The following is a 134,664-nucleotide window of genomic DNA, read 5'->3' as shown; positions in this document are numbered from 1 at the left end:
TAGATCAGGAGGATGTGAGGACGGTGACAGGGAGAGGGGTGGAATGTTATTCCCCTCTCGGGGAGTTCGGGGAAAGAGAAGGAATACAGTAGACTTAGCTCTGCACAGGGAGGAGATTGCCCCATAGTCTTCATGTCAGTACGCCCACTAATTCAGCTGTGACCCACATGCACATCCTTTCCCCTTCCAATCTATTAAACCGGCCTTCTCAGGAGTCACTGTGGCAGGCAGGCGGCTCTCTGGTGGGCTCCTGCCTGCCTCAGCATGGACCCTCCTCAACAGCGCTGTCAAAGCCTGCATACATGCCTTCCACTTCACGGGAAATTCTGAAAGGTGATTTTGTTACATTTCAGCCCACACAGTGGGTTGCCCCAGAGCCGCAAGCCCTCAAAGCCCATCTAAGGATGTCCTGGTTCTGTGGCAACAAGCCTGGCAGCTCCAGGAGGCCCAACTCAAGCTTGGGTTCTCGGGGTTTTCGTCTCCCTCCTGAGACTCTAGGACAGGGGTCGGCAACCTGCAGCCCCAGAGCCACATGAGGCTCTTTAAGGAGTCAATTGAAGCTCCAAGCACTGATGCCGCTGAAATAGTGAAACTAAATTTAATTGGTTTAACAGCCATCAGGGCAATGGGGGCAGGATCTGGCTGTTAAACCAATTAAATTTAGTTCCATTACTTCAGTGCACCAGGGTTTAAGCATTGGCCTGCTACGCCCATGGTTGTGAGTTCAGCCCTTGAGGGGCCATTTAGAGATCTGGGGCACATAGATCAAAAAAAATCTGTCGGGGTGGTGGTGGGTCCTGCTGGGAGGGCAGGGGACTGGACTCGGTGACCTCTGAAGGTCCCTTCCAGTTCTATGAGACAGGTGGGGGGAATACATTTGAGGGCTGAGGCTGGTAAAGCCTGGAGATGGGGTTAACTAAACTTTTTTTAATTGTGATAAATCATTGTGTGTGCGGTGTTCTTAAAACAGGGGTGACAAAAAGATGTTATTTATTAAGGACCATCTCTATTCACGTGCATTGCGGCTCTTGAAGTATTGATTTTGTAACTGAATTTGAAAAAATGGCTCTTCTTGCTATTTCGGTTGTAGACCCATCCTCTAGGAGCAGACCCCTGGTTGAGCTGGGGATTTCAGGCTCCTAGCTCCATGGCAGGAATCTCAGAAGCCCTGGAAGCCTGGGCATGGGGATTCTGGAGCTGCAGCCCCTGGAAGCAACAGTTTCCCTGTTCCTGTAACAGTCTGCATGGCCAGGCTGTTTCAGAGCCACTGACCCTGTAAGTTTGGATTGCCCAAGGGTCAGGCCGGTGAGGTGGCAGAGAACTAGGGATATGTCTACCGAACCCTCAGCACTGAGCCACCCAGGCAAGGTCAACAAACTTGAGCGCATCAGGTGCACTCTCACACTCTAAATATCGCTGCAGAGCCCGTCCAGTGAAGTCATGGTTCAGACTCTGAGGAAGGGGGGGTGGGTGAAAATTCAGGGAACCCAAGAACTCAGAATTGGTTTGCTAGATTTCCAACCAGCTGTCCTGCTGATTTTTGAATAACTTGCAAGTTGCAGGCAAAGATAGGAATAGGACCAAAGGCAGTTTATGAAATTCATAAGCCCCGTGGATGTTAGGAATGTACACTATGCAGGGATATACCTCTTTGAGCTACCGCAAGAGTTGTACATTTTTAGACCCCCATCAATATTGCCAGAAATGACACAGCTGCACAGAATGCCACTAATTGGAAATATATCCTATGTACAAAGCAGCTATTTCCCTGTGTGCCGTGTTTACGAAACAGTGGAATGCTGGAATGAACTATTTCCAGTAAAAAACAAGCAGTCCTGCAGCAACTTACAGATTAACAAATTTGTTTATTAGGTAATGGGCTTTTGTGGGTAAGACCCTCTTTTTCAGATTTGAGTAGAAAATAAGAATGTCAGTCTTCATATAACACTGCACCCTTTTCTCCAGAAAGCTAAAACAGTTTTGTCATTCTTGAATAGTACGGAAAAAAACCCTGTGTCATCGGCACACAAACCTATTCATTAACAGCCCCTGCATATTATCTGCCTTATAGCCGCAGGTATCCATATTCAAGGATGTAGATATACACGGCTCATTTTTGCGGCTATGGATGCAAATACGGATACAAATTTGGTATCTGTGCAGCGCTCTATTAATTAAGACTCCATCATGCTTCCTGGGTGCGTAGAGGCAGGTCTCTCACTGTGGATCCATGGGAGGCCAGCCTGCCTCACCACATCTCAGGACATCGTTTGTCATGGGGAATTAGCGGCACCTGTAAATGTCTGTGAGTTGGGCCTATCTGTAGAGGCCAAGCAAACAACACAGTGCAGGGCCCAGGCCCTGAGTTAGGATGGGGCAGTACGAAATCTCAGCGCTCAGGCCTGTATGGGCCTCCTTGCTGTGGCAGAGGGTGACAAACGTGGGCTTCTTGCCTAAGAAAGTGGGAAGACCACTCCCTTGGATTGGGGTGGCAGGACGGACGCAGGCTCACCCACTCCATTGTGTCCCAGCTCAGGGACCAAACAGACAGAGCAATCTGCCTCTCAGTCAGTGGGGATCCTGCCTGCAACACACTGATTCACTCAACAGCACCACTGCAACCAGACAGGGTGGTTACCCCAGGCCACTTCCTCCGCACAGGAACGCCAGGGTGGTCAGGGCAGATGTCCTCAGTCAGGGCTCCCAGCTCCTCAGTGTTCCCATCTGTACGTGGCCCCAGAGAGTTCTCAGCTTCCTTGGCATCTGTCGCAGCTTCCCAACTCAGGAGCTGGCAGGAGGCATCTGGCTGCTCCAGCAGCAAGAGCCAAACTGAGGCGCCAGACTTGCCTTTTATACTTCGTGTGCCACCCATCAACTTCCAGGAGGAGGGGAGAGCAGGACGTGGCTCCACCCACCACAGCTCAGTGAGGGGGTCTTCCCACTCCAAGATTGTGGGAGGCCAGCCTGCCTCACCACATAGCCATTGAAGTCAAGGAGAGCCGGACTGGGCTGTTGGACTTCTACCAATACTTGGCTTTATTTCTTCATCCACACAAAACAACGCTTTCAAACTCCAGATAGTCCCGGATCAGAAAAGGGGGAAATTTAAAAAACCACCCCCAATGCATGCAGATTTTTTTTAAAGAGAGCGCAGTGGGGAACAGCTGTGCACTGTTTGCCGTACCATTCGGTTATTCCCTCCCCTAGGGATAAAGCATCTCTTCCCTTTCAGGCCAGTGGGACTGGTTACAGTTTAGGGTTGGCAGAGGAGCACCCTGGGGTAACTTGCTGCAGCACCACTTCCTTTTCTGTGCTTTTGCTACATTTATAATCCAGGGCTCCGTGGGCTGTGCAGTGCTTCTTCACCAGCTGGTAGAGAATGGCCACCAGGGCCAAAATCCTGGCCAGGACGCCAATGCTGATTCCAATCAGCGCTCCAGGGTGGAGTCTGTCTGCTTTTGGTGGGACGTGGGTGGGAGCTGCTGTTTCAGGGTTCTGTCTCACCTGCAGCCCGATCCACAGGCTGGCAGCGCCCTGGTGCTGCACCCGCAGGGAGATGGCGTCCGCTGCCACCGTAGAGCGCACGGTCATGAGGTGCCCCCCCCCGTGCCCGTGGCAGAGCTGGATGGCCTCGGAGAACCACCGGCGGCCCCAGAACACGCCGAAGCAGTCATGCTCGACGCACTGCACCCCCGGGGGCGGCGGCGTGGTGGGGGCCGAATGCCCCAGCTGGGTCATGGCCACCAGCACCAGGCAGAGCCGCAGCATGGTGCGGGGTGGCATCACAGAAACGGAACTAGCGAGGGCTAATGGTCCCAGATTCCAAGACCAGCTCAGGCAGTCGGCTGCTTGTGGCTGTTCTGTGCCCGAGCCTGGCAGAGACATGCCTGAAAATTTGTGCATGTGTTTTTATCGGCGTCCCAGCCGCTGCTCCAGCTCCGGAAGGAGGGGTTTGCCAGAGAGTTATCAGAGTGCCCAGGAGCGCTGTGCATCTTGTTGACTTCTGTTCAGCTCTTGATGTCCCGGCACCAGCGTGCCCACTCACATGTGACCTCAGACTAGTCAGCATGTTTCACAGGCTTTCCGCTCACACGCCTGGCCAGGTGCACGTACAAAGTGTGAGAAACCCAATTTGTCATTCAGATATTTTTCAACACTGTATGGAAGCTTCACCCCTCTACCCCCCAACCCAGGTACCATCCAGTTATGGGAATGGGGAGTGTGATGGGGTTCAGGGGTCCCCATGTACTGCACCCCGTCCACTGGCAGGAGTGACTCTCACTCAGCAGGTACAACAGATGCCCAGTTTCTCACAGAAGCGTCAGTACAGCAGTCAGAGACAGTCATTCCAACCCATCCTGGGGAGAGCAGCCTGAGGGGTGCCCCTCTGGGGTGTAGCTTTCCCCCTCCTCAGGCTGACTGCCTTCCAGCTTCCTCTCCCCCCAGCCTCAACTGCCACCTCCAATTCAAAAACCGCTCAGCTCCACCCTCCTCTTTGTTCAGGGCTGAGGTGTTACTTGCCAGCCTAGTTTATAGCCTCAGGGTCATCCTTACCCGCTGGGAGCTGCTCTGCTTGTCTCACACATGCACTCCCCCCACTCCATCACAGGGAGCAAATCCCCAGCAGTTCCTCTGCTGTATAAAGTGCCAGCTCAGGAGTCGGGCAATGCCCTGGAGGAAGCAGCTAGAGTGAAAACACAAAAAGAAGTTCTGGCTTTCCAATCAGGCCTGTCAGCGGAGCCCTTGCCCCAGCAGTATGGGGCTAAAAGTGTTTCAGCTGCCACCGGACAGAGGCAGGTGCGCTATGAATTCTGCATGCAGTAAACCCTGGGATAAAGATTAATTGGCCGTTGTATCCCCCAGGCACAGCAGTGTTTCAAGGGCCCAAAGGCAGTCGAGCACCAGGGCAGGGACGAGGGTTTTACCTCTAAGGTTCCAGGTCAGGGCCTGCTCAATTGCTTTGTATGATCTGAAAGGATCAGATTCTCCTGAGCTCCTGGGACTCAGAGAGAAAGATGATCTAGTGCAGTGTTTCCCAAGCTCATTTGGCCAAGGAGCGCTTTTGAGCTTGGACTGTATTGACAGAACACGTACATGCTGGTCGGGGTGGGTGCAGGCAGCTGGAGGGCTTCAGACCAAAAAATTGCTGCAGGCAATGCTCAATGCTCACAAGAGTTAGGTTTTAGAAGTCTTTTATTTTACAAAGAACAAAAAATAACAAGAGAAAATCATCTGAATGAACAGCTAATGTCCTTCTGATAGGAGGATGGTCAGCAACCCTACAATTAATGACAAAAATTAAAAATTAAGTACAAACCCAAGATGCAACATCAATATAACAATCAAAAGAAGGATGGTTAGTGTTGTTCTTTTTGTACAAAAACAGAAATGACAATATTGTTCAAAAAAGGACTGTCCTTTCTTAAAGCTAAAGAAACAATTTTATGAAAAAGAAATGCAATACAAATTAGGCATGGAAATATTTTTAAATTTTGTGTTTTTATAAATTTGTTATTTTTACAGAAAACTACTGGAAAATAAAAATAAATAACATTTTACAGTTTTTTAATGGGAATAGGGGTTTTGCATCTTTTGTCCCCAAATCTGCTTAATACGAGGAACAATAGTGTTGAGTTAGATCCTCATATCAGGTGCAGCGTCACATGATTTCTCTGAACCCGACTTGTGCCAAAACAATCTGAATCGACCAACTATTGATTTGGCACGAGTTGCACAATAACAGCGATGCTATTGTGAATAGCCGCGTCTACACGTGCAGGCTAGTTCGAAGTAGCCGCGCCAACTTCGAAATAGCGCCCGCCACATCTACACGTGGCGAGCGCTATTTCAAAGTTGAAATCGACATAAGGCGGCGAGACGTCGAAGTCGCTATCCCCAACAGGAGATGGGAATAGTGCCCTACTTTGACGTTAAACGTCAAAGTAGGGCACGTGTAGACGATCCGTGTCCCGCAACATCGAAATAGCGGGGTCCGCCTTGGCTGCCATCAGCTGAGGGGTTGAGAGACACTCTCTCTCCAGCCCCTGCGGGGCTCTATGGTCACCATGTGCAGCAGCCCTTAGCCCAGGGCTTCTGGCTGCTGCTGCTGCAGCTGGGGATCCATGCTGCATGCACAGGGTCTGCAACCAGTTGTCGGCTCTGTGGATCTTGTGCTGTTTAGTGCAAGTGTGTCTGGGAGGGGCCCTTTAAGGGAGCGGCTAGCTGTTGCCCGGGAAGGCTAGTCCGCCCTGTGACCCTGTCTGCAGCTGTTCCTGGCACCCTTATTTCGATGTGGGCCGCTTTGGCGTGTAGACACTCCCCTGCAGCGCCTACTTCGATGTGGTGCTGCCCAACGTCGACGTTGAATGTCGATGGCACCAGCCCTGGAGGACATGTAGAAGCTATTCATCGAAATAGCTTATTTCGATTTCGCTACATCGAAATAAGCTATTTCGATGTAGCATACACGTGTAGACGTAGCTAATGTGTTATAAACATTAATATTCTTACAATCTAAATGCTATTCAAATACCTTAGTATTTAGTATTTTAGAAGGAAAATATCATTAGCATTGAAAGTTTTTCCTATTCACATCACACACAACACCACCAGTAGAAACAAACACCCAGCTGTGAGCGCTCTGCTAATCAGCTGGGCAACATTTGAATCTCTCCTGAGCAGCCACACAAGCACACAGCTTACAGAGCTCCTGGGTGCATAGCATATTTGATATGTTAGAGCTTAATTCCATTCATTCTTTCAGTAAATGTATCCTAAAATAGTTCTTTGAGCTGACAGCTGTAACGTGCTTGGGCAGAGAATGTAGCGTGTTTAGGATTGGGAAATTAGTAGATGTGAATTAGAATTTAAGACAGTGGTTCCCAACCTTTCCAGTAATACAGCACACTTCAATGACACAAGCAATTCCACAGCATACCCACTTCTTCCAGCTTTGCAGAGCCGTGGGGTGTGAGCGGGAAGGTGGGAACTGATGACCCCTAGCCAGCTGTGGGCTCAAGCAGCAAGGCTGCCTAATTCCCAGCTGATGTGGGGATGGTCAACTTCCGCTGGCAGAGGCTTTGCAAAGCAGCTGCAGGAGGGATATTGACAACTACACACTAGCTGGGACTCAGGCAGCCTTGCTTCTTGAGCCTCCAGCTGGCTAGGGGTCATCTAAGTGTGCCGTGAAATTTATTCAGTTTACACCCCCCGGGCTCTTCAAAGAGCTGGGAAATTGATGGACTTTCCACGGCACACTTAGACAGTTCTAGCAGCACACCAGTGTGGTGTGGCACACTGGCTGAAAACCACTGATTTAGGAGTAAAATGAGCATCTCTGTCTCTTTGGAACAGGAACTCTCACTTTCTCTGTTTGTAAGGCCCATGCTAAAATATATAGTATAGACCTGGCTGATCTCTTTGTGCCATCACAATGTAAAAGTTATATTACATGTTATATTACCCCATGCTAAAAACATACTAAGGGTATAAGTCAAGCACTCTACAGTTAAGAAATGCCTGAATTAAGCTGGCCTGTGCAACCTCAACCGGTTGATTCCATAGTGGTTACAGATCCTTTTACCCGCATCCTCTGCAAGCCTGACTCCATCTGTCCCAGCTCCTGTGCATGAGCCCCATCTGTCTCTCCCTAACCCTCATCTCCTTGTTCCAGTTCCTAACCCTCCATCCCCTTGTCCCTGGTCCCAGTGTGCTCCCTTGCTGCCCTGCCAGTCTTGGCTCATCCCTGCTCTACATTCCAGCCAGGCTGCCACTGGCACCAGCATCAGATACAATCAGCCTGAGAGCCCAGGAGGGACAGTTTCCCATCTCCCAGTTTCTTTACGTAGCTGGGGGGAGAAGCGAGGCCTGGGAAAGGCTGATGCAGCCCCTGCAGAGCTTGGCCAGAGCATGTTCTGTGCAGATGGACTTGTCAGGGATTGGCAGCTAAACTTGCTGACAGGCCTTTAAGGAGCACGGGTGAGCTGAAAACAGCAGAGCACTTGAAAGAGGGGAAAGTGATCAAGAGTAGTCAACATGGGTTTACCCAGGGGAAGTTGTGCCTGACCAATGTGATTAGCTTCTGTGATGAGGTAACTGGCTCTGTGGACATGGGGAAATAAATGGTTGTGATACACCTTGATATTAGCAAAGTTTTTGATACAGTCTCCCACAACATTCTTGTCCATAAGTTAAGGAAGTATGGATTGGATGCATGGATTGCAAGATGGAGAGAAAGCTGGCTTGATGGACAGGCCCAACGGGTAGTGATCAATGGCTCAGTGTCTAGTTGGTGGTCAGTTTCAAGTGAAGCTCCCCAAGGATCAGTTCTAGGGCCAGTACTGTTTATTTATTAATGACCTGAATGAACATATGGATTGTACTCTCAGTAAATCTGCAGATGACACTAAGCGAGGGGGTCAGGTAGATACACTGGAGGGTAGGGATAGGGTCCAGAGTGACCTAGACAAATTGGAGGACTGGGCCAAAAGAAATTTGATGAGGCTCAACAAGGAGAAGTGCAGAGTCCTGCACTTGGGATGAAAGAATCCCAAGCACTGTTACAGACTGGGGACTGACTGGCTAAGTAGCCGTGCAGCAGAAAAGGCCATGGGGACTATAGTGGATATGAGTCAACAGTGTGCCCTGTAGACAAAAAGGCTAATGGCATATTGGGGTGCATTAGGAGAAGCATTTCTAGCAGATCTAGAGAAGTTATTATTCCCCTCTACTCGGCCCTGGCGAGGCCACATCTGGAGCATTGCATCCAGTTCTTGGCCCTCCAGTATAGAAAGGACGTGGACACATTGGAGTAGATTCAGCGGAGGGCAACAAAAATGTGTAAACTGCTGGAGCATGTGACCTATGAGGAGATGCTGAGAGATTTGGGCTGATTTAGTTTGCAGGAGAGAAGACTGAGGGGCGATTTGATAGCAGCCTTCAGCTTCCTGAAAGGGGGCTCTAAAGAGGATGGAGAGAGACTGTTCTCAGTGGTGACAGATGGCAGAACAAGGAGCAATGGTCTGCAGTTACACAGGCAGAGGTGTAGGTTGGATGTTAGGACAAACTATTTCACCAGGAAGGTGGTGAAACACTGGAATGTGTCACCGAGAGAGGTGGTGGAAACTCCATCCCTAGAAGTTTTAAAGTCCCAGCTTGACATAGTCCTGGCTGGGATGATTTAGTTGGGGTCGATCCTGTTTTGGGCAGAGGGCTGGACTAGTTGACCTCCTGAGGTTCCTTCAAGCCCTAGAATTCTGTGATTCTATGAAAAGACTCTTTGAGGCTTACTCTGCCAAGTGGAAGAGATTCTTCATCTGGGCCCAACAGCATCAGTTTTCTTCATCTCAGACTCAGATGCCTGGTACGCTGGAATATCCTTTATTCTTCACAGTGAGCTCCTTAAAGGCCCACCTACCACTATTCCAGCCTTCCTCCCTCCTGCTGAGGGTCACTCATCATTCTGACCCCTCACCCCGGAGATAAGAGCCTCGGAAAACAATCAGCAATATCCCCCAGTCGGGGAGGCTCACCCTCCCTGGGATCTCAACCCACTGCCCACAGCTATATGCTCCCTTTGCCACCTATCCACTTGAAGAACCTTTCTGATAGCAGTAACACCTGCTGGAAGGGTGGGAGAGAGACGCTTCCTTAGGGAAGGAGCTCTGTGTTACACAAGGACAGGGTGACCTTTGAAACTCCACTGTGACTGGGCCACCTGCCCTGCGCCTCTTCCTGGGATGCACCCCATAGCTGTCCTCCCCTGCTGGTGGTCCTACACAGCCTATGCCACCATCAAGCCACTGGTCTCTGACCTGTTTGCCCCTGAGGCCCAGGTAATAACAGCTGCATCCCGGGTAGCTGGGGCCCACGGCCCAATCACTCCCTCTGTCTGGCCCAGCAGACTAGTCCTTTAGCGGTTCGTGCTCCCCCTTTTTGGGGTGATGGGGTGGAGCTGGGCCCTGTTGGTGGTGGCAGTGCCCCAACCACCCCCTTAATGTGGAATCCCTCGGAAACATGCCAAGCTCACTGGGTTGCCTTCTGGCTCCCTGCCCTGGGATACTTCCTACACCTCTCCGGCTGCACAAGGCACTGCTTGGGCTCCAGCTACTGCTCCTGAGACTTGGCCCTGCTCCTCAGGCATCTGCTCCTCAAACTGTGGCTCCTGAGTGAGGGCAGGAGCTGCTACCCCCTTGGTGGCTAACTCCAACTGACTCACTTCTCTGGCCTTTATAGTAGGGCTGCAGCTGGATCATGCCCAGCAGGGCCTTCTCCACCCAGTGAGCCTGGCCCCTACTCCCCAGTCGTTATCTAGATTGGTGTTTCTCAACTGATCCACAGACCAGTGCCGCTCCCTGAGATCTTCCTGGCACAGGTGAGGAATGCAGCCAGCCAGTCCCTGGTATTTAAAAGGTTGAGAAATGCTGACCTGTGGTGGATTCTCCATCCCTTGAGATTTTTAAGTCCCGGCTGGACAAGGTCCTGGCTGGGATGACTTAGTAGGGGTTGATCCTGCTTGAAGCAGGGGGCTGGACTAGATGACCTCCTGAGGTCCCTTCCAGCCCTATGATTCTGTGATTTGTAGATTATGCCGAACGGTCAGATTGTATCAAGGCAAAGACTATCTAACTGAATGTCTACCGGAATTACATCATGTTATTATAGAATCATACAATCCTAGGGAGGGAAAGGACCTCAGGAGGCCGAGTCCAGCCCCTGCCCAAAGCAGGATCAACCCTAACTAAATCATCCCAGCCAGGAGTTTGTGAAGCTGGGACTTAAAAAGCTCTAGGGATGGAGCTTCCACCATCTCCCAAGGCAACATGAACATTTTGTTGCAGAATCTTTCTTTTTATGTGTATATCCAGCAACTACCACCCTGGAGCACTAGGGGTCTCCAGGCACTAAACAACCATTGTTATAATGAATAAAGTGGAAATATATGTGCTAGTGCATGTTAGATGTATGCACATGAATATGCATGTGTATGTTCATGTGGGTGGGAATCACTTCCTATAGACTTAATTGTGTAGGTATCGGGACAGGTGCACTTCTGGGGTTGTGCTCTGATGACTTGTATTTGGGCTTCAGGAGTGCATCTTTAGTGGACTCATTGCAGCTGTGAAAATATGTGGCCTTAATTCCACACATAAAACTACAGTAACTCTAGTGTAGAAAAAGCATCGAGCTGCTCTTGAAAGAGAGGAAAGAAAGAATCAAGAAAAACTTTGTGAAATTTCAGTTTTTAAAGATAACGCTTTTTGAGTATTTTGACGCCAGCTCCAGTGTCCAACTCCGGTAACAAATACAACCTGAACTTAGCATAATAAATGTGTCCCAACAATAAATTTGTCTGGTTGAGCCTTGCACTGAAAATAAACATGAGAGCAAAGGTAGGGGAGAGCAAGCTTCGGAGGGAGGGGGGAAGGGAGTGTTAGGGCAGGGGCCTTGGGAGGGGCAGTGTCTCAGGGAAGAGGCAGGACGGTGGGTGCGTCAAGGGTGTTTGGTTTTCGGGACTTGGAAAGTTGGCAACAGGATGATAGGGCACAGAAATACTGCGCAAGGGGCTATTCTCATAGTATGTCCTGCTAGGCAATAAAGAGGACATACTGAAAACCTCACACGTAGGATCTTCTCACAGAAAGCCTTCCAGCCCAGTGAAGCCAGGGTAAGTTCTGGACAAACACACTGTTTCTAAATCTTTGCAAACCTTGCACTAATAATTACACTATGTATTGGAGCTGCTCTTCTCTTTAATTGATAATCACATCCCAGATCTCCCACAAGGGGGAGCTGTTGACTTTGGAAACAGATAATGATCATGCCTTCTAGCAGAGCAGCTCCATATAGCCCTGCTGTCCTATCTATAATCCTAACAGGGAGGTAGCCGTGTTAGTCTGTATTCTAACAGTCATGCAGCACTTTAAAGACTAACAAAATAATTTATTAGGGGATGAGCTTTCATGGGACAGACCCACTTCTTCAGATCTATAGCCATACCAGAGCAGAGTCTGTTCTGGTAAGGCTATAGATCTGAAGAAGTGGGTCTGTCCCATGAAAGCTCATTCCCCAATAAATTATTTTGTTAGCCTTTAAAGTGCTACATGACTGCTTATCTATAATCAGGCTGGGCTTATAAACAGGTTTTTCAACACTGCATTACAATCCTGGGCTCCTCATGCATGAAACTAAAATATATGAGCACACAGGATATTTGCTCTAGACTGTACTATATGACGGGATTTCTCTTTGGTTTCACAGAGAATGCTCGAACATCATACATTTCCCACTAAATTGTGAGTTTGATCTTCATAGGCAGCTCACTGACACACATGCACTCTCATAGCTTGCTAGGCCCCCAGGCAGGCGAGTAAAGAAAGACTACCAAATTCTTCAGGTAGAGGAGAATGGAGGGGATCCCCAAGAATGTACTCTCCCCTGACCAGTTCTCAGGAGGAGTGTTATGTGTGTGACTACACAAACAGGGAAGGCTGGCTAAGGAAGAGGATGAAACAAACTGTTGTGGAGCCATGGCTGAAAATATCCCAGAAAGGAAATAGAGTCAGTTGTAACAGTTCCCTTTCAGACCCGATTTCTCCCAGGTATAACTCCATGAAATCACTGCCATTGCACACAGGAGGAAAGTGACTTTATGTATTTGTAGTGTCTTTGAGCAGTACAGGGCTTTAAAACACAGTTTTTGAAGAATTGGAGCTGATGGGACTTGAGCACATGCCAAAATTTCTGCACATGTTTAAATGCTCTTCAGAACAGGGCCGCTTTCCAGAACCAGGGCCAGAATGACAACCTCGCCACCTTAACTCTGACCAGTGTTCCCTGTAAGCTGAACACTTGTGCAGCCATTCAGGACAGAGTCCAATGCTGCTTAGCTAATTAACAGGGCACCCACAGCCAGGTTTTGTGTTTTTAATGGTGGTGCACATTTGCATATGCCACAGTGCACATAAAATTATTCCACACGTAGATGGAAAAATCCACCCATGGATGAAAAATATTAGAGGGAACACTGACTCTGACACCAACATTAATACCATTTTTTTCAGCAGCAGGCTTAACATATGCATTCAACATAAAACCTCAATGAAATATACCCTATAAAATTACTAACTACATATTGATCTGCCTCAAACAAAAGTGGAGGGTGGGCCCCCTTGGGAGGGTGAAATTTCATAAGTGGGGAGGGTCACAGCATGACCAGCTGTTGGGTCTCAGGCTCATCTATCTCATTAAAATGTTAAATTTGTTAGAGTTTTTATGCCTGTGTATTCACTTTGATATACCGATTAATGAAGTTTTTACATTCAGTGGACTTATTTTCTTACACATGCTGAGAGAAGTTTCTTTTCATATGAACATAACCAAAATTTCCATCAGTTTGGATTACATTAGAAAAGTTGGGGGGCCCTGCTAATTACAGGGATGAAAAGTGGGGCCCAATGTAAAATTTTGCTCACCCTAGGCTACATGATACAAACAAGTGTGCATAATTTTCCCATACATCAACAATACTTTACCCTTTTCCTGTTATACAGATTATTACTCTCAGCAAACAGCAGTTAAAACCAAGTAAAACAAGCCAGCTGTCCTTCCATAAATATAGTAACTGATAAAAAAGATACATTAACAGTCTTCCTTAGAAGACACTACGATACCAACAACAGCACAACAAAAATACATGAACAGACTTCCTCCATCTAAGGGTCAATGTTAGGGCTATGGTATTATGTTGGGATGAAACATTTATTCCTTTATATTTGATAGTAGGCTACATTGTCGGCCAGTGTAATTTAACCTTGCTTCTTGATTTCATTGGAACTATGCTGACTACTCTGGTTGGCACAATCTCTTACTGTTTTTAAAAGGGGTACACGTACTTTCAGAAGGAGGAAACACTGCATTTTCCAGGGCTCTTTAATCTTGCACAGGAAGACCAATGAATCACTAAGGGCTGGAAGTGAAAGACAGGGGAATTCAAATAAGAAATAAGGCACAGTTTTGTTTTGTTCTATTTTTAACAATACAGGTGATTACCCATTGAGCAAACTACCAAGGGTGGTGGTGGGTTCTCTTTCTTCTGGATCTTTCCTATCAAGGCCGGAGGCCTTTCTGGAAGATATATTTTAGCCACACAAAAGTGCCTAAACTCAACACAAGACTAACTATTTGGCCTATTATACAGGCGGTCAATTCCAGTCCCCAAATATATATTTTACGTGGGCCATGTAAGATGTGTAATACCCTTAGCTCTTCATTTCTTGTTTCGGTGGTCTTGGGGTTTGTACATGATGCAATGTTGTCATTTAGTAAACTCAGCTGTGTTTGGAACAAAGCTTTTTGGAGCAGAGAATAGGTTGTTCTGCCAACCAGGGCCACCGTGGGTATTGCACGGAGGAAGATTTAGATGCAGTTGCAAAAAAAGAGCCAACAGGAGAACTTGTTATTATATTATTTTTCATTCAGCCACACATCTCTGACAGGGATCCTGCAAAGGAAAGAGATGGCTGTGCAGAAGTGGTGGGGAAAGGTCAGTACTTGCCCTTGGCTCTATTGAAAAACTAATTTTGATACTGATATGTGGATAGTGTATAGTTAGGATCTGATCAAAGCCCACTGAGGTCAAAGGAAAGGCTCCCACTGACTTCCAGGGGCTTTGGCTCAGGCTCTTGTAGAATGGATTCTGATCAGTTACAGACATTACCTGACAGGCTTGGAGGGCTGAGAGCATGGAGCATTGGCTCTCACATGTGTGAATTACTGGCACAGCTCAGCATTTTCTCAGTCCATTCCCCTTTGTGACACTAAATATCCCCCGAAGCTGCAAAGAGGACTGCTCTTGATTTAATTCACTGCAATCTTGACACCAGTTTGATAAGTGTAGATGGTAGGCAGATGGAAAATTAAATGGAACAAATGCATCGGAGATTACTTCCTTTTGTTACCAAATAAATCCATGTGCCCCCAGGCCTTATTTATTGTACCTATTAAACTGTTGTCGACTTGTGGACTTCTGTTTTACCCTGCATTTTAGAGAAGCAAGATCTTTTAATCCTTACATTGCCATGCCTGAAAATCATTAGTCAGCTTTTAAAATGGACGCCTAAAGCTTAAATGCAAAGGCATAGCTGTGTTAGTCTGTGGGTGTGTCAACACAGCAAAGTTATTTTGGATAATTGGCAGCTATTTCAAAGTAACTTTGCAAGCATCTACAGCAAAACCGCTACTTTGAAATAAGTTCACAATAGCAGTTGGCTTATTTCGAATTCTACAAAGAATGGTACCTATTCCCAAATAGATATTTCAGTGCAAGGGCTGTATAGACAGGGAATATGGGTATTTTGAAATAAACTATAGTGCTTCCAGGGGCTCTAATCTAGAATGTGCTCTACTGTCTGTGGATGCTGTATTTTGAGATAGCTGAGTGCTATTTTGATATGCATTTTTTGCGTAGATGTGCTATTTTGAAATAAGCTATTCTGAAAAATCTCTTCTGGAATAGCTTATTCCAAAATAACACTGCTGTTGTGGACATAGCCTGTGACATCACAAATAATAAGCAGTCCTGGAGCACGTTAGAGACTAATAAGAATATTAAGTCATGAGCTTTTGTGAATAAAATCCACTTTGTCAGATGGGCTTGAGGAGGTTTTGCCCACAAAAGCTCCTGACCTAATAAGCTTGTTAGGCTCTGATGAGCCACAGGACTGATTGTTATTTGTAAAGTTTAAACTGTTGCACTCAAATGCTGCATTTCATGGCTATGGCTATACTAGAAGCATCTGTCCACTGACGTTTCAGTCAGAAGAAACTTTCTGACAAATCGTCTGTCAGCAGAGTGTGGCCATACACTAAAGTGGATCAAAAGAGTGATCTGATCTGTCTACAGAGCCACTGGCCTCCTGGCCACTCTCTCGACAAAACAGCCAACCAGAAGCACAGCGGACAGGGCTGCCTGGTGTCCTGGAAGCCCTGTCTGTCAACAGAAGGCCCCCAAAGTACTCACGCAGGTTTTTTGTCAACAGCATCTGTCAGCACAGGCTCCCTTGCTCATCTGGGAGAGGCAGAAAGTTGTCTGTGGAAGCACCAAGCTTTGTCGACAGACTGTTGACAAAACACATTTTGTTTTGTTGAGAAAACTTCTAGTGTAGCAGTACCTCATGTGGTAATGTTACTTCAGAGCAGTAAAGAACATTTTCCCTTTCTGTGCATGTCCCTTTTCCAGCAGGGCAAAGAACAGGGTAATGAAGAGATCTGAAAATATTAACATATAAACCCTAAACAATTTTAGATATGCCATGAAACACCTGGGTCTTAAAACAGCCCCCTGGCAGTGCTTGGATATATTTGAACAGGCATTGTGTTCTGACTGATTGCCAAAAAGACAGCAAAGTATTTTTTTTTTTTCAGATACCTTCCCTCCCTGCACTGATAAATGACATCTCAGGAGGCAGGCTGGATTGTTCATTTTGGACATTGCTTTGGTTTACATTGAGTGGTGCCCTGGGGGGAAAAGGTCAGGCGGATTCAGATCACAACCAGCAGTATCTTTGAACAATTACTTCTGCTTTATATTTTAATGGATTATTAGGAAGTCATGAATTCTGCTGATTTCAAAACTTCCAGAGCTCCGTGAGCAGCTGGGTGTATTAACACCTAAATCAGGGCTCAGTAACCTTTCCGAGGAGGATGGATGAAATTTGACCTTTTGACGTCTGTGCACGGTCCGATTGCCAGTGATACTTTTAAAAGTCACGAATAGTCCTACTTACAGCAGCTTCATTAATAAATAAATGAAGATGCAGAGCTTCACCGGTTAGGTGGTGGTTAGTAGCAGGAGCTGGTGTTTTGTCAGTCCACAGACAACCTGGCTTTCAGCAAGCTCCGGGCTTCATGAAGGAGGTGGGGTGAAGCTAAGCTCCCGCCTCTCGTGCTGATGAAAATTGGCCTGCGTGCCACTCTTGGCACCTGCGCCAGGGGTTCATGATGCCTGCACTAGATCGTACAAAGGAGACCTCACAGGCACGCCTGCAGATGGCGGGGAGGGGAAGGAAGCAGGTAATTACTGTGGGGCCTGGTGATTTAAAGGGGTTTGGGGTTCCGTCTGCTGCTATAGCAGCAGCAGTGCCTGGAGCGTGGAGGCCTTTAAATCACTGCCAGAGCCCTGCCACAGCACTCCACAGCCCAGAAGGCACCCACGTTGTCTGTCCTTGGCCCCACCCCTTCTGGGTGTGTGGAGTCAGCCCACCTCCCTCAGCCCCCAGACCTTGCCCAGCGGCCAGCTGTGTCCAACATCCCCCCTGCTCACAGCACTTTATAAAGGTACCATTAGCCTCATTTTACAGAAGGGTAAACAGGCACAGAGGAGGGACGGGACTTGCCAAAGGGCACTGGCAGAGGAAGGAACAGAAGCTGAGTGTCCTGATGCCCAGTCCAGTGCTCTGTCCACTTGAAAACCCTGCCACTGATACCAGAAAGCACCCACTGTATGCTGTCATTCAGGAAAAATGACCAGCAAGGGTCATTATTGACAATTAAGTCCTGGGGTACCTGGGCACATAGTGATACCCACTGGGAATGCATGTTAGACGGACACAAATGGAAGTTCTGCATATACAGCAATACATTGCATGCATGAAACAAGCAGTCCTGTAGCACCTTAAAGACTAACAAATTTGTTCGGTAGCTGCTCCAATCTGAAGAAGTGGGTTTTACCCATGAAAGCTCATTACCTAATAAACAAATGGGTTTGTCTTTAAGGTGCTACAGGACTGCTTGTGTTTTGTGAAGCTATAGACTAACATGGCCACCTACTGAGACTATTGCACACATAGCAATTACAGAACTCGTTCCTTACGAATGGTAAGGATAATCCATTCCAAGTCTGATTTCCCCCATCCAGGCCCTAGTCTGACTGGGACACGTAGGACCTAATTAAAGAAGGGGGACAGGGTGGTGAATTTGGCAGAGCTTTTGAAAACCCAGTCACTGATTCAGAGATCAAAGTAAGATTCTAGCAGGCAAACTTTTGGCTGCCGTTTATGAAAGCCTGGCCTGGAATGTTCAAAGGAACCCAAGACCATTGGGTTCCAAAATCCCACTGAGTGCCTAACTCTCCTGGGTTCCTTCAAAAATCGCAGTGCTGGCTTTAAACTTGACATTCCCTCCAGACGTGGTCCCTCCGGGGGGCACATTTTATAGTCGAACAGGGCAGGCTATCTGCCATTTATATTGTCAGTTAGGCCTTGACCCAGCAAAACACTTGCATGTGTTCTTCACTTTAACCATGTGGAAAAGGCTTTGGTGGCTCAGGGCATTGACAAGGGAGTACGAGGTCTCTGTTTCTATATTATAGGAGAAGGGAGAGGGGTTTTTAGTGTTTGACAGCCAGGCAGCTGGCAAACCAAAGGTCTCCATTTAGCATCATGGCTGGCACGAGTTCCTTGTAGGAAATGGTGCTTTTCCTGCTCGTTTACACTTGCTGAAGTAAAGGTAATGAATTGGGAGTCAAAAAAAAGATCAGTTTTTTTCCTTTCTTGTGTATATAAAGCCAAATCTGCTGAAAAGAGCAAATTACTATTATCACTTCCCCGTCCCCACAAAAAGACAAAAATTATAGCTATTCTTAATGAGAGTGGAAATCTAATTGCCTGCCAATTATCCAGCTCTGGCCTATATTACTAGGAAGAATCACAGCCACATAAGCCAACAAAGGAGTTTGAGAGGTCGTTTAATCCATCTCCTCATGCTGAGGCAAGACCAAAGCTATCAGTCCATCCCTGACTATAGTGGTCCAACCTGTTCTTAAACGTCAGTGATGGGGATTCTTCAGCTCTGGGTCTGAGATTTGTTAAAAGAACCGCTCATTGGGGGATGGGGTGCCAGGCCTGCCCTGGCCAACTGCTGACTAATAGGATGGATTTGAAGGGACAAGCTAAATCATTTGGGCATTTTGTGAGCTAAGTCCAGAGCCTGGAAAACATGACCCACCTGAGTACCCCTTAAGTGATGAGTCCCATTGGCTTCGCTGGGACTGCCCGCACCAGGGAGGGTTGCTTGCACAAGTTGCTGAGGATGTCTGCACTGAGTTGAGCTTGCAGGAATCAAGATAAAGGGCTGTTTAACTGCAGTGTAGATGTGAGGGCTGTAGGTCACTGCAAGCTGGGAGGATACCAGAGCCAGGGCTGCAGCCCAAGCCAGAACATCTTCATGGCACTTCAACTGCCCCCTTAGCCCGAGCCCTGTAAGCCTGAGTCAGCTGACACGGCCCAACTGTGGGCTTCCCACTGCAGTGTAGACAACCTTCCTGGCTCTGCATGCATTGGAGTGGAGCATGTGCTTCAGGGGACAACTGAGCTTCTGTGGCTTCAGTAACACAATCCAAAGGCCACTGAAACTAAAGGAATGTCTCCCATGGTGTTCAGCAGGGTTTTGGGTGGCTCCCTGGAAGAGAAGTCAGAACATACAGTGGGCCTGTATCATCCCCGCAGGGAGATCCCTGTGCCACGGTCCCAGTGCTGGCAGGTTGGGCTGGTTCGCCTGCGGAGACTGGAGCATATCTCCAGGGATCTGTGTGGATCTTGGGAGAGTGGTATTGCTAGTGGAGCCCTTGTGCCTCCACCCTGGGCTGCAGCGGTGTGGTTTCACAGGACCCCTGCTACCAGTGGCTTTCCCTGGTTGCAGCTGTTCCTGGCACCTCCAGTGGGAGGTGCTGTGGAAAAGAAAATCTAGTCTGGGGCTATACAATCCACTCTGGGGAATCTTTACAGGGTCAGATATGTGGGGACAGTGTGCTTTCTCCAGGCCCTCCTGAGCCTTCACCAGTCTTTCCAGGCTTGGACCCTGGGTCCCAGAACCCCTTTCTCACACAAAGACCGGCATAAACATATGTAGGAGCCTCTCCACACCTAGATCTAAGAGCCACGATTCAGGCTAAGGTTTGACTTTACAGCTGATCCAAATTGTATCGGTTCCCAGTCTCTTGGCAAAAGTGAGTAGCTTCTCTCTAGGGCACAAGGAGGATGTGTATTTCCATCCTGAGTTGATACTGCTGCTCTCTTGACTGTTCTGGCAGCAAATGATAATATATACAGGACAGCTGCATTTCAAGCTATCCGTCCAACACACTGAAAGTGCCCAGGTTAAGCAGCACAGTGTGAAATATAGGCTTTAAATAAGATTTGAATTAACGTTGGTGCTTCTGCTCCTCCTATGGGGGAGCAAGACAACACTGGACCTGAACTCTTTAGCTGGAAACTGCAAGTTCTGGCTAGTCCCCCAGTTGATTAAACTTAATTCCAGCTACAGACACCACTTCCTTAATAATGATCTGTACTGAAGTTGATTCAAACTCTGTGTCTTAGGCTCATCTTTAATTCCATCTGCATTCCAAAAGATTTAATGTATTACGAGAAGAAGCCCTCACATCACCAAAAGTCTTGTATGAGATGTGAATAAATATACAAAAACAGCTGTCTTAGATGCAAGCACCTGGCCAAATATTTTTGAAACATGGTCATTAATCAACGTCTGTGTGCTTTGTGAAGGTCAGATCCCAGCTGCTATGTTATTATTATGGAGAATATTCCTGGAGTGACATCTTTATTCAATAATTCTTATGCGCCTTTATTTTTCCCATATATGGAGTTTGGCCAAAGCCTTGGAGGACAATGCAGGGTAGGCTGCACCATGGTTAGATCTGACAGAATTACTACATCATTTTGAACACATATGTATGAAGATGTTTTCTAGGGTCAGTTACATATTTTGTCTGCAGTATATCCAGCTGCTGAAAGCTTTAGGGCCCAATCTTGTAAGGTTCTCAGCAGCCTGGCTTGATCCAGCAAAGCACCCAAGCACATGCTAAATATTAAATAGGTAAGTAGTTGTTTACTCATGTGGGTACTCATCTGCTTAAAGTTAAGCATGTGCTTAAACACTCTACTGAATCAGGCCAGGGTGTCCAGCATCTGGCAGGACTGAGACCTACAGGCTGACAAATACAGGTTGAACCTCTCTCATCTGGCACCATCAGGACCTGACTGGTGCCGGAAGAGAGAATTTGCCAGAACATGGGAGGTCAATATTGTCTAGCAAATTACCAGCACTTTCACTGCTTACTAGGCTCTTAGAAGACGTTTGGGGGTAAAATACAGCTAAATAACAGCACAGAACACTGAGAGCCAGGACTAGGGGCTGTAAACAAACTTTATGGGCCCACGGGAAACTTGGCCACACCCACGATAAATGTTCGTCTGGCTAACTAAAATCATACCAGATTACAGATGTTGCTTCATGAGAGAGTGCCGGACTAGAGAGGTTCAACCTGCCCTTCAATCATTGTGTTCTGATAACACCTGGAATACACGCTGCTTTGTGGGACATTATCTCGCAGTGACCGAACAGAAAAGCAGGAGTAGCTGAATTGAAACTCATGTAGGCTACTTACACACGATGACCTCATGACTGAGCAAAACAGCAGTCATGTAGCACTTTAAAGACTAACAAAATAATGTATTAGGTGACAAGCTTTCGCAGGGCAGACCCACTTCTTCAGATCTGGAGATAGTGCTGTACTGGAAATGTGACACTGTGACTGAAGTAGGGTTATCAGCGGAGAGCAAGAGGCAGAGTGGAAGCATGGGGAATATTTGGTATGGCTCCAGTGCCTCACTGAAATGAGAATCTACTTCAGAAGATTTACTACACACAGAAACTTCCTCAGGGCAAGTGCATGTTTCTCCCCCTGCAGCTTCTGGATTCTCTGTAAAGCTGAGACATCCAAGCTGGCTTTCCACCAGAAATGCTGTCGTCTCTGTACTAAGGCAGATCTGAGTAACGAATTCAGTCAGAACATGTCAGGACACATTATCTGGAGCTTAGAGAGGCAGCTGAAGCCTCTGCTAGGTTACGAGATGTGTTCATAGCCATGGCTCTGTGTGTCTCCAGTAACGCCTCAGTTACGTTTAATTGCTGTTGGCCGAGGTTCAGAGTTCTGAGTCTGATCACACACAGATACACGAGCCCTGTTTCACAATGTCTGTTAAAGGCAGGGAGGGCGTTGGCAATTCTCTGAAGAGATTTACAGGAAAATGTTGAGTTGTCTGATACCTGCTCCAGCATTGTCAGGTTTTCATACACTCAGACAGAGACTGACCCTTTCTGAGGTGACAGAAAAGGAACCGTCAGGAAAACCCGAATCTAGCAGCCTTACGCTAGGCCATCAGCCCCCTTCAGAGACTTACCTGTCTCTGCCTCTTTAAATCCAGGTGTTCATACTTTGTCTCCTGCTGGAGAAGAGAAGTGGAACCCAGCTCTGCCCATTCCAGCCCAGGGACCCTGTGTTAGGCAGCTCAGACCCTCTCCTCCCTCACCGCTTCCCTGGGGGCTTCTACCTTTTCCTGCTCCTCAGTGTCCTTCACAGAGCAGCAGACTGCTATGCCCACCCTGGACTTCCGTCTCCTCATGAAGCCTTCCTCCCATCCAGCCACTGAGGAGCTTCCTCAAGGCCCTCCCAGCACCTTTGATAGTGGTTGGGTCCTGCTACAGACAGACAGGCAGACAGAGACTGAACACTCCCTGTCCCTAAGACAGAAGCCCCCCCCCCAAGCCCTCCTCCTGGAGCTGGGGTTGTACTTTAGTCAGCTTCTCCTTCAGTTTGGCCCTCTGCCCCAGTTGAGCCTCCAGCCTAGAGGTTTCAGCAGGCAGACCTTCTTCTAATGGTGTCTCCCTGATAAGATGGAGGAGGCAACATGTAAACCAGTCCCCTGCCTTGAGCTCATCCTAGTTAGGTGGGAGAGAAGTCAGACTTATCCCACGCTCTTTCCAAGGTTCGTGGACCATGACACTTTGGGTGCATCTACACTAGCTGGCTACTTCGAAGTAGCCGGCACAATGTCGAAATAGCACGTGTCGCATCTACACGTGCCGTGTGCTAGTTCAACGTTGAAATCGACATTAGGTGGCGAGATGTCAAAATCACTATTCCCATCCGAAGATGGGAACAGCGCCCTACTTCAACATTCAACATCGAAGTAGGTCGTATGTAGACGATCCGCGTCCTGCTACTTCAAAATAGCGGGGTCCTCCATGGTGGCCATCAGCTGAGGGGTTGTGAGATGCTCTCTCCAGCCCCTGTGGGGGCTCTGTGGTTGCCGCATGCACAGGGCTTCTGGCTGCTGCTGCTGCTGCTGCTGCAGCTGGGGGTCCATGCTGTGTGCACAGGGTCTGCAACCGGTTGTCGGCTCTGTGGATCTTGCGCTGTGCAGGCTGTGTGTGTCTGGGAGGGGCCCTTTAAGGGAGCAGCTTGAGGCTTTGCTGGCCCCTTATTTCCATGGGCAGCACTTGTGTGTGTGGACGCTCTGCATTTCCTTCCAGGGCAGCTGTTTTCAATGTTCTCCGTCGCTACTTTGATGTTGAACATTGATGGCACCATCCCTGGAGGATGTGTAGACAATACACGTCGAAGTAGCCTATTTCGATGTTCTTATGTCGAAATAGGCTACTTCGATGTAGTGTGCTAGTGTAGACGTAGCCTTCAAGAGACTATAATGGGTTTATGACAGACCTCCCCATGCTTATGAAAAATGGGTTATGAATATAAATATGCATATCGCAGAGATGCTTTGGAGAAAATGCCTCTTGTAACCTATTGTTTTCAATAGTATACTCTGATGGATCCGTATATCGTATTTTCTTCTTGTCTCATTCTTGTATGTGAAGCTAGAAATATGAAGTGTATGTCTGTTTATAGTTTTAAATGTGCTAAGGAGGGCCATCACAGCTGCCCCCCAACCCTAAGCACTGGGCAATCAGCCCGATGGCTTGTCAACAGCTCTATTTGTCACATAGGTCTGGGAGGTGATTGGTCTAAAAAGACATGTGATCATACCACCCAATACAAGCCTCCATTTTGGAATTCAGATTTTTTTTCATGGTGTGTGTGTGTGTGTGTGTGTGTGTGTGTAAATGTTAAAAAAAAAGGTTCCCACCCAGGAGAAAAGGCATTTTAAGTAATGGGACTCTTTCACCTTCCTCGTCTTCAGCCTGTCTTGGAAATTGCCTGAAGAAACAGAAGAGCTTTGTAGTTTTACTGAAGACCCAGGCCAGGATAGGCTCTTTTCTGACTTGCAGCTTTCACCTGACATAAAAGCAGCTGTTTAGGGTAAGAACTCACCTGTAACTAGATTCTTAGTGGAATAGAACTAGTTATGCATTTTCTTTTATTTTAATTGTCTAACTCACTTTGATCTGCCCGTTTTCTTATAATCAATTAAATCCTACTGTTTTGCTTAATAAAAACTCTTCCGCATAAAAGAAAGCCCTGGGGAAGGCTACTTCTGTGCGTATCTCCCTTTCTTTGATAAAGGGGCCTTACCTAATGAGCCCTCCCTCTCTTTTGCACACAGATGGATGAATTTATTTCAAGTTTTGATTCCTTCTGGGGGTGGATTTCCTGGGTGCTGTGCCCTAGAACTGCACCTTCCCAGAGCTGAGGTTAATCAGTGTCTTCATTGCTTTGCAGTGGAGTGGTAACCCCAACTCTGTGCCTTGATTAGGAGAAACTAGAGGAGCTGGCTCAGCAGGTCAGGGTGGTGGGGAGCTCCAGAGAACAAGGAGGTGGGTGTCAGTGGACTGATCAGCACACTGCTTATTCCCAGGATTTCTTCTTCTTTTCTGATATTGCCTGGAAATACATTTTCCTGTGTCTCAGACCCACAAGGAGACATAGGTGTTGCCGTGCCCAGCATTGCAATGCTTAACCTTTAGGCACCAAGGAAATCACTGGAGGAAGAAAGGGATCCATAAAGATGGGCAGCCAGAGAGCACAGGTGGTTTTGAGAGGGCATTGCCTTCCCTTGCCTATATCCATTGGACGGCCCTCCCTCATTCAGATCTTTCCTTTGCCTGATGAGATGGGATCTGAATGGGAATCCCCTACCTTTTAGGTGACTGCCCTTGCCTCTGACCTATGGAGTAATGAACTTCTGCCCCACATCAGGATATCCCATTGCCCAGTAGCTAGGGGACTCACCTGAGGGGAAGGGAACCCGCCTTCTACTTGTCAGAGGGACCAGGGAATTGAAGCATCTCTCTCACAGCCTGTATAGGTGTACCCTAACCATTTGGCTGAGGTCTACAGGGCAGGTTGCTATTTCGACACATCCATCCTAAGTGGCTGCCATTTTGCGGTGAGTTAGTCTTGCTCAAAGTGTGCCTACCAGATAGGACCCCTCGGGCCAAATTGGTGGAGGAGCATCTGTGTTCCCTCAGTTTGTGGAAAGTGCTGGGCCTTAGGTGTGAGGTAAGCATGTGGGGACCTGCCTGAGGCAGCAGTGCAGATGTCTAGAGGCAAGAACATAGGCACCAAGTGGGTTGAAGTGGCCGCTGGGTTAGGTGGAACACAAGCAGGGATTTTGTGGATTGCGGTGGGAACTAAAGCTTGGGTTTTGGCACCTAAATAAGAGGTTTAGGCACCAGAATCTCTTTGCAGATCTGGCCCTAGGTCACTAGAAGCCATGCCAGATGAGAGGGGTAGGCTGACACCTGTCCATACCACCCTTAGGGGACAGACCACTCTGGCCCAGTGGGGCTTCTGAAAGTGCTTAATATTGTCTTAACTCTGGTCCCCCTGAAGTCAGTGGTGCAACAACTAAGTTTGACACATTTAACCTGGGGCTTAACAGAGCTCTCAATTATCTTACACGTTACAAGAGCAATTTCTCCCCTTTGATACTCGCAAGAGTGTCACACATCCCGCTTAACTTAATTTACTTCATCCACTGGTCTTATTAGTGACAGGTGAGGCCCCCTGCCCTTTTCCGCTTCTCCCTTCCCCTACCCCCAGCTATATAAACCCTGGATTCTAATTGTCTACTCAGATCTGAAAATCTGAAGAAGTGGGTCTTATCCATGAAAGCTCTTTACCTAATAAATAAATATGTTAGTCTATGAAGTGCTACAGGACTGCTTGTTTTTTGTGAAGCTACAGGCTAACACGGCCACCCCCCGAGACTTGTGAGGGATGTTACCCCAAGTATTACACATCTGGAGTAGTGCATTCAGTTCTGGGCCCCCCAGTACAGAAAGGATGTGGATACATTGGAGAAGGTCCAGTGGATGGCAACCAAAATGATTAGAGGGCTGGACCACATCACCCAAGAGGAGAGGCTGAGGGAGTTGGGCTTATTTAGTTTGCAGAAGAGAAGAGTGAGGGGTAATCTGATAGCAGCCTTCAGCTTCCTGATGGGGGTTTCTAAAGAGGATGGAGAAAGGCTGTTCTCATTAGTGGCAGATTGCAGAACAAGGAGCAACAGTGTGAAGTTAAAGTACGGGACGTCTAGATTGACTATTAGGAAAATCTGTTTCACTAGGAGGGTGGTGAAGCACTGGAATGTTACCTGGAGAGGTGGTTGTATCTTCATCCCTAGAGATTTTAAAGTCTCTGCTTGACAAAGTCCTCGTTGGGATGATTTAGTTGGGGTTGATCCTACTTCGGGCAGGGGGCTGAACTTCATGACCTCCTTAGGTCCCTTCCAGCCCTAGCATTCTATGATTCTAAGTCAAACAGGGAGTCCATACGAAAGACAAAAAATGAACTGAGGTCTCCTGAGGCCACTCCAGTACCTTAACAACAAGGCAATTCTTCGTCTCTGTGGCTATTTTCTACAGCAGTTTTTAAAAATGGCTCTTTACTTTATTTGTTTTTCCCATTTCACGCTAATTTTTCCTTCCATCACGATGAACACAGCAATAGTAGCTTCTACTCTGTGAATTTCACCAAGCTTTGCTAACTTTCCTCAGGAGTGAGCGGAGGTTGAATTGCTCTTGGCAATCACCCCAGTCCAGCTGTGCTGGTCCCAATCACAAAAGACTAGAGGGGAATATATATTTGTAATAGCTAATGCGAAATGGGCAAGATAATTTTCATCTCTGTCCAGTCCAAAGCGCACAATTGATCTTGTTTCCCTGGAATGTGCAAGCTCATTAAAGCCACGATTAATCCTTTTTTAATCATCAAGATTTGTTTATAGCGTTGCCATTCACTGAATCCAGAAAATTAAGTTAATGAGTTTTCTACAACACATCAGCAAATGGGATATTCTTGGCATGATATTTCTGTTGTTCTTGTTTAAAAAAACATTTTCTCAAGACTGTCAATGAACTTGCTTATAAAGTCAAAGAGAAATAAAGAAAATAAGCAAGAACATTAGAGTAGTCAAGCAAGGGATGAGGCCACTCTAGCTATTCTGTGTGAGTATAAATGTTCAGCTTAGATGTTTGGACCAGAAATGGTGTAACTTTCAAGTTGGTCAAATCCTGCCTTCCTGTGGGAGCCAGAAATGACAATGCGACCATTTACAGATGTGGCTAAATATCAGGTATGATTGAAAATTGGAATTTTCTTCCTACGGGAAATTCCAACGGTTTGAATTTTGAATTTTTTAGGAATCAGAACAAAAAGTCAAAATAACAAATTCTTTCACTGAATGGAAAGTTTTTAAAAATGTTGAAGGGTAGATAGGAAAAAAGAGATTTCTGCATTGCCTATGAAGAACAATGCGGCCTCTTAACAATATTGGGTAGTTGGAGAGTAAGGTAGTCTCTGATTAATAGCTGATTAGTGAATGATCTGCAGATGAGTCTTCAGGACAAATACGGTATATAGGGGTTTCACTTGGAGCCTGAAGAGTGTATTTTCCTTGAACCTATAATTATCGAACTACATCTCATTGGTCGTGTCTACACTAGCCCCAAACTTCAAAATGGCCATTCAAATGGCCATTTCGAAGTTTACTAATGAAGCGCTGAAATGCATATTCAGCACTTCATTAGCATGCGGGCAGCTGCGGCAGTTCGAAATTGACGCGGCTCGCCGCCCCGTGGCTCGTCCCGACGGGGCTCCTTTTCGAAAGGACCCCGCCTACTTCGAAGTCCCCTTATTCCCATCTGCTCATGGGAATAAGGGGACTTCGAAGTAGGCGGGGTCCTTTCGAAAAGGAGCCCCGTCGGGACGAGCCACGGGGCGGCGAGCCGCGTCAATTTCGAACCGCCGCAGCTGCCCGCATGCTAATGAAGTGCTGAATATGCATTTCAGCGCTTCATTAGTAAACTTCGAAATGGCCATTTTGAAGTTTGGGGCTAGTGTAGACGTGGCCCATGTCTCACATTCGTACAACATGCTGCTGAATACACACGTTTTCAAGACACCCAGCTTCATTCTTAAGCTAATTGCTTCGCTTTTCCAAATCTTACCCATCGCCTTCAAACTTGCTCTTGCTTTCGCTATTCTAGTCGCCATTTCCTTCTTACAGTCTAGATCATGCGTTATGTTGCTCCCAGATATGTGAACTTCTCTACATTTTCTAGTTCAATACCATCCACACTGATCTTCCTTCCTATGGGTGCAGCTGCCAAAGCCCAGAGATACACCCCCAACAAAGAGCAGCGACTTTTCCTACAAAGGGGGACATGGCTTTGCACCTCGGACTGAGTAAGAACACTGTTCAAGGTGAGTAAGGATATTGGACTCTGGCCCCAGATTGGCACATCTCCTTGGTGCCCTGGCTACCCCCTTCACCAACCATCCCTGTCCACCTTCTATATTTTTGGGTCCATTCAGGGACCCCCAACAAGATACCCCACTCCATATGTTTGCCACCACTTTACAAGCAAAAAGAAAAAAAAGAAGAACAAAAATAGTTGTTATCTCTTAAAAATCCCGTAGCTAGGTTGACCATGGAACAAGTGTGAACAATAGGGACATGCTGTTTCAGGAGGAGTGTTTGTTACGACAAAGCCTCTAATATGAGGACACCTGGTCACCAGCTGAATTTTTATAAAATGAATGAAACAACTTCTCTCTGTCTCTTTCTCTCTGTGCTTGAGTGAACAGACAAGGCAGCACTCCTTCTGACCAGTGGAAATCAGTCACTCCAATAGCAAACATTTACTTCTTCCATACAGAAATCCTTTGCAGTTGCTTTACAGATAGTTCCAGGACAGAACGAGTACCTGAAAATACATTTTTCATGTTGGTATTCCTATGGCACGCTGTGTGCTGTATTACCTGCCTTGACTGAGGCCTGATGGTAGATTGACATAGCAGTGGTCAATCCAGTGACTGTTGATTTTGCTCCCCAAGCTCGCTCCTGTCGATGCTGGTACTCCATCCAGATAAGAGTAGCTGGTGTCGACAGGAGAGCAGCCTCTGATGACCTCACCACAGGCAAGACACAGTGGAAGGTATGTCGACTTCAGCTGCACATTTATGTAGCTGAAATAGATTGACGGCGCCAGTAAGCGTAGACAAGACCACAGTCAATGAGTGAACTCTCCTGGCCAAACATGGGCCTGAAGCCAAACCTCACATCCTCCGTGGGGAGAGAGCTGGAATCTGAACCTAGATCTGCACTTCACTTTTACTATTGGCCCTTATTTCTATATGGAGCAGGGCCAACAGCCCCAGATCACAGAATCCCTCAGTTTGGACAGGCTTTGCTTTTTAGATCGCCAGGGCTGCACCTCTGCTGCCGCCTTTGCGCATGGTGTGCCGTGCGTGCTGCGTCATTCTGCTAGAACCACATTGATCTGAAAATAGGAGGCCACACAGTAGAGTATCAGTGCTTCCCACCCCCCACCCCCCCATTCAGGCTTTAACAATGTCCTGGGCTTATTGTGCTCACGGAACTGGGATCTGATGGCTTTTCAGGAGAGAAAAGCAAAACACTGCTGGGTCACAGCTTCAGTTGGTGCAAATCAACTCAGTGGCACGAAGATGTTGCACACCAGGGCTACGTCTACACGTGAAGCCTACATCGAAGTAGCCTATTTTGATGTGGCGACATCGAAATAGGCTATTTCGATGAGTAACGTCTACACGTCCTCCAGGGCTGGCAACGTCGATGTTCAATGTCGACGTTGCGCGGCACCACATCGAAATAGGCGCAGCGAGGGAACGTCTACACGCCACAGTAGCACACATCGAAATAAGGGTGCCAGGCACAGCTGCAGACAGGGTCACAGGGCGGACTCAACAGCAAGCCGCTCCCTTAAAGGGCCCCTCCCAGACACACTTGCACTAAACAGCACAAGATCCACAGAGCCGACAACGAGTTGCAGACCCTGTGCACGCAGTATGAATCCCCCGCTGCAGCAGCAGCAGCCAGAAGCCCTGGCCTAAGGGCTGCTGCACACGGTGACCATAGAGCCCCGCACGGGCTGGAGAGACAGCGTCTCTCAACCCCCCAGCTGATGGCTGCCATGGAGGACCCCACAATTTCGACGTTGCGGGAAGCGGATCGTCTACACGGTCCCTACTTCGACGTTGAACGTCGAAGTAGGGCGCTATTCCGATCCCCTCATGAGGTTAGCGATTTCGACGTCTCGCCGCCTAACGTCGAAGTTAGTGCCGCTACTTCGAAGTAGTGTGCACGTGTAGACACAGCTCAGCTGAGGCTCTGGCTCTCACAACTGCAACAGGCACCAGAGCTCATTTATTTATTTTTTTCACAAAAGCCACCCAGTAGCCTATTTATCATACATAAAGCCGGAAAATGGAACAGTATCCGAGATGACACTGCAAAACGAAATACTTTGTGGCCACAGTGTTTGTTCGCTGGTGACCTCATTTGAATAATAATCTAGAACGAAACTGACATTTTATGCAAACGCTTTGAGGTGGGCTTGTTTTTCTTCCAAGTTGCAGTTTGTGGCTGGCAATTAAGTTGCTCTAATAAATACCAACCCTTCCCAGGAAGACTATTTTATTTCACTTGCACTGAGCTGCTGACCTTTGAGGAAATGTTCTGTAAACAGGGAAAGAAAGAGAGCCCCACCCTGAACCCTGTAAATAATGATAGGCGGGGGCAGGGGGGGGGGGTTCCTTCAGTTGGCGCTTCTCCTTGGAGAAGGCAGGCTCAGAAAAACCACAGAGCAGCCTGTGTTAGGTATCAAGATGGGTGTGAGCCAGTGCTTGTTAGCTCTTAGTACTGCCGCCTGTTCTTTACGTTGGATGATGGTGCTGAAGAAATGTGCTCTAACTTCAAAACAAAATCCTCAGACTTTCCAGGTGTGCTGGCACTTGAGGACAACTTGTTTCAAAACATTTGTGAGTAGGGAGATGGAGAGAGAGATTGAGAGAGAGATATTCATTTTGGATACCCAAAAAGTATCAGGATTGAACTTTTCCCACAAAAATGATGGGTTTTATTGTGTGGGAGATTCCTTATATAATAACTCTGGTGGTGGGAAGAGTTCCCTTTTTTGAAAGACAAATAAGTTTTATGCACAGTCAGGTCTGTGTGTTATTCTGTTTCTGTTTTAGTTCTGCAAATTAAGAAGAAAAAATAATATTTCCAGCAACTAAGCTAGGTAATGACTCAGCCTAATACCCATATTTATTATTGAAACCCATGGGGATTTGTCTGCTCATTTTGGCAACTGCCTTCTTTAACTACCATGGCAATCTTAAGAAACTGCTTGAACATTTAAAGTCCTGGGACCAAACCCCCAGCTTGTATAAACTGGCATAGCTTGACTGAAACCAATGGCGCCTCACTGATTGACACCAGCTGAAAATTTGGCCCCTGATTCTGATCTCATAGCAATTTGACAGCTCTGGGAATTGAGTGACTATAAGGGGGTTATTCCAGATTTACACAGGCATAAATGTGCAAGGAATTTGAATAATCAAGGCTGATTCTGAGCTCCAGTGGAGCAACGCTAATTCATACAAGCGAAGGTGTGGTTCATTAAATAAAAATGAAAATCTGTATCCCATCTGCAATCAGCTCATTTCTCATATTTCCTCTGGGTTCTGCACTTGGTTCATATCATAAGGTGTTACTTATTTTCTTAATAAACAAGAGAAAACAATCTTGGATATTACAATTGTTTTCCCTTCTATTTCATTTATGGATTGGGTGGTTTCACTTCCAGCAGAAAAACAGAAATAAGTTTAATTCAGTTTCTTTTCTTTAAAACATTGTTCCAGGGTTGAGGTGGTTATGTATGTCGGTGATGAATCTTTCACGCAGTAGAGAAGAAAAATTAACCTGTGCGGACAGAAATATTCCTGTGTCCACTTCGAATCAAAACTGTTCAATCTGATGTAAATGCTTCTTCTTTGGAAAGGGTGGAGGGAGACCACTCCTTGGCAAACTGGGATAGTCCATTCAAAAGCTTGCCTGCCCGGAACAGAAAGGAAGTTTAGTCACCTTCCTGTGCGAATGACTGAATCATAAAAATGCTGTTGTATCACTCATTTTCCGCATATCTAAAGCAATTACACAGGCTGTTACCAAGTGAAATAACACAACGCCCTTTCACAGTAAGTTATACCATCTCAGAGACAGATGTCATACGATTTGTAAGCTACCAAGAGACGAATAAGCCAACTGCACTTGCATTGAGTGTTTAGGTGCCATGTTTTCTCTCTGTCTCTGCATCTGCTTAAATGAGACAACTATTAATCACAACCTCAGTCACATTTTGCTTGTTGAGGAGAATTCAGTTATGGGGATGTTATAAATGGCCTTTGGTGAAGTACTGCTGTTAGCTGGCAACCTTCAATTTAAATAAATCTTAGTGCTTCCTTCCAAAAAAACCCTTGTATGTCAGATTGGACCACTCTCATTTACTACGATCAAGAAGGAAACAGCTACAAACTGCTGATTTTTCCAGTTAATATACAGCCCAGAGGTTATGCAGTTTAGTAATTAAATAAGGGAAGTGGAGTTAAAACCTGGTTCTGAGTTCTGCCTCTCACTTGCTGTGTTCTTCAGCTAAAATTACATCTCTCTGGACCTCAGTCTACCCATTCACGAAATGGGTGTGATAATACTGCATTCATACAGCAATGAGCGGTTTAATTAATACATGTTGAACCTCTCTCGTCCGGCACCTTTGTGACCTGACTCATGCCAAACAAGAGAATTTGCCAGCCCACAGGAGGTCAATCTTGTCTAGCAGCATCACCAACACCTCCACTGCTTACTGGGCTCTTAGGAGATATTTAAGGGTAAACGCTGAGAGCCAGGACTGGTGGCTGTAAACAAACTTGATGGGACCACAGGAAACTTGCCCACTCCCATGTTAAGGGGGCATCCAGCTAATTAAAAGCATGACGAATTATGGATCTTGCTGGACGGGAGAGTGCCAGATTAGAGAGGTCCACCCGGTATTTGCAAAGTGCTTGTGGTCTAAGGTTTTGAGCATTGGCCTCAGACATAGTGATGGCTGTGGCTTCCCTACCTTGCTCTGTGGATGGATAACCCTGAGGAAGCCACTTCACTCCCTTGTGCCTTGATTTCCTCATTTGTTCAGTGGAAATAGTTACCTCCTTTGTTAAGTGCTTTTGAGTTCTACAGAAGAAAAGTGCTATAAAAGGCAATGCCACTGCTATTGTTATTTATTATCATTATGATTATTACTATTTTCTCATAAGAAAGCTACTCCACATGTGGAAAGCGTGACTGTGAGTTACAGATGAGGAAATAACAGCAGATCAAAACTTACTGGCAGTAAATGATCTATGATGAAGCATTCCAGGGACAAAATTTAACCCTGTGCAAAGTAAGTATAAGCTCTGCACTTTCCAAGTTCTTATACATGGTGTTACACAAATGTGTGCTGAAATTGGGCAAAGTTTTTCCCCCAACAATCTCTTCCTGCTGAGTCAGCAGAGGGTCTCTGCAAATCGTAAGTTGTGGGGAGTCCTTTACCGAAACAGGAGTGGAGATGATCTCCTGCCCAGGCAGGAGAGGAGGGGGGCATAAGGAAATAAGGCAATAAGAACATTGCAGGATCTCTTGAACTTCCTTCATTGCTTCTCTGGCAGGAGTGATTTTTGCTCATATGTCGGATGGCCTTGCTTGATCAGGGCACTCATGTTAATTCAGGGTGGCCAGAACAACAGAGAGGAAAAACTATGGCATTGCTTCAGACACAAGCGGAGAGGAGAAGGGCGACAGTGTGATGCAGTAGCTGAAGCATCAGTCTAGAATCCTCTGTACTCTGCTTCAGGTCCCTCCTTCATAGCATATGGGCACTGGGCCTCAAGTGGTATCTGACCAGGATTCATCATCAAATGTGATCCGCTGTTTGGATCATTAGCTTGGCTGGGCCAGGTAAGGATGTGGAGTGTGAAGTGAACACAGATCTGTGCACCCCCCTCTCCCACCTTTGAAGTCTCTGACTTTGCACAAATCACATAGTGTTTCTGGGCCCCATTGCTCTATCTGTAAAATGGGAATTATACCACTTTGCTGCCTCATGGGGATACGCAAGTGTACATACACTGAAGACAGGTGCACAGATACTATGGAATGGGAACCAGTTAAATACAGTCTGCTAGATCAGGGCAGGGAGGGTGGGAGGAAGGAAACTACAGCCCACAACCTACATCCAGCCTGTGGGATCCTTCATTCTGGCCCCACGGCTTTCACCTGGCAGCGGGGTCAGGACAGCCTTGCTTGGGGGGAGCCTGCCCCACTCCTGGCCAGTGCAGTGAGGAGGAGCTGCAAATCTCTGGCACTTCCCTTCTGCCCCACCCCCTCAGCAACCTCGGCTTCTCCGGCACCTGGGTGACGGGGTTGCCACACTACCAGCCCCAGTGCTCAGGGCGGTGGCTACACCTCTGGCCAGGCAGTGCGGTTACAGTGCCGCCAGCCCCAGTGCTCCAGGGATTTGGTTGGGGTGTCCCGGGGAGCTGTCAAGGGGCAGGGAGCGGTGTGGGTGACAGCTCTGGGGCAGGAGGGCCGGGAGAGTTAGATATGGGGTCCTGGGGTGCAGAGCAGGGTGATTGGATAGGAGGCTGGGTGCCTGGGCACTCAGAGAGTGGGGAGCAATGGGACTGGGTGGGAGGCCAGGGGGCAGAGTGATACCTGGCTCTTTGGGGAGGGACAACCTTCCCAGCCTTCCCTACCTGACCCACCATACAATTTCCCTCCCCAGTGTGGCCCTCTAGCCACAAAATTTGGCCACCCCTGTGCTAGAGAGAATTTCATCAGCTTCTACCGAATTTTCCCAGACTCGCTGGGATCCATGGGACCCTAAAATTGTAGTTCATTTCCACCTTCTGCCGTACTCCGTGAGCAAGGTCACAACAGGCTCGAAAGAGCATGAGCAGCTGCACATCTCATAGGCACACCTGCTCCACTGCCCAGCTCCACGGCCCACGTACGGCATTCACAAGTGTGAATGGGCCAACTTCACCTGCAGTTCTGTGCCTTCGTTTGCTCACTTTGCAGGCACACCTACAGTCACGGGCAGTCCTGGGAGTGCAGCTGCAACACCTCATTGTGTGCTTCCCTTGTCTGAAACTGCAACTGTACATACCAAAATGGTACTGCTTGTATATGCTTTGTTGCATATTTTCCCTCTCCTTCATAGCTGATTGCTTAAAAAATCTGGTCTCTTCCTTAGAAACTCATCTGATTCTGCCACTCAAGCCCCTGGGAAAGTTCAGCTCCTGAGCCCCCAGGGTAGCCCAGGGTATGTGTACACTTAACAGGAGATCGACCCATTCAGGGTTGTTCTTCCGGAGTTCAATTTCACACATCTGGTAAAGACGCACTAAATCGATCTCTCTGGGGTCTGCAGTAGGCCCACTGTACTCCTGCTCTTGTGAGGAGTCCAGGAAGTTGATAGGAGAAACGCTCCCGTTGACCTCCCTTAGGTTAGATTTACACTAGCGTAGAAAGTCAATTTCTGATACGCAGTTCTAGCCATGCCATTAGCATAGCTAGAATCGACATAACAGAATCTACCTTCTTAAATAGTGGAGTCCAGGGCTCTTCAGACTTGTGCCATTGTCCCTTACTCCACACAATAGCATGGAGTACAGGGGTTGATGGCCGAGCCAAGAGAGGTCAATTTTGCTACATCTTATCACACATGGCAAAATTGAACTCTGGAAGATCGATCTTCCTGCGATCGATCAGCTGATAAGTATAGATTCACCCTCAGTCAGGACAGATCTTACAGTTGACTGCAGATACATCGATTCTAGCTATTTTGGAGCGTAAGCTTTCGTGGGCAAAGAACGCTTATGCTCCAAAATATCTGTCTATAAGGTGCCACAAGACTTTTTGTTGTTCTCGAAGCTACAGACTAACATGGCCACCTCTCTGATTCTAGCTATGCAATTGCAAGGAGCAACTGACATTAAGTCTCTGTGCTGTGCCCATGACAACAGAGCTCCCATTGTGGCTAGATCCATAGACACTCCTGTACTATTAATGATAATTTCAGGTATTTTGTGTTTCTGGACATTTCAGGTGACAATTACCACCACAACAGCCAGGGCTGACAAAGGCAGGGATGTAGGAAAATGAAAATAAGATTCCCCACCATTTTTAAACAGCAGATAAAGTCCAGTTTGAGGTTTTGGTGAATGTGCAGGTTTTCGTACTTTATTTAAACCAGGGATGCAGTGCCACTCTCTTTTCCTTGCCCCCATTGTTAAATTTGTGGATGTTGACGGCAATCATTCCGGGGAGGGCCAAGAACGTGCCCAAGAGGGCTAGACTGGGCAGGACCTCGTACCACATCCCACCATCTACTCCAGCCCCTCGGCTACACTGAGCCAATACAGGCCTCCTACTGACTTACACAAACATGCAAAAATACCATAGAAGACTACTATTGAAAACTTACTGACTTTCTATCATCTTGTTATCAAATAAATGGACTGGAATAGAAATATTGTATTTACATTTCAGCATGAGGCATATGAAGCAGTAGAAACAAGTCATTGTCTGGATGAACTTTTAGAGTGGACTGACTTTACTAGTGGTTTTTATGTAGCATGTTGTAAAACTAGGCAAATATGAAGATGAGTGGAGGTACCCCGGAAGACCTTGGTGGTCCCCCAGGGGTACGTGTATCCCTGGTACAGAAAATTGACATAATCACCACAAAGTCTTGCATATGTCATGAGTTCGGTAGGGGCTGCTCTCCTGTTGATGCTGGCTACCCTTGTTTTGGTGGAGCACTGGTGTCAATGGGAGTGAACTCAGAGATTGATTTATCATGTCTACCTCAGACATGATAAATCAACAGCTGGTGGATTGATCACTGCAGCATTGATCACCACATAGTGTAGACAAGACCTCATCATTCAGCTTTTTACGTGTCAAACACATTGTGAACTAGAATGGGGAATGGAGTTCTGGCAGAAACATAAACGTTACATTTCCAGATATGAACATGGAATTCCCTTTTCCTGTTCATCTAACAGTAGCGGTGTAAAGTCCTGCTTGTTTATTTTGGCAGTAATGTGTGCAGCACTAGCTAGGAGTAGTGTTTCCAGATCTATACCACTGGTAAATATGGTCGGTGTTTAACCCAAGCCTCTACAGTGTGTAATGCAGACTAGCTTGCTGCCAGTCCAACACACTCATTTCCCTGAAAGAATCATACCAGCTACACATACCGAGAGTGCTGGAATTGTGTGGCTCCAATGAGAAACTAGAATAAGGTATATGTCGTATGCTGATGGTCCTCAAGATGTTTCATCATAGATCATTTACTCCCAGTTAGTTTTGACCCTTTGTTACTTCCTCATGTGCAATTCACTATAGGACTTTCCACTTATGAGAACCCAATAATAATTTGTTAATAACCCTCCTGTGGAAGCACAAGGCTTCTCTGAGTTTAGGCGGCTAACATTCAGCATTATTGAATTCAATAAGGCAACAGATGAGCCAAACTGGACACTAGTGAAACCAGGTCCAGCAAGGCTGCTTGATGCAGCTAACTCTGGTATTTTATACCCTTACACAAACAGGCCCAGTGCCAGAGGCAATTAGTTAGAGAAACATAAATCATTTTCAGAGAGAAAACCGTTATCAGCAAGGAGGAACAGGTGTCAGGGAGTAGGAGCCCCAAATCCAAACAGTTCATTAACGCATTCCAGAGAGCTCATCCTCTCTGCCATTCCCAAATAGGTGAGGAAAAGTTCAAGCTCTTGTGTACATGCAGAAATAAGAATGTGAAATGACTTCTATAGACGATGGCGTCCACACTCCCAACTTCTTATATGGTGATTTTTCTCTGCAGAGCTCAAAAGCAGTGTACGAAGGAGGTAAATGTCATTATCCCCATTGTACAAATGAGGAAACTGTGGCATGAGGAAGTGATGTGGTTTGCCCACATTAAGTGTTCCAGATCATATATGACTATGTTTAATAGCACAGTCAGTGAGACAGCTCATGCACATAGTACAAGCCGCATAAAAACATGCACCCAATTTATCAGCAGAAATCATGTTTTTCCTTGAAGCCAGGAGCTCCTGGGCATCTACTTGTGGCTGGCTCTTTTTGTCCCCTGCGTTGCTGCATAATCAATTCAACAGACTCTTTGGTTAAGTATCTGGGGCTGTCTTTCTCCTCAGGTAGCTTCTCCGTACCTCGTCTCTGTACAGTAAGGTTGCGACATTTGCGACTTTAACATTTGCAAATCCAATTATATATGAGCCCGGGATCGCCTGGCCCTGCTGCGGCAGCACTGCCTGGAGCTGAGCCGCTCCGTCCTCACCCTTGATAGGGGAGCTGCAGTAAACCCTTGAGATTCATGAATGCACATCTCTGTGGCAGAAGCTCCAGCCGCAGCCCCTGACAAGGGCAGTGCCACCCTGGCGACTGGGGTGGCTGGGCTGGGGAAGGCTGCTCAGTGCTCAGAACTCCCTGTGCAGAGTGGCCTAAGATGTCTGAGGCGCCTGCTCTGCTTCCGCTCATGCTCCGAAGCCCCAGGTGGCTCTAGCAAGCATGTGCCTGGCGCTCACACATGCGCATGGGGCTGGGGAAGCTGCTGCCCTCTGCCTGGCTCCTGAGCTTTCATTCACAGTCAGCAGGCATGCCCAAGCCCTTGGGTGCTGCTGGAACTAGGCGATCCCCCTGTCAAGGGGGAAGGAAGGAGCAGCTCAGCGGTCAAGATTCCTGTCTCCCCCATGGGGTAAAATGCGATTTGTGAAATTCAGCATTCACGAGGGTTCTCAACACCAAACGCTCGTGACTGTCGAGACCCTCCTGGACACAAATACAAGGCTCATAAGGAGGTTCAGGAGTTGCCTGATTGCAACACAGCTCCGTCCTTGGGGGGTCAGCCAAATTACGCTCAGATTTATTAAGACACTGTGAAAGTGTCCAGGCTGAACGCCTGAATTTGGAATCTTTAGACCTAGAGATGAAAATTGTCATGCCCCACAGCTCTGCTCTGCAGCGCCACTGGTAATTCTCCACAGCAATTTGGACCCCGCCAAGCACTGATTCTGGGAACTGTCCAGCAAATAGCTGGCTTTGCTCCCGTGGGACCATCACTGTCCTACACAGAAACATACGTTCTTTAGCGAATGAGAAAGAGGGGCTAGACGCTAAACTTTTGAGCCACATACCCTAGAACCTTGGGCTCTGGATCAGAACAATGTGGATTGGGCCTGTTCCTAAAGTGATCCATGATTGATTTGGCCCGTCTGAAATGCCCCTCTTGAGAGACGTTTGCAGGGTTGTGGTAGCTGCGTCAGGCCCACGGTATTAGAGAGGGAAAGTGGGCGAGGTGATCTCTTTTATCGGGCCAGCTTCTGTGGGTGAGAGCCAAAAGCTTTTGAGCTATGCCCACAGTTCTTCTTCAGGCCTTGAAAGAAGCAGGGGACGTGCTGTGGAGCTCAGCGAGACAACTTGGAAAACAGTTTTATGACCGATAGATCCATGCAGGGCGGCTCCTCCCAGTGACAAACGGAGACTCATACGCTCTGTGTCTGTGTGTGCCATGTTTAATTCATTAGCAACTTGCAAATCAGTCAAGAGCCAAGATGCCACAGAGAGTCTGACAGAGCAAAGCGATTGTGCTGTGCCGGGTGCTCTCGGGGGGACTTCCATGCAGTGTCACGCTGGTTTCTATAATCCTTTCAAGCTGTCATGGATTGAAGGGTTTGGAGTTTATGGGTTCACATTCTTTCCCTGAAGGATGTCGGCTGCTCTCTCAGGCCCTTCTGTTTGGGTTAACACTGACACCTGATATGTGACCGACAAGGCTCCATCGCACAGCTGCCAGGACACTTTTCATGCTGCATTCAGTAGCTTGCTACCTGTGGTCAGGGCCACTGATGGGGAGGAGAAGAGAGGAAGAGGGCAGTTGTCCTGGGTCCTGGTGATTCCAAAGGGCCCAGAGCAGAGGGCCACCGTCATCACTGCTGCAGTGCAGCCTGGTGCAGGCTGGGCAGCACTGAGGGCTGGGGCAGGTGGCCTCTGGCATGGTGTGGCACACGCTGGGCAGTGCTGAGGGGGGTGGTGAGCAAGAACACGAGTGGAGAGCCGGGCTGCGGTGGGTTTAACTGGGTGCAGTGTGGCACACTTTGAGCAATGCTGAGGGCTGGCCGTGGCAGGGGTCTGTGGCGCGGTGGTGCTCTGGGTGATGCTGAGGGCTGGCCGTGGCAGGGGTCTGTGGCGCGGTGGTGCTCTGGGTGATGCTGAGGGCTGGCCGTGGCAGGGCCTGTGGCGCGGTGGTGCTCTGGGTGATGCTGAGGGCTGGCCGTGGCAGGGCCTGCGGCGCGGTGATGCTCTGGGTGATGCTGAGGGCTGGCCGTGGCAGGGGTCTGTGGCGCGGTGGTGCTCTGGGTGATGCTGAGGGCTGGCCGTGGCAGGGGCCTGCGGCGCGGTGTGACATGCTCTGGGTGATGCTGAGTGCTGGCCGTGGCAGGGGCCTGCAGCGCGGTATGGCCACCGCTCCTCCTCACCCTGACATAAGTCGAATTTCATGTAAATTGTGGGGCAGCTTTTCTCCCCAGCGGAATGCACGTACTGCAGCAGGAGTACCTGGAGCCTCTTTGAAAGGATAAGTCCTGGGAGGTGGGGGCGTGATTTTGAATTGCGCTTAACTCGCATTAAAGCAAGTTAAACACAACCTGAAACCGCACATTTGGAGGGGTTACAGCACTTGTTCCCATAACATAAGAACTAGGGGTCACCAAATGAAATTTGGAAGCAGGTTTAAAACAAACCAAGGGCAGTATTTTTTTCATGCACAGGCAGCCTGTGGAACTCCTTGCTGGAGCAGGCTGTGAAGGCCAGGCCTATAACGGGGTTTAAAAAAGAGCTAGACGAATTCATGGAGGTTAGGTCCACCAAGGAGTATTAGCCAGGAGGGGTAGGAATGGTGTCCTAAGCCTCTGTTTGACAGAGGCTGAGAATGGGAGCCAGGGGATGGACCAATCGAGGATCACTTGTTCTGTTCACTCCCTCTGGGACACGAAGCACTGGCCACTGTCGGAAGACAGGCTATTTGCCCAGACGCACTTTGCTCTGATGCAGTGTGGCTGTTCTGATGTTCTAAGCTTTTAGTACGTTCTTTCCGGCCTCTGCCACTGTGCAGGCCAGCAGTGTCAATAGGAAACACAGGGACAGGGAACGAAACAAGATTATCCTCCCTCTATGACACTTCGGAGGGTCAAACAGTGTTCAGAACAGCTTAAAGAGCCTGATCCCCAGCTGGCGTAAATCACCATGGGCCAGTAGAGACAGCACATTCAAAGACTAAAGCACTTGGGTAGGACTCGAACAGCTGGGTTTTAGTCGCATCTCTGCTGAGCGTCTTGCACAAGCCACTTTGCTCTTGGTACCTTCATCTTCCCTTCCACCTGCGTTATCTATTTTGATTGTAATCCCTTTGGGGCAAGAACCGGCTTTCCCTAGGCATTGGTGCAGCACCTAGCACAATAGGGCTCAGAGCTCAAGTGACGTGTCAAAATATTACTGTATCACAGCTGGTAGTCTGACTTAAACCGCATGTTTGGCCAGACATTCCATTTAAATATGCTATTGCTCAGTTTCCTCTGACCTTTCATAGTTACAGCTCTTTCTCCTTGCTCTTTAAACTCTCAGGATCTTGTCAATGGTCACCCTCTTACTCATATCCCTCTTACTCCTTATTCTTAGTTATGTGATGTTGACACAGCCTTTGACACAACAGGAAAAGTCCCTGCCCCTGTACAACAAATGCTACAGCAGTAACCGTGACAAACATTTTTCCAAAATTTCACCCCATGGTTACCAATGCTGAGACTGAGCTAGAACTTGCTGTTACATCTTGCAATTCTGCTTTCTGCAGATGGAGTGTTAGGTCATTTGCTGCGTCAGTCTGGCTGGGTACTGTCATGCAATAGGGCATGCTTTTGGAAAACACACATTTCCAGCACATGAAGCTCTAAAGACGCCATACATATTACCTTCTTGCCACAGATCCTCCAGCAGATGCATGACGTGCAAGAGAGAATGCAATACCAGTGTATCTCAACCTTTTTTTTTTTATAAAGCACTTTTTTAAAATAAAAGGTACCCTCAGACTTCCCTCACGTGCTCCTTAGGGGTATGCATACCACCAGCTGAGGAACATGGTCCTAAAGTAATCTGAGGTCTTGAAACAAATGCCAGTCAACTTTCCAGATTACCGTACCCTTTTCAAGAGTCAGATTTGTTCTGCATACCACCAAGTTACACCTCACTTAAAAACTACTTACTTAGAAAATCATGCAAAAATATCACAGAAGACGACTACTGAAAACTTGCTGACTTTCTACCATCTTATTATCCATGTCAGCATAAGGCATATGAAACAATAGAAACAAGTCATTGTCTGAATGAACTTTTAGATTGTACTGGCTTTACTAGAGTTTTTATGTAGCCTGTTGTAAAACTAGGCAAATATCTAGATGAGTTAACGTATCCCTTGGAAGACCTTGGTGTACCCCAAGCATACACATACCCCTGGTTGAGAAACACTGCACTATACCTTTTAACTACCATCATTGCAGGCTACAAGCACGTAGAAATCCCTCTCTTTTTAAGAGCAATACAAGCTATGCAACTGTGGAGCTTTTGCTCAGAAAATGAACCAAAAGCAAGGCCATGCCACAACAATCACCTAGATTGTTGTGGATTTTTTGCTGTTAATTACATCCTCCTGGCTCCTTCCAAAGGTGACAGACAAGTGTTCTTTCATGCTTCTCCAGTGAAAGATTACTGCCAGGAGGAACTGCACTGTAAAATGCCACCCACTCGCCTAAACTAGGCAAGAGAGTCATGTTTAAAGAACAACAAGAAGTCTTGTGGCACCTTATAGACTAACAGATATTTTGGAGCATAAGCTTTCGCAGGCAAAGACCCGCTTCATCAGACGTACGAGTTGGGGGCTGGTTTCAGAGGGGTATTTAAAGAGTGGGGTTCCAGTAAGAGGGAGGGCCAGAGCCAGCAAGATCTATTCAGCAAGGTGGAAATGGCCCAGTATCAACAACACTTACCGAAAGAGTAAAAAAACAAGTCAGATCAGACAGGGGTATGTGAGCCTTTGTCAGAGTCTAATGGGGAGAGATTAGCACCCAGAGCAGAGAAGCTGCCAGCCACTCCCAGTCTCTGTTTAATCCATGGTTAATGGAGTCAAATTTGCAAATAAATTGTAGCTCGGAGATTTCTCTCTCCATTTGATTTGATTAAACAGAGACTGGGAGAAGAACTCAAAGTGTGTGTGGTGTGCAATGCCATTGGACTGTAGGGGAGAATGTTACATCACAATGATGGTGTGTTACGGGAGCCCTTGAATGGACCTATATAAAACTCCATTCATCAGAAGGAGTCGGTTAGACCTACAACAACTCACGACTTAATACATTTGTTAGTTTCTAAGACTATATCTACACCAGAGAGTTCTGTCAACAAAACTCGCACAGCGTCTACACAGAAAATGCGATGCGCAAATGAAAGTAAGCATGATTCTGGGATGTGTCAACAGGAGCGTTGAGAGCAAGACATGGGAAGTCATTCTTGGGCTCTGCTCAGTGCTCCTTAGGCCTCAACTGGGGCATTGTGTCCAGTTCTGGGCACCATGTTTCAAGATGGGTGTGGAGAAATTGGAGAAGGTCCAGAGAAGAGCAACAAGAATGACTAAAGGTCTAGAGGACATGAGCTATGAGGGAAGACTGAAAGAACTGGGCTTCTTTAGTCAAGAAAAGAGAAGACTTAGTGGGGACGTGGTAGAGGTTTTCAAGTACCTAAAAGAGGGTTACGAGCAGGAGGGAGAAAAATTGTTCTGGTTGGCCTCTGAGGATAGGACAAGGAACAATGGGCTTAAACTGCAGCAAGGGAGGTTTAGGTTGGACATGAGGAAAAACTTCCTAACTGTCAGGGTGGTTAAACACTGGAACAAATTACCTAGGGAAGTTGTGGAATCTCCAGCACTGGAGATATTTAAGAGCAGGTTAGACAGACATCTATCAAGGATGGTCTTGGTGGCTGGTCCTGCTGTAGGGACAGGGGACTGGCCTTGATGACCTCGTGAGGTCCCTTCCAGTTCTAGTGTTCTGTGGGCCTATGATGAGGAATAATGCCTTTGTTGACAGTTTTTGAAGCTCACCCAGATCACAGTGCTAACGCACTCCTGGTACCTTTGCCAGATAGGGGGTGGGGGGAGCACAGACCCCCCACTTTTTAACAAAAGAAAAATAAGCACAGAATTCATGTCCACCACAGATTGCATGCACTCCTTCCCTTCAGAATAATGGATTCCAATGGGGACGCGTTGCAGTGACACATTTCACCCAGCATGGGCTACTGTGGTACCGGAAAAGAAGCATCTGGCTCACTGCTGGAGCAGCCAGCTGTTCAGAGGGAAGTGGTACATTGGCTTTGACCCTTCCCCTTTCTACAAAGGTTCCAGCACCCTTGAAGCGAATGTTGACTCCTAACAAGGGCAACAGACCGCACTGAGTTGTGCACCAAAAACACAGCAGTGGCTTAAAAGCAACAGCAGAATATTGATTCCAGAATAGCTATACTGATTAATTTTCCTATGTGGACAAGCCCTTAGAAAGCAATTACTTTCCCTACATTTCATAGATCTAGGTCCCAATATTGGGTTGGCCATCGAAACTCACAGAAAACGAAACTTGCACAACATCACCCCTGATTATGGTACATTGGTTTATCTGTTCAATATTAAAAAGTTCACTTGCTGATTACTTAATACTAAATGTACTGTTTATGATTCATACAAATGATCTGTAACTTGAAATGAAGCAGGGAAACTACAATTATTAATTCTATCTGATTTTTATAAACTCACAGAATGATTTATGAGGGGAGAGAGAACATACACACCCTATCACTATTTGGCAAATGAAATATATCATGGGGGGGGACTAGTGATAAAAGAAAGATAGATTTAAATTTCCACATGTGGTACAGATACCTATGAAATTCTTTTAGGATCCTAAAGCTGTAGCATTCTTAACATTGTTTATCCTGACATGAGTTATAAACTGCTACCATAGTTTTCCTATCCCTGTTGGCTGCTGCCCCCTGTTCGCTGCTCACCCCTGGTTCGCTGGGAGCTCCCTTCTTATAGGGAGAGCTGCTGGCTGGTCAGGCCTGGCTCAAAGCCTTGCCTCCAGTCTATTCAGTCCCCCTTCAAGGCTCACCTGGCAGGAAACTGCCCCAATTCACACCTTGCAAACTGCTCTTCTCTGCACAGCACAAGCTCAGGCTCTGCAAAGTAACATAGCTGCACAGACAGACAGACATTCACCCCCCACCAGCTCACCACACAGCCCCCCAAATCCCACACTCACCCAAGCTCCTCTAGGACGCTTTGCCCAGAGGCAAACTCCCTTCCCTGTTGGCTGCTGCCCCCTGTTCGCTGCTCACCCCGGAACCATGAGAGGAACCATCCAATATGACGGCGCATTATTGGATGCTTTCAGAATCAGGAGCGGCGTCAAACAAGGATGCGTGCTTGCTCCGACACTGTTCAGGATCTTCTTCGCACTCCTCCTGAAGCATGACTTTGGATCTTCAACAGAGGGCATCGTGCTGCACACAAGATCTGATGGGAAACTGTTTAACCTTGCAAGGCTGAGAGCTAAGACTAAGGTGCGAGAAGTCCTCATCAGAGACATGCTGTTTGCAGATGATGATGCTGTAGTGTCTCACACAGAAGACCAGCTTCAAAAACTGCTGGATCGGTTCTCCAAAGCGTGCAAGGACTTTGGGCTTACCATCAGCCTAAAGAAGACAAACGTACTTGGTCAAGATGTTGCTGAATCCCCATCAATCAGCATTGACAACTATACGTTAGAGGTTGTCCACGAGTTCGTTTACCTCGGGTCCACCATCACTGACACCCTGTCGTTGGACACTGAGCTAAATAGGAGGATCGGTAAAGCAGCCACAACTCTGTCCAGACTCAGCAAGAGAGTGTGGAATAACAACAAGCTGTACACTCACACCAAAATGCAAGTCTACAGAGCCTGCATCCTCAGCACCCTCCTTTATGGCAGCGAGACTTGGACCCTGTATGCCCGCCAGGAAAAGAGGCTGAACGTCTTCCACTTGCGCTGCCTCAGGCGCATCCTTGGAATATCATGGAAGGACAGAGTTACCAACACTGCCGTCCTCGAGCAAGCTGCAATCCCAACCATGCACACCCTCCTCAGGCAGCGTCGGCTCCGCTGGCTTGGCCACGTCCACAGGATGAATGATGGAAGGATTCCAAAAGACATCCTGTATGGTGAGCTAGCCTCTGGCAAAAGACCCCCCCGGACGCCCCCAGTTGCGTTACAAAGATGTCTGCAAGAGAGACCTCAGAGAGGTAGACATCGAGCTGGACAACTGGGAAGAACTAGCAGACGACCGCGGCAGATGGAGGCAGGGGTTACACAAGGGCCTTCAGAAGGGCGAGTTGAAGATCAGACAGCTAGCAGAGGAGAAGTGAGCACACAGAAAGCACAATAAGGACTTGCCAGACACCCACTACATCTGCAAGAGATGCAGCAAGGACCGTCACTCTCATGTGGGTCTTCATAGTCACAATAGACGCTGTAAATGAAGTCTTAAATTGAAACTTTAAAGGGTGCGATCCATAGTCTGTGCAGACTGAAGGATGCCTACGACTAGTTTTCCTAGAACCCTATTCAGAGGATTAGTTTTGTGAACAATTCGTTTGGTTTGCCAGAATTTTTAGCAATGAAAAAACAAATTTCCCAAAGTAAAGTTCTGTCAGGAAAAGAGGTGTATTTTCTCTACCATGCCTGGGTTGAATAAGAGGAGACATGACAGCCATGCCGAAATTATAGTCGAAAGGGCAGAAGAGATTCTTGGCAGAAAACCTATGTCCTAACTGATGTTAAGATATAAAGCTAAGACTTTTGATGGCAAAGAACAGCTAAAGCAGTTATGTGACCCCAGCTGGTACACCTGATCCTTGCCCTTCACCTAGGGTCACCATATCTCCCTGTCCCAAAGGGGTGGCACCTCCTGCCTGCACCAAGTCGTGGAAATCTGGTGTCACCCTCTTAGCCCCGGGGAAGAGGCAGCCACGGGTGCTACTGGTGCCAAAGCCCCAGGAAAGCGGCAGTTTCGGGCGCTCCCAGCCCTGGAGCCCCACAGTAGTGGTGGCCGTGGGCACTCCCAGCTCCAGAGCCCCATGCAAGCAGTAGCCATGGGCGCTCCCAGTCCCAGAGCCCTGGGGAAGTGGTGGCTGCTGGCACTCCTGGGCCCTGAGACCCGGGAAAGTGGTGGCTGAGTGTGCTCCCGGCCTGGTGCCCTGGGGAAGTGGCGGCCGTGGGCACTCCCCACTCGGAACCCCAGGGAAGTAGCAGCTGTCTGCGCTCCTTGTCCCAGAGCCCCAGGAAAGTGGTGGCTGTGGTCACTCCCGGGTCCCGAGCCCCGGGGAAGTGGCAGCCCTGGGCGCTCCCTGCCCAGAGCCTGGGGAAGCGGCAGCTGTGAGTGCTTCTGGCCCCCACCCCCAGTGGGCCCAAATATGGGACAATTAGTCCCTTTTAAAAAATAAGCTTGGATGCCTTCTTGGCATCCCAAATATAGGACCATTCCACCCAATACGGGATGGTTGGTCACCCTACCTATGCTCTGACAGAGACTGTGATGTGCAGAACCCTGTGTGACCAACTAGACCTTTTCAACGTACGTAGTATCTCAGATCATTACAGAACTAGCTTCCTCTTGCCCCATCTGGGATCTCTTCTCATGCTCTATCTCTAGTTTTCTAATGTTCCTCTCAGCAAAGAAACCAGATTGCAATGGTCTTGGAGGAAACCACCTGGCCACTACAGTTCCACAAACAGCCTGTACCTCAGTAACTGAAGAATAGGTCATTACAGTTCTTGAACAGCCACACACACTGCAGGGAAGTAGCACCGCCACCACACACACACACATACATACACACACACTTAAGCCCTTGCTCATACTGTAATTCCTGGCATGGGAGAGGAGATGGAGCAGGGATGCGGTGGGGAGTGTAAAAAACCCGACTATTGCTGCGGAGTTCATGAATGGGGACTGGGGGGTTGGGGGTTGTATGACGGTACCTGTAAAAAAAATTAAGCATGAGGTGGAGTGTAGGGAGCCCAGGTCAAGACGTTGGGGGTGTTTGAGGGTATGTGGAGGCTCAGGGCAGAAATTTGGGGTGTGGTGGAGCCTCAGGGCTGGAGCTTGGAGTGTGCAAGGGGGATTGTGTTCAGAAGCTTTGTTCTGCCTATCTCTGCCTCTTGTGTTGTCTGAGTAAAATGCGTGTAGGGGGTGGGGGTTTGAAGGGAGGTGCATTGGAAAGGAACTTGTGTTACTTGTTTTAATGTCATATGATTCCAAATAGTTGAACTGTAATCCAATGTGCCTGTGGGAAAGCACCTGAGCTACTGAGATGGCATGAAAGGTTCAGAAGAGATTTCAGGGCGAAGGAAGTTGGGATTTTGCAGTCTTCATGCCAAGGATGGATGCCAGAGACTGAGTCTGCTTAGCTACCCACCTGGCTACCCCCAGCCCTCTGTGACCAGCCATGAAGCTGCTGACACTCTAGCTGTCTCCTCCCAACCCCTGCAGCCAGACAAGAAACTGGCTACATCCCCAGCCCAGCTTCCTCTCCTGGAAAAAAGCTCACCTGCCAACAGACAAAGCACACTGAGAAAACAGCTGAGTTCCAACCAAATATCTGATGAGGAGGGTCATTCCAAAGCGTTGACTAGCCATATGGGGGGAGCTGGTTGGTTGCAGGACCTGGAAACAGCTGACAAGGCTGCCCATGCAGTAGCTGATTGGCTATCAACAGCTGGTCCTCCCCTGGGTGCTTTCTTACCGGAGCAGCCCAGTGGTGTGTACCACCCTACTTTAACTTCTGGGATGCAAGCCACTCTGCCCTATTCGGCCCATCATTCTAGGTGGCTCCCGTGTTATCTCACCATAGCTGCGTCTACACGTGCACGCTACTTCGAAGTAGCGGCACCAACTTCGAAATAGCGCCCGTCGCGTCTACACGTGTCGGGCGCTATTTCGAAGTTAACTTCGACGTTAGGCGGCGAGACGTCGAAGTCGCTAACCTCATGAGGAGATAGGAATAGCGCCCTACTTCGACGTTCAACGTCGAAGTAGGGACCGTGTAGACGATCCGCGTCCCGCAACGTCGAAATTGCTGGGTCCTCTATGGTGGCCATCAGCTGGGGGGGTTGAGAGATGCTCTCTCTCCAGCCCCTGCGGGGCTCTATGGTCACCGTGGGCAGCAGCCCTTAGCCCAGGGCTTCTGGCTGCTTCTGCGGCAGCTGGGGATCTATGCTGCAGGCACAGGGTCTGCAACCAGTTGTCAGCTCTGTGTATCTTGTGTGGTTTAGTGCAACTGTGTCTGGGAGGGGCCCTTTAAGGGAGCGGCTGGCTGTTGAGTCCGCCGTGTGACCCTGTCTGCAGCTGTGCCTGGCATCCCTATTTCGATGTGTGCTACTTTGACGTGTAGACGTTCCCTTGCTGCGCCTATTTCGATGTTGGGCTGAGCAACGTCAAAGTTGAACATCGACGTTGCCGGCCCTGGAGGACGTGTAGACGTTATTCATCGAAATAGACTATTTCGATGTCGCAACATCGAAATAAGCTATTTCGATGTTGGCTGCACGTGTAGACGTAGCCCATGTGAGCACCCCCACCTGAGTTGGGAGTTGGGGGGGTTCCTTCCAATGTTGATAACTCAGGCCAGCTCTGCAGCAGAGACATAACATTAATGGGACCCTGGGAGAGGAAGTTTGATTTCTCCAAAAGCTGGGAGGCCGCAGACAGAAAGCTTAGCACACTGATGAATCTAGATAGAAGTCTCCTACAGATGCCATGTGTCTGTTTGATGGAGGTGAGCAAGTGACAAGGAGATGGAGGATGTGCCTCTGCTGAACAAGGCAAGCCAGGAAAAAAAAAAAGAGTAAAACTCCAAGCATTGTGCTCCCATTAATGGAAAGGCTCCGGGGACACTGGACCATCCTGAATGATGCCGCTCACTTTCCCTGGAGCTGTGTGACAGTACACTCCAAGGAATCAGCACAATAGTCTAGAAATTAGGAGTGATTATTTAACACTGACAATGGACATCTTATCTTGCCATCTGTAGCCATGTAGCTCTAAGCTAAACATCACCAGAGCTTGTTGCAAACAATCTAGTCTGAATTAATGTAATACCAGGGGGTTTTCTCATGAGACTATATCTCTATAGGATACTTTTCTATTGTCTCTCTTCTGGAAACTGATTCTCTCAAACTCATGATCTGCTCTAAGAGGCCCAATAAATTCTCCAGGAACAACATAAGGGATTGTCTGTGTTCATTTCTGTTTGGCCGGAAACATAGCGTATGCGGAATAACAAAATTAATTTCCACTTTGCTTCCTCCCTTTCCGCTTGGCACATGCTGTGACATGGAGTGCATGTTGAGCCAATAATGAAAAACTTGGGTGGGATTCAGATTGTTGCACAGCACTGAAAGTCCCCACACAACATGGGAGTTGGCGTTCTGCATAAAGCGTTGCAGCTGGAACACCTGGAAACAGAGGCTGAGTGAGTGATTGCTTAGCACTGCATCTGCCATGCACGAACGAAGTCAGCATTCATCTTCCCCTGTTTGTCAGAACCATTGTTATTTAGTTTTTGGAGCAGCTGACCAACGATTGCTTAAACTGTCAAATCAAGACTGAATGTCTTTCTAGAAGGTATACGCTAGTTCAAACATTTTATTCAGCTGACTGCAGAAATCAACAGGTGAAATCCCTGGCCTGTGTTATTCAGGAAGTCACACTAGATCATAATAGCCCCTTCTGGCCTTGAAATATATGAATCTCTAAGTTAAGATGCATGCAACTCTGTCCGATACAGGCAAGCTTTTGCATGAGATCTAACAATGAATGAATATTTATTGGCTATACTGAACCTGACCTTCTACTCTACAAACACAGTTGCACATCCAGATTACCTGCAGTACTACCTTGATTATGTGCACAGATCAGTTAACTGTGGGTACAAATAAAACAAAGCAGCAGAAATGTAGCACTTTAAAGATCAACAAAATGATTTATTTGGTGACGAGCTTTTGTGAGACAGATCCACTTCTTCAGATCAATCTCATTTCCAATACAGACTGACATAGGTAAGTACAGAGAATCAAAAAGAAGTAGTAGTAGGCATCCTTCAGTCTGCATAGGCTATGGATCACGCCCTTTAAAGTTTCAATTGAGGACTTCATTTACAGCGTCTATTGTGACTATACAGACCCACACGAGAGTGACAGTCCTTGCTGCATCTCTTGCAGATGTAGTGGGTGTCTGGCAAGTCCTTATGGGTACAAATGGCTTCTTAATTGCCATTTGTGCCATTTTGTGCATGCACTTGTTCAATTTGCTTTTGTATTCCTGTTTTCTGGTCATGAAAGGTTGTTAGCCAGTGGCCAGGTAATGTGCGGTGAGGTACTCCCCTGGGTCCTAAGCAACCCAGTTTTTTACTGTTAGAGCAGGCAGCTCCTAGCACTCTCACCCACGGCCAGGCTGTAGTAACCAAACGGTTAAAGTTCTTTTTGTTGTGCCAGCTGTGTTGCAGTGACAAAAGGATAACAGGGTCAGGCTCAGAGCTTAACTAGTTACAAGTTTATTTAAGCTACAGTTATAAGCATGAGGTTACAAAAGGCTATTGTTTACTTCTTATATGCTAGAAAAGTACAGGTGTTAACAAGTTACGTTACAATCCAATACAAAGATATCTGTTACCATCTAACACAATGATATCTTGACACAATGACATCTAGATACAGAGCTCTAATTCTTTAGCTGTGCACAAAAAGTCGGAGACCTAGCATGGGTGTATCTTACCCTCTCTGCGTCTCTCGATACCAGCGTAGCCAAGCCGGATCGGTCACTCAATTCCGCGGAAAGACGAATACGAGGTTGGGCGTCCCCAGCAGTGGACCTCGGGAGGCAATCACCTGACCCGACCAGCAGGTGGTTGGTGGAATGCACTCAGAGTTAGAGTTCTGCTGGGCCCACCTTTTATACCCCTCTGGGTTACGTATTCTCTTTCTTATCTATGGTGCCAGATCACACTGGTCTGTCTTTGTGACGCCAGTTTGTTACAAGGGCATTTCTTACTTAATTTGCACTTGTAAGACAGGAGATAAGCAATTTGAGAGTACAGGACATTCTTTTTGTGTGGGCGGGGCACTTCCCCTTCTGGGATGGTTGTGTGGTCATCATATCGATCAATGCCAGCTGGGGTGATTTCTTGAGGGTCCCCCCCCTCTCATGTTGACAGTTTGGCCTGTTAGCCTTCTATCTGTACTTTCTGCTTCTCAGGGTCACGATGAGCTAGCACATCTGGGCCTCAATGAGGGCATCAAAGACTGTGCTGTCAGCAGCCATTTCCGTGCCCTGTGTGCTTCTCAGTGGGGGGGGGGCAGTGAGCAAGCTGGATTGTAAGGGGGAGACTTTGTCTGGCTACAAAGGTGCACGGACCCAGGCTATTAGAAAGAGTTTCATTGTTCTGATAATGTCTTTGAAATAATGAACAGTGATGTGGAAGCCTGAGTAATGTTTTAACTCTATTACTAACAAACCAAAACAACAAATCAAGAAAAAGTGAGGTAACAAGACAAACGCATACAGGCTCTCTTCCTTCTAGACTAGATTTTGCTAAACTTTAACTACATTAGAAATTACCTTGCTTGGCAAGTAGCCCTATTTACTTCAATGGGACTACTCCCAAGTAAAATGCGACTCAGTGCGAACATAGATGGGAGCATCTAGTCCTTAAAGAATACTGAAAAAAATTGCTCCCTGTCTCTCCCTTCATGTGTCTAGTAGTGAGGGAATGTGGAATGAAACATAATTGGAGAAGGAGGCAACTTTGAAGAACAGCGACACGTACACCTCATTGGTGCTTGTGAGAGGAAGAAAGCAACAGCAGCAGCCGCACCAACAGAGCCAGGACAATTCCCTTGCCCCCACTGTGAACGCCCTTGCCGGTCAAAGCTTGGACTCCTCAGCCACATGCGAGTCCACAACCGATGAGCCTGTGCAAGCTCAAGACGTCATCGTTGGACACGACAGTACCAATGGAGAAGGAGGCCTGGAGCCAGGACTCATGGATTCTTGTTCTTGACTGATTCAGCAGTTGGAATGGTTAATACAACATTGTCTAGCCCTGGTGTGTGATCACCAATGCAATCACAATCCAGCTCGACGTGTCTATTTAAGGGTGCTGTCAAGCCAGCCCCTGTACAAACTGATGAATGGGTTTTAGTTTCTGGTCCCTCATTGACACAGAGGAGTTGCATGATTAAAAATCCAACGGAGCTTTGAAAAGTTACCCTCTAGAATAGATTGCCAGCTTTCTGGGGCACGTTCCATCTGTTTCCTTACCTGTCTGCACAGTACCTTGCGCCCTAGGGCTCTGAATCCTCTTGGAGGGGTCCTAAACTCTCCCACAATAGGAATAATATACTATACTAGGGACTTTACTGACCCAGGTCTTAGGGTGATTAAAACAAAACAACCCACGCAGTGATTGCATCTGATCTGCTCACAAGGAGAGTATAAAACCTGAACATCAGCAAAGAAGGGAAATTGCCTGAGATTCCTTTTCCCAGGAATATATTGCATGGTCCCCCAACACTCCTTCTGTTCTCTTCTCTTCAGAACAAAAAAGCTTCAGCACTGCAGGTGGAGGGACAGTGTAAGTAACAAGCAACTGCAAAGCCGCCCACCTTTCATAGTGCAACTCACCCTAATTATTACCAGAACTCCCATAGGAAGAGTGTGGGGGTCTTCTCTGGTCATGAGCTCTAATACTGGGCCACAGGAATGCAGGCGATGAGGGAGACAGCATGGCTTAGTGGTTAGGGCACTGGCCCTGTGGTGGCCAGCTGGGACATGGTGTGCCAGTCATTCACTGTTTTTCTACCGTTTTCCCACCTGTAAAATGAGAATGCCACCATTTGGGCCTCCTTCGCGAAGGGTTCTGTGATCGGTGGATGAAAGCCACATAATAGGTGGATGTTCTTACTCCAAATCTAACATGAAGACCTCTGAAATGGCAATTTTTGCAGAACTTTTGCTGGTGGCCTCCCCAACTATTAGTTCATTGTCACAACAGAGCTGACATTACCGGGGAGGGAAGTACTTTCATACTGAAGTCTGCCATTAGCTGATCCAGTGTGCCCATGAACAGTTCAAAGGCTTGTTGATTTGGCATTAGCCCAGCTCAGCAGTGAGCCAAAGCTGTTACTGTTGGGTGGCTCTTGAGTACAGGAGCCAGTGGTGACAGCCAATAACTCTTGAACAGAGGTTCAGTTCACAAAAGCTACCCACATGGATGCTGCTCACTGGCAATGGAAGGAGAACTGTAGAACCTGCCCCTGTCCTGGAAGAGCTCCTGCTAGAAAAGAGCTCACCCCACCGGGATGAAGCAGTCTGGGGAAGTCCGATGTCCTGCCCCCAGTGCTGAGCTGCTTCTGTGGGTTAACAGAGGTTTTCTGGCTCCCTGGCTGCCAGTCTAACATCTTCCAGGAGCACTAATAAAGCCAGAGAAGTAAAACACACTCATTTTTTGCTGCCTAGGGCTACTGCTGACTGGATAATAAACAGCTGAAAGTACTACCATTGCCTTTAATTGGTGACCTACCTTTATACAGAAGGGGCCGAAGGTTGCTTTTGGGTAGTCATCATCTAGTCTGAGCGGTTCCTAAGAAAAAGGATTTGCATTTTAGCTGCTGTTTGGTCCTCAGATTATAAATTCTTTGGCGGCAAGATTCAAAAGAGTGTCTTTTCGTTATGTGTATTTGGCACCTACCACAACGGAACCCTGATCCCTGAGCAGCATCTGTTGGAGCCCCCACCATGCCAGCAAATAATAATCTTTAACTCTGGAAGGAAATTTGGTAGTGTCCTTGGTTGGGTTCTTAACTGATCCAGGACCAGGGAACCTCCTTATCATCTACATACCAGTCTGCTATACCTCACCAAGATGTGCATCTCTGCATAGCCTAGATTTGTTGTCATAGGCACACCAAAAAAGGAGCATCTTTAACCAGAAGAACTCAGCTCCCATTCAAGCACCTAAACAAAGGGTGGTTTTTAAAAGTGCACAATCCTAACAGTCCACATTGTGATGCTCAGAATCAGACTCTCAAAGGACACCCCAGACGATTTCCCCTCTAGCTGGGGAGTACTTGACCCCCCCCAAATCTGCACCAGGCCCAGAGCACCCATGGAGTGCGTCACCCATGCCCACAGCAATCTATCCTGCAGGTACGTGTCGACCATTTGAGAGTCTGGCCTTGAGCTCTGAATTCTAATGCTTCTCAGCCCTGGCCAGCGTGTGTTGCACTAACACTGCTCTGAAAGAAGTCCATTTCCCCGTGGCGGTACAGAAGTTGGAGGATGTCAGAGCAATTTATGTTACAGGGCCAGATGGTGGCTGTACCGCATGGAGAAGAAGAAAACTCACCTTCTTTTGCTTTCATAATCAGCTTGTGGGCCACAGCCAAGGGGTCTGCACATGTTCTTTAACTTTCACACATATGTAAGTGCTTCTCTGCCTCGGGCCCCACATGAACACGTGCAAAAGTGCAGCAGCTTTGCCAAGCAGCCCAAAAGTGTGTTAAAAGGCAGCTCTAGTCCAGGTGCATCATCCAAGTGGCATCAAATAGGGTGCAATTTCATCCAATTTGCTTGTCTTCCCTTGTGCCTAGGAATGCCACTGAGTCAGGCAACAGAAGTGTGAACACACACAAGAGGAAGCTGAGCAAACGTCAGACACTAGGGTTCATGTCTCTGTCTATGCACTGAGGCAGGATGCAATTTAGGAATGCCCGCTAACCGACGTATACCTCACTGCTCCATGGGGACGTAGATACTTGCAGCGTATAACATTACCAAACCGCATGATCTATGGTCTTTTGTATGTAAAGCAGCTTGGCCATGCATTTTTCATCCTACAGAAATCCATTTCTCCGAGCCAAGACAGAAAGGAATTTGCAGAGAATAAATAAAGCGCATACTGATATAGAGTCAATCTTATTTTTAAACACACAGCTCACATCTTGAAAGCATTATGGTTTCATCAGAATAAATTTATTGTCATAAAAAAAGAGAGTTTTCATGTTGTTTGGCTCAAGGCTGAGTAATTAGCTATTATACTCGGAGTCAACATGGCTGTTCTCAAGTGACCCTTCTGCTTACTTCTACCAGCCCCTACCAATGGATGCTCTAAATGACACCAACAAATTCTTCCAGTTAAAGGGTTCTTTGAGCAACTCATCTGGCTACTGAATAAGCTCATCTGGCTACTGGCTACTCCACAAGACCCCCAGGCTTAGGTTTAAGGTGCAATAAGGAACAAGGGCAAAATAACGACTGATGGATACAGAGCTTGATTCAGAGCTTACTGACCTCAGTGGAAGGAGACCCATTGACTTAAGGAAGAGTAAGCATTGTAGACGTGTCCATGCAAAAGACTGTTTAGCTCATTGCCAAATCCCCAGCTATCCTCTGAAGGGGACTTGGTTAAGTGCTTAAGAGTGATCTAGTGCCGATTCGCTAGCTGGCAAACACAGCAATCTTCTTTGTACAGTAAGTGGAGAAGAAAAAGGCAGCCTGTCCTGTATTGAAGGAACTGCATTAGGATTCTAGGAACCCGATTTTGTTCCCTGCTTTGCCACAGACTTGCAATATGACCTTGGGTAAGTCACTTAACTGCCAAGTGACCCAAATCCCCATCTGTAAAATCAGGATAATGCTTCCTTTGGGTTCCTATTTAAATTGTAAGCTCACTGGGGCTGGGATGGTCTTAGTAGGTGTAAATGTAGCCCATTGGGGAGTGGGTGTCATCGCCCCCCCCCACCTATCAGAATGGAGCTCTGTAAAACAACTCACAATAGTTTGCTATAGCGAGCCATGCAACCCTTAAGCCTGTTATAATGAATGCTGCCCATTCTCTCTTCGACTCTGAATGTATTTACCATACTTAGTAATTCTTGGTGTCTATTTCTGGATCTAACATCTGTGTCGTGACAATTTTTGGCAAGTTGCTTAATCTCTCTGTTCTTGAGTCTATAGCATGGGGGGAAATAATACTTCACAGCTGAAGCCCACAGAGATGTTAATTGCCTTCAAAGGGCTTTGAGAAGGGCCACAGAGTGCAGGGGGCTGGAAGGATGTGAGTGGGCAGGTGGGAGGAGCTAGAGGCTTGGGCTGTAGCTAAAATTTGTCCTTAAGGCAGCTATGAGTCACTTGGGCAGACTGGCTCTCGCCCGTTGCACATTCAGGAATGTGCAGGATACAGTCGTTATAGAATCCCCAAAGGAAACGTGTTGCCACAGTTGCATCTTACAAAAGACTAAAATTTATTAGCAGGTACAATATTTTCCTCGCTACAAAACCATGCAAGATGTCAAAAGACTTCCTGTATCATAGAACTAGAAGGGACCTCAAGAAGTCATTGAATCCAGTCCACTGCCCTCACAGCAGGACTTACCACCACCCCAGACTTTTTTATTAAAAATAAAATCTTAACCTACTTCACCCCTCAAGAACTGAGCTTGTGACCCTGAGTTCATAAGGCCAAAAGTTTAACCACTGAGCTATTCCCCTGCAGGGCCTAGGCTGTAATATGAGTCAAACTGAACCATGACAGCCCAAGTCAACCAAGCTAGGCTGTGAGATTCAGGGGGTCAGAAGGGAATAGCAAGGGGGTTCATGTGCCCCATCAGCTTCAGATTTGCTGCTTGGCTTGGACACAGCATGTTCGGTAGCACTGCTGAAGCCACTTGCCCTCACTGTTCCCTGTCCCTTTTAGCAGGCAGAGGGCACCTCTGCACTTCCCATGGGTCTTTTATTGTAACACTGATATATGCTCAGATAACTAGACTTTAACTAACAAAGGGCAAAATTGTGATACAGGTTGTACCTCCCTAAACCGGCACAGTCTGGTCCAGAAACTGGTGGACCACGGATGTTTCTGGACTAGAGAGCCCCAGGGCTGGGAGCCCACTGGGAGAGAAGCCAGCATCTGGCAGCCCAGCCAGGACCAGAGCTGGCGTCTGGCAGTAGGACAAACATCTGTCAGAGGGGCTTGCAATAGAAGGGCAGGGGCTGGCAGTAGGGGGACCAAAGTCCAGCAAGCCTGGTCAGGGCTGGCAGCCTAGCTGAACCAAAGGCAAGGGGGCTGGCCAAGTCAGAAGTGGATCTGGTGGTGGGGACTTCGGCTGAGAGGAGAATGGCAGGGGACCTCCCCTGGTTTGGCAAGTTCCTTTGTCTGGGACCAATCAGGTCCCAAGTGTGCTGGACAGGGAGGTTCAACCTGTACCTGACTTCTTCCTGAAGATGTCCCTGCTGCCCTTGCCATCCTTGTGAAGTCAGCGTAACCAGCCAATGAGTAAGATGATCTTGGACAGGAGTAAGCATATGGGAATCTGGCCCTATCAGTGAAATTCATCCTTGTGCAGGAAGCCAAAACAAGGCCTGTTCCCATTGAAGCTTCATTTCTGAGCTCATTAGCAAGACTCCAGCAGGCCATGCTCTGGCTCTCTCAAGAGGGATGAATTCCACCCACAATATAATGGATCCACACCAGGCTACTTACACCCTCTAGCAGAGTAGCTTAGGAGGGAAGATACAGGCTCAGTGCCATGCGGGTGACAATGGCAGCCCTTTGCACTTCAGAGAATCTCATTACACTTCCTGGCTGATCACTTCTGATTGATCTTTAATCACCAGAAAGATTGAAGGCTGCTCAGCACAGCCCAACCAACCCCACCCATTCAAAACATCTTGGGTCAGGCTGCAGCAATCATGAGATCTGTTTTAAAAAAAGTAATAAACTTGGTCTCTCATTACTTGTCTTCAGAGGTTTGAGAATTTACGATATACTCACTTGCACATTGTCAAGCTCTTCTCTGGAACAAACAAAGCAAAAAACAACCAGAGCTACTCCTGCAGTCTCGTGCTTTCAGGTTTTGCAGCTTTAAGGACAAAAAGACATCAAAGCTGCGTCTACACGTGCCGGGCGCTATTTCAAAGTTAACTTCGACGTTAGGTGGCGAGACGTCGAAGTCGCTAACCTCATGAGGAGATAGGAATAGCGCCCTACTTCGACGTTCAACGTCGAAGTAGGGACCGTGTAGACGATCCGCGTCCCGCAACGTCGAAATTGCTGGGTCCTCCATGGCGGCCATCAGCTGGGGGGTTGAGAGATGCTCTCTCTCCAGCCCCTGCAGGGCTCTATGGTCACCGTGGGCAGCAGCCCTTAGCCCAGGGCTTCTGGCTGCTTCTGCGGCAGCTGGGGATCTATGCTGCAGGCACAGGGTCTGCAACCAGTTGTCAGCTCTGTGTATCTTGTGTTGTTTAGTGCAACTCTGTCTGGGAGGGGTCCTTTAAGGGAGCGGCTGGCTGTTGAGTCCGCCCTGTGACCCTGTCTGCAGCTGTGCCTGGCATCCCTATTTCGATGTGTGCTACTTTGGCGTGTAGACGTTCCCTCGCAGCGCCTATTTCGATGTTGGGCTGAGGAACGTCGAAGTTGAACATCGACGTTGCCGGCCCTGGAGGACGTGTAGACGTTATTCATCGAAATAGCCTATTTCGATGTTGGCTGCACGTGTAGACGTAGCCCAAATGAAACATTTTCTGATCAAGTCACTGGAGATGACGGCACTGTTAAGGGATCAGGGGGTTGTTATTGAGCATTCAACAACAAATGGATTAACAGTAAGTATTTTCTTCCTCTCTCTGTCAGATGGTTTGTTACAGTGAGTTTAAACAACACCACTTTCTAGTATCATTATTCTGGGAGTGTTGATCATGGGAGTGGCTTTTATTCTTCCCCATGGTACTCCTCCTGTTTCTCCTCTTCGCATAACAATTGCAGGATCCAGATGCTTATCTGCAGAGCTCTTTCAGGGACCATGGTTGGCAGCTGCCCCGATGTCTCTGAAAGCATCTTGCAAAGCGGGCTAGCAGGGGGCACTGCCTTGTCCCTGCTGTCCCCCGCTCAAATCTGTTTGGATTCTCGTCAGCATCCTGCGCAGTTACTGAGGGTTTTGCGGGAGGGGGTTTTAAAAAGCCAAGAGTTACTAGAGACACCCTGAAAGGTGATTTCTATCTAGGACCTTTGCGAGGCATCAGCACCCAGCACCGCTCAAGCCTCAAGTATTTGACATCAGTCTCTCCATTTGAAATTCCCATTTTCAGTGGACTTAAAATTCCATTATAAATATTAGAGGCCTAATTCTCATTTACATTAATGGCTTGTTTACACACAACACTTGTACCACTTTACCGCTACTGAGATAGCCAAATGAGCACAACCCCCTTCGCATGGTGGACACACTTATCCCAGTATATAGGTGTTTGTACCTGGCAAGCTAAGCCCCATAAGCAAAGGGAAATAAGCTCTGTCAGAAAAACCTCTTAATTCCAATATAATGGCATTCACGTCACCAAAAGAGTTAGACCCCTACAACCTGGAGACAATCACACCCTACCTGAAATCATTAAATCTGTATCCAAACTGCAGCAAAACCAGCCCTAAGATGCTTTTACACTGCGCTGGCAGTATAGTGGAACCTGAAGAGGACAAGAATACTACACTCCCTGCAAGACCCCAGTATAAAGCAGCCTTAGCATGAATGAGAACCTGGCCCTAGGTCTCTACTGAAAACAAGCCTATTTAATTACTGGTCTCCACTAGGAGCGCTCCCTCCACACGTGTGACAATGTTTTGAAAGTTCACCATTAAATAAACAGATGTGATATTGATCCCAACATCAAATAACTCAACCACCAACCCCACTCTAAACGTGTACCAGGGTTAGAAACCACCTCCCTTGTGTGATTCTAGTTTTCCAGGCCAGCGGGTATAAATCACTGTGTGAACAACACTCTTCCATGTGGTTTAAATAATCCATTTCACTTTTAGCCCTTCAGTTAATTCAGCTTAACTTTCCTGGCTGTCCCAGTGTAGATAAGCCCCAAGTGATTTTCCCATCTGTGGCAGAAGAAGGAACTGAATCTGGCTGTCACAAGTCTGAGGCTACTAATCCAAGCTCTGGGCCATCCTTCCTTGAAAGGTGACCTCAACCTGTAACCATCCTGGGGAGCTGGGGAAAGCCAGAATTTTGTGTGGAGGCTCGCCTGTTGGGGCAAGGGGCTCCATTTCTGCCTGAATACAGCTCACTTTTCTCTGCAGGAAACACCTGGCTGGACAACCCTATCACACTCAGACAAAGAGGCCAGACCCTCAGCTGGTATAAATTATGCATAGCTTAGTTCCAGTCACTTCAACCAGCTGAGCATTTGCCCCATGCGCTTGAAAAAGAAAGTTACTATAAACAGATCCATTGGCAAAGTAGTCAAGTATTTCTGGCCCTTACAAACATCTGACTCCTTTAAAAGAAGACCAACCAACAGGTGTCTGAGTAGAAACAATTAAAACAACCTGGCCACAGCAGCATTTCTTCAGTGGAGGCTGCAGCACAATATATCTTACGAGTTCCTCTTCAGACAATGCTTATTTTGATCACTTGGTGCCAGTGTTCTCAGGATAGTCTCAACAGAGCAAAAAATGCCATTAACCTCAGCCCCCAAAGCCCTGAGTCAGCTAGTCCTGCAGTCAGGGGATCAAACAATGGATGCCTACAAGACATGTTTATCATAGCAGACAGGAGGAGTCTGCCCTGAAAGGGCAATGTGGCGGTGCTGTGGGGAAGTGGGGGGGGGATGCAAATAAGCAGTGCTCTTAAACAGACATGATACCGTTGTTCTCCATTCATCTCTCCAGATGCCCTTGCATGGACTGCGTATATACAGGAGTACGCAGGCCCTGCCCGCCCACTAGTCTATCCCAAGCACATGGAAGGGGTACAGAGGATGTAGACCCCTACCTCCCTGTCGGCCAGCTGTCACAGCAAAGTCTGGGCAGGGAGGGTCATAATTTGCAGCAGGGCTAGGCTAGCTAGGTCGCTGAGCAAGCCGGATGGGAACTGTCTTAGTTCTTTCACTGTGCTGCTCCCAGGGTAATTTGGGGACTGCCCCCTCTAAGCAGGGCCAAGCCAGCTGCATTGATCCAGACTAGGGCTACAGGCTTAGACCTGCTGCCATCCCTGGAACTTCCTGCTGTTGGTGAAAGCATTGGTTTCTAATGGAAACCAGGGCTCTAGGGGAATCTTGAATTCACAGCCACAGCATAGCTTCTCTCCGCACTAGCCAAAGGAGTACTGTGCACCGACTAATTGCACCACTATCACATTACTGCTCTAGAAATCCATGGTACGCCCACATCTTGAATACTGCGTGCAGCTGTGGTTGCCACACCTCAAAGAAGATACCTTGGCACTGGAAAAAGTTCAGAAGAGGGCAACAAAAATGATTAGGCCTGTTGAATGGGTGCCACATGAGGAGAGATTGGTAATGTAACACCGACAGACCTGGGTTGCCAGCCCCAGGGATAAAACCTGCAAGCATAGAGTCTAAAGCCCTGCACTCTACCACACGAGATAAAGGCCAGCTGGCTTTCCGCTGAGGCTGTAGAGCAGAGACTTCACTCACCGCAGATGAGGTCGCAGTGCCTCTGGGTACTACATGTAAGATTGGAATTTTTCACCTTACAGAAGAGAAGATTAACAGAGGATATGACAGAGGTCTATGAAACCACAACTGGTGTGGAGAAAGTAAATAAGGAAAAGTTATTGGCTTGTTCCCATAGCACAAGAACTAGGGATCACCAAACGGAATTAATAGCTAGCAGGTTTAAAACAAGCAACGGGAAGTATTGCTTCACACAACACACAGTCTTCCTGTGGAACTCCTGGCCGGAGTATGTCATGAAGATCAGGACTTTAACAAGGTTCAATAAAGAGCTACATAAATTCATAGAGGATAGGTCCATTAATAGCTATCAGCTGGGATGGGCAGGGATGGTGTCCCTAGCCATGGTCAGAAGCTGTGAATGGTTGACTGGGGAGAGATCACTTGGTGATTACCTGTTCTGTTCATTCCCTCTGGGGCACCTGGCACTGGCCACTGTCAGAAGACAGGATACTGGACTAGATGGACCTTTGGCCTGACCCGCTGTGGGCATTCTGATGTTATTTTCCGGGTGATGCATCTATATACCAACCCAGATTCAGGGCTTTTGGCAATACCACATGGGACTCCAATAAGAGCAATCACCAGTGGCTTGTTCTGTGAATGAATTTCATCGTTCACCCACTCGTTGCTTTTAGTTTCACTAAAGTTCATTAAGCACTCTGCAGTGCATGGAACTAACACAACTCTCCGATGTTCAAGTGAGACACAAGGTAGAAGCGAGACAATATGCAAAGCCCTTTCACGCACAGAACACAGACTGGAGTTGTGTGTGAGAGAGTCCTGCTAGACTGGGTGGCAAGTGAAAGGGTTACATGCCAAATCCTTCATGGGAATAGATTGCAATAAATCCCTTGATATCCAGGAAGCTATGCCAATTTACACCAGATGAGAATCTGGCCTAACATTGTTCTAAACAATGTATCCACCCTTTGCTTGGATCTTCCTTACAGCCAAATTCAACCACTCTTACTCATGCCAAGTACTGTCTTATCCTGGAGGGGAGAACTCACACACAGGCTACGTCTACACGTGAAGCCTACATCGAAATAGCTTATTTCAATGTAGCGACATCGAAATAAGCTATTTCGATGAATAACGTCTACACGTCCTCCAGGGGTGGCAACGTCGATGTTCAACTTCGACATTGCGCAGCACCACATCGAAATAGGCTCTGCGAGGGAACGTCTACACGCCAAAGTAGCACACATCGAAATAAGGGTGCCAGGCACAGCTGCAGACAGGGTCACAGGGTGGACTCAACAGCAAGCCGCTCCCTTAAAGGGTCCCTCCCAGACACAGTTGCACTAAACAACACAAGATACACAGAGCCGACAACTGGTTGCAGACCCTGTGCCTGCAGCATGGATCCCCAGCTGCCGCAGCAGCAGCCAGAAGCCCTGGGCTAAGGGCTGCTGCCCACGGTGACCATAGAGCCCCGCAGGGGCTTGAGAAAGAGTGTCTCTCAACCCCTCAGCTGATGGCCGCCATGGTGGACCCCGCTATTTCGAAGTTGCGGGACGCGCAACGACTACACGGTCCCTACTTCGAAGTTGAACGTCGAAGTAGGGCGCTATTCCTATCCCCTCATGGGGTTAGCGGCTTCGACGTCTCGCCGCCTAACGTCGAAGTTAACTTCGAAATAGCGCCCAACGTGTGTAGCCGTGACGGGCGCTATTTCGAAGTTAGTGCCGCTACTTCGAAGTAGTGTGCACGTGTAGACACGGCTACAGTGAAATATTTCCCAGCATAGACCAGCAGATTCTGGGCCTTTGGGGAAGCTTGTTGAAATTTAAAGTGACTTCCTTAGGCAGATATTCACCTTCTTATGCATCAAAGAAATATGGAGCAGAAACCAAGGGCTTAACTGGTAGAACAATGTTTTCAGTTTGTTTTCACTGGTGGCCAAAATCCGGCATCCCTTACCCAAGTGGAGAAGCCCATATGCAGTACAACTTGTTTCTGTGGCTCTCCTTACTGAGTAAGGTACTTCTCAGTGCATGTAATGGGTGGCACAATCTTCCCCCCATCCCAGTATCAAATAGAGATGACACAGTCACATCCCATTTGTGCGTAGACAGCAGGAAGTATGTTGCAGAAGTGAGGACTGAGTGCATCACAAATTGCTCGCGCATGTCTAAAGCGACACTTGTCAGTTGTGGATTGAAACAGGCACCACTACATGCTATTTGTGTGTTCCATGTTTGGAAAGCAACACATCCGTGTCTGGTAACTAATTACTATGGCACCCTTGACACCAGGAGATCCAAAATACATATTGGCACATACAGCATGCAGAAGCATCCTGGTATTGACTTCCTCTTGAACTCTGTACAAATCTTGGGTTTCTTCAACATCTCTGCTGCTGATGGACTTTCACCGTTTCATCATTGGGAAAAGCCTCCAGCAAGGAAGAGTATTCATGATGGGTGTGCTCCTACACTCAGCTGTGTTTTGAACCATATACTCACCCAGGAATTTTACAAGTGACTGCTCGTTGACACCATCAACCACTTGGTATTTCTAATATCCAATCTCAGATCCTGAACTGCAGAAAGACAGCACAGGAGTCCCAGAGATCCTTTTGTCCTACCCATCAGATTTTGATTACAGAATTAGCTTTGTCAAATCCCTTTAGGAATTGCATCAAATATTCAGCAGCTAATTCACTGAATGTGTGGAACTTGTCTCCAGGTACATTACAGTTTCTTTGTTGTCTGCTCTTAGCTCATGGCTTCTTTCAGCTTGAGCTTCCAGCAAGTGTCCTAATGTGTCTGGTCTTCTCATTGTTCCATCAGCATGGAAAAGGGACAGTCACTCAACAGGACCTGTGCCTATGAGCAGTTGATATGGAAACATCTCTGCAACTTGCTAAGGACTGGGCTCATCAGAAAACAATTTCTGGTCTGATAGACTAAATAGCTTCTGTGATAGTCCCTACCTTGCCAGACTTAAATTTGGTCTGTATGGCTATATTTTGATGAGAGATTTGACTGGGTTGAAGTTACACATCGAGAGGCAAGTGCATCTCAGCAATCTCTCCATTTGTTCTTTACCATATGTGGTATTTTCTGTACAGACTCTTGCACAGTTGATGTTACAGGCAATCCAGTAGTTATGTTGAGAAGCACCTTTGATGAGATTAAGGGTCAAATCGGTTTGTCATACTCTTGGTGTGACGTGTGTGGTAAAACGTGTAACTTGCTTTTCACTTTTCTCCAGCGCAGCGATGAGGACTAGTTTGTGATCTTTGTCTCCACCATTTCTTGTGGGACCACTTCTTTCTCTCATTAGAAATATGCAAAAGCTATATAAAGCTGTGACTCTCACCTCAAACACTGATACTGACCTCTGCATGACTTCCTGAGGTCCCTTCCAGCCCTAAGATTCTATGATCAGTGTCACTGAATTAAAAGCTGGTTTCTAGAAAATTTCAAAGGCTGGTATGACGTGCACAGGCAATTACACGTTAAATCTTTCACCAGGCAAAAGCATACAAACACAGAAGCATTGTATTAGGAATTCCTGTGCATTTATATCTACTCATGATGCTTTACAAATGATGGGCATCCATTCTCCTGCTCCAGGTTTCCACCCTTCTGTGTGCCACTGATCTGGTCAGCAAATTTCAGCTGAAAATCTTATAATCCCACGTGAGATACTTTGACAATTGCAAATGTGATGTGTAGCATTTTTTTCATCTCCCCCACAAGCGTGTGACACCACTTGACAGCTTCACATCCTACCTCATTCTAAACACACATAAGATAAGCTTTAATCTGATCTGAAGTATGCATCTGTGTAGGCTGGGTACATTAAACTCCAAAAATGCAGTCCTTCTTGGAGAATTGCTGCAGCCTACATTGTCTGAATCATATGGAATTACATTTGGACAAAGTTCCCCTTCCTCCCAAGAACACACCAATGGGAACAATCCTGCATTAGCAGGGAGATGAACCACCTGGCCTAAATGAGTCTTTGGCATCTCTAACATCTGAGGGCTAGATTGTGGCTTTGCCAGTAAGGTGATGAATACCTGTGTTTCCACAGGAGCAGAACAGGGGGGAATTTCCCACTCAGCAGGATTTGGGGGCAGAAGAGGGGCTGTATCTTCCCACTGTGACCATACTCAGTGTGATGAGAGAAGCCTCCAGGTTCAGAATCCTCAAAGTAAGCCTCAAATAGGCTGGGGTCAAAATGAGGGCTGTATTCCTAGCCACCATGCCAAGCAGAGAACAGCGCAGGAGTATGTATCTCCAAGGATTCTGGCCCCAGGGCTCATCAAAGTGCCCCTGACATTGGCCCTTTGGGACTCATGAAATCCATCAGCCACAAGTCCATGTTGACCTCAAATCAAACAAATCCAGTCCCCCAACTACCGGCATTTGTTCCCCAAGCCAACAGGTACTTGGATGTCACAGAGTTGATGGTTTCAGCTATTGAAGGGGGTAGGATAAAATAGGATGAACTTAGAAATAGGCAGGTTTCAACTTAAGTATTCTCCTCAGCCTAGAAAATAAGGTCTGATCCAAAGATCCTTGAAGTCAATGGGAATCCTGAAATCCACTGGCGTTAAGGGGCTTTGGATCCGCCCTTAATGAGCATGAACAGTATTCCACTCTCTCCTGTTTCTATAGGGAATTCTTCAAACGTGGCAAAAGCCAACTCTACTTGAGTTTTCAGAGCAAAAATATTAAAATAATGAAGGGCATTCCCCCAGCAAACAAAAAAATGAAACAAATTTCACTCTAGAAAAAGGAAAAACAGTCAGATGTGTTTTAATGGTAACAGAGAGGAAGCTGTGCTAGTCTATACACTATCAAAACAAAAAGCAGTCAAGTAGCACTTTAAAGACTATTTTGCTAGTCTTTGAAGTGCTACTTGACTGCTTTTTGTTTTGATGTGTTTTTAAGTGAGGCAAAAAACCCCCCTCAGACTGGGACCAAGAACAAGACTTTAGTCCCTGTGGTAACTGGTCTAAAAAGGAGCGTGTTCTCTGAGCCATGAATGTAGCCATGATGTGCTCTTTCTCATGTAACTCCAAACAACCTACACAAATTTTGCTCAAACACTCCTAAAAAGTTCCAAACTGACCCATGAATTTGGTTAAGTGACTGTTACAGCCCAATAGAAATATTTTGGAATCAGGAGCAATTCAGAACAGGGTTTTTTACATGAATGTGCCTTTCCGTCTATAATCTTTAATATAGCAGTATCAAAGATGAGATTTTCCCAAAGGACTTAGTGATTTAGAAGCCGAAATTTGTGAGTGTTCCATTTGAGACCCTGCACAGGGGGCCAGATTTTCAGAGTATGGGTGATCAGCTCTTTCACTGAATCAGGCCCCTTTTATGGTATCTCACACCAGAGCCCTAAAAATTGAAGCAACAGAAGTTAGTCACTTAAAAAAAATCTTGTCTGCTGTATTTGAGAGTTCAAGTGCTAACTGCACAGGAGTGGCATAATCAGCCATCACATGAGTTCATGGAGAAACCAGGACAAAAAATGGAGTTACTGCTTCTTGGTGATAAGGGGCAAAGAATGCAAATCTGGGACAAAGAATGTGTGTGATTTATTGGCCCTGAGAAGGAGCCAAGTCTATTTTGTGTAACTGTTTAAACTCTTATCTTTAGAGACCATATTATGAACAATTGCCACATCCAGCTCTTTCACTTGTGAAATGCTTACTCTTGAGTTTATGCATATGACTTGTTCTTGCACTCTTGAAACAAGTATTAATGCAGTCATATAGGAAATGGAGCAAACCCTTGATGATGGTACTAAAATGTAGGTTCCCGTGCTGGAGGGGATAGTGGGGGGGATTAAAACACTGTCCTGTGAGTCTGGACATCTAAATTCAACTCTTGGCCCTGCCACAGATTTACTGCAGTACCATGGGCAGGTCACAAGCTGTCCATATCTTAGTCCCCAGTCTGTAATGTGGGGCAACGAAACCTCGTTATCCCTCTCCGCCTTTGACTATTTAGAATGCTAGCTCCGTGGGGCAGGCAGGTACAGCACCTGGCCAAAAAGCGACCCTAATCTCAGTTAGGCATTGGAGGCCTATTACTACTACAATAGCCTAAATCAAGCAAAAGGTCCGTCCTTTCTCAACTGATACTCATAATGCATGTTACAGCTTGTAACCTCTGAACATGGGAGTTTATGTCCAGAGAACTTGACCCAAATCAGGAGCCCCATTGTGCTAGGAGCCATGCATCTACAGTGAGGGTCAGTCTGTCCCAAAGAGTTTGCAGTCTATCTAAAGAAAGGAGTAGCATCCCAGTGTGCAGAGGGGAAACTGAGGCACAAAAGGACTGAGTCATTTGCCAGTTAGTCATTGGCAGAAGCTGAAAGCAGACCTCTTGCAGCCCAAATCACTGTCTCAATGACCAGACCATCTCAGACATGTCTACACTGCAAATAAAAACCTGCAGCTGATGTGGGCTCACAGGGCTCAGACTGCAGGGCTGTTTTAACTGCCCTGTGGAGGTGCAGGCTTGGCTGGAGCCTGAACTCCAGGACCTCCCCCATCCCAGGGTCCCAGAGCCCAGCTTCCAACCGCAGCATCTACACAATTGACAGCTTCACAGCCTGAGCCAGATGTGTATTTTTAACTGCAGCATAGACATGCTCACCAAACCCTAAGGGGATGTTTTACGCTACTCAGCTGTGCAGACCCAGCCCGGTCGCTAAAAGCCAGTGTGTGTGACCCCTGTTTGTTAACACTTTTATCGACAAAATACTTCCACCCCCAGTCAGGGGGTTTCAGCTCGGTGGCAGCAGAGCGTTCCTGCCGACAAAGAGGTGCTACTCCTTCACTTGCTGCAGCAAAACTTCATCGTTAACGGGGATTTTAAACACCTGTGAATGAGGAACGTTTTGTCGATCACGTGTAGATACAGCTGAAGTAAACAGGGTCTTTTTCTCCCCCTGCCGCTATAATTCTCCCTTGCTCCTCTCAAAAGTACCGGACATGGATGTTGAGCTTGGCCTCTTCCTAGGAGTTAGGCTTTCTCCAGACTCCACCTGACCAGAGGACTTAAACTGCCTGGGCACATCTCTGCATAGGGCTTCTGCAACAAAGGTCAGAGACCATTACATGAATGTCCTGATGTTTTCCAGATGGCAGCCTACTATCCACTATTGAATGAGCAGCAGGAAGCCAGGAAAGAGTTTCCTTGGCCCATTTTCTGCCCACCCTCCTCCAAACATAAACATAGAAGCATGAATAGTGCCAGCTAATTGGTGCAGTTGTGCTTCTGTGGAGCAGCCTGTGTTGATCACAGGAGTCCAGGTAAAGTTGGAGGCAAAGTGCTGCGTCAGTGCCATGCCCACCTTCCATTGCACAGCAGAGACGTGTATGAAATACAGCAGCCAGCATCAGCGGGGCCGTGCAAAATACAGATGACGAGTGCTGAAAAAATGCTGATGCCTTCCTGCATGGTGGGGTCCCTCCCTGCAGGAAATAATGTATTGTAACCGAGTTCCTTGGCTTCCTGCAAAATCCCACCGTGCCAGGCAGCCCTTGCCTCAGCCCTCCAAGCTACGGCACAATAGCCGGTGACTCAGTCACAGTGCCTGTCACTGAACCTGTGGGGAGTGGTGCTGGTGGATAGGCAGTGGGAGCCAACATGACCACAGTGCTCCTGTGGAAACGCTCAATGGACCCTGCAGTTGGATTCATTTTTTAGAAACTTTTCTGTAAGGTTAGAGGCCAAAGGTGGGGCCTGAATGCACAAAGCCTAGAAACCTCTCTGCAACTCACCAAGCGTGAGCCTGGTGCCTAAGTTTCCATCCAATGCACGGGAGAGAGAGGTGCCTTAGGCTTTGTCTACACTGGCAACGGGAGTGTGAAGCTTTGCCACGCTCAAGTGCCTAGCTCCCACATTCCTCCCCCAGTGAGAAAAGCTTTGTTCTGGCAAGTGCTAGTGTAAAGGCCACTCTGGGGGGGTGGAAGTTGGAGGCTTTGTCTACACCACAAGGTTTTCTCAACAAAAACTGTCTTGGCAACAAAACAGCCAGGCTGGGTCTACACAGAGCCGCTGTCCCAGCAGCTCCATGCTAATGAGCAGTCTCGCAACTGCAAGTGGCTGCTCGTTAGCATATTCACACAGCACATTAGCATAACCACATGAGAGCTTGCTCTTGGCGAGGGGGGGTGGCAGCAATAAAGAGGCCGTGGGGACGTGCCTCTGCCGGGAAAAACCCCCTCTGTCACCAACTTCTTAGCGGGAATATGCTAAGGAGCAGCCATTTGCCATTGCGAGCCTGCTTATTAGCCTGGAGCTGCTGGGTGAGCGGCTCCATGTAGGCCCAGCCTCAGCGCACACACACTGCCATGTGACTTTTTTCAGGGGAAAACACCCAGGTTCTGCAACAAAAACCTTCCGACCCTACAAGAGATTTTTTTTTTCTTTTCCCCTCCCCTTACTCTCCACAAAGAGCCAGAGTGGACTCTGCTATTTGTTTTGTCAACAGAAATGGCTTCAGCCAGTATCCCACAATGCCTAGCTGTCACGGCGCTGCTCGTGGCTGTGCTGCCCTGCAGTCATGCATGCCTCCCCTTTCAAGGCTCTGGGAAGCGTCTGACAGCTGAGTGAGCAGCTTCATTTAAAAACAGCAAGAAGCCCTGTGGCTCCTTATAGACTAACAGATATTTTGGAGCACAAGCTTTCGTGGGCAAAGACCCGCTTCGTCAGATGCTTTTAGCTGCATTTAGGGAACAAAGAACTGCACTAGGAACGGAGAAGCAGGCAGACAGCTGCTGCAGGGGAAGGGGGACAGGCTGCTGTCTGACTTTGGCCCTGCTCAGCACCAAGCTGCTCCCGGCAGCTGAGGAGGCTGTGGGAGAACTCCGATGGAATCGCAAGATGCACAGCGACCAACTCTGCCTTTCCACAGCCCAGCATTGTGGGATACGTCCCCACAGTGTATTGCTCGCACTGCTAATGCTGATGCCCCCAGTGTGGACATGATCTGTTGAGAGAGGGAACAAGTGTGAACGCCCTTGGGCGAGTTTTGTTTAGTTGACTTTTGGGTGTTGACTTAAGTTTTGCTGAACAAATTTGGCAACATAACCCTTAGTCTATGCATTGCTCAACTTTTAGCAACGCAGGCTGTATAGACAAAGCCTTTGGCTGCATTTGCCAAAAGCCAACATGTTGGGTTGGAACTGCCTAAATGAGTCCATGGGAGATCTAAGGGACAGAGTCCAGGCTGCAAGGAAATGCCTCTCTCTACCGAGGCATCTCAGTTGTGAACTTTCTGTATGGAGTTGCTCTTACTTGGGCCCCCTCTTTTAAAGAGCCAAAGAAAAAATACACACAAACGTCAATGCCTATCTGTGGATATACGGTCTGTGTCCACGCAGCGCTCTCACAAAGAGGTGCAGATGGTGGGTGGCCGTGGAAGAGGGAGAGGAGCTTGGGGGGGAATAGTGAGGGTGGAGTGTGGGCAGGGCCTCAGAGGATGGTCCTCTGCTTCTAGATTGCTTCTGGAACGGTCACACAGCCACTGCAATGAAGAAGCCACACATGCAGCTGATACAAAGTGGCATAAGTCCACCAATGGCAATTGGAGCTATGCTGATTTTACAACCGTGGAGGATCTGACCCACAGTCTAGAACAGAGGTTATCAAACTGTGAGATCATGGGAAGCTCAGGGAAAAAAAAACCCACAAAACTTACTGTGCACACTTTCTCCGCAACAATGAATAACTAGCGAAGCAGATTACATCTAGTTCTCAAATGGTGCTGAGCATTTTGACAGACTTCTGCATAAGCTTTCATGGTGTTATACAAAGTCATTGCCCTCCATACATTAACAGCGTGCACTTCTAATTGTAAGCATAGCCCCGAATCACAGTTTTGCTTTCGCTATTATTATTAGGAATTGTTGGCTCATTCATGCAACAGGGAAAAAGAAAAAAAAAAGAAAGAAAAACACAGCACCGGTGAAAAACCAAGAAGTGAAAACTGAGTCCAGATATACCCTGCCACTGCAGGTATTAGTATGTGCAGCTGTGCGGCAAGGTGGAGTGTGAAGTATCCCGGGCACACAGAGGTGGGTGTGGTCAAGTACATTTAAGAACCACTGGCCTAGAATACAGCCTCACACACATCCCCACTAAGTGAGCTAACGCAATAGCCTGCTTAGCTCTTCTTTGGACACCCAGGTGAAGAAGCCAATGGGTGCCGAACAATTCTGCAAGTCTGGCCACTTCATTTAGGTACCTATGTGGATTCCAGGTCTATGGAACATCTGTCTCTACAAGCACAACTGCACACAAGGGCAGTCAGGACCAAGGGTCAAAGCAGGGGCAAACCTAAGGTTAGCAGTAGCCAAGGAGTTTGTAGTTAGCTTCCCAGGCTGGCATCAATTCAGATTCAGCATCCAGGTCAGGAAGCAAACTCCAGATCAAGGCCAGAAATTCAGGAGCAGAATCTCTCATGGCACCTAAAGAAGGTCCACACTATGACCTGGACACTTCCTGGAGTGCCCCTTGGGCTTGTGTAGGTCAGGGAGCCAATCAGAAGTCACGAGGATGATGTCTGTCAGATATATGAGGCACAACTTCCCTTGTATGTCTGAAGGGACTCATGGAAAGTGAAGCCAAAGCTGGTTCAGTTGCTACTGGGTGGCAGCTAGCAGATGACAGCTGCCTGGTCACTCTGTGGACCTGAGTTGCAGATTCATGGGGCCTCTCACCAGCCACGTGAGAGAAGTCACCTAGTACACTGGTTTACAAGAGGATTATAGAGGAGACTGTCCAACTAATCATGTTGAGGAGTCAACATTACAATCCTAGCCTACAGGATGGATGCTGGCCTTTATCATGTTCAATACGAACAGCTCCTCTCTCCACAGTTCAGTGAAAGCCATGCCCCTCACATAATCCCAGCACAGCTGCATATTTTATCTTGGAATCACCGTTGACGGTCTCTAGCAGGGCTGAATTTGTTAGGCACTGGGGAGAAGAATGCATCTTTGGACTCTAGCCATCCATCTGCACATTCAGCAGATGCTTCGCACACAGATGGACCATCTCAAGACATCTGCAGATACTCTCTGGCAGGGGATTCTAGCACTCTGCAAGTAGCACATTGTATGCCTGAGTCCATAATACAGGCTTTAAAACAGCTTGGTAAGGACAGGAATGAACTGCATAGTAGGTCATCTATTAATGAGAGTATATTAGATTCATTGCGGGACAATCCAAAGCCAGTGATAATCCATGCATTAACATCCATGGTCTTTGGACTGGATCCTAGCAAAGTTACCAGAAACTAATGGCCATTTGCTCATCTTCTGTGCAACCCACTCCTCCTGGAAGTCTCCCTCTCGCCGTGTGCCAAGCTGCAACCTCCTCTTCCTCTCCCAAAACCTGCGTCAAAAGCCCATGCTTGTGTGTTAAATTCAGACATCAGCTCCAGGTCCTGTTGAAACACCATCTGTCTGTTCTTTGTGTCTGATCTGTTTCTTCTTCTCTGAGCACACTTATAAGACCAGGGACAGCACTTTCTTCATCTGTCAAGCACTCAGTATAGTCTTGATGTTCTGCAAGGGCCAAGTTCACCAGTCCAGGAGCTCCCTTAGTCCTCTGAGCTCAATGGGACTAACTGCAAAGCCATGGGATATGCGACATGAGTAAGGGTATCTGAATCTGGCCCTAAGTGATTAATCAAAATAAGGCTAGGCCCACACAAAAGCTTTTAAAATAATTTTCTACTGGGGAAATTTAGAATGTATTAGTGATTGATTGAAGCCGTCAGCTTCACTACGTTTACAGAAGTTTGTATACTTATCTCAAGGGGCGGGGGGGGGGGCACTTGAAACTATTGCAGTGTTGCCATTTTTATGATATTTCAAAATTTTTAAAAAAATCAGGAACAATTTGAGATTTTTATTATTCATTATTTCAGAAATCATATTCCGAGTTGCTCCTGGTTCAAACAATATTCCTTTTCCCACCCATTCCATTTTTCTACCAGCTTCAAAAAATGAAATTTCAAAGTTTCAATTTTTTCAGGAGGATTTTTTTTTACATTTCCCTCCTTTTGCATCAGCTCTAGCCCTAACATCATGTCTCCTCTTGGAAGTGTTGGGTCTATCAAGGCCGGTTGATAAAAAGTGCTATAAGACAAGCTTGTTGTTTGCTGTTTGAGCCCCATCCAGTGCCAGGGAATCCAGAGGAACGTGAAAATGAAAGACTCTTAAAAATTTTCTAGAACCTGCCGAGACCAGAAGCATTCACTTTGACTTTTGGACGATGGTTCACACTCATTCTTCCTTTGTCCAAACTGGAGCGGAGATGAATAATTAGTGATTTCAGAAAATGCGGAGAGGACATGGGCCTGGAGAGTAACCACATAGATAGTCAGGTCCCTTGTCTTTAATAACATGGGCTGGTTCTTACAGCTCATAAACTTGTAGCTCGTAAACTTGTAGCTTTAACTGGGAGTTACTTCGAAATAACGTAGTCCTGGTTTGGAGAGGAGTAAGCACCTATTTCAAAACAGTTATTTCAATCACATCACAATCGCAGCTTATTCTCAGGCTTCCCTGTAGTGTGGATGTGTTATTCCGGAATAATAACTCCAGAATAAACTGTACCAGAATAACTCTGTAGACATGCCCAGACTGAGCCACATTTTAGTTGAAAAGTTGTGCCTGAGCATGGAGAATCACTGTCCCTAGCACTCTGTTAGGTTCCACTGCAGATTGAGGGCAGAATTTGGCCTGTAATATGTAACAAGCACTATAGCTTGTACCAAACTGAGCGTCTTTGGGGTGAAGTCCTTTCTCAGTGGAACCTCTTTTGTGGCCCAGCAGAGGCAATCTTTCCTTATCCTACCCCTGGCCAACACATCACTGCTAGCTGAGAGGATGGTTCACTTTCCATGCTCATCCAAGCTTTGTCTTCTCCGCTCAGACTGTGCCGCACGTAACCGGGAAGATGGTTTTCTTTTATGGACACTAAGTCAATAAGAATTGGAGAGAAGCTACTGACTCACTGGACATAGGTCACCATAGGATAGAACAGCTATCCTATGATAAAGATTTAGTGCCGTTTCTTACCTGGGTTGAATTCAAAATGGCAAACAAAGCCTTGCTCGATATTTTCTGCATTTTTTTTGGCAATTTCTCGTTATGTTTCATTCATTGTAGAAATACGACCTTGAGTTTGGTCCTAGAAGTTCCAACTGAATGTTATTCTTACCTTTGCTGGGTCTGGCATGCAAAGCTTGAATTTACAGCTTGTGGCAAGCAGAAGGCAATCAGGACAGATTTATTCCTCCATATTATTTACCTATAAAGAGCATTTCATGGTCCTGTAATGAGCCCTTCAAATAGCATGGCAATAAAACAGATGAGGGCCTGACCTTTCCACAAACAACACTGCCAAAGGAACCTTTGGTGACTGTAAGAATCTATAGCTCCTGCCTTCCTGTGATTGAAATGTTGAGAAGTCTTGCTTCCTTGAGTAAATATAAGATAGGTTCTACAAAATGAAGCGCATCAGACTTCTTTGAATTCTGGCAGAGTAGTGTGAAGAACAGAAACAGGAACCTTTATCAGAGAAAACACTGTATAGAAAAATATTTTGGTTTGTGCCATGTGCAGTACTACATGCCTTTACCAGTCAAAAGCTCTTACAAAAAAAAAAAAAGTAGACAAAGAAAAGAAACTCACTCACATCTCATTTCTCAAGGTGACATGTAATAATTTGCGCTTTCTGTTTTCTTTTCTGTACTGATTTGAAACCAGGCATTCTCCAGAGAGGGTGGGTGATTTGTGAGTAAGGCTCTGGCCTGTGGTTCAGTAGAACTGATCTCAATTCCTGGCTCTGCCACAGGCCTCCTCTGTGAAACACATAATTTGTTCAGTGCCTCAGATTGCCCATCTGTAAAATGGGGATAGTAATCCTCCTTCCCTTTGTCTGTCTTGTCTGGTTGGATTGTAAACTCTTTCCAACCAGGACTCTCTCTTACTGTATGATATACAGTACCTAGCACAAGCAGGGCACAATCTTCTAAACAGGGCACAGGTTGAACCTCGCTAGTCCGCCATCATCGGGACCTGATCTGTGCTGAATCACAGAATTTGCTGAACCACAGGAGGTCAATATTGTTTAGCACGTGGTTTCCCAAAATGGGGGTGTGTGAAGAAATTCCAGGGGAGGGGGTGTAAGATGATCCAGCACCCCCGTCATTCTCCGTACTCCAAGAAAGAGACAGCCCTTTGCTTCCATCTCTCAGCCCTTGCCATTTTACATGGGGGACCCGGACCAGCTGCTATAAAAAGCAGGCAGCCAGCAAAAACCCACATGGAGCTGGCTGCCTCCCTTAAAGGAGTGTGGGCTGGGGGCATGGGAGGAGGAAGAGGATGGGGTTAGATGGGGGACTAAGGGAGGAGAGAGGCTCGGACAGGTGGCCCGCACGGCTTAGGCCGCAGGCCCCGGCTTGGGTGGTTTGGGCTGGTGGGCAAGTGGTTGGCCCCAGCAGCGCAGGGCTTAGGCGGCTGGCCCCAACTCAAGTGGCTTGGGCTGGTGGGTGGCTGGCTGGCCCTGGCAGCATGGGGCTCGGGCAGCTGACCTGTAGCTTGGGTGGGCGGCTCAGGGGCAGATGGCTGGCCCCAGCAGCTGGTGAGTGAGCAAGCAACTGGCCCTGGCTGCTGGTGGGTGGGTTGGCAGCTCTGGCAGCGCGGGGCTCAGGCAGGTTGGCATCTGGTGCAGGCAGCTCTGTTGGCTGGCAGGGGGCTCAGGCAGCTGGCCAGCTGGGGCTGCACCAGGCATCCGCAAAGTGGGGATTGTGCTGTTAGCCTGGCCGGTCTGTAGTTAGCCTCCAGGATGGGACAGGGCCAGCACAGAGTCCAGCATCCGGGCCAGGGCTGCAGCTGGTGTCTGCAGGGCCCATGCCACGCCTGCAGCTCTAGGGCCATGCCAGCAGCCCATCTGGGGGGCAGCTGCACCCATGGACCCAGTGCCATGTCCAGCATGGGGCTGAAACCAGCCTTTGCAGCCTGTAGCTGGACCGGTGTCAGCCCAGCATGGGTCAAGATCTGGCAGGAGGTAAGAGGACCTCCAGGGCTGGGGGGAGCACTAAGGCTCCAGGGTTGGCGCATGGCTCGGGGTGGGGCGGCATGGCTCCATTAAGTCCGCTATCCGCTATTTTCCAGACAACTTTTCTGGGAACCCCATTCATAAATTAGTACGCAATCCATCCAGCGTTGGTGTCGACACATTGCCAGAAGTATTGCAAGAACAAGCAGTCAGAATAAAATATGATTCAAGTGCAAAAGATAATTTCAAAAACTCAAGCTTGGAGGAATTTTGGAGCAAATATTTCCCAACATACTGGAAAGTTGGAGAAGAAGCGCTACCTATTATTCTTCCATTCTGGTCAACGTACTCCTGTGAAAAAAGCTTTTCAAGTTTAGTCACGTTAAAAATGAAACAAAGAAATCAACCGGATGTCAAAAATGATTTGAGTTGCGCACTTTCGTCTTTCAAACCTAGGATGTCCCAACTTGTGAAGAAAATGCAGCATCATCCTTCCCATTAAATTAAGTTTGTTTCTGATGTTAAATTACATTTTTGTTAAAGGTTTGGGCCAAAAAACCTATTAGAGCTTATTTTTAATTTTAAGTAACAGTTTTATATCAAATAGTTGTTTATTTTACATTATGAATTGAATTTTTTGTTAAAGGGGGGCTTGAATGATGGTAAAGAAGAGGTGGGGGGGCGTGAGGGTCTCTCAAAAATCAAAAGGGGGGCGTGATGCTAAAAGTTTGGGAACCACTGATCTAGCAACATCATCAACGCTTCTGCAACTGATTGGGTCCTTAGAAGACATTTAAGGGTAAGTTAGAGCTAAACAACAGCACAGAACACTGAGAGGCAGGACTGGGGGCTGCAAACAAACTTTATGGGACCATGGGAGACTTGGCCACGCCTATGGTAGGGGGACAGCTGACTAACTGAAATCATGCTGGACCACAGGTGTTGCTGGGCCAAAGAGTGACAGCTTAGAGAGATTCAAGCTGTAGTAATCCAAAGTTTAATAATGATGACAATAGCAAGCATCCTCTCCAGTATGGGCTGGTTCGGCTGTGCTTAAATAAACTTTCTCCTTCTTTGTGAACATGTGTGTTTCCTTCTTTTTTTTTTTTATTTTTTTGACAATAGGCTGCCTCTGCTAATCCCCTACTGCAAGTGTTTGGGAGATGAGAGAGTCTTGATTTTATCTGATGTACTGTAAGGCAGTAAGCGGGCCTGTGATGCACTCAGAAGAATTATTCAAAGTTTTCGCTTCCCAGGACTGCAGGCCAGAGAGAGAACCCGGCCAAAGAGTGCAGCTGGCTTCTCCAGCTCTTGATGTCTTCAAAAATAACACTGTGTATTTTTCTGGAAGATGTCCTAGTCACAGATTACCGGGCTCAATACAGGAGTTATTGGATGAGTTCTATGGTCTGTTATATATTGGATGTCAGTCTAGGGGAGGATGTAATGGGCCCTTTGACGCCTCGTTGTTCTTGTTTTTTGTGTTTTTGTTTCAAAAGAAAACATGCCAATGCCCTGCTGAAGTTTTCAATCAAAATTTTGAAAATGATTTGTTTAAATTGCAATTTTTAATTTGTTTTTCTAATGGTGCCACTTTGAACACGGGGAAATAAGAACATCTTGGCTATGTCTACACTAGCACACTACGTCGAAGCAGCCTATTTCGAAGTAAGGACATTGAGATAGGCTACTTCAACGTGTGTCATCTACACGTCCTCCAGGGCTGGTGCCATCGACATTCCATGTCGAAGTAGCGACGGGGAACATCGAAAGGAGCCGCCCCAGAAGGAAATGTGGAGCATTCACACACACAAGTGCTCCCCGTCGAAATAAGGGGCCAGCAAAGCCCCAAGCTGCTCCCTTAAAGGGCCCCTCCCAGACACACTTGCCCTGCACAGCATGAGATCCACAGAGCTGACAACCAGTTGCAGACCCTGTGCACACAGCATGGACCTCCAGCTGCAGCAGCCAGAAGCCCTGGGCTAAGGGCTGCTGCACGCAGTGATCATAGAGCCCCGCAGGGGCTGGACAGAGCAGCTCTCAACCCCTCAGCTGATGGCCGCCATGGAGGACCCCGCTATTTCGAAGTAGTGGGATGCAGATCGTCTACACACGCCCTACTTCGATGTTGAATGTTGAAGTAGGGTGCTATTCCCATCTTCGGATGGGAATCGCAATTTCGACATCTTGCCGCCTAACATCGATTTCAACATTGAAATAGCACATGGCACGTTTAGATGCGATGTGTGATATTTCGACTTTGTGTCGGCTCCTTTGAAGCAGCTGGCTAGTGTAGACGCACCCCTTTTGTTATTTTACATTTATCATCAGATTAGGCTTTAATTTTTCTGAGTTCCGGTATTCAGGATTCGAATATTATTTGTTTGTCTTATTGTACCACATACGAGTCCCTGTCATGGACCACAGACTCCTCTGTGTGAGGAACTGTACAAACAAAGAACAAAAGACCCGTATTGCTTCTTGATGAACCTGCATGACAACTACCTGTGGGCACTCAGGAGATAATAGTAACCTCTTTCCGGCCTGATCTTGCACTGAGCTCTGCAGGGGCAGAATTCTGTGCCCCATATGAAGTTCCACTGAAGTAAATGGGATCCTGTCCAGACAGTCAATATCAGTTGCTACAACAGTCCCAGTTATGATCTATTCTGTAATGTGAATGTGGATTAAGGACCTGCTACTGATACACAATAGACCAAACCAGCTTCAAAGGATTTTCTCTGCATTTCATCTACACCTCATTGACATGCGATTGTTTCAGCCCAGCCCCACAGCAAAGTTCTCCAATATGGCGTACAGCTCAGTAATAATTTTGAAATTCAAATGGTGCTAGGAAACACAGTCGTTATTTAAAAAATAAATGGTTGTCTTTGCTCTGCAAAAGGTCTTCCTATGGTCTAGCTGCCCTATTGTCTTCTCTCCTGCCCACCCCTCCCATTAAGCCTCCTTCTTGAGTCTGCATTGTCTATAAGGTAAAGAAGAGGTCACGGCACATTTGCTGTCACTGTGAACTCAACCCCCACTAAGTGGCATAGGAGACAAAAAAATTCCCTGGGCAGAAAACTCTGAATGATCCTTATCTCACCACTCATACTGTGCAATCTCTCTCCTTTCTAAGGAGGCTGCTATTTTTGGAGCATTCCCTTGGCTTTGCACATCACTCCCACCGGCTGGACAACTGGACAGTATCCAGAACTTTCCCCAGATCTCACGGAAGAGTACAAAAAAGCCCATGGGAGGCACCTGAAGCGGGGACTCCCCATTGGAGGTGATGCCTGTTTGCTCCTCTGCTCTCTAAATAGGAATTGATCACCTGTGTCAGATACTGGGAAGCTCAGACAGATAGACCTGCTCTGGGCATTGAGCCCAAACTTCAGGCATAGGGCCATACCAAATTCATGGCCCATTTTGGGTCAATTTCATGGCCATGGGATTGTAAAAGTACTAATTGCGTTATTTGAGATATTTAAATATGAAATTTCATGATGTTGTAACTGTAGGGGGTCCTGACCCAGAAAGGGATTGGAGGACAGTGTTCCCTGTAAGCTGAGCATGTGGGCGGCCACCCAGGAGAGTCTCAAATGCCTCCCAGCTGATTTGCAGAGCACCCACGGCATCCAGTCTGTATTGCCACTGGCAGTGCACATCTCCACATGCCTCAGTGCACATAACAAAATTTATCCTGCCCACGGATGGAAAAACTTAGAGGGAACATTGCTGGCGTGCACGAGGTAATTGTACGAGGTTTATGGTATTGCCACCTTCACTTCTGTGCCGCTGCCTTCTCAGCTGGGCTCTCAGCCACGCCATGCTGAAGGAAGCGCAGAGTAAGACCGGCAATACATACTATGACCCTCCACAGTAATCCTTATGATCCGCTCTCACCCCTACCAGCCAAACAGGGGCCCTGGATTGAGAATTGCTGGTGTCTCTTGTGAAATCTGCACAGCACAGGGTAAGTGTACACGAAAGTCCAGATTTCATGGGGCAGGGAAGACCTATTTTCATGGTCCATTATGTGTTTTTCATGGCTGTGAATTTGGTGGGGCCCTAAGCAGGGAGGTGCTGTGAGTCTGAGGGGATTTAAAGGAAAAGGACAGTCCAATGGTTAGTGTTTTAGCTTGGGAGTCTGGAGACCTGAATTTAATTCCCTGATCTGTCAAGGGGTTTCCATGTGACCTCTGTGCTTTGGAAATCCTCTGCAAAATGGGGCTAGAATAACACTCTACTACCTCCAGCAGGCATTGTGAAGACAAATTCGTTAAAGATTGGCTGGTGCTCAGTTGCTGCGGTAATGAGAGCCGTAGAGGGAGACAAACTCCAGCCCAGATCTGTAAGCAGGTGTCAGACTTTGTTTGCCAAGAGAGGCTCGAGCTTACAAAGAGATTGTAGGAGTCAGCTTTACCCAGCTAACATCCACAGGTTCCAGGATATGACATGCACCGCTACATACAGAACTCTTGGGTTCAAACCTTGTAGGTAGTTGGACACAAAGCATTATTACCCCTGTATGCTTTTGGGATGCAGGGCTGGCTTATCTCCCAAATGACTGCAGCAAATTGGGCTGGCATTCAGGTCCCTCAATGCCCACCGAGTATGGTCCCATTTAGGTCTAAATGAAGAATGCACAAGGGTCAGTGCTTTGGCCCTGATTTCTTAAATGTATGGAAAGGAACCTTTGTGCCATTCCCGCTTCAACTGTGTGCCACAGTCACTCTGGATTTTGCACCTGTCAGCCATAAAACCAAATGCAAAATGTTGCTTGGAAAAAAGCATTTAATCTGTGAAATAATGGTCCCCCTCAGCCATGGGTTTTTTTGTTTGTTACTCTAAAAGGCTTTTTCATCCATCTCCTCAACTGATAAACTAAGAATGACAGTCAAAATACACATCCCTACAGATCGGGAGGAGGAAACACGAGATGTCTCAAGAGATTAGGGGTCGCATTGTGAAGTTTTTCTCCACAACTAGGGCTAGATTTTTTTTTAAATGAAAAACTGTGATTCTCACATACCCCCATGACTACAAGAACTGGACCATTAAAAAGAAAGCCCCATCATGTACTGATTTGCAACAAAATCAGAGAGTTGGCCACACATCTCCCCACGTGCTAACTGCTTAACAGGACAAGGGTGTCCCCAAACGCTAACATTCCCTCCTGGGCACAAACTGGTCCAGACTGCATACTGCAGAAGCTGCTGCATACTTTTGCTGGGGTTGAAATGAGCATCAAACTTGCACTGATGTAAACCTGAGAGTGAGCAGCATTGCCCGGTGAATCATGAGCAGGGATCTGTGCAGTTGTCATGAGTGTAAAAGCATACAGTCAGCACATAACTGAGGAAAAAGTCATTTAACTGGTAAAGGAAACAGAAAACAATAGGCGCAGAGATAAGAAACCCACCCAGTGAGACCTCTACAGGGCTTAGCTCCACCCTGCCTCTCTGGCCCTCTATCCAAGCAGCCCTCCACCCCATCGTCTTTGAATCTTTGTCCTCTCAAGGTCACACCATTGTGTTTATGTCAGGAGAGGTTTTTAGTACAGAACACAATTAACAGTGTTACATTCATGCAAACCCAGTAACTTGGATGCCTGAGCCCCAGCTGGGGTTCGTCAGTGTGACTCCATTGCATCACTGAAGTCAACAGAATTGGAGAGTCATAGAAATGTAGGTTTGGAAGGGCCCTCAGTCATCAAGTTCAACCCCCCTGTGCTGTGGTAGCACCAAGAAAACCTAGATCATCCTTGATAGGGATTCGACAACCTTCCTTGGAAGCCTGTTCCAGAGCTTAACTCCCCTTTGAGTTCGAAAGATTTTTCTTAATATCTAACCTATATCCCGCTTCCTGCAGAAGAAGCTCATCATTATGAGTCAATAGTGTGATGCTGTTGCAAAAAAAGCAAACATGATTCTGGGATGCATTAACAGGTGTGTTGTGAACAAGATGTGAGAAGTCATTCTTCCGCTCTACTCTGCACTGGTTAGGCCTCAGCTGGAGTATTGTGTCCAGCTCTGGGCTCCGCAGTTCAAGAAAGATGTGGAGAAATTACAGAGGGTCCAGAAAAGAGAGACAAGAATGATTAAAGGTCTAGAGGATGTGACCTATGAAGAAAGGCTGAAAGAATTGGGCTTGTTTAGTTTGGAAAAGAGAAGATTGAGGGGCAACATGATAGCGGTTTTCAGGTATCTAAAAGGGTGTCATAAGGAAGAGGGAAAAAACTTATTCTTCTTGGCCTCTGAGGATAGAACAAGAAGCAATGGACTTAAACTGCAGCAAGGGAGGTTTAGGCTGGACGTTAGGAAAAAGTTCCTAACTGTCAGGGTGGTCAAACAGTGGAATAAATTGCCTAGGGAGGTTGTGGAATCTCCATCGCTGGAGGTATTTAAGAACAGGTTAGATAGATGTCTATCAGGGATGGTTTAGACAGTACTTGGTCCTGCCACTGGGGCAGGGGGCTGGACTCGATGACCTCTCGAGCTCCCTTCCAGTCCTAGTATTCTATGATTCTATGATTTCTTGTCCTACCTTCCTTCAATGCATGTGGAGAACAAGCGACCACTGTCTGTTTTATAACAGGCCTGAACCTCTCTGAAGACTTTTCATCTCCTTCCTCAAAGAGGACCCAAGTGACCAGTTAGCCTAACTTCAATAACTGAAAAGATAATGAAACAAATGATTAAATAATTAATTAGTATTTAGGAATTAGTATTATTAATGCCTCTTTAAAGATGGGTACTGTATTTGCCTTTCCATTGTCATTTGGAACCTGAACCAGATTTGTAATGGTTTCAAGATTGCTTTGGCTAATTCCTTAAGTACCCCATGATGAATGATTTCATCAGGCCCTGCTGATTTGAATATATATAAACTACCTGAATATCCTTGATCGTGATAATCCCTATTTGGGCAAGCATTCCTTCCCTGGCCACAAGAATTTCATGCCAATCTACAGCAGCTCTTACGTCTTTTCAGGATTCAATGGAAAGAGGTTTTTTACTTGACAGTTCTTTAGGCATGCTGGAAATCGAAATAACCTCCTTATTTAGGAGATAGGAACCAGAAAGTGACCCAGACTAACCTACTTTCACTGTCCAAGCTGAATATCAGTGCCAAAAGGTCAAAAAAAAAAAAAAAGAGTTACTCTCTTCTAATGCTGAACAGGCAACCTTGTTGAAAAAAAGGCACCAATATAATTGCTAAAGTGTCTCTCTCTCTCTCTCTCTCTCTCTCTCTCTTTGCTTCACTTCGGAGCTTTGGTCTGAATCTTTCCCAGACGCCCTCCAATTTCCTGTTACAGATTTAAGGAAACAGTGCACATATCCTCACATGGAGTGAAATGAAAAAAAGGAAAGATATAGCACAAATTATGAAGATCTTAACATGTAATTGATGAGGTTCTTAACGAATCCTATTTGCAAACTATGCACAAGCTTGCCTCCGCTACACCAGGGAGAGGCACTGCAGCAATCTGTTCACCAGCCATCAATTCACTGTGTCTGCTTAGACATGATAAATCAATCTCAGAGTGCTCATCCTTCCACCAGGACAAGAAGAATAGCTGACTTCAACAGGAAAGCAGCTCCCACCAACCTTACTGCATACAAAATGCCACAGTAAATACATTGGCTTCAGCTACACTGTTTATGTTGCTGAATTAGACAGATGGCAGGAGTTAGCATAGACAAGACCCATGGGTTTATGTGGCTGGGATGAAGCAGGGCAGGCAAGCAATTCAGGGCCTGAGTGAAGACCATCGTAACTGGCCGAAACTGCAGGAAAAAATTAGGTGGAGACAATATGACAGACATCTGGGAAGTTTGACAAGATACCAGAGTTAAAACCCCTGATCTTGCAAAAAGGTCCAAACAGGCTTTTGTGATTGGAAGTGGCCGGGATTTGGGTTTTCCATCTGATGTGAAAGACATCACCTTGTAACACCCTCTTGCCACCCTTCAATTTCACAATAGCTGTGTCTACACGTGCACGCTACTTCGAAGTAGCGGCACTAACTTCGAAATAACGCCCGTCGCAGCTACACGCGTCGGGCGCTATTTCGAAGTTAACTTCGACGTTAGGCGGCGAGACGTCGAAGTCGCTAACCTCATGAGGGGATCGGAATAGCGCCCTACTTCGACGTTCAACGTCGAAGTAGGGACCATGTAGACGATCCGCGTCCCGCAACGTCGAAATTGCCGGGTCCTCCATGGCGGCCATCAGCTGGGGGGTTGAGAGATGCTCTCTCTCCAGCCCCTGCGGGGCTCTATGGTCACCATGGGCAGCAGCCCTTAGCCCAGGGCTTCTGGCTGCTGCTGCGGCAGCTGGGGATCCATGCTGCAGGCACAGGGTCTGCAACCAGTTGTCGGCTCTGTGTATCTTGTGTTGTTTAGTGCAACTGTGTCTGGGAGGGGCCCTTTAAGGGAGCGGCTTGCTGTTGAGTCCGCCCTGTGACCTTGTCTGCAGCTGTGCCTGGCACCCTTATTTCGATGTGTGCTACTTTGGCGTGTAGACGTACCCTCGCAGCGCCTATTTCAATGTGGTGCCGCGCAACGTCGAAGTTGAACATTGACGTTGCCAGCCCCGGAGGACGTGTAGACGTTATTCATCGAAATACCCTATTTCGATGTTGCTACATCGAAATAAGCTATTTCGATGTTGGCTTCACGTGTAGACGTAGCCAATGAGTCACAGAGCTGGACACAATTTTCTGAATGGGGTGTCGGTACGTTTGGTTTGTGTGAGTGTGTGTGTTCAAAAATTGCCCAGTGTTGAGCTTGTGAAATGTCTTTTAAGTGGAAGCAAGTTGAGGGAATGTCTTGCAATTTTCAAAAGAAATTTCAACTGAAAAAGGTAGGCTGCTATTGAAAAGGACTGGGGAAGTTTTGTGACTGATCTTCTAATTTCAGGCCAAGTTGGCTGTGTAATGAACCTAGCTACTCAGGGCCAAGCTGCACCAAGTCTTATAAGGTTCTCCTTAGTGCATCATGGCTCAAAGTTAAGTGTCTTCTGGTGCCATGTCATATAGGCTATTGCCCCATATGTCCGGCATGCATTCATATGGATAAACTGATGTTATACTACAGCCATCATGAAAGGGAAAGGTTGCAAATAAATACAGCGACAAATGCAGGTAAAACATAATAATTCCTAGGTTGGCCCCTATGGGCAGCCCAATAGAGCAGGGTTGGCCAACCCGCAGCTCTTGAGCCACGTGCGGTTAAATGCCGCTTCTCCCCAGAGCTGCACGCGGGGAGTGCACCCTGCCACTCCACACACACGCCCCAGTGCTTGGTGTGAGAAGTGAGTGGCAGCAGTGGCAGTTGTGGCGGGTTGCTGGCATTGAGTTAGAGCAGGGGAGGTAGGGAGCTGGGGGTGCCTGGCTCTGGGGGAGGGGGGGGCATTGAATCACATATTATATATTTATTTTTATATAGCTATAAAGATATATTGTAGATATAGATACAGACCTATAAGATACATCTCTATAACTATAGAGGAATAGATGTATAGATATATAAAAATAAATACATAATACATGACTCTTTGACTCTAACTGGCCATTCCTGCAATAGAGGGTTCAGAGCCTCTCACGCTTAATGTCTATAGTGCCCTCTTCAGTACATTCCTCTGTTAGAGACCCGTGCCCACTGGCAGGGGCGGGGGATAAAGGAGGCAGGTGCTCTGGGACCTGGAAAGTCAAAGAGGCCCAGGACTTCGGGCCACCACTGCTACTGTGGCAATAATGGCACACAGAACCCTGGTCCCTTTAAACTGCTGTCAGAAAACCGCTCGAGGCACTCCATGAGCCATGAAAGGCAGTACTGCTTCTGCCACCCCCAGCCCTGCCCCTTTGGGGAGCATGGAGACACCCTCCCCACACTAACCTTACCCGGGGGCCTTGGAGGCTGTCAGCTCCCCTGTAGAAACCAGTGGGTAACTGTAACAGAATACACACCTGTACTTATACCTTATGTTCTAATGTTATGATCCTTGTACACAGTGGCTACGTCTACACGTGCAGCCAACATCGAAATAGTCTATTTCGATGAATAACGTCTACACGTCCTCCAGGGCCGGCAACGTCGATGTTCAACTTCGACGTTGCTCAGCCCAACATCGAAATAGGCGCAGCGAGGGAACGTCTACACGTCAAAGTAGCACACATCGAAATAGGGATGCCAGGCACAGCTGCAGACAGGGTCACAGGGCGGACTCAACAGCAAGCCGCTCCCTTAAAGGGCCCCTCCCAGACACACTTGCACTAAACAACACAAGATACACAGAGCTGACAACTGGTTGCAGACCCTGTGCCTGCAGCATAGATCCCCAGCTGCCGCAGAAGCAGCCAGAAGCCCTGGGCTAAGGGCTGCTGCCCACGGTGACCATAGAGCCCCGCAGGGGCTGGAGAGAGAGCATCTCTCAACCCCCCAGCTGATGGCCGCCACGGAGGACCCAGCAATTTCGACGTTGCAGGACGCGGATCGTCTACACGGTCCCTACTTCGACGTTGAACGTCGAAGTAGGGCGCTATTCCTATCTCCTCATGAGGTTAGCGACTTCGACGTCTCGCCGCCTAATGTCGAAGTTAACTTCGAAATAGCGCCTGACGCGTGTAGACGCGACGGGCGCTATTTTGAAGTTGGTGCCGCTACTTCGAAGTAGCGTGCACATGTAGACGCAGCTAGTATGTCCTATAAACATGCCATTTGAAAACTCATAATTTGCTGGTCTGCATTGCCCTGGTAAACTATGTGCGGCAACATTGTTTGTGAAGTTACAAAATTCCCTGGCATGACCTTATTAACATATGTTCAAGAGCCAGAAGTTGGCAATCAAGTCTGTCCTCAACAAGGGAATGTGTACTCTTTAATTTGCGTGCAAACAGTAAGCAAATTCATCAAGCAGGAAAGGAAGACAAAGGATGTCCAAATAGGTGAAACAAAACCATATGGAATGTCCTTTCACACAGACTCTTTGATTTTCAAGAGTTTTCAAGAGTGGGACTGAAAGTATAAAAAGGGGAGACAAACACCTCAAGAGACTTCTCCTTTTCTCTCCCTTCTCATCGCATTCATTGCACTTAAGGGTACAAACGAAGCAGGAGCTGACCTGAGGATTTGACCAGCAATCTGTGGTGGTGGGGAACTTTGCCTGACTCTAACATGATTTGTGAAGTCTGGCATTAGTGAACATCTTATCTTTATTTTCCTCGTAACCATTTCTGACTTTTATGCCTCAATAATTGTGCTCATTTAGAACATCTCTGTAGTTAATAAACTCATTTAACTGTTTTATCTAATCCAGTTTGTTTAAACTGAAGTGTCTGGATAACTATTTGAGATAAGGTGCTGGCGTATTATTCCCTTAAAGGAATAACTGACTTAAAATATTTGTACTACCCAGAAGAGGGCTGGGCAATACAGGTCAGACTTTTCTATTGGGAAATCTGGGGCTGGGAGTGTGTCCGGGGTTCTCCAGCAGTGTAACTGAGGCTGGTGAGAGCCAGAGTAATCCCCACGTGGTTGGCAGGACGCAGTTTCACGCAGGCCCGCAGGGGGCAGTTTGCAGGCTGGACAGTGCAGGGGGAAGCTACTTCAGCAGGGCATTGTAAAGCACCCAGCGTTGCAGGCTGGGGGTGACACGGCCCCACACTGGTGCTGATTGTAGCCAGATAAACCACAGTGACCTGCAGGCTTCTGGGAGAAGATCAGTCCCGGGTGTGCCCCACTGGGTGTGTTGCCACCCACCCACCCATCTACCCCTCTGTGGCCGTATTTCCAACCAGGCATCTGCTCACAGGCTGCCCCCACTGCAGGGGCTGTTGGGCTCAAGGGTCCCCTAGAATCCTCTGATTGTCCTTTTACAAGGAGAGGGCCCAGGAGAGTCTCTGACTGGGTGCTAGGTCCAAAAGCTCACTGACCACTTTTCTGGCCTAAGTCTCAGTGCCCAGGCTTTCACCAGCCCCCATCCCTAGACCTCATAAGAGCCTAACCAAGCTACTGGCTCTGTGTCCTGGAGAGAGTCCCACCAGGTCCCTCTCTGCTCAGCCCCGCTCATGGTCTGTGGCTCCCAACAGGTTCTGCACCCATCTATATCCTTCTGCCAAGCCTGTTGCTCACAGTCTGCTACACGTGTGACTGCTTCGTTTCCTGCTCTGCACCCAGCCACCCAGGCAGACCCTCCCTCCAGCCGTCTCCCACTTGTCTTGTGCCTTTGCAGTCCTGCTGCTCCACCCTGGCCTTCCCCAAGAAAGAAGGGTCACGTCTGGGATCAGGTGTGTTTGTCCCCAACTCCTGCTGGCTTGGACAGAGGCATGGGTCTGCTTCCCCACACTGGAGGGCCTGAGGGGATGAGATAATAGTGATTCGTTTTCAGCTTAGTAGATTCTGGATGGCTGGTTGTTTGCCAGCCCAACCCCCCGGCACTGCAGCCCCGATTCAGCAAAGCACTTAAGCACATGCCTAATCAGAGGTGGGAAAAGTACCCCAAAAGTTACACGTGGAAAAGTACAGTTGCTGGGGAAGGGGGGTGTACTTAACTCACTGGTGTCCCTCTGGAAAACTACTTGAGTAAAAGTACACACAAACACACAACACACATCTTTTTTGTACTCAGGTACCCAGAAGTAAAAGCAGCTGCACTTTTACTCAAGTAACTTTCTGGGTACTTTTCCACCTCTGTTTACAATGTTAGGGGCAGGAGTCATCGCAATGAAGTAAATAGAAGTAAATAGAACAAGTCACGTTTAAATGTTGGCACATACTGAAGCACTTTGCAGGCTCAGGTCCCCAGGCCCCCATGGAGTCTAGGATTCCCAAGGGGGACCCGAGCAGCACAAGATTCCCCCAAGTGGGAAAGGCAAATCACCAGCATCAGATTTCACGGTGAAATCAGCATGAAGAAGAATGGGAGACTGAGGATGGGAGGCAAACAGAGCCCAGTTCAGTCAATGGCAGCCTGCAGGACAGGGCCTTTTGTAAACAAGAGCTGATTTTAATTTTTTCTTTTTTTTTTGTGGGTGGGAGGGGAATGCTATTCTCTCACCGCCAGCTGACTCCTGCAGCTGTCCTGGCACCCATGCTTAGGGGCTGAAACACCACAGGACACTTTTTGCTCCCTTAAGGGTGACTTCCAGTTGAACCCCATGCCTTATAAAATAAAGCTGTCATAAGAAGGGGCCATCTAATATGGACCGGACTTACCTTTGGCTTCGCCTTGACTTTGTGTTTATGTATGGTTGTATTACCAAGCTTAAGTTGAATAATGTTTGCTCAAGATAACTCCCTTGTTTATGTTGGAGTCAGCCCGCTTTGATGACACAGGAAATAACGCTTCAGCAATGCTTACCAGCTGGACTGCAACAGGTCTCTCATTTCTGTAGGGGCGATCCCAGTATACCTCAGACTACGTCCAGCCTAGAAAACACAGAACAGGGTGTGACGAGTTCAGAGGAAAGCCAGGGAGCTTGGACGGAAGGCTGCCACTCCACATCTAGGTCAGGCTCTGCTTGAACACAGTCTGAGCTTTGGAAACCCTTGTGAGTCTGCAAAGAAGCAAAAATGTTGCCTCCCCATTTTGGTCAATGAAATACCAAACCTGTGATTGCCAGTGGAGGTGATGACACAGGAGCTGTGTCTTTGGGCAGACACCTGTGCAAGAGGTGGTATATAAGATCTACCTTCCTAGGTGCAGCCCTTGGAGGCAGACACCCCTTTGAGTCAACTTTCCTCCCTGTGCCCTCCTGGCACCTGATTACATACGCCAAAGGCAACTGATCACCCTCCCTGGTGCTCAGCTGATGTACTGACCAGGTGCTGGAAAATGGAGCCAAGCTGCTGTCCACGTCCCACCCACCTATGTTACGTTCCTACTTACTTGTATAAGCCCAGGACGAATGGACAGGTAGCTCACACAGTGGGAGGAGGTTGCTTGGACCTGTAGCCCAAGTCAAAATCCACCTCCCCGAATTCAGTTTGAACTGAAAAGAGGTGCAGTGGATCCTGATGGGTAGGCAGCGGTGATCTATCAACACAAGCTGAAGGCAAAGATGACACGGGACCAATCTCTGACATGGAAGCGATGTGCACCTTGGGCACAGTGAATCACAGCAATGCCTGCAAAAGACCAGCTGTAAACGTGGATGCTTACAGAGAATACATGGGAGCTTCTTGTGAACTCAGCTCAAGGCAGATGCAATTTTGGGTGGCATTAAGACAGCAGAGCGTGCAGGTCACAGCGGGTGATAGTACCACTCTGCTCAGTGCTGGTCTGGAGTAGTGTGTCCAGTTTGGATCCCCAGTATTGTTAGCCTATGATCAGGTGATATACCAACTCTGCCCTTGTTTTCATCCGAGATTTCAACTGCTAGCGCAGAGCCCCACCGGTGACCAGGCTTAGAGCAGCTGAAAAACAGCTGGGTTCTTTGTTTTGTGTTCGGTTTGCACAGTAATAGGAGGAGTCAGGTTACCACTTAATCAATTACTTTGTTTATTTAACTAACAAGTTAAGCTCTTGTGGCTACAATGTTACAAGGGTTATACTTTGATTACAAATAGCTAGCGCACACTTTAATTCATAGATCTACACTTGTTAAACGCGCGCAAAAGCAAAAGATAAAATACCTAGCGGGTCTTATTCTCACCCCTGCGTTACCAACGTGGCTTGGCCAGTCTTCTCTCAATCCCTTGGGAAGAAGTCTTTTTCCTTTTTTCCTCGAGGAAATGGGCATCCCCTGGGACCTCGGGAGACCATAACCCTCCTGTCCAGCAGGAAAGATAATTGGAGATCAAATAGGGGGTCTGCCGGACCCCTTTTTTATACCCATTGGGTCATATACGCGTCTTCCTTGTTTTAAAAAGTGCCAATTGAATTAAACTGTCTGATGCTGGTTCTCACAGGGAGTTCAAGGGCTTAGTTCACACCTGCAAGGTAGAGACAATTGAGGGCATTTGTTTCTTAATGGGACGGAGATTTTCCTCCATGTGGGACCGAGTGTGCAGGCAAATCAACTGACGGTAATTAGCCAAGGGCAGTCTGAGGCCCAGCTGTTCATTAGCCCATTGTTCTTATCAGCTTTGCTCCAGAGCATCAAAGACTGAGGCTAAGATAAGCACATGTGTGCTCTCAGACATTCCAGGGCTGGGCTGTTCCTTTTAACCCTTTCGTGCTCTGAGGAACCTAGGGAAGGCAAGATGGAGTAGAGCAAAAGGAGGGGTTCTGTCTGTGTACAAGTATACAGAAAGGATGGGGGAGGGATAGCTTAGTGGTTAGAGCCTTGACCTTGTAAGCCTGGGATCCTTCCTTGAGGGGTCCTTCCAAGGGTCTGGAGCAGGATAGATTTAAAAAAAAAATCTGTTGCGGATGGTGGTAGGCCCCTCTGTGAGTACAGGGGACTGGACTCCATGGCCTCTTGAGGTTCCTTCCAGGTCTAAGACGTGATCTGTATATGTTCAAACACAGCAAATCCTGTATCTTGGCAGGGGGGTTAGACTAGGTGACCCTTGCATCTTGCCTGATGACCGTGGACTGGTCCAGGATGGACAACAGCAGTGCAAGCTTCCCCCATTTGCCTGCAAATGTGCCTATGCCCTAGCCTACAGCAGGTCTAAGGAGACACTTAGCTCATGGCTAGCTGGGATACAGCTCTACTGGCATGAGCCTGCCACGCACCCAGTGTCCATGAGGACCCTTCTGCAACACACTACAAGTTCCTTTGTGTGCTTTGATTGACTCAGCTTTGTAAGAGGAGATCAAAGTGTAAGAGGGAATTTTTACAAGTTGGCAGCAGGGCTCACATGGACAGAGTGCCTGGCAGAAGTATGTATATCCCCACTTGCCACAAACTATGAGGCTGGTCTAGACCAGGGGTGCCCCAAGTGGGCCTGTATTTCCTCTTATGCCTTAAAAAGCAGTCTGCTTGGCATGAATTGCCACGCAAGCCCCAGCTAAGCTCTTTTACTGTCCTCACTATGGTGTTTTTCAGGAGAAGGAAGCTTTACAGGACATTGAAATTTTTCTTCTAAAATACATTATTCATTTAAAAGTTGTGAAGCCAAATCCTTAGCAATCATAAACTGGTATCACTCTCCTGGAAGACTTAAGTAAATTAATAGTCATTAAAATAGCTCAGAAGCAGTTACTTTGTTTGTTCCATTTTTATTTATTTTGCCAGTTTGAAAAGGCAGCTGGAAGCTATATCTCAGGTGTTTATATGGGTCCCATTATCAGAGTCTCTGAGCCTCTCACAATCTTCAATGCATTTACAGTCACCACAGGCCTATGAAACAGGTAAGGGGTGTAGTTCTCATTCACAGCTGGGGCTCAGAAAGTCTTAGGGCTTTTCCACATGGTGAAATCTGAAGAGGTGATTTCTAAATCACTCAGACCTGTTGAGTTCATGGTGACATAGTCCCATTTCAAACAAGACTACATGTGCACGGTGAACCTTTCAAAGCCATGTAGCTGTGTCTGCACCAGGCAGTTAACTGACTCAAGAAATCACGCACCTCTAGTTCACACCTGTTGTCAAGTCCTAAGTGACTGAAGGAAGTCGATGAAGGAGCAGAGACTTGGAGCCAGGAAGTCAATGAAGAAGCAGAGACTTGGAGCCAGGCTTCCCCAGTCCTGGATTAGTATCCTAACCACTGGCTCATGCACCTGCTCAAATGAGTAGAAACCTGTAATAGCACCCTATTCTTTTCGATATATTTAGGAGAAGGTGTTACTGTAATGAAAAAAACAATCACATGGTTGGTATTGCCTGGGATAAAATGTATAGTAGACCCCTGAGTTACGTGAAGGTTGTGTTCCTGCACAACCTCATGTAACTCAAATTTTGTGCAAGTCCTGAGGAGCCAGGAACCAACTGGTGCGCTGGTCAATTTCCTGGCTCCCAGAGTGGCGGAGCCTGGCTCCCGGCTCAGCGGGAGCCGGGAAATTGATCAGCACATTGCTGGTCAGTTTCCCCGCTCCTGTCAGGGGCAGCAGCCAGAAGTCAGGCTGCTACTGCTGAGAGGAATGGGGAAACTGCTCATGTCAGGGGTGGCAGCCACTCCTGCCAGTCAGGCTCTGGGCTGCCACCCCTGTCAGGAGCCAGGAAACTGACCAGCAGCTGGTCAGTTTCGCCGTTCCTCTGAGTGGAGAGGAGCTGGTGCCTTGCAGGCCAGAGCCAGATGCCAGCTCCCCAGCACTCAAAGTCGAGTTAATCCGAGATACACACAAGTTGAGTGCGTGTATCTCAAGGTTCTACTGTATAGCATGTCAGACTGTTAAAACGAATGATGAATAAAGAAGCTAGTTAATAGCACTGGTCAAAATATTTTGACAATTCAAAATGCTGACAAGGATTTTTCATGAAGAAATCTTGAAAATTCTTCCAAATTCCACGCCCCTGCCAGCAGCATACTGAGCTAATCTGAAGCTTTCTGAAAATTTTAATTACCTTTCTTCACCCACAAAATTTGAAAAACTTTCACAACCTTGACTTTTTGTGACCCTGAATGTTCTACATTTTTAACCACCTCTGCTATTTAACTGTCCATGACTATTGTCTTGGTGTGAAGTTATTCTAGCGTCAAATGTCTTCTATTAACATTTTCAGATGATAACTTATAATTGTGGGCAACACCCAAACAGTAGCCTTACGAAAAAAGCAGTCTGGCTTGCTGGGTGTATCACAATCTCTCTTTCCTCTCTTCTCTTCTTTTGGCAGTCACTTGATAACAAGTAGGACGTCTTCATGTCACCCTCCTATTTGTGAGTCTGTTGATAGATGATCAGCCGGATTCTAGAGCCACAGATCTCATCACAGAAGGGGCAGGTGTTGGTAGCTGTGGGAGGGGTGTGGGGCAGTTTTTGTTGCTCTTTTCTTCATCTCTGCCTCTCCTTGTCCACACTGCAGTCGGACCTCGCCAACTGTGCCACCCACCCATGGATTACCATTCTCCACTGGGGACAGTCTTGGGCAAGGTTCTCACAAGTGTCAACACCGATGCTGCACCTTTTCATATGTGCCTTCAGCCCATCCTTGTGTCGCTTCTGCTGGCCCCCAACGTTCCTCTGTCCTTCCTCCAACTCAGAAAACAGAATCTGTTCTGGGAGGTGCTGATCAGCCATCCGAACCACGTGACCAGTCCAACGAAGTTGCTGGTGAATGATAATGGCTTCAAAGCTGGTTATGTTCAACTCTTCCAGGATGCTGGTGTTTGTGCACCTGTCCTCCCAAGAGATATTTAGGGTTATCCTGAGGCCGCATCAAACACCCCAGACAGAAGGGCATGAGTCAGGCATGTCCAGCAGGAGAGGTGATGGCTGGGAGCCAGAAAACTTTAAGTGGGTAATACCAAGGGACCACACAGGGGAAATACAAGCATCACTTCCCAGGAACTGTGAGACAAAGCCCAGTATCATCTTCCAAAAAATGAAGGCCTTAGTGTTCTATTAACTGTCTATGTCTCCCCTTGAAGCCTTTTGACTGACAACCTTGGCGCACTGTAGTGCCGATGTGTAAATATTTGCATGACTTCAGATATGTTTAGACACCGCCACTTGAAGTTAAATAGAAAACAATTTTGTGCTTATGCTACCAGGCACTCAGAACACACCACCCCATGACAAAGTTTACTTCTTAAGAGTGTTAGAGCTAGAGCCATCCAAACACAATTGTTTCCTAATTAACCAAGATTTCATGCAAACAAACTCATAAGGGTGCTCAGCAGGGCTGGCCAACCCTCCAGGATTGTCCTGGAATCTTGACAAATTAAAGATTAATCTTTAATTAGGGGTGGTCAGGGAGTGAAGCAGCTAGGACTACATCCAATCAAAATTGGCAATCTTGTTTTAATTTGGTCAGATTGGAAGGGTTTGTGTGTCCTTTTACATCTATGGCCTCACTTCAATACTCACTGAAGTCACTGGGAGTCCTTCCATCAATTTGGATGGACTTTGCCTGAGGTCTTGCATGAATGTGTACTAGGGGCACAAGGCTACTGGAACATGGAGTTGAATAAGATTACACAATGCAGGGTCATCTTAATTCACACAAGTACTTCCCAAACCAGATTCCTTTTTTCTTGTTAATAATTAAGGCCCTACCAAATTTACGGCCATGAAAAACACATCACACACCGTGAAATCTGGCATTTTGTGGGCTTTTATTCTATGCTACACAGATTTCGTGGGAGACACCAGCGTTTCTCAACTGGGGTCCTGACCCAGAAAGGAGTTGCAGGGAAGTCACAAAGTTATTTCAGGGGGGGGTGCAATTTGGCCATTCTTACATCTGAGCTAACTGAGCTGCCTGAGGGCCCAGCTCTGCGGATGGCAGCACAAAAGTAAGGACAGCATTGTATGGTGTTGCCCCCATTATTTCTGTACTGCTGCTGGCAGTGACTCTGCAGTCAAATCGGGGTCCCAGCCAGCAGCTGCCACTCTCTAGCTGCCCAGCTGTGAAGGCAGCGGAGGAATAAAGGTAGCAGTACCACAAGCCCTCCACAACTCCAGATTGGGTCAGGACACTGACAATTACAATACTGAGGCTATGTCTAAACTGCAGAGAACAGTCAGCAAAGACACACAAATTGTGCTCCGCAATTTGCGTGTTTTTTGCCAACAGTTCTGTTGGGAGAGGCTTTGCCTGACACTTGGCCCATCCACATGGGCCCCAGCGTCAGGAAAAGCCCCTCTGCCAGGACATCCCGGCTACGTCTACACGTGCAGCCAACATCGAAATAGTCTATTTCGATGAATAACGTCTACACGTCCTCCAGGGCTGGCAACGTCGATGTTCAACTTCGACGTTGCTCAGCCCAACATCGAAATAGGCACAGCAAGGGAACGTCTACACGGCAAAGTAGCACACATCGAAATAAGGGAGCCAGGCACAGCTGCAGACAGGGTCACGGGGTGGACTCAACAGCAAGTCGCTCCCTTAAAGGGCCCCTCCCAGACACACTTTCATTAAACAGTGCAAGATACACAGAGCCAACAACTAGTTGCAGACCCTGTATATGCAGCATGGACCCCCAGCTGCAGCAGCAGCAGCCAGAAGCCCTGGGCTAAGGGCTGCTGCCCACGGTGACCACAGAGCCCCGCAAGGGCTGGAGAGAGAGTATCTCTCAACCCCCCAGCTGATGGCCGCCATGGAGGACCCCGCTATTTCGATGTTGCGGGACGCGGATCGTCTACACGTCCCTACTTCGATGTTGAACGTCGAAGTAGGGCGCTATTCCCATCCCCTCATGGGGTTAGCGACTTCGACGTCTCGCCGCCTAACGTCGATTTCAACTTCGAAATAGCGCCCAACACGTGTAGACGTGACGGGCGCTATTTCGAAGTTACTGCCGCTACTTCGAAGTAGCGTGCACGTGTAGACGCAGCCCCCTTCTGCCTCGTGGCATGAGGCATACAAAGGATGTCAGCAGAACGTGTCCACTTTGCCAAGAGTGGTCTTGGAAAAGCGGACACGTTGTATGGACACGGCAGAAGCCTGCAGTCCAGACATAGCCTGAAATGTCAGATTTAAACAGCTAAAATAAAGAAATCTACTATTTTTATATTTCTCTGACCATGAAATTCACCAAAATGGACCGTGAAGTTTGTAGGGCCTATAATAATAGTACTAAGAGTCAAAACAAAAAAGTAGTAAAGTAGCACTTTAACAAAATAATTTATTAGGTGAGCTTTTGTGGGACAGACTCACTTCTTCAGACCATAGCCATACCAGAACAGACTCAATATTTAAGGCACAAAAAACCAAAAACAGTAAGCAAGGAGGACGGATCAGAAAAAAATGATCAAGGGGAGCAAATCAGAGAGTAGAGGGGTAGAAGGCCTTGATCATTTTCTTCTGATTTGTCCACTTTGATTACTGTGTTTGGGTCTCTGTGCCTTAAATATTGAGTCTGTTCTGGTTTGGCTACGGTCTGAAGAAGTGAGTCTGTCCCACGAAAGCTCATCACCTAATACATTATTTTGTTAGTCTTTAAAGTGCTACTTGACTGCTTTTTTGTTTTGATAGTATATAGACTAGCATAGCTTTCTCTCTATTAATATTAAGAGTGTGACACTCGGAATAGCCTACTCCAAAGAGAAATTGCTGAGCTACAATTCATCTGCAAATTTGACACCCTCAGCTCAGGCTTAAACAAAGACTGTGAATGGCTGGCTAAATACAAAAGCAGCTTCCCCTCCCTTGGTGTTCACACCTCCAGATCAACTGCTGGTAGTAAGCCTCACCCTTCCTGACTGAGCTAACCTTGTTAACTCCAGCCTTGTTCTGGCTTATTTATACCTGGCCCTGCAGATTTCCATGACCAGCATCTGATGAAGTGAGTCTGCGCTCACAAAAGCTCATGCTCAAAACTTTTGTGTTAGTCTATAAGGTGCCACAGGACCCTTCGTTGATGTTACAGATCCAGACTAACACAGCTACCCCTCCGATACTCGGAATAGCCTGAGATTCAGTGTTAAGGCTGACACTGCTTAGGTGCTGATGACTTCAGACTGGTACTTTTTGCATGCCTTTCGGGCTCTCTGCTATATCCCCCCACTTTCCAGAGGTGCACATGAGCTGAGATGTCAGAGTAAACCAAACAGCTGAAGCTTCACAAATCTATGGCTGGGGTGGCATGTGCAAGGATACTGAAGGGATTTTGTAGGTGTAACAGGAATGAATCTGCTTCCGGGGAGTCCTACTGCAGTGAATCTCTCCAGTCATCCAAGGTGCTAGTGAAAGCAGGGGCATGGGGAGGAGCCACTGAGGGCCCCTGCAGCAGCACAGCCTTTGGGATTGTTTCCTTGACTTCTTAGGTTACGCCTAAAATGGACTTGTCATTTTTGTTCTGGAAGCTGGAGTTCATGAACTCCTGATGATCTGAGGCTTATGCAGTGGCCTTGAATAGGTCTCTACAATATTAGCTGCTCTCTTGACCTTAGTAGCAACAAAATGCTCCATGGCATGGCAAAGCAATGGCCACCTCAGTTTCCCCCACTGGCAGACAGAGGGCTAGGGGTTTAGTTCTACCACCAAACCTCTTAAGGAGTCTTCTCCTTTCTGGGGGTGGGGGTGTCAACAAAACAATACTGTTCTTTACCCCAAAAGTACAGGTTTTACGCTTCCCAGGCTAAACCAGCTTTCTGCAGCCCCTCCCTGGGCGATAGTCTTTGTGCTGTGATAGTCAGGCTACAAATCAATATAATTTTTGCTGCTGCAGGCTTGTGATTGTTAGCATCTTTCTCAAAGCCCCAGCTCCTGGAGTCGTGTCAATAGATGAGACTCTCTGCTTTTGTTCACAGGCAAGTGTAAGGTTTTAGCTTCTACCAACATGAAGGAAAGGCTTAAAAACGTGACCTGAGCGAACACTAGAATGTCAAAAACAAGATGGCAAATAAAGGTGTGCCACATTCATTACTTTAAAACATCACAATTGTTAAACTAGTCCAGTGGCATTAGGAGAATCTGACCCTGGATTTTTCGAATGTCTGGGGTTGGTAATGCAGTGGTTAGCATGGCAGAAGTGAGCAGAAACTTTCAAAGAAAGAGTTCTATAGATGATTCTTGCCTTGCTGTAACTCAACACCGATGACTCATTCTTCAAAGGGTAACCAAAAAGCCCTCTGTTCACACCCAAATTAAATAAAGCTTGTTAACAATTTTCACAGAGGGAATTTTTGATTTTTCAGCAGCGGCTGTGTCAGTTTCTGTCACTGGATGACAGAGGGCTGGGGATTTAGCTCTGCAACCAAACCCCTTCAACAGTTTTCTCCTTTCTGGGGAAATCAACAAAACAATACTACTTTTAAACTCTGATATTTAGGACTTATGCTTCTCAGGCTTGAGTTTTATAGATCCATTAATTCATACTGAGTTTCCTTTTTGTTCTACTGCTGCTGGCTAAATCTGAAGTTAAGCCCAGGGAGATTATCAAATGGCATCCATTGCTCTCTTCCTTTAAGGAATCAAAGTGATTCCATATTATTTAGGACTTGCATATTGCAGGTGCTACTGTAATCCTGTCTTGCATCCAGGCACATAGAATAGATCATTCTGGGCTATGAAGAGCTCCCGGTCAGGGTTCCCTCTAATGTTTTATATCCATAGGTAGAATAAACTTTGCCATGTGCACCCTGATATGTTCAGATGTACACCACCAACAGAAGCACATAATGCCGGCTGAAGGCAGCTGTGAGCACTTGATAACTAGTTGGGTGGTGCCTGAATCTCTGCTCAGTGGCCGCCCAAGTGCTGGTCATACAGGGAACTCTGCTCCCAACCTAAGGGTCTGAGCCAAAGCTCGTTGAAATCAAAGCAGGTTTTCCAGCTAACATCAGTGGGCTTTGAATCAGGCTCCTAAGATGTGTATTGTCGGGAAGCATTTGCAGAAATCAGTATTTCTCTCCCAGTCCCAGTGCACTCGTCCTTTTCTATTAATAGCGCAACTGGGCTGTTGAGAAACCAGAGAAGCAAACAGTCCCCGGGGTACCCGATTAGAAAGTACACCAGCAGCCTGCAAGCTGACATTCTTGTGCAGTGGGAAAGGTGACGCCACACTGTTCTTCTCCTTGTAGGATTTCCACCTTTCATTTCCTTCCATTTACTGTTACGTGCTGAGCCAGGCTGAGAGGGTGACTCCCATCCCCTGCCCAGCGCTCACGTCTCAAGCTCTTGTTCACTTTCCTTCCCCTCCCTCAGTTTATTCCCAAAAGCCTGGCTGGCTATCTGCAGCTCATCCCACACCCACCCTCCCTCAGTTCCTGGAACCCCCAAGGTAACAATGGACAGAGTTCAATCATTGCACCGAACTGGGGCTTTAGGGATAGCGCTGAACAAAGGGAAGGTCCACTGCCCCATGGAGACACCCAGATCAGCACACACCCCTCTGAGTCACAGTCCCGTCCCACCCTGCTCCCATGTTGTGGTAATTTATTGCTGGCCTATATACAAAAAGCTACACTTGGCCCCTCCTCACCCAAAATCTGTTACAGATAGAAACTCTCTAATCCAGAACTCTCTCCTCTGGCAACATCTGTAATAATTTTTGTTTGCTGGTTGACCATTTATTTTGGGTGTGGCCAGGTTTCCCATGGTACTATGGTCCCCACCAGTCCTGGTTCTCAGGGTTCTGCACTGTTATTTAACTCTAATTTATTTCTAAATATCTTCTAAGAGCCCAGTAGCCAGTGGAAGTGTTGGTAATGTGCTAGACAATATTGACCTCCCGTGGTCCAGCAAATTCTCTCGTTCAGCACCGGACAAGTCCTGAGAGTGCTGGATTTGAGAGGTTCAACCTGTATTAATGTTGCAAAGACAAGCACATGATGGCTAAGAAATACTAGCTTTACAGTAGCGTGCAACCCTAATTCAACCCCCTGGAGTGTATATGTTATTAGACAGGTCTTGGCATTCTCAGAAAGAAAACATGAGATACTAGGCAATTTAGTGTTGAGGTAACAGGAAACTTACAGTAACACAAATTTTAAAACAAGAACCCTAAATGTGGGACAGGACACTATAAGTTTAGGATACCATTCCATAAAAGATTCATGTTTAAGGTCACCTAAAAAGCCTTAACTGTGCCTCAGAAAAAGCTGGCATTTGAAGACAAACTTTTTGCATGTGCCTGCACACAAGTGTTTGGGTCTAGTCTGCATTTCAACATCCGTCCTTAATGCAGCTTCATCTGGTTGGTGAGCACAGCAGAATTATTTTGTTCTTGTGACACTCCAGGTCTACATTAGACCTCAAAGTCGATTGTAGATACGCATTTGTAGCTATGGCAATTGTGTACCTAGAATCAACTTTATCTACAATTGACTTACCTGGCCATCCTCACAGAGAGAGGTCAACAGGAGAAATTTTTCTGTTGATGTCCCTTACTCCTTGCGATATTGAGGTGTTCAGGGGTTGACTGCTGACCCCGCATAGTTTGATTTTGTGCGTCACCCAGGGCGGTGGGTATCTGCAATTGACTTTAAGGTCAAGTGTAGACCTGGCTTGGAGTGTCACAAGAACAAAGTAACTCTACTGTGCTCACCAACCAGGTGAGGCTGCACTGGGGCATTGCCAGCTCACCTGGACCTGACGTTATTTGCTGCAATGACATCCAATTCATCTGGTCCTGGAGAGTTGGCAACCCTGGAGCAAGGCAGGAAGGAAGGCTCACCTGCAGTGTCAGGTGAGCGGGTGGGAGGCATGGGTGGTGCTGAGGGGGGCGAGCACAAGCTGGAGGACTTGGGAGGAGCAGGGGGTAGCCACACAGCCAAAGAGAGAGAAGCGATGCTTTGAAGGTGACAATGCCACTTCTCTCCAGCCACCAGCTGCGCAGCTGTCCCCTGGTCCTCTAGTGTCCTCCAGGTGTGCTCCTGTCACCTGGGAAGTGGGAAAGGAGGGTGGCCAGAGGACGAGGCTCGGGGGCAATGCAGCCCAAACATAGCAACCAGCTGCCCAGAGCACAATGAATCTGGGGCAATTTGGTGCCCCAAATTTCACAGTGCCTCACACAGCTGCTGTTTTGCGTATGGGCAGGGCCTGATAGGCCCCTACCCACAACAGGCCTCCCACCTTTTCTGTCTCTCAAGGCTGAAGGGGTTGGGATCCTGTGCTGTCACCATCATCCTTGTAGAAGTAACACGAGAAGGGGAATGGTGCCGACTTCCGTTGTGTCAAGCACATTGGCCTCAAAACAAAAAGCAGTCAAGTAACACTTTAAAGACTAGCAAAATAGTTTATTAGGTGAGCTTTCGTGGGACAGACCCACTTCTTCAGACCATATTGTCTTAAATATTGAGTCTGTTCTGGTCTGGCTGTGGTCTGAAGAAGTGGGTCTGTCCCACGAAAGCTCACCTAATAAACTATTTTGCTAGTCTTTAAAGTGCTACTTGACTGCTTTTTGTTTTGATCGTTTATAGACTAGCATGGCTTCCTCTCTGTTACTATTCAACATTGGCCTCAAGCGTTAGGATTTCATTCACTGCTTTGCCACACACATACTATGTGACCATAGACAAACCAATTAGAGAACAGCGACTGCGGCTAATCTGTAAAACGGAAAGAGCAGCACTCTCTTACCACCTCAGATGGGTATTGGGAGGACAAATGCTTGAAAGACTGTGAAGTCCTTTGCGATGTGCCAATAAAAAGTTCTACATAAAATATAAATAGGTTCATTATAATTGCTATTTATAGACACCAACGTGCTCTTTTGGCCTTACTGAGTTTGGACAGGGCACTGATGTTAAGCCAGCTTGCACAACACTTTGCTCTATTGCCACCATGTAAGTCACTTTCTCAAGTGACCTCAGAAGTAACACAACAGCAAGGAAGAGGAATTGCAGGCTGTTACAGCAATCGTCCTCTGGCTTCCTGATGACCCTTTGGGGATTACCACTTCTCAACGGGCAATCTCCACCTCTGAGTTTTGCTTCTGATTGGATTTGGCAACACAGAGACAGTATTCAAACATAATGGACCTATTCCAAAAAGAAACAAGAATGTTTTGAAACAAAGAAGTTTGGGGTTTTTCTTTTAATTGTTTCTTTACCATCTAGTTTTTAATCCTTTTTGGACACATTTTCAAGCCTTTTCCCCCTACAATCATGAGGGCAAGAAACTCCCACTCCCAGATATTCCATGAGTTTTTAAAACTTTCCTTCTCGGAAGACTTGTTTTAAAAATAAGCAAATATGTTACCACTACTACTTAACCCCTGTACTCAAAGTGGAGCATAGGACACCTACAAGCCCCCTCCACTTCACTCTGTCTCAGGACAAAACTTCTAGCCTTCCACAGGAGTACCCCAATTGTTGTGTTTCAGTCTCAGTAGATCTTCCCCACATTGTCCAAGGTCTTCCTCGTTTGTGTTTTCCTTGTGGGTTCCATTTGAGAGCTTTATGGACTGTGCTGGATGATGGCTTTCTGAAGGTGTGGCCTAGCCATCCCCACTTTCTTCTGTTGATTTGAACGTCAAGTGGTTCTCATCCTGCTCTGTTCCAAAGCGTCTCATTTGTGACAAAGTCCTGCCAGTTGATGTGAAGGACGTACCTCAGGCATCTGTATATGAATGTCTGTGGCTGGTGATTTGAAGACCTTTTCGTACGCCAGGTCTTCCATCCATACAAGAGTGCACTCTTCCCATTTGTGTTGAAGATTCGCAGTTTCGTCTTCACAGATACTGGTTGTGAGCTCCATATGGCGAGAGGTGATTCAGATTTGTCTGGTCTCTACCCTTTGGCCTGTCCAGTTTGGGTGACCCTTCCAGGAGCTGCCAGCGGGAGCTACAGCCCCTGGAAGGGTCACCCACACGGGACAGGTCAAAGGTAGAGACCAGATAAATTTGGATCACCTCTCCCAGAAGTAAAAGGGATTGGCTTAGGGTTAACAACTGTATCTGTAACAGAACAAAAAGTTACAGAAACATCTACAAAGAACCCTACAACTACAAATATGGTAGGGAAGGTTACAAATGTTGATAGCTACAATGATTTTTTTTCCATTTGAAGGAGTTTCTTTTTATAAAGGGGGACAGGCAAAATAGAAAAAAATTAAGTGAGCTCATTTGGAACATCAGTGCTGATATTTTGAAACTTTTAGCTGAATTACTTTTTCACATTTGGGCCATTATGTGACTACGAGTAATGACACTAAAAATAAATCTTATTACAGCAAATTTCTTGGGTTTCTAACTTTTGTTTTTCAAAGCTAATGTTCTGGAAAGACATTTAATACCTTATTTTAGTGGCATGTACCTTCTATCTTCACTCTGGTACAGAGAGAAAGCCGTGCTAGTCTATATACTATCAAAACACAAAAGCAGTAAAGTATCACTTTAAAGGCTAACAAAATAATTTATTAGGTGAGCTTTCATGGGACAGACCCACTTCGTCAGACCATAGTCATACCAGAACAGACTCGAATATTCAAATTCGACACATTAACTTGTGGTTTGAACAGGGATGAGAATTTTCTGGGTCATTATAGGGGCTCTTTTGCATACTTGGCTTAATCTAATTCGTGGCTCCTCCTACCCCCTTGCCCCTCTACTCTCTGATTTGCTCACCTTGATTTTTTTTTTCTGATTTGTCAACCTTGATTACTGTTTTTGGTTCCCTGTGCCTTAAATATTGAGTCTGTTCTGGTATGGCTATGGTCTGAAGAAGTGGGTCTGTCCCACGAAAGCTCATCATCTAATAAATTATTTTGTTAGTCTTTAAAGTGCTACTGGACTGCTTTTTTGTTTTGATAGTTAACACTGTGGATATTTAAAGCTCTCTTCTACCATCAGCTCACCTAATAAATTATTTTGTTAGTTTTTATTTTCACTCTAGTTTAAGAAGATTTTTCTGTGCTTGGTTTCCTTTCCTCTAGGCTTTGTGATCTCAATTGTGTCATGCAGCACATGGTGCCCAGGTCTGCAGTGATCCATGTATATCCTGGTCTTTCTCCCTCTCAAGGCAAGGCAGGAGTGGAGGACATTACCCACAGAAATAATGCAGTAATGCACAGAGAAATCTCCTAACCTTTTCACAAGTTTGGATACATCACTTTTCATACAAGCCCTGACTGAGTTTATCAGGCTGTAGTGGAGAGGATCCAGGTTTTTCTAAAAGGAAAGAAAAAACGCTATTTAGCAGTGCTGTTATGTGAGAGGCTGGGTTCCATCTTAAATAAAACCTTCAACACGCTGCACTTTTGATTGCTTTTTCTGAATGATACATCAGAGAGTGACAAGTTGTGGGCACCCCGAACACACATCTGTGTTGCATTCTGAGCCGGGTCAATTCCACTTCTGTTGATGCCCCTGGCAAAACCCTCACTGACTGCAACAGGGTAAGTTTAACTCTTTATCAGTGACCCATTGCATGGAGCCGACAGGGGCTTTCTGGCTGTTGTACTGAATAACTGAGCAGAATTTATGTTTTTAGGAAGATGTTTGCAAAGGCACCAAGGGCAGCTAACTCTGATTTGCATGAGAAAGTTTTACTGGTATGGCTGTGTCAGTTAAGGGGGTGGGGAGAAAAGTCACATTTCTAACCTGATAGTTATGCAGCCAGCAAGAGTGCCCTTTTGACACTATACAGCAGAACCTCAGGGATACAAACATCTCAGACACAGATGTTCGTAACTCTGAACAAAACACGATGGTGGTTCTTTCAAAAGTTTGCATCTGAACCTTGAGTTAATACAACTTTGAAATTTTACTGTGAAGAAGAATGCTGTTTTTAGCGCCCTTAATTTCAATTAAACAAGCACAGAAACTGTTTCTTTATCTTATAAAATCTTTTTTAAGCATTCCCTTTATATTTTAGTCCTTTATGTTTAACTCGGCAGTCTGTATTTGCTTGTTTTGGTCTCTTCTGCTCTCTGATTGCGTAATGCTGGTTCCAAATGAGGTAAGTGGTTGACCCTTCAGTTTGCAATGCTTATATTCATAACTCTGAGGTTCTACTTTAGCTTGTTCCTTTTGGGAAACACTTTGGCTATACCTACATGGAGGTCTGCCCAGCGCTGCTGCTGGCAGAGCTATGCAAAGTGAGCTTCTCAGGATTGCAAATGCCTGTTCATTTGTATACTCCCGAAGCTTATTACCATAGCCACATGAGAGTTCAGTGCCGGCAGAAGGGGGGTGCCTCAAACATTTCAGGCATAAGGGATTGGCAGCGGGGGGCGTTTAGCTGGCAGAGGCACATCCACATGGCCTCTGCAGTGCCAGCACCTCCTTCTGCTGGCACTGGGCTCTTGGGAGTATGCAATGGGCAGCCATTTGCAATCCCGAGAAGCTCACTTTGTATAGCTCTGCCAGCAGCAGCGCTGGGCAGAGCTCTGTGTAGACCCAGCCTTTGTGGCTATAAGATGCATTTCCACTAAAGGGAATTACCAACATACTGCACTAGCAAACCTTTCTCCTATAAGGATCTCTCGTGGGCTTGATGGTAGGTCAAAAATTGGCTTCAACTGAGGCAAGAAAAGTTAGGTGGGACATTAGGAAAAACTTCCTAACTTTCAGAGTAGTTAAGCATTGTAATAAACTGCCAAGGGAGGTTGTGGAACCTTCATCACTGGAGATGTTTAGAAGCAGGTTAGACAAACATCTACCAGCGATGATCTAGATGGTACTTGGTCCTACCATGAGTGCAGGGAATAGACCTGATGATCTATCATCTCATATTCTCTGATTCTATGATTGATTCTATGGTATCCAACTGCCTTTTGGGCCCCTTAAAATTCTTCCCCTCAGTCATTAAAGGGACAGAAGTATTTCCTTCCTTAACAGCTGAACTATATAGATTCTTAAATGAACAAATGTGAAATATCACCACTTGTGGCCTTTTTTATTACTATGTGCACTTCAAGCAGCTGTTGAATGCAGGTTTCCCAGGCAGCCGGGGATGTTTAAGCTGATAACCAGCTGTTTGCACAGAATTTAAAAAATAGCCTGAAAGCCTTTTTATGTATGTCAGGGCTTGTAAAAACTCTTAAAATAGAAGGTACATGTTGGGGTGAAGCCCTTTCAAATGATAGTTTAGCTGGGAGCATAGCAGTGTATTCAGAATTAGGTGAAAGATGGTTAATACAGCTTTTAAGTGGGAATCTGACTTTTGCCTCCCACTGCCACCTACTGGCTGGAAAAAAACAGAGGCCAACGGCTCAGATTTTTATCATTTGTTTTTTAAATGAAGACCAACTATAAAAACAATTGCATCTGTTGCAAATCACCCTCAAGGGCCCTAATCAGGAATGGTGAATATTGCACAAGATATCACACAGACCTATGAAAAAGACACATTCTCTGCCACTCTGAACTATGGTGCTGGGATCCCCCAGATGAACACAGTGTCAGCAAATCTGAAGGGAAGCTTAGTTATGCTCCAGGCCAGACATGGTACCAAGGGTCAGAGTCTAGGCCAGGTTTTAGGGCCCAAGACAGAGTCCAAAGTCCAAGCCAAGCCAAGATCAGAGCAAGGAATGATCATGGCAGCTATAGGAGATTCACACTGTTGCCTGGACATAGTCTGGAATGCCCTGTAGTTCTAAACAGGGCAGAGAGCCAGTCAGGAGCCACAGGGCCACTAACTGGCAGACCCTTGAAATGGGACTTTCCATGGTTTGTATCCGCAGCTGGTCCTGGGCAGTGGCGTACAGGCAGGTTACAGCTAGGTGGCAGCACAGTGCTGCTAACTACTTGGCACCTCCACAAACCTGGAGGGTTCCAGATCCTTGGGGCCTTATGTGAGCATGGCAATTTTCAAGGCTCTTCAGGGACTTAAGCACCAATGGGACTTAATTGCTGCTACTCGTATGTGTAGATTTAAGCACGTCTCCCTGAACCAGCACACGCCGTGGCTTTTTTACTCAGGCAGGTTTGAAAATTAGATACGCTCTTTTGTGGACTAGAATCCATTCAAATCTTTTCCTCCCGGTCTCTCGAATTCTGCCTTCCACCTCTGCAGGCCATCAACAACATCGCTGTCAGCGTTCCCGCTAACCATCTCCAGCCACGTGTGGATTATTTCCCAGGTGCAGAATAATTTTTATGTGTACTGAGGCATGCGCGAATGTGCACCACCAGAAGTACCAAACACCTGGCTGTGGGGGCTCTGCTACTCACCTGTGCAGAGAGCATTTGAATCTCTCCTCTGTGGCCACACGAGCACCGAACTTACAGGGAACACCGGTTACTGCCTAATTCCTCCTCCTCCTCTCAGGCTGCTTTGACCACATCCGCTGCCCTTGGAGCCGCTTTGCTGCTTCTGCAGCTCCTTCAGAAGTCTTCAGTTTCATCTCAAAACTTGGTGCCGCCTGCATGTCCACTGTCTCACACGCTGACGCCCGGCATTTTGTTAATCCTGCCTCCATCTCACTTTTTTCTGATTCGTCTCGCACGTGCGCGCACATACACACACACACAAATGCCTTCTCCCACGTCTCTTCACATCAGGAAAATCCTTTGCCATTCTATGCCATGCACATCCTTCCCTTTTCCTTCAAAGGACATTGTGAGCTCTACCTTTGTCCATCCCCCAGCCCTGTCCCCCAACTTCCTCAGCAACAACTCAAGACAACACAGGCCAGCTCAACACAAGATAAACAGAAGCAAATAAGGAACAATCACGCTGGGCATTGCACCCATACAACCAAGGCAATCTGGTAAATGTCCCTCTTGCTCAATGTCATGCCATTGTCATATCTAACTCTGACCCACTCTGCTCCCAATGCTGTCAGGAAGACCAGAGTTGGGATAACTGGTTGTAAACATCTTAGGGCAAACTCCGTGAGCTGGGTTCTCTGGCCTGCCAAGAGTTTAAGCTGGCTCAGGTCCCATGGGAGAGAATTCCCTCTGATGCAGAGTTGGTGGAGATGGCCTTGGAAAACTCAGTAATGCTGGAAAAGCTGATGCTCCCATCCCCTCTGGGGCCCATCAGCCAGGGTTCAGAGAGCCACAGGTCAGCTGTAGGCCAGGATCAGGGCCAGACTGTTCTCATCTTGCACACCTGTGGTGCTATATACCAATGCATAGCTGAGCCCCCTTTATTACTTCATGCCTATTGCACAACAGACAGCCTTGCGAAGTTCAGATTTCAACACTCAGGCTTGGTCTACACTACAGAGCTACATCAATGGCAGATACACAGTCCTAGCTACAGCAATTGCACAGCTAGAACCAACTTATCTGCAGTTGACTTACTTGGCCATCTACACAGAGGGAAGTCGACAGAAGAAACTCTCCTGTTGACCTCCCTTACTCTTCGCGATATTGAGGAGTACAGGGGTTGACTGTCGACCCCCGATAGTTCAATTTCACGCATCTCTACCAAGCATGCAAAATCAAATTTCAGAAGATAGACCCTGACCAGGTTGAGCTTCCCAGTAGTGTGGACATATGCTCAGTTACCCAGCCATAGGACTCCCTTGTAACCTTCAGCACAGTGGTTAGGGAAATAACCCAGGCAGTGGGGCAGGACTGTGTGGAGCTAAGGATTCACTGCTGTCCATTCAAGAAATGGCAGACATACTTGACACCCGAGGATGGTTCCCAGCTGCAGATCCCTTAAGGGGTGGGTTAGGATCCACCCCTCTGCCGTACTTCTGCCGTGGGCTTATCTTAGGCTTCTTCCTGCTGAGAAGTGTCGACTTCTTAAGGATCTTGTTCTGAGATGCCTTTCTCTCCCCTCTCCTTGTGAAGGGGCCTAGGGGCCTCATTCAGGGTTTGTGGATTCCCCTGGGTGGCTAAGTATTTATGAGCTAGTTGTTGCAATGCTCAGAGTTGCAACACCTACATCCCTTCGTCAGGCTTGACTACTTTGGCAGCGATAACGGCTGGAGCTTCGGGCCTTGTAAATTACCCTCAGTGCTCCAGAGCTAGGCTCTGCACAGCTGTGAGGGGAGGGGCCCAGCACCACGGTCCAAGAAGTGCTGAGGGCGGGCTGGCTCTGGCCCTACCCACACCTTGCCAGGGGGCCCAGAGAAGCCGTTGGCTCTCCTGCCCTTTGTGGACTTGGCCCAGAGAATCTAACTGACTTCCAAAGGGTACACAATGTCTGTGGCAGAACAGAAATTTGTAAGGGGACTGGGCAGTAGGTGCTCAGAGCACCAGTTGTACCTAGTGGTTGGCGCAGGAGGTAAGAGCTGAAGTCAGACTAGCTGAGGGTCAGGCCTGGAGTCAGGAAAGCAGGAGCAGGGCTGGGAGCAGAGCAGAGCAAAGCAACCTTGAGACGAGAGCAACGTGGAGAAGGGCTTCCAGGGAGCCAAGCACAGGGAGACTGAAACTCCACAGATACATGCACTGAGAAGCCACTGGTCCTCCAGAGCTGCTAAACTTAAGAGCAAGCCACCTGACTGTCTTAGCCAATCAGGTGGTTCTCTCATGGCCCAGCTGCATTTGTTGGCTCCTTGACAAATGGGTTCCTGCTGAGGCTCTGGGGATAAGCAAGTTTAGGACAAGGCCTTCATGCTGGATGGGAATTAACTTCAGTCTTCCACGTACTAGGTTAGCACCCCAACCCTTGTCCTGGCCAACTTCTCTTCTAGTCCCATATTTAAGACCAGGCAATACTTACTAAATGCTCAAAGGAATAAAGGCTTTAGAAGCGAAGTGAGTTTGTGGGGAGTTTGTAAATTGAAGATTGCAGTGAGAAATGTTGTGGTGGGGAGGAAATTCAACCACATTTTAGCAAAATCTTCCCTGCCTGCATTTTCCTTCTAGCTTTTAAACCCCACAAAGGGACTGTCGTGCAGATCCAGGCCACTGGCTAACCGAAGTGTTCATTAGACTCAGTCATTTTCAGATGCAAACTTATCAACTGATGTTCCATTGCCTGTAAATATTTGCTGTGTTGTAAGGTGTGCAATGAATAAAGCAGAACTAGCAACTTATTGCGGTAACATATACAGCAAAATGGGATTGTACGGGCTTATTCTGGCAATCAGTGAAGGATTCTGCAAGGGCAGTGTTAGGATTCTGGGATGGAGTTAAAAAGATTAGATCAGAGGCACTTGAATTCTGCTGTGTAAAGTGATGGAAGTACATGGCGGTGGCTTTGTGAGTCATAAGATGGGAACAGGCTGACTACCTGGAATGAATCAGGAATAGATGCTATCTAAGGTGCTATATACAGCAACTAGCTGGCTCCAACCACTTGGCAGAAAAGCGTGTGGGAAATTTGGGCTCCAGAGCTTCTCAGGGTGGTACTACACATTTATTACTTATAATAGAGGTGATTTGCAATAATCTGTCCTTTCTTCTGCTATTTTATTTGAGGTATATCATTTTGTTTGGCCTTAGGGAGAAATTCAGGATCCAACCCTGCAGCAGGAAAATCAACATGGAGATGAGGCTTTGCAAACCATCTGATAGGATCTAAGATCACATCAGGTCTCGATACTTATCCGCACTAGAGTGAAATTTGCCCTGCTGCATTGGCAACATGAGGCTCAGGCACCACTTAGGCCTTTGGGAAAAGGATTTAAAAGTGATTTTACGTGGAGCACAAACCTGCAGCTGAATCCACCTTCTATGAATCAAAATGTGTAAATGCTCTATTGGCAGGGCAATGCTTAACAGAGCCCTCTCCAAGCTACATAATCTGTGGGATATTGTTGTTCCTTTTTCCATGGAAAATGAGGTCTAACAGAGATCACTGGTTTATTTGTAGATCTTCTTTATGTTTAGAAAAATAGGAGTAGGCTCCTGTCTGAATCTATGCTGTCTTCCCCACTTGATATACGGCCCAAGCATTTCCTGTACCAAACTGGGTGGTTGTCCTGGGTGAGAAAAGAGTCATCTGTGGGGCAGATTCTTTTTGGTTTTCCCTGACATTCTCATAGTCAATCTGGGAGGATAAATGCAAAAGTGGAAGACCTTGGACAACATGGAGAAGGTCTACTGAGATTGAAGGACAAAAAACTGATGTACTCCTGGAGCCTGCTAGAAGTTTTGTCCCAAGATACAACGAAGCGGAAGAGACTTGTAGATGACCTATGCTCCATGCAGAGTACAAGGGTTAAGTAGTAGTATTAGTAGTCCTGTCTGAGCACTCTAGTCAGCTCTGCCAAATCTTAAAAACACAATGGATCAAAGCAGGCGCACCATAGAATAAAAATAGGGACACATATGAAGCAAATTCCCCGTTTGTCTCTAAACAACTGCTCCAACAATTGTCCTTATTTAGCAAAGCACTCAAGCTCATGCTTAATTCTGAATATACAAGTGGTCCCTTTGACTCCGGTGTTGCTTAAAGTTAAGCGTATGCTTAAGTGCATTGCTGAATACAGAGCAATGTTTGCTTCTTTAGCAGGGCAGGGAGGGAGTGCATGGGACTGTGGATAAGAAGGCAGGTCCTCAGTGAGATATCATCGCTGTTAACATGTGTTGTCCATGCCACGAACATGCTTGTGGGCCACTGTTCATTTTTAAGTGAAAAACTATTACAGGAAACTCTTTCATATCTGGCAATCTCAAGACTGGCAGTTTGCCGGATATTCAAATATGCCACTTATAAAGTGGCGGCTGTAGGATCCCCAGCAGGGCTACCGGGGACCTCGACAGCCCTGCAGCTGGGAGCTGGCTGGGGCATGGAGCCCTGCTGGCAGCTCAAGCCCTAGGAGCCGGCTGGGGCGCCGGGTTCGGGAGAACTCTGGCAGCACAGGGGCTGGGAGAACTCCACCAGAGTGCGGAGCTCTGCCAGCAGCCCCAGGTTTGGGGGAACTCTTCTGGGGAGTGGAGCTCTACCAACAGCTCTGGAGCTGGGGGAGCTCTGCCAGGGCACAGAGCTCTGCAGGCAGCTCTGGGGCTGGGAGCCGACCAGGATACGGGGAAACCCCGGCAGCCCCAGGGTGCAGGGGAACATTGGCAGTCCCAGGGTGCGGGGGAAGTCTGCTGGGGAGTGGAGCTCTGCCAGCAGCCCTGGGGCCAGGGAGCAGAGCTCTGCTGGGGCCAGGGGAATCCTGGCAGCCCCAGAGCTGAGAGCTGGAAGCTCCAGCTCCAGGACCTTGACAGGTTAAGCCCAGCAGCCCTGGGGCGAGAAGAACCCCAGGAGCCAGCAGAGGGTGGAGCCCCACCAGCAGCTCCAACCTTGGGGACCTGGCCGGGCCATGGAACCCCAGCAGCCCAGGGGGCGACTGTGCAGGCTAGGACTATAACAGAATTTAAGAAAGAGCTAGATAAATTAATGGAGGTTAGGTCCCTAAAAGTCTATTAGCCAAGGGTAGGAATGGTGTCCCTGGCCTCTGATTGTTAGAGACTGGAGATGGATGGCAGGAGCCAAATCGCTTGATCATTGTCTTTGGTCCACCCCCCTCTGGGGCACCTGGCCCTGGCCACTGTCAGCAGACAGCCTACTGGGCTGGATGGACCTTTGGTCTGACCCAGTATGGCCATTCTTATGTTCTTATGTAACCCCAAGGCAGAGCCAGCAGGAGATGGTGCCGATTATTTAAGAGTTCCTGTTGAAGGAATACCAGATAAGAGGGAGTTTACTGTACTTTAGAGGTAACAGAGCAAACTCAAAGCACAACCCTTCAGAGATGTTTAATCGACAGCTGAGAAGTGCCCTGGGCTTTGCAATATAATAAAATACTCCCATTACGCACACACTCGCCAGCAGGAGCTGCCTTCCTCATGTCCTGTTTTTTGCTGCAGCAAGGTCCACCCTGAAGAACCAAGCATTGCTCAAGGTCTTGGCAAGGCTCAGTTATCTTCCCACATGTTGTCATTCAAAGAACTAGGCCCTTAGGCCCTGTTCCCTTTTACTCTAAGGAATGAGTAGGCCAGGACTACTGTAATTCTCCCTAACTGTTGTACCTGGTGTATCTTCTCTCATACCAGCTAGCTGGAGAGAAGCCAGTGATAAGCTAATCACTCACTGGGATTTCATGATTAATTCGCACAGTACACTTGCAGGCATTATCACCTCAGCTGAAAAGAGAGGCTTGTCTTGACTGGAGTTTATTAGCTTGGCTGTCTTGGCTGCTATGAAGCCTGTGAAAAGGTAGTAAGCCAAGTCTTCAAACTTTATTTTCATTTGTGCCAGGCAGCTTTGCATGCAACAGTCACCGGAGGGAGTGGTGTTTGCCGGTGGCATGAATGGTACCATCTGGGATTTAAAAGTTTGTGCTGGTCCTAGGCTCAGGGTAAATTTCAGCCACACTGACAGCGGGCAAGTGTACGAGAGACTGGGTGGGCAGGGCACTCACTGGGACTTGGGACAGTTGGGTTCATTTCCTCAGTCGACCACAGGCTTCCTCGGCAAGTCACTGGGGGTTTGACTGCACCACAATGAAAGACCTGTGGTCAGCCAGGCTCACCTGAGTTGGGCACAAGGAACTCTGGCTACAGGGCTATAAAACTGCAGTGTAGCTGTTTGGAATGGAGCTGGAGCCCAGGCTCTGAGACCCTTGCCCCTCAGGGAACTCTGATCCACTCTGAGCCTGAATATCTTCTATTGCCATTTTATAGCCCCACAGTCCAAGTCCCACAAGCCTAAGCCAATTGAGCTGAGCTCTGACAGTCAGAACCGTGGGTTTTTCTTATTGCAGTGAAGATGCGCCCTTCAGTTCTACTAACCCTGGTCTGACATCGCAGCATAGACACATACTTAGCTTCTTTGTGTCCCAGTTCCCTGCCTGTAAAATGGGGACCAGGGCCCTGCCCTTCTTTACAGGGGCTGTTGCGTGAATAAACTCAGTAAAGCTTGCGAGGTGCTCAGACACGACAGTAGTGGGGCCTGTATATACTAAGAAGACAGCTAGAAGGGACAGAATAAATGACTGCACAGAGATGCTGAATAATGACAGCTGGTTCCAATTTGTAACTTCAGAGGAACTGTAGAATTCACAAGCTCTCCCACCTAACCGCCAAAGACACAAAAGCAGATCAGCTAGAAAGAGCTCTCACTCTGTGGACAGTGCAGCGGACAGCAAGTCACCATTTATTTGGCCTTCTGAAAATGCAAAATTGCAATTGCAATTCAATAGCTCTGTTTTGTTCCTAAAAATCCCATCACTGCTTCCTTCCCCCTCCCCCACCAGCGCAGGGGGTATCAAACCGGTTTACTAGTGACCTCTTTCACTCAGCAAGCGTCTGAGTTCAGCCCCTCCCCACTTATAAATTAAAAACACTTGTTTACAGTAAGTGCTATTGTAAATGCTGGCGGTGCAGAGGGCTTTGACGTGGAAGCTGACAGCTTATGACCTCCCACGTAACAATCGAGTGATCCCCTGAGAGGGGCTGTTGTCCAGTCGGGTTCAGAAAGGGGTTCTTCCCCCCCCCAGGTCTGTAAGGAGCCACTCCATCTACTGTCCTCAATGAGTGAGTGGGTGGGGCCACTGTGCAACCATGGCAACTCTCCCTACCTGTCACGTCACCACGGCAACCACCAGTACCCCACCCAGCCACGTCACCAGGGCAGCCACCACCACCCAGCCATATCACCATGGCCACCACCCATTCCAATATGACCACTCTTACCCCAGTGTGTCACCATAGCAATGACTCACACTGCCATTGCAACTGCCCTCCCAGGTACATTGTCATAGCAACTGCCCTTGGGAACCCTGTAAGGTTCACCCACCCCCCACAGCCATGGTGGCCTGGTGCCCCCTGCACACCCCAGAGCGCACAAGCCTGGAAGGGTTGCCACCACGCCGGGGGGAGACGAAGAACCACCTCACTGCAGTTGTCTATGGGGAATCAGTTTCAACAACTGTACTTGTCCCAGGGCTTGGGCCTGCGATCAGGGCAGGCGGCAGCCGAACAGGCCCAGGCCCTCACTCAGGGTGGGCAACCACAGTCCAGGGTGTCAGGCTTGGTCAGCCGAGAACAGTCAGAGGAGCCCAGGGGAGGTGGGGGGGATTGAACCACGGTGAGCCGGGGCCGGGGTGGGTTGAGCTGTTAGGGGGGGTTAAAGCCCCTGTGTATGCTGGCGGTGGCTGACAGCCGGAGCCCCACGTGTGTGTGGAGGGGGGGGGTGAGCTGGAGTCGTGGCAGGAAGGGGTTGAGCTGGGTATGTGAGGGGTTGAGCAGTGGTGCACCAGGGTGGGGTCCTTGAGTGTGTGTGGGGGGCATTTGGAGCCCCGCGCGCGCTGAGCTGGGGCCGCACAGAGGTTGGGGGGGTTGGGTCCAGGTCCGCGGGGTTTGAGGCTGGGACATGCGGACGTTGGGGCCCTGGCGTGCTGGGAGGTTGGGGCACAAGGTTTGGAGCTGGGTACACGGGGCATTGTAGGAGAGCCCCAGGCATGCGGCTGGAGGCCCCTGCTGGGGGAGGTAAGCTGCGGCACAGGGGGGTGAGCTGGGGCCATGGGAGTGGGGGAATTGGGGGTTGAGCTGGCGGGGTGTTTAACAGGGGTGAACCAGCATGGCTGTTAAGCAGTGCCACTCTGGGCAGCAGGGGGAAGTGGGTTTTAGGCCACCTGGCTGCCTGCAGCTGCAGGAAGCTAGGCAGGCTGAGAGCCCCACAGCTTCACATTGTGTGAAACTTGCATTAGAATGAGTTTTGCGCACCATGAAGCCGCATAAAGTGAGGGATTCCTGTAAAATTAACATTCTGGACATTTACATGTCCAGTATTCTTTGTGTTTTTCTAACCAGACAGAGACCAAACACCAGACTGTCCGGTGCAATACTGGACACCTGGCAACCTTAAGTTCATGACCTGCAGTCTGCAGTAGGGCCAGTTAATCAGGAGTCCTGGCTAAACTCCAAGGTGGGTGTCTGAGTCCCACATTCCTCTTCAGGACCAACTAGAGAGTTATTGCTTTATTTTTATTTCCCCTTCTAAGCTGTGCTGTGCAGCAATGATTTCACCTAAAATTCGCTTGGTCTGTAAGAAATCTGCATTGTGATCCTGTTATCAAATCATGTTCCTCAACCTGTTCAATATAACTTAGTCAGCAAACTTTCTCCGTCAGTTTTACACTGAGACACTCAACTTTCCAATATAAGAAACAGACCAGGGAAAGCAATAGCTATTGTAATGAATATCTGGAAGAAAAGTGAATATTAGCCAGATTAGACATTTATATGAACTGGCATTGACCTTTCTCTGTGTGCTTTGGATTCCCTCCCCATTCAGATGAACTGTTCCTTTCAACCACAGAGTTTGCTTTTAATTCCCAATCAGATGGTTGTAAATAGATATTACCAAAGATTCAGCAAAATATGCAGGCCAGGTGGGATTTTCAAGATTCTCTATGTAATTAGGGGGTACACTGAGTCATTGGCACACCTCTTAAATGAGTTAGGTTCTTTGAAAATTCCACCTGATTAGTTTCTGACATGTAGTTAATCAGAACAGGCCTTAGTATGTGCAAACGTAGTCAATGAGGCAAACCCCTTGCAGTACAGCACAGAGTCTGAAATCTTTTCCTAAAGTATCTGTATCCACCCATCCATCCCCTTTGCAGACTGGCTGCTCTGTGGCTAGGGTGACCATATCTCCCTTTCCCAAATACAGGACAAGGGGATATGGAGGCGGGAGCAGCTGGCCGACCAGTCTGAACCACTGATGGGGGGCAGGCAGGGATCTGCTGGGAGGGTGGCCGCAATACAGCAGGGAGGGGGCTGCGATCAGCTGCTCCCTGGGGGCCAGGAGAAGCCGAGGGATTCCAGCTAGGCGAGGGGTCCCACTCAATACCAACCCCCACAACCACAGCCTCCCCATCCCCCAGCTCAGTGCCAGCCCCCCAACTGAGCCTTCCTGCCCCCCCCAGGTCACTGCCAGCCCCCCAACCGCAGCCTCCCTGCCCCCGCAGGTCACTGCCAGCCACCCAACCGCAGCCTCCCTGCCCCCAGCTCACTGCCAGTTCTCGTGCACCAAACCCACCCCAGGCCAGGAAAACCCCGGCCCAGCCAGGCACCGCTGCTCCCTCAGCACAGGGTCCATGGGGCGGGCGGGGTGTCAGCGCCAAGCCCGGCCGCGCTCACCTTGGCCCCAGTCCACCATGGCTGTGTCCTGCCCCTGCTGGGAGCTGCCGTTACTCTGCCTACGGGGCGGCGGGCTGCCAGGGGGTGGGGGAGGAGCAAGAATGCCAGTCGGGACTCGGCAGCACCCCCCTCACTCTGCTGGCTGGCTGGGAGCATTGTGGTCCGAGCAGCCCTGCCCCCCCGAGAGCCCCAGGCCTGAGCCCACTGGGTTGGCTGGGTTAGACCCCAGGGGGTGAGGACTCATCCTTGCAGCCCCTTCCTCTGGGACCCGGTTCTTAAACTAGTGCAGTGGGCTGGCAGGGCAGGTCCACAGCACGAGGTGGGGTGGCAGCCCAGAGGCACCCCCAGCCAGTCCAGAGCAGGAATCCCTGCTGGCTCCCTCTGGTGTGGCCAGAGAGCACATGATTACTCTCCCTGTGCTGTCCGGCCAGCAGCTGCGCCTGCAGGCCAGCAGGGGGCTGAATATGGGGCAAGTAGCCCCTTTGTTGAAATAAATCGGGACACCTTTCTGCCGCCTGAAATACAGGGCTGTCCTGCCAAAAACAGGACGGATGGTCACCTTTTCTGTAGCATTTGCCCAGACTATTTTTATTTGCATTCTGGTAGCACGCAGGTGCTCCAGTCGCAACTGCGACTGCACTGGTCTAGAACTGTACACACACCGAGCAAGATACAGGCCTTGCCCCCAAATAAACAAATGTAAATAGACAATACAGGCAAAGGATTAGAGAAATGAAATATTATTGGCATGATCCATTTTACTGCCAAGGAACCTGAGGCACAAAGAGTTGAAGTGCCTTGTGGGTTTTACCCATGAAAGCTCGTGACCTAATTTGTTTGTTTCTAAAGTGCCAGAAGACTGCTTGTTGCTTAAGATCTGATAGGAAGCCTGCAGAGGAACTAACAAGCCCGTTTCCTGACTCCCAGTCCAGTGCATTAACTAAAAGGCCATTTGTCCTCTTGGCGAAAGGAAGCTTCGGAGTTCTGTGGCGTTTTTAACAGTTTACAGTTTATGTACTTTGCTCATTCCATTTGCAATTTATCTGTGAGGAGATTTGGGGTGAATATTTGGCCCCGTTTAATTTAATGGCAAAACACTGCTACTGATGTCAATGGGCCAGGACTTCACCCTTAATCTTTTAGAGTATCATTCCTAACTCAAAATTATTCAGTGAATGGCGCACGCTCCTATATTTCACCCCATGTATTGCTCAACTGGTTTGTAGTAGCTAGTGCCGCTGGGATTTTTCTACATAATTAGCAACATGTGGGGTGTGTGTAAGTGGCACATGGTGAGGTTTCTGCTCCAACTGGATAACTTCCATTCCCTCCCTGCCTCCAGGGCTTTCCAGATGACTGTGTGATCACTTCTACAGGGAATGTTGCTGCCAATACCCAGTTCCAAGGAAGCTTCATAATATTTTCCCTTTCTGCTAACACCTTTGCAAACAGAAAGGTGCCTTCCCCGCCCCGCCCCAGCATTGCTAATGCTGGCAATTATATCATGAGCCTTATAATATTTCGTGCTTTTCTTAAAGCTCTAGCTCCTGTAGTCGGGTCATTTTGTGACAATAATCAGCTTTCAAGGAAGGTTCGTGGTGGTGGAGGAGAACTTGCACATATGACCAAAGTGGTTCCTATAGCCTCAAAAAATAAACCAAGTAATGCTCCCCACACCACTACCAAACACAAAGCAAATAAAAAGAACATGTTTTCACAAATCTCATGATTTTTCAGCCAATCTCATGATTTCGCCAGGGGCATGACCAGTGTTCCCCTTCATCTTTTTCATTCATGTGCAGAATAAATTTTGTTATGTGCACCAAGACATGCAGATGTCTACCACCAATAGAAACACTTGCTGCCAGCTGTGGGTGGTATGGGGATTCTACTAATCACTGGGTTGCCCCTGAACTGGGTGGGATAACCAGTATTCCCAATAAAGTGAGTGCTTAGAGGCCAGCTACTTCAAGACAGCCCCAAGCAGATCAACAACAGAAAACCACTTGTCATCGCCTGTAGCCCCCAACTCAAACCCCTACAATGCATCATTAAAAATCTACAGTCTATTCTGGATCAGGATGCTATATTCCAGAAGGCTCTAGGTGACAGGCCTGTCCTTTCCTATAGACAACCTGAGAAAGATTCTCACCAGCAGTCACAGGCTAGGCCACAGTAATGCTAGTCCTGAAGCTTTTCCTTGCAACAAACCTCACTGCCAACTGTCCACATGTTTATTCTGGGGATGCCATCACTGGCCCAAGACATGTTGGTTGCAAGTTCAAAGGCACTTTCTCGTGCACTTCCAGCAACATTATATATGCTATTATGTGCTGGCAATGCCCTGACACTATGTACATTGGACAGCCTGGGGCAAAATGTTTGCCAAAGAATATATGGACACAGAGCAGACATCAAGAAACTCAATACACATGAGCGGGTCAGTGAACACTTCATTGGAGTGGGCCATTCTGTTAAAGACCTGAGCATATGTGTCCTGGAACACAAAGAATTTAACAATAGATCAGAGCGAGAGATTTCTGAGTTAGAGTACATATTCAAACTCGACACATTAACACATGGTAGGAACAGAGACATCAACTACCTCACACATTACAAGGACTGCTTCCCTTCCTTTGATGCTTGTAATTATCTCACACAGGACAATTAACGTTCCCCCACCTCCCACCCCCTTCCTTCAATCCTGTTTGATGTGACAGTTTTTATTGCAATTTGTTTTGGTCCTCTGTGCTTATAAATGTTAATTTGTATTGGAAATGAAATTGATCTGATGAAGTGGATGTGTCCCAAGAAAGCTCATCACCGAATAAATCATTTTGTTAATCTTTAATGTGCTACATTTCTGCTGCTTTGTTTTGCTGGTGTGGCTGTTCAGGAGAGAGTCATATGTTGCCAAGATGATTAGGGTAGCGCTCACAGCTAGGATTTTTGTTTTTACTTGTGGTGCACATGGCCTTGCCTCTGTGCACAAGACAAAATTATTCCACACAGAGATGGAAAAAGGCTGAACATGGATGGAAAAGATTAAAGGAAGTCTTGGCATGACTTAATTTTTGAAGGCTTGGGGTTGGCAATGCTATGTACAATCAGCTGCAGAGAACAAACAAAAGGGACGAACCAAATTTTGCACAAATTGGAGCTTAACATCAAGCTACTGCACTCCTCTGTGGGCACCCAAATAAGGGGTTCTCTGAAGTGATGAGCCCAGCACTTCCACTGATTTCAGTGCTGCTGCTTGCCTGGCAACATCTAGAATTCAGGGTGTTCTCAATGGGATGCGTCCTGCTTCCCCTGCTATTCCCACAATGTCTGGATTTTTGGACCATAAGAGCGAACAGCAAGAGCTGTCTGTTTACTCAGGCTTTTCCTGAGTGACTAGCATGGGTTTCTTGGGGAGGCTGGGAACTCCTGTTCCAAGCTGTTTTCTGTCAGTTATTTTTGCTGCTGTCACATGGGAGTGGTTTATTGCAAATTCAGCTAGAAATGGGCACATACTTTTTGCAGGGCGTAACAATGATTAAATAAAAAGCCTTGAATGGGCCATAACCAAGAGATACAAACAGAGGTGGGGCCAGATCCTTTAGCTGGTGTAGGTCACTGTAACACTATTGACTTTAATGGAGTGTTGCTGAGTTCCACCAACTAAGGATCTGTGTTTGGCATTTATTTAAATATTTCCAACCATAACAAGTGGCTGTCAGGATCAGGATGGATGCAAGGAAGCCCATAAGAGGTTGTTGTGAAATCTTGTGTCTTGTGGGAAGGAATGGGCCAAATAGCTGGATGCATACTGAGGCCCCTTTCCAAAATGGGCGTGCATCTAAAAGCTGGAGTGATGCTTCATTTGCTGGGAGCCACACCATGTATGTTTGGAATTTGCCATGGTGCCGATGAGTGCATGCAGAAAAACATGTATGCAGAAGATTCACTATGGCCAAGCAGGCACATGTCTCCATGAAAATGTAACCTTGATTCTTAGCCAGGATCAAATTAGAAGCTGCCATGACAGGGAATCACTGCAAAGAGGAGGCATTTATTAACAAAAGTAGCTATTCATCCTAGACAAACAAACAGATAAATACAGCATGAGTTCCTGATTGGTCTTTCTTGCTTACCATGTTGTGTTGGACCTCTTTCTTGCTTACTATGTTACGAGGGTCTCAGGCATTATAGTCCTGGGGGCTGCATATGTGCATTCGCACAGCCTCTCTCTGCAGTAAGATAAATAATAATAAAAGTAAACGCACAGGAGACAAACATTCATCTTGTGGGGGAAGGCCTGATTCTGATCTCATTACGCCATCTTGACCCCAGTGTGCCTGCATGGCCTTCAGCTGGGTGACCCGTGAGTTTCATCTCTCTGAAATCAGATTCACTGCCTCCAGAGGTGGGAAAAGTACCCAAAAAGTTACTTGTGTAAAAGTGCAGCTGCTTTCATTTCTTGATACTTGAGAACACTCAAGATGTGATGTGATATGTGTGTGTGTGTGTACTTTCACTCAAGTAGTTTTGGCACGGGTGATTTTACTTAAATACATCCCCTCCCCCAGCAGCCATACTTTTACACAGATAACTTTCTGGATACTTTTTCTACATCTGACTGCCTCTGTGGATAGTATAAATCATGGCAAATATAGTCTGATCCCAGAGCATTTGAGTCAGAAAGCGTCAGCTGATGTATTCTGCTCATTCCATCCATAAGCTCAGGCAGCAAAATACAAATGGCAAAACTACAAACAACCGAAAAGGACAGGAGTAATTTTGTCTTACTCACTGCAGATCTAAACGTTTTGATCACTCAGTGCTGCTGGTGAGTTCCGACAACACATAGTGGTGACGTGTGTGTGTGTGAGGGAATCCTTTGGCTCTTACCAGTATTTTGTATAGTGGCTTGATTTTATTTTGTTTATGTAATGGGCAAAAATCACTATAAGAATGATTGTGAAAGGTGCTCAAATTGATATTCTGCCACCTACACTGACATTGAATAGGACGCTAATTGGCCAATAGCCCCATTGCAGTCAATGAAGCTACTTGCAGAGGAACGTACTACTCAACGTGAATAAAAACAACGAGAAGTCCTGTGGTATCTTATAGACTAACAGATATTTTGGAGCATAAGCTTTCGTGGGCAAAGACCCACTTTGCCCACAAAGCTTATGCTCCAAAATATCTGTTAGTCTATAAGGTGCCACAGGACTTGTTGTTTTTGAAGATACAGACTAACACGACCTCTCTGATACTTGTCAGTGTGAGTAAGGATCTCATGGTCTGTACATAAACAGAAAATTATTCAGCCCTTTTTCCAAAACAATAGCCCATGTATGTCATTCAAATATTGGAACTGAGGTGTTATAGTACATATAGCACATGAGTACAAGGTGAGTTGGTAGATACTGATATAGATACAGTGCCTCGCAGGGGTGTCCTCTTTTTTTGAAAGTTCACATACAGCAACCCTGCATAACTTCCTGACTGAATCAGACCCAAAGTCCCTGTAATCTGCTGTCTCTAGCACAGGCCAGCACTGGATGCTTCAGAGAAAGGTGTAAAAATCTCACAGTGAATGGATGTTGAGTACTCTTTTCCACTTCAGGCCTCTTCCTTACCACTAGCAGATAAAGATTGACTTAAGCCCTGAAGCATGAGGTTTAAAATCCCTTCCACAATTGTTATCGTTAACAGTACTGACATGGAAACAGAGAGGTAGCTGTATTAGTCTGTATTCTAACAAAACAAAATAGCAGAAATGTAGCACTTTAAAGACTAACAAAACGATTTATTTGGTCATGAGCTCTCTTGGGACAGACCTACTTCATCAGAGCAATAACATTTCCAGTACAGACTGACATCTATAAGTACAGAGATCAAAAAAAAAAAGTGAAATAAAAACTGACAAATCAAGTGCATAAGACTGAAGGAGGGGGGTGAGGGGTGGGAGATATTAAGTGTCTTGCCTGAAATAATTACAAGCATCAAAGGAAGGGAAGCAGTCTTTGTAATGCGTGAGGTGGTCGATGTCTCTGTGCATAACAAGTGTTAATGTGTTGAATTTGAATATGCACTGACATGGGATATTCTGGTTCTCCCTAGAAGCGTCCAATCCCCCTTCCTTTTGTCTTTTGAATGTTAGAATATTAAAGCGACAGTGCTATGTTGCATTGATTCTTAAATTAGTAAACTATCCAGATGGGAAATGATTTCTCCTTCGGTTACTCATCTATCATCTATTACTTTTCAGCCAGCTAGATTTTGGCTTACTCTAGCAGATGAAATGCCATCATCATCCAATTACATTGGCAGCGCTAACCTACCTTTAGCACATATTTAGTTAAGTGGGGACGGTGTGGAACTGCCAAGTGCATGCACTATTATTTTAAATGACTTCTAAAGGGGCACTGCAGGCTGAAATATAGGCAGTGTAAAACAAAATGATTTGAAATAACAGCTAGTATTGCCCTGGGCTTTAAATTGTTCTGTTTCTGTGTTTTTACAGATCACATTCTCCTATTTTAAAAAGTATTTCTCCCTCTTGCAGACCTATAGGACAGATGCACACAAACCACAGGGAAACCAGACAAGTCTTTTGGGGAAACAGAATGCTGTAATATATAAAAAAGTGTAAAAACTAAAAACAATAGAAGATTTTCCTTCTCAGCCCTCTCTCAGTTGTAGTTGCTCACAGCGTTGCTTGTAACAGTAGGAGGTAGAAAAAGTTCAGGCATCAATGTGATTTTTAAGTTGATGGTCACTTAGGGGAGATATTTTGGGTAGCAAGCAAATGCAAACAGTTCTCAGACTTTTCATATATTGGGCCTAATACAGAGTTAGCAGAATCTGCAGGTACAAAATGCTATTGAAGTCAAAAGCAGCACACTTGGTTGGGAGGCAGTGTGGGGTAGTGGCTAAGGCAGGGGTTGCCAACCTTTTTTTCATTGGGAGCCACATGGCAATTTTTTATATGTTCCAGGAGCCGAACACAAAATAGCTCCAAACTCACCCGCTCCATCCCCAGGCTTAACCCCTTGCTGCCCCCCAGGTTTCAACCTTAACACCCCCCCACACAGCCCCAAGATACCCCCCAACTTAACCCCTCTCCCTAGCCCCAAGCCACCCCCAAGCTTAAACCAAGCTGTCCCTGCCGTGCTTTATGTGTGGGGAGACAGAGGGCTGGAGGAGCTGCGCACCCACCTTTTAAAGAGAGCACCGCCGGCAGCTCTGCAGGCAAAAAAATGGCTCTGCGGGCCAGATTCTGGCCCACGGGCCACACTTTGGACACCCCGGGGCTAAGCACACTAAGACTCCGTACAGCTGGGTCTGTTCCTGGCTTTCAGGTGACTGTGTGGCAACTTTAGACAATGCACATCTGTTCCTTGGTTTCCCCATTTGGAGTAATGGTACTGATCTCTTTGCAAAGCATTTCAAGATCTACTGATGATGTTGTTATTTTATATCGGATCTAAATTTGACCGGATCACTTTACGTAACTTCCTAGCTTGCAAAGGCCAAATAAAGCTGAGGAATGTACACACACATTCCTGCTGATTTATGCTTGATGAGCTCAGCTCTCTGGAGACCCACTGCCCGGGTAGAAGGAGTGTCATACTCTGGCTTAGATACCTTTGGAAATTCCCTACATAAGTATCTTCCTAGAAGTTAATGTCAGGCTATTTCTGATGTTTGACGCTCAAGTTCCCTTAACGCCAGCTCCATTTACTGTATCACACTTCTCTTTCTGGCTACAGTTACACTCCAGCACTCTGTCAACAGAAGTCACTGTTGGAAGAGATTTCCCAACCAAACTTCTGTCGACAGAGTGCAGCCGCACACAAAAGCCGATCAGAAGAGCACTCTGCTCTGTTGACACAGCACCCAGACTGCCTGGCTGCTCTCTCGACAAAACAGGCAACCCAAAGCTTTGAGGCAGAACACGGTTGGTGAAAGTACTGTGTTTTGTCAAGATACTGTTGACGAAGCCCATTTTGTATGTGCACATGCCCTGAGTTTTGTCAACAAAACCAGGGCTTTGCTGGCAAAACTCACTAGTGTAACTGTAGCTTCTGCATGTAAATTCACAGCCTGATCCTGCAGTCATCCTGCAGGCAAAGCTTCCACTGCCTTGATCAGTGCCAGTAAGAGTTATTACACAGATTCACGCCAGCTGAAGATCTGGACCCTGATGTTTAAGTAGTCTAATCTGTACGTGCAACCATGGCAACTGAGTGTTCAAGGCAGACAAACAACTGAAGGCATAAAGTGCTGCTTGTTTAGGGCCCAATCCCGTAAGCCCTCCTTTCCCAATCTAGTCTCGTTGAGGACAATAGGCCAGTTCATGGAGTGAGCGTTCGCAGAGTTTTGCATGAGCAATGAACGCAGAGTTTTGCATGAATGCATGTAATGGATGCAGACTTAGTATTTAAGGGACCGATCCTGAAAACCTCCAGTGTCTTGCATCATGTATTAGTCATTTACAACTGTGCAACAAAAGGGCTAAATAATACCTGCCAGAATAGTAATGTTTTAGACCTGTTTTGCAAAGGAGTAAATGGCTATGCATGGTGCCAGGCAATGGTGGACCATGCTTTATGTAAAGGAAAAATTCCTCCCACTAGCCACTTCATTGAATAGTATTACATTGCGGGATGATTTTATCAGAGGGTTAAATCCATCCCAGGGAATGGAAGGCCAATGTTCATGGGGCTATATTAACACACGGATGCGGCTGCTCTGCTTGCTAGGGGGACGGTCCCAAGAAATGCACTGCAGCTCAGTGTTCTGGCCTCTGCTGAGAGCGGTGGAATCCATCTTTAGCAGAGGTGTTGTTTTTTAGACTCTCCAGAGTGATTTCAAAGAAGTCATAAGGATTGGGAAATCTTACCTGGTCCAGCTCCCTCTTCTAGGGATAGTCAGTAGCTTGCAAACAAGAAAATTAACTCAGGAGTTGTCATTTCTTTGGGATGTGGTGCTGAGTTATTTGCAGCTCCAATGCCAGGGCTAGTGCAGGAAATTGTGTGTTTCTGCTCTTCCTGAGTTTTTGGTAATTGCAAAAGACAGTTCTTTGACCTTTTACCACCTCGCAGAGGTGCCCGTGAAGCTTGGTTAATCTAACACAGATATTTGGACAATGTTTCAGCAACACAGCCACATTTTCTGAGGCTTGAACCAGCACTTTTACTTATGCCTGTTACACAGTAATCAATGGGAGCCTGTGTATTCAGAAGGAAATGCATAACTGATCAACAAAATAGAATATTGTCCAGCTACTGGAAATGCCTGACTTAGTGCATGCAAAATTCAGTATATCTGACTCGGTTTTTGCTATTGCCTGGCCATCCTTACAAGCTTCATTTCAGATGAGAATTATTCCAAGGTGTCTTTTCTATTTTTCCAAAGACAGTAATCAAAATTAATTGTTACTGTTTTATCCAGCAAGAAATCACAAAAGTTTCCTCAAGCATCCAGAGATATAGCAGTGAGATTCTACTGCCACAGTGAAGTTCTTGGTTAATCTCTTGTCTGTACTAACCCTCACCGTTGATTGAACCCGTATGACTTCAGCTATGCAAATAGCAGAGAGACAGCATTTGGAAATCGGTTTATTGCATTTAAGCAGACACAATGCATTGATAACTGGTGGATCCAACATCGAAGAGCTGATCCCTGGCATAGTAGATATAAGCCCTTATTCTTGCTGAAAATTGTTATTTTCAGAGAAGAAAAGCTGTTTGTTCTTGGCAGTTACAAAGGGGAAATGTGCGTAGATGTTGTGGACCACATTTTACAAGAATTTTGGGCTAGAGCAGTGTATATTAATTGCCTGTTCCCTGGCCACACTGAATTTTTAAATTTATTTAGTTTTGGGTAGATCCAACATGAATGTTCTTTGTACAATAAAAGAATTTTGATCAATTTGACCTGAAACAAAATTTTGTTTGAGACTCATTTGTTTTCCTCTTGAAAAAGTTTTAAAGTGAAGTAAAAATTGCAAAATAAAAGTTCTTTCAAATTAGACAAAGTTTCATTTTGAAAATGTTGCAACGTTTTGATTTTCTTGATTTTTTTTTTTAAATTTTTCAACCAAATCTCTTCAACAGATTTAACAGAAATATGCAGAAAATTTTCAGTTGACCCAAATCTTCATTCTTCCAGTGGGAAAAAATAGTTTCAGCCAACAAATTTCACCCAGCTCAATTTTGGACTACATCTTGTATGCTACCAAAACAACATGAACAAATTCCTTTGAAGTTGCATTATGAATGCATTGATTCGTAATTGCATATCCTTTCTCCATAAGAGAAAGAAGTTTTCCTACTCACTCACATGGATACCAAGCACACTGCGTTTTTCGTGACTGGGTATTCCTCTGTTTGCAAGCTCAGCATGTTTTTCATTAGGAGAATTGCAAATGAGAACTAAATGTCCTTGGTCAGCAAAGAGTAATTCCTTTGGTGGAGACAGGAAGCCCACAATGAAGAGAATTTTGCATCATCACACTTATGCATGGCACTGGCAAAAAGTTATGAAAAACACTCTTTGAAAAGTGAATTGAGGGCTAGATCATACCACCCTTACTCTGCTGGGTGAGCACTTCATTTGAAAGGGATGACTTGTGAGGAAGTGCTCACCAACAGGAACAAGGCTTGCCCACTCTAGCTTTTAGTGTTTGTGACAAATGCTAGGCTAACAGCCGTGGGGGTCGCAAGCCGTCCTTATTGACGGAACAGGGGGATGGCACAAACAGGGCCAGAGCAATAGCTTCCATCTTGCATGCAACCTCAGTGACTGAAGCAGGAACCTCCAGACCAGTGGTTCCCAACCTTTTCCAGACGGGGACCCACTCTGACAATTCCGGAAGACTTGGTGACCCAAGGCAATTCAAACACGCAGGCGTGGTGGGGGAGGCCAAGCCATAACTAACTAATTTTGCACCTGAGGCAAGAATATAAAATTACACCCCTCGTGTATATATGTTCATGGTAGTTATTTCACAGAAAAAAGGGAAAAGACATTAATAATAATAAAATAATAATACTGTATTTATTATAGTGAATTGCTATTTTTTTATTATAGTTTATCTGGATTGTGGTGGGGAAAAGACTCTCATTCCCAAACTGCTCTCCCCTCCCACTGCCCCAGCTTAAACTGCACACTCAGAGGCCAGAGGGGCTGGGGCAAGTCACACTCGAGCTGGAGGGGAGTCACACTCCAGGTCTGGGAGGGTTGGGGGTCACACTCAGGGGCTGGGGAGAGTCACACGGGCTGGGGGGCTGGGAGGATCACTCTCAGAGGCTGGGGGGCTGAGTGAGTCACACTTAGGGGCTGTGGGAGATACAAACAAAAATGAAAACTGACAAATCAGCTACACAGAGCAGAAGGGGGGCAAAAGGGGAGAAGGGTGAGGGGTGTGAAAATTACTTACTGCAAGAGTCTGTTAAGTGATTTGCCTGGGATGCCTACGAATATCAAAGGTGGAGAACCTGTCTTTGTAATACGTAATTGCTTCTCTATTGATAGTGTTGAAGCACAAGGCTTCTCTGAGTTTAGGCAGCTAACATTCAGCTTTATTGAATTCAATAAGGCAACAGATGAGCCAAACTGGACACTAGTAAAACCGAGTCCAGCAAGGCTGCTTGATGAAGCTAACTCTGGTATTTTATACCCTTCCACAAACAAGCCCAGTGTCAGAGACAATTAGTAAGAGAATCGTAAATCACTTTCCAAAGAGAAACCGTTATCAGCAAGGAAAAACAGTTACAAAGGAGCTGGATCCCCAACTCCAAACAGTTTGTTAACGCATTCCATAGAGCTCATCCTCCCGGCCATTCCCAAACAGGTCAAGGAAAGGACAGGCTCCTGTGTGCATGCAGCAGAAAGGGGTGTGAAATGGCTTCTATACAAGATGGCTTCCACAATAGAGATAGCCGCTGCATGTGGCAGCATTAAGGAGCTGCAAATGGCTTCTTTAAGAGTCACATTCAGCTCCAACCTGCTGGCAAATCTAACAAATCTAATCGTGACCCAAGTTTGCATCCCAACCCGTAGGTTGGGAATCCCTGCTCCAGACCTAAAAGCAGGAGATGCTACAGCTTGAGAGCCCAGCCTCTCTGATGAGGGGCTGTGACAACTCATGTCTTTTCTAGCTCAGCACAGAGCAGGACCAGTTCCACACACTCCCACTCGGAGAGGTGGCATAAGAACACAGCTATCAAAAAGATTTTGAGACACTCAGATACTACAATAAAGAGGGCCAAGTTAATGCCAGAGTTAGCACAAAATGTGTACAGCGTGCAGTAGTTTAATTTTTATAACTCTTCCGGGAGTTTTATTAGGCTGTCCTTTTTGTTGTAACTGGAAATTCAAGACTATGGCTGTGTCTACACTTGGACAAAACTTTGAAATGACCATGCTAATGGTCAAGTCAGAGAATACTGATGAGGTGCTGAAATGAATATTCAGCAGTTCATTAGCATGCCGCCGGCCATGGCACTTTGAAAGTGCCACGTTTTGCTCTTGCGTGGCTCATCTACATGTGGGTCCTATTGAAATCCCCTCATTCCTGCCATCAGCTGATAGGAATAAAGGGATTTTGACATTTGCAGGATCCTTTTGAAAAGGATCCCCATGTAGACGAGCCACGTGTGAGTGAAACGCGGCACTTTCGAAGTGCTGCAGCCAGCAGCATGCTAATGAGGTGATGAATATTCATTCCAGCACCTCATTAGTATGCTTCAATTTGGCCATTAGCATAGCCATTTTGAAGTTTTGCCCAAGTGTAGACGTAGCCTATAAGCATATTGCTGGCTTCAGGGTTTTGCAAACCTGACTGTCAAAAACTCAACATTCTTTTGGAGCTTATATCAGTCCATATCTGAATCTGGATAATATTTGCATTGAGACAAGTTTAAGGAACTGAAAACATAGGAGGAAGCAGTTTTACATTTGCAATGTCAGCTGACTGCATAGCCTGTCTTAAGTGATCTTTGCTACTACTTGGAAACCACACTCACGTTTCCATTCTTGGGACTGTCAGGCACCATTAAAGAGCTGGGAGGTTTCACTGGGTGTCAAAGACATCTGCAAGCTTCATAAAGAGCAGAGTTTTCCAGAAGAGACCTCCATGATAGCCACGTTTTCTAGCTGTAATTCATGGCTTTCAGTCATATTGTGTTTATGTCATGCCTGGCTTATTCCCACAGGACTATGTGGAATGGGCCATTCTGTTAAAGACCTGAGAATGTGTGTCCTGGAACACAGAGAATTTAACAACCGATTAGAGCAAGAGATTTGTGAGTTAAAGTACATATTCAAATTTGGCACATTAACATGTGGTCTGAGTAGGCAGTCCATCATGTCCGAAGATGTCTTGAGCTTGTGCAGCCTCATCAGCTGTGGACTCGCATGAACAGAGACATCAACTACCTCACGCATTCCAAGGACTGCTTCCCTTCTTTGATGCTCGTAATTATCTCAGACAGGACAATTAACATCCCCCCGCGTCCCACCCCCTTTCTTCTATCCTTCTATCTATCAGTGGGTTTGTCTGTTTTTATTGCAATTTTTTGTTCTTTTTGGTCCTCTGTACTTATAAATATCAGTCTGTATTGGAAATGAAATTGATCTGAAGAAGTGGGTCTGTCCCACGAAAGCTCATCACCAAATAAATCATTTTGTTAGTCTTTAAAGTGCTACATTTCTGCTGCTTTGTTTTATTCCCACGGGAGTGTTGTAAGTATTGATGAATCTGTGCACAACACTTTGAAGCTGAAAAGAACAGTGCCAGCAGTAAGAATTATTATTATTCACCCAGAAGCATTATAAAGGACTTTACATAATGTCCACCCCAGTCTAGATAATACTTATTCCTGCATCAGTGCAGGAGGGACTGGCCTAGATGACCTACTGAGGTTCCTTCCAGTCCTACTTTTTTATGACTCAGTGATTCTGTATTAGCAAGACAGGGGGAAGTTAAGAAAGAAACTGCATTTTTCATAATGAGTTGATTTATTTAACTTCCTGCAATTATAGGGGGAATTTTAGCTGGTCAAAATGATCCCTCAAGTTGGAAGTAGACACGGATAACAAAGCAGATGGCTTCTCTGTCAAAAATGCTAAATGAATAAACTCATCTGTATCCCTCCCTTGCACAAAACCATCCCTTACCTATAGGTCACAAAAAGCTAGACTCAGTGGGCCAGCTTTGGCCCCCATTGGGTATGTTTACAAGGCAAAGAAAAACGCTTTGTGCCTGCTGACTCCACCTTGTTGGCCTCAGCAGGCTGTGGGGCTGTTTCATTGCTATGTAGCTGTATAGGCTGGAGCCGCAGACTGAGTTCTAGGACTCTCCCACCTTGCAGGGTCCTACAGCCAGGGGTCCAGCCTGAGCCCAGATGGCTACCCAGCAGTGAAACTGCTCTGCAAGCCTGAGCTGGCTGGCACGGCCCTGCCACGTGTGTCTCTTTGCTGGCAGACCTACCCTCTAAATTCTGATTATGCCACTCCAGTAGATCAATGGTGTCTTTCAGTGGCTTTGAGGCAGCAAAACTCCTTTCGACTGACCTCACACCCACACCTTCTACCCCTTAAACATAGGAGGCCAAGCTGCATGGGTTAGGCTGGAAGTAAGGAAGGATGGGGCTGAAGCATGGTACAGTCTGATGATCCTGGCCTGCTAAATGGCTGCTTGAAAGCCACGATCTTCCACTGCCATTAAGAGCAGCCTTGGGGCTGCTCTAGGCTATGTTAAGGGACAGGTTGGCCCTCAGCTGTCTCCAGGATCAGATGTGTGAAAAGCTGGGATTAAACTGCCTCTGACCCACCCACACCCTTGCTATGGTGCCACTGGGGATCTAAGCCCAAATGCACAGATTCTGAGCAAGTTAGTATGAAACCCATTCACCTCCAAGCCCACTTCCCACACAGTTTGCTGGTATCTGGCTACTGCAGCAGTTGCTTGTTCATTTGGCTCACGATCCTGTCTAAGGCAGCCAGTCAGCCATTTTACTGCTGTAGCTCACTGGTCTGATCCGAGTTATTTGGAGTGAATCCAGAAGACAAGCCGCCACATGCGTCTTTCAGTTCTACCCCTCATGCATACAGAAGACAGCTGCCCTGGAAAGCTCACTGCAGTGTAGGAGACTGATCCTCGTGTACACCCAGCGAGCAGATAGCCAAAGATGTCCTACAGACATATAACACATGAAAGGC

At 47.1% G+C, this 134,664-nt stretch overlaps 1 long non-coding RNA gene across 1 annotated transcript; it reads right to left on the bottom strand.

Moving 5' to 3' along the window:
- Positions 1-31,491: 31,491 nt before the first annotated feature.
- On the bottom strand, positions 31,492-128,472 carry LOC142010183 (uncharacterized). The gene is made up of 5 exons (XR_012644715.1): positions 128,339-128,472; positions 123,576-123,671; positions 91,376-91,443; positions 54,985-55,044; positions 31,492-32,198 (listed from the first exon to the last, which is right to left on the bottom strand). It is a non-coding gene; the product is annotated as an uncharacterized LOC142010183 (long non-coding RNA).
- Between the last annotated feature and the right edge of the window lie 6,192 nt (positions 128,473-134,664).

This window comes from Carettochelys insculpta, chromosome 3, assembly GCF_033958435.1.
Source record: "Carettochelys insculpta isolate YL-2023 chromosome 3, ASM3395843v1, whole genome shotgun sequence".
Taxonomy (NCBI): domain Eukaryota; kingdom Metazoa; phylum Chordata; order Testudines; family Carettochelyidae; genus Carettochelys; species Carettochelys insculpta.
The sequence above is the reverse complement of the archived record's forward strand: the minus strand, read 5'-3'. Positions and strand labels throughout refer to the sequence as shown.